At 39.0% G+C, this 144,179-nt stretch overlaps 2 protein-coding genes across 3 annotated transcripts; one reads left to right on the top strand and one right to left on the bottom strand.

The window, feature by feature from the left end:
• Positions 1-949: 949 nt before the first annotated feature.
• Positions 950-26,999, bottom strand: AZI2 (5-azacytidine induced 2). Of its 2 annotated transcripts, XM_087712892.1 has the most exons (9): positions 26,940-26,973; positions 26,710-26,786; positions 21,083-21,312; positions 20,711-20,836; positions 19,466-19,565; positions 15,614-15,753; positions 13,170-13,228; positions 4,149-4,270; positions 950-3,079 (listed from the first exon to the last, which is right to left on the bottom strand). In XM_087712892.1, the coding sequence occupies exons 1-9, from the start codon at positions 26,960-26,962 to the stop codon at positions 2,718-2,720; spliced, it is 1,239 nt and encodes a 412-aa protein (XP_087569018.1). In that variant the 5' UTR covers positions 26,963-26,973; the 3' UTR covers positions 950-2,717. The 2 variants fall into 2 exon arrangements, with proteins under 2 accessions (XP_087569018.1, XP_013912236.2); XM_014056761.2 differs by lacking the exon at positions 26,710-26,786 and having other exon boundaries at positions 26,940-26,999.
• A 2,764-nt stretch (positions 27,000-29,763) lies between these two features.
• ZCWPW2 (zinc finger CW-type and PWWP domain containing 2) lies at positions 29,764-63,546 on the top strand. Its single transcript, XM_014056767.2, has 8 exons — positions 29,764-30,090; positions 31,050-31,209; positions 42,474-42,588; positions 43,154-43,212; positions 44,807-44,862; positions 49,270-49,337; positions 61,053-61,174; positions 63,130-63,546. The coding sequence occupies exons 1-8, from the start codon at positions 29,804-29,806 to the stop codon at positions 63,304-63,306; spliced, it is 1,044 nt and encodes a 347-aa protein (XP_013912242.2). The 5' UTR covers positions 29,764-29,803; the 3' UTR covers positions 63,307-63,546.
• Positions 63,547-144,179: the final 80,633 nt, after the last annotated feature.

Here is a 144,179-nt window from a genome sequence, read left to right on the forward strand (position 1 = left end):
ACTGTTTTAGATTATATCATATGGTATTCTAAGTAGATTTTTAATTGAAGATCTAAGAGAACTGTATTCTTGTTATTTCCTACTACAATTTTTAAAATAAATGTTCTGCGATTTGGGTTGTAGCATTTAGCATAGTGTAACCTAACTTCGTAGCTCTGGATTAAAAAATAACGGAACAGCTGATCTTTAATTCTAGTTATTACTAATGACAGACACTAGAAACTCTCATTCCAAGAGTTGGCAGCTCAAAATAATTTTTCAAATGATGCTATCTGCATGAAACTTGAAAGAAAATGTATTCTCTTTACATCAGCACCAGTAAAATGATAGATTTAAGAAGCAAACTATGATTAAATTTACCTTGTAAGCACTTCAAATTTATAATGTCATGAATGCTTCATGATACAAACCCCTCCTGACCAGTTTTTAACAATAGTAGTGAGAATCAAAAGGCCATTCTCAGATCAAAAAATTGTTTATTCTCTATAAATTAGCCATCTAGGAATACAATTTTTTAAGAAAACCACATTAATATAGATTTTCAAGGGTTCTGTATCAGAGTTTTAAGAGATTAAAATGTCGCTTCAGTATCTCAGAGCAACTGGTAAAACACAACAGGCATAATTAGAAATGGATCACCCAATCTTTTATACTTAGTACTGTTGTTTAATTTGCTTTTTCCCCCACTTTCTTTTCTAATGTATTCTACTTTGATCTATTTGAAAATATAAATTTTAAATAAGATTATATTATTTTAGATATATAAATGAAACAGTCAAATGTTAGGGTCAACTTAAAGCCTTTCTACCCCAAGAATGTCTTGATTTGGAACGGGAAGAGAATGCTACATTACTAAATTGAAAGAAGTTTACACATTCCTAATTATAACAATGAAACCTACTCCAGATTTTATTTTCCACTCAGATACAAAATTGGGTTAGAATCAGAATTTACTCAAATTTAGGATTTTAATTAGCATAGATGAATATACAGTTCAGAGCATTCAAAATAAAAAAGGTTTCAATTGCATAAAATTGTTTCAAACAAAAGTAAGTTTTTTAAAAACATGGCTGGATCCTCAATACATCATTAAAAACATGAAGCAGCTTGGCATGTTAAATAATGGTAACTTATTCAAGAATCTGTAATCCAAAAAAGCAGTCCTGAGAAACATTAGAGCTATGCAGTCACAGAAATGGCTACTTCTAGTTCTTTTTATTACACAGGTAGTTGATTCTATCAGTTGAAATCAGTGGCTTAGATTTATTATATGCATATTGGAGTTTGTTCTATTACTCTACAGGAGGATTGTACTCCCTTGAGTCAGCTATGTTCATTGGTCAGAATAAATTCTTGCATCTGACACTATTTCCATTAATCACAGACAAGGTAGGATATGTGAACAAGACAATATTTTAAAAAAATCTGAGGAACATCATGTGTGCCATTCATTAACACAGGAAAAAATCTCCACACTTTCACCTTGCTCCGCAGATTATATTCTCTTTAGTAATAAAAGGAAGAAAGCACCAGTACTGAATTATACAAAATGCAATGCACAGGAAGAAGGGGAAATAACATTGTTATGGTTGTGCTGCTCATCTACACAACCACATGGAAAATTTTTATATTTCAGAAAAATACAATTATTTCTTCCACTATAGATTTTACTTTTCTCTATTCATGTTTCAAGTACACATTCAGAAACAAATGGAAAATGGCAAGATACATGAATTGTACATGAGGGAATGACCAGATGAGATTTGGGCACTGAAGTAAACAAAACTTGCAGCTGGTCCATCATTATATTGTCAGGTCCTTCTGACCTTTCCCCTCACTCTTTCTGCATCTCAAATCCAGGTACATAAAACTGCTGTTAGAAATCTATCCATTTATATGCTGGTAAAATCATCACTACTGATTTGAGGGTATAATAGATCAACCAAAATTTACTGCTAATAAAATGAGACAGAAAAGACATAAAATTATCTCGATGCTATTAAAACAATCAGGTTACCCATATATTTTGGATCAAATGCATCTTCTTTAGTATAGAATATATCAGAAATGTGGAATCACAGAAAGATTAAATTATTTGGAATGTTACAGTTCTTCCTAGCTGTATTAAGGAGCCTGGATATTTCACTTCAAAACTATTATAGCATTTTGGACAGGAAATCCCCCCAAAAGGAAGCAATAAATACATGATGCTATTATTTGTGAAGTGATATTTTACTGCAGCATTTAGAAACTTTTCCATTTTACCCTATTTCAATTTTTTTTACCATGAGGTACTGAGGATAAATTGATAAATTGAATGATCTCATTTTCAGCATATTATCCATTAATAAAAAGCCAGAGATTGCTTCAGAATTTAATATATTAATTACCTGACCTTAAATCAAAACTTATCCAAAAACTAAGTCCTTTTCATAGCTTCATGTTTGAATGTACATATTATTCATAACACATGTTGCTTTTGTTTTATTCCTCCACAATTTAATATTTTAGAAATCTGTCAATGGGTAATCAGAAAATTGAGGATATAACAAATCATTCACCGTATTTGTACTCACTGTTTTTCAAGTTTAGATAACAGGGAAAATCTCATCCAACTCATCCAAGTTCATTATACTCCACCCCATTATTTATTTTCTACTAACAAGTACAAGTACAAGACCTTGTTCAGGATTAGTTTCAAGTTCCTCCTACTGTTCTTAGCTCTTATGCAAGCAATTTTGGTTATACTGATCCAAGTTGTTTCCTGGAAAGTTTAAGTGAGTCACTCTGTTTTTCATTTCCCAAAATACTGTTTCACTAGGTTTTGGAGGGCTTGGAAATACCCAAGAATTATCTTCTAGAGAATTTTTTCCATAGGAGTTATGTTCCAGAAATGGAGACTCACATGAAGAGCTAAATTTCTCATTAGTACACGGTGAGGATGATGCAAGATTACCAAAAACATCATCACTTGTTTGAAGTAATCTATTTTTGCATATTGCTCCTGAAGCACCTAAGTGGAGGTTGGTAGCATCCCTTTCAAGATCTTCAATACACTGAACAGAGGTATAGGATGGCACTGTGGAAAGAACCAAGTATGTTTAATTTGGGGGCTAATGTGAATCATTCACACTTAATACAATTCAGATGCTATTAACAATACCTACCAGATATCTCTTTAATTACAGATTTATCTCCTAATGATATATTATTGTAAGAAGCTTGTTCTTTTTTTGATCAGCTCTCATATTTATTTCTATACAACCCGTACCTTATGGATTAATCCAGCATGGCTGGCTTTTTAAACTTTTAACACACCAGAGGAGTAACAAGAGCTAACTCTTTCCCACACCTAACTTTTAACTCTTAGCCCTATGCTTCCTTAAAACAAGTAGCCTCGGGAAAATCTCTCAACAAAGTATATGAATCTCTCAACAACACAGACTGATTTTGGCCCTGTACATTTCATTAAATTCATTTTAAAGTGCAACTTTCATCTTCATCTTATGACATAATCATGGGCCAATTAAACATACATATTTAATTTGGCTTCTATTCACATAAAAACAGTTAACAATTTGTATTCAAGTGCCTTTCAATGTTGGAAGAAAGACTGCAATTTAAGAATTGTGAGGTTGCAAAAAATTTCCTGAGCAGTCAATTTTCCATTTAAAAATAAGCTTGGAATCTAATTATCAAAAGTACTTTCTCTGTAGAAATACTGCATATAAAATGAATCTTAAGATTAACAAATTACTCTAGTAAAAAGGTAATAAATCATAATTTTTGTTTTTATAATCTTAAAAAGTTAATTGTGTAAAAGTACATTTGAAAACTGAAGAGTTATCTGTTGTTTTTAAAAATATAAAATAGTTCCAATAAAAGGTCAAATACACCTAACACCTCATTCTTGTACAAATCGCATCTGATTGAGGGGGGAAAGTGACAAGAGATACAGCATAAAAAGGAAAACCGCATCAGCAACACCTTTTATGTGTGGTTGACCAGTTAAAGAAAAAAGTAGATTGGAATTACAATAAAAATGAGTCTATCAGTCTAAATTGATATAACTGAGTTAAGATGTAGTAACAACCTGAATTTCAAAATGATGTATAGTTCTATGCCCTTTCAAACAAACCTGTACTTGCCTTTCTTAGTTGTAGATGGAATAAGTTTCAGCTTCTTCAGCATCTCAACTTGCACTTCAGTCACCAGATGCAAATTAGACATCTCCCTCTTCAGTTCTCTGTATACCTGCTGAATGCGTTCACTAAAACACATTTTAAAAGTTTAAGCAGATAAGAAACTTCAAAAGATAATGATTCAAGAACAAGAGGAAGGATGCAATACCTCGATATAAAAGACTAAGATCTAACTCCTTAATTTATACAAAATATACTTTGAATTAATTGGTTTAACAAAATATTGCTGTATGGCAACAGATGAAGAGAAAGTGCATGTAATTCTTATGTTTATAAATATTTTTTCAGTGACTGTTCAATATTTCAACAGTGCTGAACAAATGGTACTTAAGACTTGCTGAACAAATGGTATTTAAGATTTTTTTCTCAAAGTTCCAGTCACTGCAACATGGTCACATGATTCTGATCCAGATATCCAGCACACAATTACAACACTCTAGCAAGCCATGGTCACAAAATCCAATCACCGTTGCAAAATAAGGTCAATGGGAAGCTAGCAGGAAGTCAAAAATCACATAAGGTCCTCACTTAACAACAGCAATCAGGCCTACCAGAATTACTGGTGAAAAAGTAAGATTCTACATTTAGGCAAGAAAAACAAAATGCATAGGTACAGTATATGTGGTACCTTGCTCAATAATAGTAACTGTGAGAGGGATCTTGGAGTCCTAGTGGACAATCATTTAAATATGAGCCAGCAATGTGTAGCAGCTGCCAAAAAAGGCAACACAGTTCTAGGCTGCATAAACACATAGAATCAAGATCACGTGAAGTGTTAATACCATTTATAATGCCTTGGTAAGGCCATACTTTGAATACTGCATTCAGTTTTGGTCACCACAATGTAGAAAAGATGTGGAGACTCTAGAAAGAGTGCAGAGAAGATCAATAAAGATTATTAGGGGACTGGAAGCTAAAACATGAAGAACGGTTGCAGGAATTGGGTTTGTCAAGTTTAATGAAAAGAAGGACTAGGGGAGACATGATAGCAGTGTTCCAATATCTCAGGGATGCCAAAAGAAGAGGGAGTCAAGCTATTCTGCAAAGTACTTGAGAGCAGGACGAGAAGCAATGGGTAGAAACTAATCAAGGAGAGAAGCAACTTAGAACTAAGGAGAAATTTCCTGACAGAACAATTAATCAGTGGGAACAATTTGCCTCCAGAAGTTGTAAATCCTCCAACACTGGAAGTTTTAAAGAAGATATTGGATAACCATTTGTCAGAAATGGTATAGGGTTTCCTGCCTAAGCAGGAGGTTGAACTAGAAGACCTCCAAGATCCCTTCCAACCCTATTTATTCTATTCTAAATCTAAAGCAATGGCAACTTGATTCCAATTGCCATTGCAAGCTAAAGACTATCTGTATTAATAATGGCTCCCTACTAATGCTTCTCCACATCTTTTTAATGTATTTTAATTAATTCTGTATTTAGCATTGATGGCCTTCGCTTAACAATCTCATTTTAAGATACATGCGCACACTTATTTGCTCACCCTGAATAAATGGATTCATTTAGCAATCCTTAGTTCTAAAATTATAGAGAAAAAATACCCTCCCCCTACCACTGATCTCTGATATACTGAGAAGTACCCATAAAACATAGGAACTTTTCCTCTTTTTTTTTTTTTTTGACTGAGTCAGACCTGATTTCAGGTGACTGAATAAACAAGTCTTTGCAGTTTTCTAGGCACCATTTATATAAGTGGTTTGCCACTGCATTGTTCCAAGGGCTGAGGAGAATGACTGGTCCCAAGTCACCCACTTGACCTCCAAACATAAACATAAGTTCTAATACATTTCTATGTTTCTAGTCCAATACCTAACCTCTAGACAAAAAATATACAAGCATATTTCTAATGAACTCTTATGCCAACTAAGGATGCTTAAAATATTTTTTAGTCTTTCCCTAATACCTGCGGCTAAGTCAAAATTGACTAGCTTTAGGTATCACACAGTCCTTCCTCAAAATTGTGACCTAATTTGTGTGGGATAGCTAATAAAAGACTTAAAAAATGTGGATAGCTTAAAAAAGTATTGCAGTTTATAGCAATGGTTATGGGGAGAAACAGACTAACAGAAATTTTATATTGCAGTATGGAAGGATGATTCAGTTACCATAAATGCCAATTTCTTGCTATGCAGCCACACATGCTTAACTTTTATGTTCCTAGCCATAAGGAAGTAACACCAGTATCTTCATAAAGATGAATTAAAAAAAACATTAGAGGGCTCCCATTCCAAGCTAACTGAATCTCTGAACTCAAAGAATAATTTATCTTAAAGCATGTGGATACACCTGAAAATGTCCTAGTGTTACAAAATATTGAGTGGAAAAAAATATGTTTACTTCACCTTTACTATTTTTATAAATAATTTAGGGTGGTGCACATACTCCTTCCTCTCATTTTCTACAATGACAGCCCTATGAATTAGTTGATCTTAGAGAAAGTAACTGACCAAAAGTTACCCAACAAGCTTTCATGCCTAAAATGAGACAAGAACTCAGTCTTCTTGTTTCTAGCCTGTTGCTTTAACCACTAGATATATAGCTTATCCAGAAATTAAGGAATACTAATTCTCATATTTCTGTTCATATCTGCCTACCACACATGCAGAGTATCTGCATCTCGGAAAACATCTGGTCAACTCATCACTGCGAATTACTTTTGGCAAACATACTCCTATTCTGTTGATGTGAAAGAGCAAGTATTGTATACTTTCATTTACAACAATTTTCCTACTAGAGTATCATTTAATGCACTGAACTGCTAGCTTTTATAACTTTAATTAAAGCAATAGGCTTTTTTTTTTTTTTGGTCAAAAGCTATAGACAGACTTTTAAGAGCAGAGTTTGGGCAATGTAACAAAATACCTGCCATTGCAGTCATAAAACAGCTAATTATCAAAAGGTAAACCTAACATCTGTATGAAAGGTAAAAAACTTTATTGTTTATAGCAATACCTCTTATTATAACAAAAACAATGCCACATACTTTATTAATCACATCAAAATTAGTTATTTTGAACCAACACAATGTGATGTGATGTTCATCCATCATGTTCGAAGAGAACCTTGACATCTAACAGGTTGTGGGCTGTTTATGATCTGTCCGCAGGTGGCTGGTAAGGCCTATACGGGCACGAAATGTTCTGCCATATGTCGGACAGATATGTGGGCACCATTGTTGCAGCATTTGCAGAGTGCAAAGTGCTTTGCAGAGTGCTTGCTTGTCTTGTGCTATGGTTGTTCTTATGTCCTCAGATATCTGGCAGCCTTGGTGGATCAGTATGCACCATGTCAATTGATCTTGTGGCAGGGTTTTCCAGGAGGTGATGTTGATATCCAGGGACTTGAAGGAGGCTTTCAACATGTCTTTTTATTGCTTCCTTTGTCCCCTGTGTGATCACTTTCCTTGAGGCAGCTGACCATAGAGGAGTTGTTTAGGGATGTGATGATCTGGCATCTTTGCAACATGGCCTAGCGTGTCTGGTCTTTCATCAGCAGGGTGTGAACTGATTGCAGTCCTGCTCTGGAGAGGATTTCTGTGTCTGGTACTTTGTCCTGCCACCAGATTCTCAGTATTCTACAGAGGCAGGTCATGTGGAAGTGGTTCAATTGCCTAGTGTGCCTAGTGTATACAGTCCAAGTCTCACTGGGATAAATCAGGGTAGTTAACACTACTGCTCCATAGACTTTGAGCTTTACAGCAAGGCACAACTTGCCATGGTGGAAGTTGACCTCAATGTTAATTGTCACTGCACGGGAGAGAGTGCTGCCAAGATATGTGAATTGGTCAACTGCTTGAAGCTTTTGTCCCTTGGTGGGCTCTTGCTGTTGGGCTTTTGGAGCTGGTTGATGCAACATTTAAGTCTTCTTTATATTGATGAGGAAGCCGAAATTGTTACATGCCAGTACAAATTTGTCCACGCTGGCTTGCATTTCCTACTCTGATCCAGCATTTAGGGCACAGGCGTCAGCAAAGAGATGGTCATGTAGCACCTTTATCCTTTATCTTGGTGACAGCTGGAGCCTTCGCAGGTTGAAGTTTCCCATAGGTCCTGTATCTCAGGCTAACTCCCAAAGAACTGCTCTGGAAGGCATCTTACAGCATGGCTGAAAACATGCTGAACAAGGTTGGTGCCAACACACACCCTTGCTTGACACCGTTTTTTTACAGAAAAGGCCTCTGAAGCTTCTCCATCGTCCAGAACACAAGCTGTCATACATCAGGAACTGACATACTACCAGGGCACCCAAACTTCAACTTGATATACCACAGATCTTTGTGACTGACAATGTCAAAAGCCTCAATGAGATCCACAATGGTGGTATACAAATCATGATTCTGCTCTTGACACTTCTCTTGGAGCTGTCAGACTGTGAATATCGTGTCCACAGTGCCATGTTCTTTGCAGAAACTGCACTGTTGTCTCAAGTAATAAACCCTGTTCCAGATGGTCAGTCAGGTGGTCAGCAACACTTGTGCAAGGATCTTGCCTGAGATGGAAAGCAGTGATATTCCTCTACGATTATCGCAGACTTGACAATTCCTTTTCCTCTTGTAGAGGATGGACACATCTTTCTGTTCCTGAGAAATGGATCCTTGATTGATTCCAGAAAGACTGGAACAGCTGAGTGAGTTTGTCAACAAGCACTGGACTGCATCCTTATAGACCTCCATTGGGATTGCATCAGATCTTGGGTCCTTCTCACTGAACAGCTGGTTGATGGCCTGTAGGATTTCAGTCTTTGGTGGTGGGGTTTCCAGGCTGTGGTTGATATCCACCTGTGTATTCTGTCTATTGTGTCATTGTTGATGGAAGATGGGTGGTTCAATATGGATTGGAAGTGCTCAGTCCATCGCTGTAGAATGAGTCCCTTCTCAGTAACGAGTTGCACAACCTGAATTCAGTAGGGGGGGAGCTCCCTGAGGCCATACAAGGATTTGATGGCTTCGTAGAACTATTTAGCATCATTTCTGTCAGCAAGCTTCTGAATTTCATCTGCTTGGGTACTCAACCAGGAGTCCTGCATCTTTGCTCTGTACAGTCCTGCAAGTGTTGTTGCAGGCATTTTCTTAGCTGTTGATTACGGGTCATTCTGATAAACATGGTGAAGGCTGTGCTTTTCAGCAAGCAGGGCCTTGATCTCTTCATCGTTTTCATCAAACCAGTCCTGCGGTTTCTTGTGTGAGGGTCCAAGAACATTTAGTGCAGAAGAGTGCACAATATCATGAAAGCATCCCCAGTTCTCAGCATTTCCCTATAATTGCAGCTCTGAGAGTTGGTTGTCAAGATCTGCTAGTGAAGCTGTTGTGTTGGGGTTCCTCAATTTACTGACGTTGATCCGTTTTATCACAGCTTTGTTTCCCTGCGGAGGTCTCTTTGGCTTGATGTGAAAGCTTAATTTGGAGATGATGAGTCTATGGTCAGTCCAACAATCAGAGCTCAGCATGGCCTTGGTGACCCTTACATCTTGTCTGTCTTTTCTCCACACAAGATAATCAATAAGATGCCAATGCTTGAAGCGGGGGTGCATCCAGGATGCTTTTTGTGAGTGGGCAGGAGAAAGATGGTATTGGTGATAATCAGATCATGAGCTGCACATGTATTCAGTAGTAATAGGCCATTGCTGTTACATTTGCCAATTCCATTTTTTCCAATGACACCATCCCAGGCAGAGTAATCGGATCCTACTCTCGCATGGAAATCGCCAAGTAGAGTCAGCCTGTTGGTGTACTTCACGGATGAAATTAGGGCATCGAGATTTTCATAAAACTTATTCTTTACTTCATCCGGATTTGTCACTGTGGGTGCATAGGCACTGATGTAACTTGTTTTCCTCTTGGTAGTGGGAGATGCAGTGTCATGAGATGGTCATTTATGCCTTGGGTAGATTGACAAGTTTGCAGACAAGGTGATTCTTAACTGCAAAGCCAACTTCAGATTCATGGCGTTCGTTGTTGCTGCGTCCACACCAGAAGAATGTATAACCACATCCTTTTTCTGTATGCTAACCTTTGTTGGCTAGACGAGTCACTCAGGTAGACAAAGCTATTGCTTTGGTCAGCAAGAAGATGACCATTAGACCTGAGTTACCTGTGTGCAAGTCTGCGGCTACAACTACTAGTATATCCACAATTGCTGCTTTATCGCTTGCTCACGGAAATTGGGGAATGTCAAGACTTGCATGTGAATTGGATTCAAGTGAGGGAGAGGTGTGCATAGTCAGCCTCACTCTCTCTTCCCAGATTCCATGTTGCTCCAATATACACATCTCCACAAACACGTAAAAATTGTTAAGACTAAACATTCACATTTGATCACATACTTTCCTATCAGTGAGAAGTGACAAAGATTTTACAAGAATATTAGTTTAATAGCAACATCCACATTAAATCAAAGGGTACTTGTTGAAACAAACATATCAAACAAGTTCTTTTAGTTGTGAAAAAAGCTGTAGACTTGTTTTCACAGGTGATATGAATTACAGCTGGTTTTACAATGCAAAATCTGTACATCCTTGTTTGCATAAAAAATTAATACAGGAAAGAGGTTTTAAAAATAAAACTCTAATGATGATGGATTGATAGCACTACATACCAAATACCTTTTTGGTGGGGGGAGGAAAAAAGCAAAACATTGGCCAACTAATTAAATAGCCAAGATTAAGGGACAAATTAAGTGAAATAGCAATAGAATGGAAACCAAATATACTTTTACACATCCGTGTAATTTTTCTTTGACGCAAGGCCAAAATATAATAACTTCTTGTAATCAAGTCCTATTACTCCATCAAGTGGAAAACAAGAAAAATGCACTTGTGAGAAATGAAAATATTAATTCAAGTGTTACATTTTTGATGTCTTTTTTAGATCTCTAGCATTTTCTTAACTCCTATATAAACAATGTTTTGAAGAAAGGACTTGTAACTGAATTCCATCTCTATTTGGTCTCAACATGCAGCGTTGTGGACTTAACTACCCCCATAATCTTCCTTATTTAGAAAAATACACTAGCATTAGATAGGTTTACTTTACTTTGTCATCATGCCAATTTCTGTTGTGGATTCACGACAATCTTGCAATACACAAGCAGCTGCTAATGCCAAGAAGTAAGTATTGTCAAGAAGCATTTTCCTACAGTATTTTAGTAATTTTAATGGGTTTGCTTTTAATATTTTTATTACTAAATTTGTATGCTGACCAATTCCCTGATTTTGGGCAGCTCACAGTAAAAGTATTTTTAAAAAATATACCATCAGAAATAAAAAAATAAGGAATAAATTTTTTCCAGGTCCCATTCTAATTTCCACATTAAAATCTTATGTAGGTAGCTTAGTCATTCAGCAGAGAAAATATCTATAAGAGCAACTGTTCATATTTTTCATATGGAGTAGCATCTTAAGTAGGATTCTGTCAGGTCAGAAAAAGAAAAGGAAAGAACAATCCTGTCACTCTATCAAGAAGTTAGATTCTTCAGATCAGCCTTTCCCCAAAAGCCATTCATCAGACAATAGGAGAATTTGTCTCCAGCTAACATGATTATCAGTGTCAACAGCAAACTCTTATATAAAAGTGACGTGATGAATAGTGATGTATCATACAAATACATAAGTTGTGACATTTGCATGATGACACTGCTTCACAATGCATCGTTTGCCATGTTTCTAACAGGTCTGCAACAACCACCTGAAGTAATGTTAAGAAGATGGCATAATTCTAGCTATAATAACATCTATTTAAAGTTGACTGTTATTTGTTTAAGTGATGTATGTCTCAGCTGTAATGCCAAAAGTAGTATTGATTTCTTTTTACTCACCTGGGAACCACTTTCTAACTAAAACATAAATTATAAGCATTTTAAATACTGTAAATATATTATTTCAATATGTCTCAATTACTATTTGCTATCTGTATTATGAGCTAATTTTTATGGGATTTTCTAAAAGCTGGCTCTTATCTTTATTGCAAGTAAATCACAGGGAAAGATAAAAACATAAAAATCTTAATGGGCCTCAATCTATTAGCACTTATATGAAGAAGATAAGATAGTTGATAACAACTTTCCAAAATATACTTTTCTTCAGCTTAAAATTCCATATTTTTATCCTATGATACACCTACTTACATACCCATATTCCTTATCTATTCAAAAATACTTCTTCTTCAGTTTTTCATTTACAGGAATAAACGCACTGTGTTAGATGCAAGTTTTGTCATATTTAGAAATAACAACTAAAATCAAGAAGTGTCACAATCAAATTCTATAGGTAAATCTACCTCAATCTATTCCAATATCCAAAATAGCACCTGTGGCACCAGTGAATAAAGAGCCAAGTAAGCCTAACAGTTAAGACATTAGAAATTATTTTACTTTGCTAGCAAGACATTTTGCACATTATTTCTCAAGCTGTTTACATGGGGCATTGGACTGCAATTATCAAAATTCCCAACCACCATAGCCAACCACCATAGCTAATATGTGCCCAACATATTAGAAAGCAAAGGCTGGGAAAAGCTAATTTTAAAAATAGAGTAAAACATACCTTCAGAAGAAAGATCTGTCCTATCCCTCATAATAATTTAACAAAATGTCTGAGAGAAGAAAAGTTACTTATTATAAGATCATTAATAATCTTATTTGGCCTATTTGAATAGGTGGATGATGATAGGACAACATTTAAAGTTTCTTTGACCCATACAGAAATCAAAATCAACACTTGAAAACCAATACATGATTGAGTATCAGAGTAAAGTACAGTATCTTATATAGCCTGCTCTGCATTTTTGACCAATTATCAATTATGTATGTTTGGCAAAGACAGCCATGTGCTAAGTAAAGTAAATGTGAGATGCATTAATTGAGTGACATAATTCTTATCCAAAACAATTACTTTTCTTTGACTTCAATAAGCTACCCAAAAGGACTTAGCTGAAATGCATTAAAAATAAATAAAGCATACCTATGGATATTTTGCTGTTGGATAAGCTCTCCATTTATTAAACTTTCTTGGGATTCAACCTGAAAGGAAGTCAAAACAAAGAGATCCTATTGGCTTTTTACAGATGTGCCTCACTTGTACAAAGAAAAAATAAACCTGTTCAAGACATACCAAAAACGCTTAGCATTAATAATTTTGTTTGATTTTTTAAAAAAATTGCAGTTGCATTTAACTTCCCTTTCTGAATCCCATAAAAGTGTATTATAAATAGCATGAACAAATGTAAATGCAGTAGAATTTTTTAAAAAGAGTAAGTGTGTGAACCTCTCCCACATAATTGGAGCAGACTTCTGGGTTCTGGATATTCTGAATGACTATGAATTGGGATTTAATTTATTAATTTATCATATTTGATTCTTCCATTTGATATATTAAGCTCACAGTGCCAAATTCATTATATATTACATATTGTAGAAGAATCCAATGACTAAGAAAGATACATATATTGTTTGGATATGGAAGCAAGAACAGGAAACCACAATTAAAATTGCATTGTTATACACAGTAATTTGAAAGTAACCTCTAGAAACAAACATTTGAACATTGTGCGCTCAAGTGCACTCTGAATATTTTACATGTTAGACAGAAAAATACTTAATATGTTTTAAATAATTATTTTTACTGGAATACTGGTAAATATTTTGAGAAATGACAACTGAATAATGTTTTCTCATCCTATGTAAATATTAATGAATTATCTGAAAGTATACAATTTTAAATATGCTTTTGTATTTCAGATCTATGCAAGGATATTTTCCTGACCATATTATTCAGTATGCATTTTTATAAAATAGTTCTTCCTGCAAAAACAATATTTTAAGAAATATTTCCATTCCATTTTTTTTAATCTTATTGCACAATATTTGCACAATATCTCTAATTCGAATTTAAATGTTTCCAAGTACAGCTCCCTAAGACCATTTTCTTTTGGTCATGTTAAAACATGCCAGTTTAGAGTGGTTGATATACAATGGCTGAATTCACATTTCATGTGAGCTTAGGATTTTTTAACAATACATTCTTGAACAAATTTTGAAGTTCATACTGCTAAGTCACATTGGATAGGATCACACATTATGTTAAGAAAAAAAACAACCACCCCTAAATCACAAAACAATTTATTAAAATTTCATTTCTAATCTTTCCAATAATTGGAATCCTCTGGCTTACTTAAATCAATTTTAAAACAATATATGTTGAACCTTGGCTTTAAGTATCAAAGTATTTAGAAAAATTACTACTATCATATTTTTCAGAGTATAAGACACACCGGAGTATAAGACGCACCAAGTTTTGAACAGGCAAATTTTTTAAAAAAGTTTTTGCACTCTGCAAACCTCCCAAAACGGCCCATTTTTTGTGAAAACAGCCTCTCCCAAAGGAATGAATAAACTTTAGGGGGCTTCCAGAGTGCTCCTGTGGAGTGGAAGGGTAAAATTGAGCAAAAAATGGCCCATTTTTCACTCATTTCTGCCCTCCCCAGCCCCCAGGAGCTCTCTGAAAGCCTTCTACAGGCTCTGTATGGCCATTTTGGTGAAAGGGGCAGGGTTTCGGGAGGCAAAACATGTTATATTCAGTGTATAAGATGCACCCAGATTTTCAGCTTCTTTTTTGAGGGGGAAAAGGTGCGTCTTATACTTTGAAAAATACTGTAATTTGCTCCTTCCATTAGCAACTTAAATAAATATTGTACAAGATTGCTTAAGATACAGGTTAAGATTTAAATGTTAGTTTGATATAATCAATGTGATTCTATGTATGTCATGCTACAGTTCTTAAGTCATACATAATTTTAGAGCTAAGAGTTTATTGAAAAGGATGAACATGGCAAATATATAAAAACTCCACATTAAAAACAAAACTTAGATTACTATCTTCTGAGAAATAATTGAAATAAAGTTTGAAATGAACAATTCTACTGTAATCAATAGATTCAAAAATAAGCATCATTAATTACATAGTTCAGCAAATTTTAGACAGCAGATTGGAAAATACAAGAGAATTATCAAGCTACAATTATTAGGCTACTTTTGGCATTTTGCTTTTATCACCATCTAGTGGAGTTCTCAAAATATACAGTCTAAATTCACCAGATAAGGGTAAACTAAGGTACATTTTTAAACCTACCAAAATAACAGTAATTGTAATCATCTTATTAGGACTAAAATGAACTAAAGGTATAGAGACACAAAGCCTGTTTTTGAGACTATTTAGAAATGATACCAAAAGTCACTAAACTTTTGAAAACAAAAAATTAGAAGTCTCGATAAACATTCATATAGTTTACCAAAACATGTTGATTCCATTAAAATAGGAGGGAGAAATTGTACATATCAACATTTAATTTTACCCCTTTATGTACCCTTCTTATGGCAGAAATCATAATGTAGAAATACTTTCCTTACAGATTTTTGCAATTCCTTCCTAAGATGGTTGCATTCTTCCCTCAGTTTCTCCAAATCCACTTCCAAATTGTGCATCTTCAGCTCACTGTTCAGTTTGTCTATTTCCCAGTTAGATGGGTTAGAATTGAAACTCTTCATCACTGAAAGGAAACAAGACCTTTATTTTCTCAGAATAGTCAAATTAGATAATGAAAATGGAGCTAAATTCATTTCTCATATATCTTTCTGTGAATATGGTGATAAATATGAATCCATTCTTACTTTTTTTTACCAATCATCAAGTGAGTATGTTAATAAATCATAAGCTAAGGAAGAGTTCACATAGAAATGTACTGTAATTCTTTAATATCTAATGTTCTCTAATATTAATCTATAAAGACACAAAATCTTCAATACATTACCAGTTTTTTAAAAAATTAAAAAGACTGAATATATTACTTTATAACAAAATGCATACATTTTACAATATAAAAATCATTAATCTTCAATAACAATTTCAATCAGTGAATTTTTAATTGGGACCAACATAGCAAATCTGTAGAATTATCCAAGGCAACAGTCATCCAATATTAATGAAAGGGTTTCAATTGTTCAAGCTTGAGACTAACATACCAATTGGATAATCATGATAATTTATTTAATTTATTTTTACAGACTGTTCTAATAAGCTAACCGATTCTGTGTGGCATACAACACCCCAATATATAATTCGGATTAAACCAGTGAATCAAAGCAATATATTGTAATAGCATAAAACTGAAATAGAAAATCAGTTCATATTTCGCAGTAATACAAGTAATTCCTGGGTTACAAGTATTTCCTTAGCTTGAAATTATGTGATAAGCGCCCCTAGCATTTACGAACAAGCCCCAAAATATTGCAGCACCATGGCAGTTATTCACTATTACGAATGACCATAGAGGCTCTGCAACATTAGCTCCAACTATTTCCCCATCCTCCAGCTGGGTCTTCACAGTCACTTTCACTGTGGATACTCATTTATTTTGTGAAGATCTCCTCTCTGTTGAGGTTTCTTTGCCTGCTTCATTTCTTCAGACTTTCGGTGCATTCGCCGAGAACAGATGTAACATGAGATCATGTGAGATCAGTAGCACAAGATTTCATGCTACTGATCTTGTGTGAGTTCATACTTTAGGCCTCTATTCTCTGCAAATTGAGGCCTGTGTGTTTGCAAATGAATAGAAGGTTTTGGTCCTTCAGGCCTTCCTTCCATTTGTTGTTTCCTTGCTAAAGCCTTCAGGGAGTTTGTGTTCCTATAGGCTTTGGCAGCCCTTTGCAAAAAGCCTTTGTTGGCATCAGTGGAGCTTGGGACAGGCGGACACCTCCCTCTGAAGTTCTGTTCCTCCCAGCAAAGTTCTGTTCCTCCTTTTTAAAAAGGATTGCCAAAGCCCACAGGGACGCAATCCTCAAGTCCTTTGATTTGATAAGAAAGGAGGCCTGGAGGTGCATGCACGGTCTTCTGGGCTTCCTTTTGACAGAGATCCACTTGACAAGACCTCTGGCAATGAAAAAGGAGACCCGCAGCCCGTGCATGACCTTCCACCTCCTTTCTTACCAGAGATCCACTTGACGAGACTTCCAGCAATGAAAGAGGATGCCCGTGCATGGCCTGCCAGACTTCTTTTCTCACTGGAGATTTGTTTGATGAGGTTTCTGATGAGGCCCAGAGACCCGCAAATGGCCTTCCGGGCATCCTTTCTCACCGGAGATCCACTTAATGAGGCCTCCAGTGATGATAAAGTGGACCTGGAAGGCTTCGTGCAGGTCTCTGGTTCTCCTTTTTCGTCACCAGAGGCCTCATCAAGTCCTTTGCTGATGAGAAAGGAAGAAGCAGGCAAAGAAACAGGTTGGAGAGGAGACTCATCTTCATAACGTAAGTCACCTGAATTGCGGGGGGAGAGGTTTGAAGCAATTGTGAGGACCCCAGGGAAGGGAGAATGAAGAATCTGAGGATCAGAGGAGGCCTTGGATAGTCTTAAGAAGCAGGTGGCCTGTTCCATCACTAGGTCCCCTCCATGGCCTTTCCCACACCAAGATACCTCATCTGGACTTAAAGAGCCACATATTCGATTATCAAATGGGTGAGTGAAATACAGCTGGGAGAAAACACTCCTAAAGATACCAGGCGATGACCAAGTTCCCCAGGCATTCGACAACTTAACTTACTCAGCCAGGAGCCGAAAGATAAAGTTGAGTATTATTTGCATTCTTGTGCATGCTTATTATTATACTTGCTTATTATTATATAAGCAGTAAAGATTTTTCAGCTAAATCTTTAAAAAATATGGTTTCTTGAAAGGAGAGTTACCCCATCTTAAGACAAATATATAATTACTACTGAAAAGGTTTTTTCTTCACAAATCTTTCATCAGATTTGTTTCTAGGGCAGTGTTTCAATTTATAGTTTCTTTTAAAACTTCACTGGCTCTGTTCTAATCTATAAAACAAAGCATGATTTCCAGAACTGTTAATGGTTTGGGGTAATACTACTCTTCAGTACAGGATCTCTAGATTGGGTACTGGAGACATTGTGCTTATGTAATTAAATAATTTTGACAGCCAAATTCAGAAAAGCTGCTGGGTAAACATTGACTTCGTTGCCTGAAATCACTTTAATTTGCCCTCTTCTGAGTTTCAGATGTCAATATGATATTTCTGAATGAAGCTATCAAAATTCTGGGGTGAAGCATCATAAAGTAGAGAAGTGCAAAATGTTTCAATTGGCTCTGTCTACCACAAGACTGGAATAGAATGTATTGAGCTGAAATATTTCAGAGTTTTATCAGATATATATGGGTATCACCTAATTGTATAGTTTCATGATACATGTAAAGCTATGGTAGCATTAAGTGATGCAGGGATGCAATAATGAATTTTTGTGGTCAATAAATAGAATCTCAATCTCCCCCCCACACACACAAAAAATGCTAGGGTGATAAATGGTTCTCTTGACCAAATTAACAGTCATTTTGTACTTGAGTAGACTGTATTCCACACAAACCTCAATAAGAAGTTTGCAATATTAGGATATCCAAACCAAAGCTGTTATTTAAAAAATTAAGCTATCTCTGAAGCACGGATTGGTGCACTAGCCTCAATCCATCTAATGAGAAAGAAGTGGGGTTTAGTGAGCCACATTGAAATCATTACTGAATTACATTGCTCCTAATTTTGAATCTGCCTTTAAAGATGGTTCAGCAACTGCAATTAGATCAAAATACAATCACAAATTGCAGAACTGGGACATTTCATGATTTAACATATTGCTTCTATGTTACCAACTTAACCCAGTTTATTCCAGGCTCAACTAAGTCCTTGTTTTGATGACTAAAACACAGTGGTTTAGAGATGTAGTATCTAAAGTTTCCTTATCTTTACATAGGTACAATAAGAATGAGCCCAATTCTTTACTTATAGATGGGCCTACTTAGAATTGGCTTAGAATTCTCTCTCCAGTGAGAGAAGCCTATACCAGCTTGGCTGTTGCTCTTGTACCAACTTAAGACATGTTTCTAAATTTTTATGACAAAAGAAATGTTTTGCACTAAATTCTCACATTATGAAATTGCTCTAAGATGCATACATTGTTATCATTATTTGTTGAATTTATATCCTGTTACAGTCACCCGGTGAGCTTCCATTGTTGACATATGAAGTTGGGTCTCCCAGTCTTAATCAATACTTTCCAATACTTTAATCACTACTGAACATTATATCACACCAGTAATAACCATTTCTCAGTTACATAAAAATTAACTTTAAAAAAGGATTGCAGGTCATAGCACTTGGCATATATGGATACTGTTATACACTCAGATAGACAAAGTGCACCTTGTTGAGTTTCCACTTCTGTTCTTAGCTGTAAAAGTTCTACTTCTTTAGACTGCAACTGCTCATTCAAGATTTTCACATATTCCATGTTCTCTTTCATCTAATTTGAAAAATATATAAATTATCAGGGCTTTATTATTATTCCAGTTGAAGTCTCAGTCTAAAGATCAGTTGGTTCTTCATAAAGATCTGGCCAAATTACTATACTATTGTTACTGTTTCAAAAGCACTATCAGTTGAAAAAGAAAATAGCACATGATTACCCTTCATGCATCCTGAAATTTTTTTGCTTTTAGGGGGAAGAAAAATGTTGTTAATTACTAATAATCAATTAATTAAATAATACATCACATTGAACTCAGCTAGCTGGCATGCTTTCCAAATTGATCATCAGCTTTTCATTCAATCTATTTTTCATCAAGTTTTTGCACTCCACTTAATTTTTAAAAAGATATAAACGATAGTCCTTGACTTACCACAATTGAGCCCAAAATTTATATTACTAAATGAGACATTTTAAGTGAGTTTTGCCCCATTTTATGATCTTTCTTGCTATAGTTGTTAAGTGAATCACTGCAGTTGTTAGGTTAGTAACATGGTTGTTAAATGAATCTGGCTTCCCCATTGACTTTGCTTGTCAGAAAGTTGCAAAAGATGATCACATAACCACAGGACACAGCAAAGTCATAGATATGAGCCAGATAACAAGCCTAAATCTAAATCTGTCTAAATTTTGATCAAGTGACCATGAAGATGCTGCAATGGTAATAAGTAACTTCAAATGGTAACTTCAAATGGTCATTAATCGAGTTGTTGTAAATCAAGGACTACCTGTAGTCATTTGTACTGAATCACTGGCGCTTAGACAACCTATGTTTTAATATGAACATTACTTTCATTCATTCAAACAGCAAATTCATACATTTAATATCAGAACAATTAGGAGAAAATGGGGTTACTGTAAAAAAGAGAAAATATCAATGAAGATGGATGCAGAAATTCAGTATTTAGGAATGATTTAAGCCACATGTAAGTATTCCTTAATCGAGTTGTTTTGATGTTTAAAAAAGGATACACACTCATTTTAAATCCATACATACAAATGAATATGAAGTTAATGCTTATCTTTTGCTAGATAATATTCAATGTCTTCACTGATCCAAACTTAATTTGTTACACAATATTTTTCTACATGAGATTTAATGCAACATTCTTGTTTTCTTTTATGCTACTCCAAAAGCATACCGTTTTATCCAGTTGACTTTTCAGATTATCTCGTTCAATACAAGATTCCCGATATGCTTGATAAGCTTTGTTAACTTGCTCACGACCCACAGAACTTGTTGCTTCTTCCAAATGAGATTCAAGAAGCTAAAAGATTACAACAAGATGTGACTTAACCATTATTCAAATACTTTCAATTAAGTGTTTAAGGTTAAACCAAGTAAATTTTCTTAGTCCCAGCCAAAAGTATCAGGTAGTGACTTCCAAGTAGTGAATGTATCTGTTTCACATGTGCTTAACAACTTTACACATTACTTAAGATAAAATCTAGTTTCTAAAAATCATACTTAATAATAATATTGAACGATATAACCTTGAAAGAAAAATACTTGCCTTTTCTTCTAACAATCTTACTCTTTTCTTTAAGAAGGAATTTTCTCTTTCTGTCTCTTTCAAACGCTTTTTAATATCTTCATAAGCAGTGACAAGGGCAAAATGTGAAGCAACTGATTCTTCTCCTGAAAACACTGGAGTAGGAAATTGTCCATCTTGTCTGTGATGAGTGTCTGCTTTTTCATGGTTCAGGATATCAATGTCATCCTCAGCTAGTTCTTCCATGATAGCTAAATAAAAATAATAACAATATTGTTAAGCATTCACTAAGTATATACATACATACATACATACATACATACATACATACATACATACATACATACATACATAATATATACATACATACATGGCATTTGTTGGAGTTTTGCAATTCTGACAAAATATTGGGCTACATCCAATACTATTTGAATTATCTTCCATAGAACAACAGGATTGCCTCTTAATCTTCTACTCTTCCTGCTACTCACCCTTCTACCATCTGCTTTGGCACGCCTTCCAACATTCCGGAGAAGAATTGGAAAGGGCTGGAGTGCATACATAGGAACAGATTTATCTGTTCTTTGCTTCCATGCCATTCTTCTAAAGCAGTGGTCCCCAACCCCCGGTCCGCGGACCGGTGCCGGGCCGTGGAGTACCTGGCACCGGGCCGTGCAGCGACCGGGGGCCATGATCGCTGCAGCGGCCGGGGGCCATGATCGCTGCAGCGGCCGGGGGCCATGATTGCTGCAGCGCAAAGGCTCCTGGGCCGTGCGCAAAAGCTCCTGGGCCGTGCGCAAAGGCTCCAGGGAAGTTTAATCAAAACAATCTGATATATAAACAATCAATGTGTCGTCGCGAACAACGCCCCCCACCCCTGCGCGCGCTCAGCGGGCCACGGTAAAATTATCAAAGGCTGACTGGTCCGCGGCGATAAAAAGGTTGGGGACCACTGTTCTAAAGTGTAGATGTAATGGAACCTGAGCAACTTTCCCAAAAACTCCTTTTCCTAAAATTTCTACTTAAAGATGGCTATTTTGAAAAGGAAGAGCACAATTTGGATTTATGGAATGTTAATGTACTGTTGAAGTTTTATTTATCATCTCATTTTCACATTTCAGTATATTTTCACTACGTATCATATTGAAAAATGACACTGAAGGAAAAACAATGTGATAATGCCCTTCAAAGAAGATTTTTTTTTAAAAAATCAATATATTTCTATTAGCCAGTTTTCAGAAAATGTAAGAGACTGCCCACCTTAAAGATAAAGTATTTGGAAGAAAATCTAGATTTCATTCAAATGTAACAGCAATATAAAATATAATTGAAATGTTAAAAAAAATAATTAAACCCTCAAAATTTAAAAATTTAAAAGTATATAACCAGAATATGTGGAAGTAAAATATATATTCAACAAAAACATCCACTTAAAAACTAATCCCACTAAAAAGTATTGTTACAAAAGTATTGAAAAAGAGCTATTTCAGTTTGGTTTAGCAATATTGGATAATGGCATTTCATCCAAAGGCTTTAAGCAGAGACTTACAAAAGTTGCTGACACTTTCCCCTTTGAGTAAGTTACATTAATTTCCATTTAGCATCAATTCTTGTCTTAAATTTTAGATATATTGTTAGCTTTCAGAGAAGAAATACCCATAAAATGGCATTAAGAGTTATTAACCTAATCTTATGAAGCTTCTCCTCTGGTAACATCATATTGCTAACTAGGGCATACAAAACCTTTGCCAGACCCTTGAATACAGCTCATCTGTCTGGAATCAGCACTGTATATTGGACATTAATACAATTGAGCGATTCCAGGAGTATTTCACCAGAAGAATACTACATTCCTCTGCTTGCAACAGAATACCCTATATTACCAGACTTGAAATTTTGGGCTTAGACAACCTAGAACAGTGATGGCGAACCTATGGCACGCATGCCACAGATGGAATGTGAAGCCATTTGTCAAGACATGCGAGTCGTTGCCCTGTCAACGCCAGTGCACATGCATGCACTGGCCAGCTGAAGTCAGGCCTTCTTTTGAGGCAATTTTCCACCCTCCGGAAGCTTCCCTGAAGCCTCTGCAGGGCGAAAAACACCCCTACGAGCAAACCAGAAGTCCGTTTCTGAACTTTCGGTTTGCCCGTAGGGCTGGTTTTTCACCCTCCGGAGGCTTCAGGGAAACTCCTGTAGCCTGGGGGGGGGGGGGGGGGCATGGAGGCTGTTTTTGCACTCTCCAGGCTCCTAGAAAGCCTCTGAATCCTGGGGAGGGCAATAAGAGTGCCAAAAGCAGGGGGAGCGCTGGTCGCATGCATGTGCACAGAGGGGGGAAGCATGCACATGTATGGCACACCTGAGCACAACCCCCTTGCACTCCCCCCACTTTTGGCATGTGAGCCAAAAAAAGTTCACTATCACTGACCCTAAAACTATGCTGCCTATGCTTGGACTTAAGTGCAGTACACAAAATTATCCGCTACAACATCTTACGGTTCAGCGACTACTTCAACTTCAACCGCAATAATACAAGAGCACACAACAGATACAAACACAATGTCAACTGCTCCAAACTTGATTGCAAAAAATATGACTTCAGTAACAGAGTTATCATGTCTGGAATGCACTACCTGACACTGTGGTTTCTTCCCCAAACCCCGAAAACTTTAATTTTAGACTGTTTACTGTTGACCTCACCCCATTCCTAAGAGGTCTTTAAGGGGTGTGCATAAGCGCACCATCGTGCCTACAGTCCCTGTCCTACTGTCCCCACTTATTCATATCCATTTCATTGACATTCATGTTTATTCTTATACCTATTATCTTGTAAACAATTGACAAATAAAATAAATAAAATGATCCCTTTGACTTGGCTTGAAAAATGGCCCAAAAAGTCATCTATGTTAAAATTTAATAATCCTTTCTCAACAGAAGGGGAAGGACAAGACACCACCCACCACCAGGCCTCAATACAGTCCTTTCAGCCGTTCCAGGAAGGTTCCACACTCATTTGCACTCTGATTCAGGTGACCCTGAGAATATAGATTAACTTCCCCCCAAGTGACCTCAATGATTCTCAGATAGCGAACACTAACAGCCAGATGATTGCAAAGAATACAAAATGTTCTATTCATTCAGCATTCAGTCAGAACTGAAGAAGCTTCTTGGATGAGAAGCCTTTTGAAAAGCACCAATGGGACAACCATGACCCAGATAATTGTGAATCTCCATAGACATATATATGACTCTTTTCTCCAGAAGAGGTGAGTTGAGAGAGGGAGCAAAATTGGCATGGTTTCAGTAAGCCCTTACACATCTATGGTGGACTTAAACTTGGGTCTCTTCTATTTACGATAATATCTTGATTACTATGTCATTCTGGCTGTTTTGGTGATGACCATGTTAATTATATATTGCCTTCAGAAGAATATCTAAATTATTGTCACCAAGAAAGTGGAGGTTTATTGGTTTTGTACTGGGCCTTTTGTTTTTGTAAGCCACCCAGGATCACTACGTGTTGTGTAGCCACATACATTTTCTTAATACTTCTTTCATGAATACGCAATCAATGCAATAGCTGGTGAAGACTGACTTTTTGAAGAGAATTTATAAAAAGGAACATTATAGGTACCTAAAAGTGATCCTTTCATACAAAAGAATCAACTCAAAGAGTTGGGTTTGAAAATACATTTTTAGGAAGAGGATTCTATATAATGAGACATTTAAACTTGTATTGTAACAGGTCAAGTACTAAGCAGGTAGGTTGGAGAAGAACAGATATCTTCAAAATTTTACAGAAAGATGTAAATTTATTACAACAGAATTTATCTTTATGTAGTATCAGAGAGTAAACCAAATCTTGAATATGTTCATCTAATTCTGACTGTTTGACCTAACTTTCAAATAAGCTTTTCCGTGTCTCAAGTCTCAGATTTTTTTCAATAAATATAATGCATTAATTATTTTTAAAGTTATTCTTCTCATTATTTAATGAGAAGGTGCTGTCATTTTGGTTCTAATTCTGTTGTTAGAAACTAAAGGAGGAGATATAGATAAGCATGGAATATATAAACTAAAAAAGCATCCCAGTAATTCCTAAGGCTTCTTATGTAACAGTGAAACTTAAAAGAACCAAAGTTAGATTTAAAATATTAAAAAATAATAGGAATGAGGAGTCAATTAAATTCTTTTAAGTCATTAAACAAACAAATCTCAAAATAACACATATGTTGAAGCATTTAGATAACAGTACTTTAAAAAAGGTAGAAATTCCTTAAAATTAAGCTTTGGGTATTCATACATCTCTAGCTTTCAATTCCACTCTTGGTTACCATATATTCCCACTTATTGTAACTTCCTTCATACCAAAAGTAAAAAGGCAGAAAGCCTTTGCCCATTCCTTTGTCAAATACAAGTCATTTTTACCACAACTGGACCTGGCAGCTCAGTCATTAGGCGAAGCAATCACTAAGTAAAATCACAACTGTGTTTAAAATCTTGCTTTGGCTTACCTTTGCTTTAGAGATTTACAAATATCATAAATGTGAAGATTGATTGCATCACCACTGTAACTGCAAAGAGTCACTAAATGAGACCATCACTAAATGAGGTATAGCTATATTCCAAACTGAGTGCTTATCCCAACCTACAATTTATTCTGCAAAGCTTAACTGTGCCTATTCACAAAAAGCACTGACATTTTCTTGCATCTTTTATTTGAAATGTACATTGCTATTGGCCATGTTGAGGTAACTGAACAAAAGGACATGTTATCTGGTCTGATTATCCCTGATAACTTCCATAAATGGATAGCATACTTCCCTTTCTGAAATGCTGTCAGATATTTTTCATTCTATTTCTCCTTATTCTTTCATTAACAATCAAATTAAAATAACAAAGATTCAGTTCTAAGTACATGCAAGGACAAGGACATGTCAAAACTTAAAGTTCTAGACATTCACAGAGATGTTTCAAGGAAGTTTATTTATAAATCACATTTATAGATTGCTCAACTTATAACAATTCTAGGCAGCTATAAATGTGATTTATAAACAAAAAAATAGAGAATCTGAATTCTCATAAATAAAAGGAAAAGGAATACATGCTTGGCCTTTAGTATTTTGTGTATCAGACTAACAGTCCACCTAAAAGAAATTCTCTCATTTCTGGAAAAAAACAATTAGCAATAGTTAAGCAATTATTTTCAACATAAAGGAAAATTGCAATCTTGTGCATGCATAAACGGCAGCACAACTTGTTAAAATAAAAGACTCAGTTCCTGTAATATATTTTATTCGATAAAACCCAGCACAGGAATTTGCACAAAATGCCAAGGTTGGTTATGTTGACCTTGCTGTATGTTATTCACATGTAGATCTCATGGTCAGTTTGTGGTTCAATAAATTCTACAAAACCAATCAATGGGTTAATTCAATAACGAGTGCTGGAAACTCAGTGGCTAAGTGAACAAAACACTGGCCAGTGCTGAGCTAACCCATCCCAAATTGGGGCCACTATTTTGCTTGGGAGAAATAGGCCAAGCGACCATGGCCTTTTTCTTGGAAACTTGATTGACGCCCCTAGATTGACGGGCCAGGGAAGAGAGGCCAACAGGAGGGAAGACGCTGTGGAATGCAAAGAGTTACCTGCAGCCAGCAAGCTCGCGGCAGAAGTGGGCGGGGCCCTTTCGTCTCCGTACGCACCAGTTAACAGGACAGGGTCGCTGCGGGAGGAAGAGAGGGCAAGAAAGGGAGGCCACTTTAGCTTAGACTCCTCATCTTCTCCCCGCAGCCCAGAAGCAGATGTAACTTCAACCAAAGTTCTCCGCTGCTGCACGATGCCTTTCTGTTTCCTCCCTTCACTCCCTCAGACTCACCAGGAATCTCTGACTTCCATCATCTCACATGACAGTAACGTGTACAGGCAATAACCTCCCACTTCAGTGGGGGAAATGGGTATCAGTAGCGAGGCATGCCGGGATTCGTAGTCTCCTCACTAATTTTGCGACACCGTAGAACCGAAACCCGCCCCGGCAATTCTCTTCTGGGGCAGTTCTGTTCCCGGCATGCAGTAGGGGGGAAGGGGGGAGAAAACAAGGAGAGAAGGGAAATGTAGTCCGTCGTTGCCGGCGGTTTTGTCGGAATGCTACGGAACTACTTCGCGTGGTGAGGTATGGTCTTTATTTCCCCTCAGAGGAGAAAAGGCTGCTGGCAATCTATTTCGTTTTCTCGCTGCGAAATAGCAGCCTTCTATTTGTTCATATCATATGCATGAATTGTACAGAAATTTAATAACAGCGTTGTCAGTGCATTGAACAAAAGAGAATGAAACCAATCAGATAAAGCAACAGCTTACTGCACACGTGAAGAAGTCCCTCAACAACTACATCTACAATAATTGATCAAAAAACAAAAATTAACCTAAAAAGAGGAAAAACAATAAATAATTCTGAGGCAATATTATTACTAAAAATTGTATATTTTGCATCTGTTTTTAAGGCTGATGACATTTGGAAGCTTGAAAGATTGCAATTGCCCATCTATTCTTCGCCTATATAAATCATTGGCTTAAAATTGGTCATCAGTACAACTTTTAGATTAAAGTGTTGTATATGGTTGGAATTAAAATGTTACAAAGATAGCTTTTACATGTTTGGGAAATCATTTCACAATTCAAGCAATATCAAACACTTTCCAATTGAGAAAGAAGTGGGAAAAGAGTTTTTGTTGAAGATGTTAAATTATAGAAAACTACATATGGACAAACATCAATTTATTTAATATAATCTGTAGGCTTCATTTTAGAATTAAATCTTTCCAGATAAGTTTAAAATATATAAAACAATATGCATCAACATTACATGTGAACATATATGTCAGAATAATATAGTGTAATGTATATGACATTCTGAGATATATAATTCATTCTGAGATATATAAGATATGTATATGTCACATAATACACATACCTACATGCATTCATACATGTATTCATAAATACATGTTATGATTTCATCACTGAACTTTCAGAAGCTGATATTAATTGCAGGAAGTAATCTAAGGTCAAAATAAATAAAGATGAATTTTGTACAAAAATATAGTCACATTCCAATGAACCAAAATATTTTAAAGCAAAAAATTATTTTTTGCCAAAATGTAAAGGTAGAAAACAATACTATTCATAGGATATCAAACTAAAATGTATGGATATTATTCATCTTTAATTCCTGGTTTGTCCAATCACGCATGGCCAATAAAGAATTAGTCTATTCTATTCCATTCCATGCTTGATTTGTATAAGGACGAACAGACATTTGTCATAGATGCCATGTGATTTATTTGCATTGCATTTAAAGTAATGTAGAAAATCTAGTACCACTGTAAAATCATGTGCAATAAAATTTAGTAAAAAAGCAGTGAGCTGCGGTAAAAAGATGGTGCAACTAACAGGTTAGGGAAGAAACAGTAGGAAGCAGGTATCATTAGTAAGTTGTATCTTTAGCCTGAAGCTGGTAACCTGAGATTGCTCTACAGGAGATATCTGAATCATTCCTGAATTGAATGAAGCCACCTTAGCTATAGAGTCAATGTGTCTTTTTCTTATTAGAAAGAACTATTGCCTAAAACTTTCTTCCTGGGCTCAGAGTATCAGTCACCCTAGCAAGGAAAATAATGGCTTCATTTTTGACAGCTCCTTCTAAGAAACACAGTCAAGACAGTAGGCATCAGAGCAACATTATTCTGTAAATTTCTACTTTTTCTGTACAGAAGGCTAGTCTATTAAATTCCAATATTCTTAGTTTTCAAATTCTCTTTTTATTTTGTTCCCTTGTGTGAGGATTTTTCTCATTATAGAAGTTGAAATAGCTCAGGATAGCGTTGGAAGAAAAACCAAGTCCAATTCCAAGCTGAGAGAAAGACACTGAAATAAAGTAGAGGCAGGCTGCAGGAAAGAAGGTCTCTGTTTATTTGATAGCCAGAAATTTCAATGACAGCAGCATGTTTCTAGGGTAGCTGACAAAATGGGGTTCAGAGTAGGTGGGCTTTTATGCATGCTTTGAGGCTTTGTGATTGAGATGGCTGTTCCTGTGCAAGAATATGCCATTTAATATTTTAATGGCTGTTGCCAGATTCCTATGGAATCACAGCTGGCTCTATAGGCAAAAGGGGAAAAGCAAATCCTAGGTGTTTTGTTTGAGCTAATCTTGTCAGATTTGGCTCCTTTCCTATTGTGTTGCTTATTTGGAGTTTCTAGTTTCCCTTTGCTTATGAATAGAGTGGCCCAGTCTTTCTGAATGGATACAAAATCTCCATTCCTAAAGATTCGCCTCTTCATGCTTAATGATTGCCACAGGAAAGGTGTTAAAAATGGTAACTTATCTAATTCCTGCAATAATTTACAATCATAATCCACATAATTGTGGATTGTAAATTATAGTTGAGAACTACCTGTACATGAGAACTGTCTGTATTGCTTATACTAAGTTATAATTGAGAGCTACCTGTACATGTTTTCATAAATTAAGTATAATTTTTACCCATATAGCCACTGTATTTTTCTCAAGCTGTAAAAGTTAACTATACTTATTTTTGAGAGTAGCTAGTGTTTTATTATTATTAACAGAGTTTTTACAGAAATACAATTTTCATGAAAATTTGATTTATGTTTAATATAGTTTTTTGTTTTTATGTTTCAGAGGGAACAAATATTCTACAAACTAGAAGAGTAAAGAACTGTTATATGGATTCTGTAAAAGAAAATAATTTTTACATAGGTAAAGTGTGGATACAATGTGAGAACAGGAGCTGTTTAAAATGGAGACTGTTACTGCAAAATGATGTAGGAAATATTGATTCTAATGCACCATGGTACTGCTATATGAATATTGATCCACAGTTTAATAAATGTTCTGTTGCTGAAGAATATTTTCCCAAGGAGTCTCAATTTCAAAAACATGGATTAAAATTTATTTATTCAAAGTTTCAATTAGGAAGCTTGGTTCTGGCAAAAATGAAAACATGGCCAAGGTAAGGTTTTAATAAGTTAAGCATTAATTACAGATAATTTTAAAAAAAATGTTGTGATAAAGATTACAAATGTTCTTAAACCTTAGGGAACATAATGATTTTCTATTTAGCTTCCATTACAGTTCTCCAATAATTTGTAATATAAACCGTGGTGGCACAGTGATTAGAATGCAGTATTGCAAACTAATTCACTGCTCACTGTCAGGAGTTCAGTTCTGACCAGCTCAAGATTGACTCAGCCTTCCATCCTTCTGAAGTTGGTAAAATGAAGACCTATATTGTTGGGGCCAATATTCTGACTCTTTAAACTGCTTGGAGAGGGCTATAAAGTACTATGAAGTGGTATATAAGTCTAGGTGGTATTGATATTACTATAAACCAAAATATGTCAGAACAATATATTTATGAAAAAGAATTGTGGTTAGTAAAAGAAAATATTTTTGATAAACATAAATATTGCCTCTACATTTGTTGAAAAAACATGGGAAATATAGGAAATATAGTTATATCATTTTGGGATTTCTGACAAAAGGTCAAATTAACAGCAGTCTTAATATGCAAATTCATAGGGTGAATGCAATTCAGAGAGTCCATCACAGAAGTCAGTGCAAGCCCATGAAAGTGGAGCACAAGATAGTGGGTCTGTGTATCCTCTGAATCCACTAATTAGAGTTCCCAGTTGGTTTCAGTAGGAAAGTGTATGTTAGAAACAGTAACCACTTTATATTCTGAAAAACTACTCATCTTCCATTCTTAGCAAGGTTTTATAAGCACAGGATGGTCTCTTTCATTTCCTATTACCTTCTGTCTGCTTTTTCTCTCTTACTTACAATTGCTATAATGGTTACTCAATAAGTATCTTGTTGATATGTCTCCAAACATGTTACTTCCTCAATATAGCATAGAGCCATATGTTTTATTTTTCTCTGGACTTATTTTTGAAAATATTTTATTTTAAGATGGCCTGCCATTCTTTCTCCTGATCCAATTGATGGACAGTATGTGAAATATGATTTTAATGGAGATGTTGAAAGTCATCATGTGGAGTTTCTGGGGAATCCCCATTCCAGGAGTTGGGCTGCCATAAAATACATTGATCCTTATCCTAGTTCATTTAAGGTAGGATTTAAAAAAAACCTCTAGTTAAATCATTAAATTGTTTAAATTCATAGGCTGCCTCTTATCTTTTTGCTTAAAAAGCCACACTATTGATGTACTAACAAGCTATGAATTATCAGTTTGGTTTGTGTGTCTGTCATTTACTAAAAACTGATAATAAATTAATGTTAGTGGTTTGGGTCCCAAGGAATCTTGACTCACCATTCAATAAATTCTTCATGTGCTAGATAAATAATTCTTAGGATAATCCAGAGCAGATTAGAGTCATACATGAAAGAGTTGTGCTATATATTTAGGGTGGTTTTAGAAAAGGCGAAAATAGCATTATTGCTGTTGCATACTGCATAATTAAGAAATGATACTAAAAAGAGGTCAATATGTCCTTCATTGATTAAAGAAAGGCCTTCAATTATACTGTCAAGTAGTGTGATATGCTTATGAAAAATAGGAAACTCAAAACAACTCATTGTATTCATGAAAAATCTGTACATAGGATAGAAAATCACAAGTTGGAAGGAACATGATGAAATAGGTTGGCTCAAAGTTGCGAAAAGAATCAGACAAGATTATATACTCTCCCCTTATTCAATTTATATGCTTAATATATACTGAAGCTCCATTGGAAGTTATGGCAAAGGGAATTGTTAGGCCCAAGAACCAAAAGGACATATAGAATTACAGTACTTCTGAAAAGTTTCTTTTACTGTTCTCAATCTGTAGACAGAATTTTTGCCAAAGTAAAGCAACTATTTGCACCACCATACTGTAGGTATAATCTGAGAACTGCTACAGAGGATCCTTCTTAACTCCCAACCAAACTATTTAAACTTTGCTCCCCTTTTGCCCTCTGGATTTTATTCCCTTCTTCCTGGAATGAGAGGAATCACCAAAGGAATGATGTTAACTTCCTCCAAAGCCAAATCACTCTGCCATTGCCCCAGGACAAAACCAGATTTAGTGAGTGATTTCCATTGTAAGTTGGACCATTAATAAATTAGATCAGATCCACAATTGTCATGGTGGCCATGAATTTCAAGCAACCTCTGAATCCAGGTCCAATGAAACCAGGTTTAAGTGTCTCAGCAACATAAGTCTGGGGAACTCCATCAACAAATGTTATTTATTTTATCTACCACATTTTTAAGCAGCCCATATCCCTCACAGAGGTGATGGTTTTCAATTGTCACATTGGCCACAGATTCAAGGTACTCTGGCAGGAATGGCTTTATGCTAAAGAAAGGAAGGTAAACAAACAAACAGTAGACTATGGCCTATGACCAATCTCACAAAGGGAATTTCACATCTAGTTATAAATTACAGTATGTCTGGCACAATGTCCCTAAAGACCACCAGAGAGTCATTGTAATTGTATGTAGAAATTACAAGGGAGACAGGTGGAAGAGCCATAGACTAAACAACAGTCAGACAAGCAGCAATGAGAATGTGGGATAAAAATATCAGAGAAAAGATCGTCTCCCTAGTTTCTTGGACTATAAGGGTGAAGAAGAGAGATGTATTTTTCAGACTTGGATGATACTGTTAATGTCGCCTTACAATAAAGTTAGAGCAAGTTCTTCTGGGTGTGCTTGTTTTCTGAACCTTCCACAGTTGAAATTCATGGATAACAAGTCATATCCCTATTTTTGCTCTAAAGTCATGACTGGTACTACACCCATAAAGTGGTGCATTTCAGAGATGGGGACACCCTCCATTCTGCCCCTAACCAGCTTTTGATAATGGAAAAGAAGTACACCTTCTCTTCCAAAATTAAATCATATTTGATATGGAAAAAAATATAAATTAAAGCAAAAATAAAATAAATAAATATTTGAATAAAAATGTTAATCTAGTAATATTTGACTAGATCAACCACAACTTTCTTTGGAGATTGTTCCTTAAATAAATGTAATGTCAAAGTCAATATGGTTCTGAAAAGTAATTTTTTTGGAATTTAAACCTTGATAATCCTAAATTAATTTATATAGATATTTGCACGACTTCTGAGAACATTTTGATTGTAGCTTCCATCCAATGCCTTTTGAGAAAGCAGAGTAGTGTTATGAAGTTAGTTGCATACTAATGTTTAGCAGTTGAACTATGATGTTCTTTCACCTTTTTAATATTCAACATTCAGAAGCAGTTTTTAAAGAGTGAATGTCAAGTTCTATAACCTTTTCTATGTTATCAAAATTGTGTATTAGTTTTGGTGGCATAGAAAAGCTGCTCAAATCTTTAATGCTTTTTCCCTTTAGTTCAATAAAGGTTTTTCCTTTTATTGGATTATCTTTTCTGTAGCTAAATCTCCTGTCAATCACTTAGTAATTTGAGAAGTGCCCTTAAATCTCATCTTATTTCTGCCATGTCTGCCTATCAATAAATGGTTTTTTATCCTCTCTGATCTTTTGAACAATGTCATCTTTTATTCTTTCTTTCCTTCTCTTCTTAGCCTCATTTTCTTGTTATGCAACATTGCAAGACTACTACTTCCTTCTTTTATCAAATTCAGGGCCAATCGTTATAAGCTTTAGAATTGATTTCTCAGCCACTTTCCATTTTATTAATGGAAATACAGAAAAATATTGAAATTGATTTACAAAATATATTTGTATTTATTGTTGTTTCTTCCATATACTAGAATCTTTTCAATTTTCAGAATGTATGGGAAAAAATTGTTTAGCTTCAACTGTACCAGCTTAATTGAACTCTACTGGCTAATAGTCATGAATATAATAAATATATGACATTTTCAGGAGAACATTTAAAATAGAAATAGCCAACTTCTAGAACTTCAGGTTCAGCTACAGTTGAAAAAGTTCTTCCTATCTTAGGGGCAGAAAAGTTGGCTTTGTTCTAATACTACAATGTGTACAGAATTTGGCTGAACATTGAATTTTATTTCAACATTGAAGACAACACAGTATCTCCCATATATAAGGATACTGGAGTAGCTTGAACGCCACAGAAAATGCTGGACACTTCTGGGATGCAGCATCTCTCAGTATTAAAAAAAACAACACCCTATTTGATGTGGGCTGTTTAACTGTTGCAGTGGTGGGATTCAGCCAGTTTGCACCTATTCAGGAGAACCTGTTAACTTTCTAAGCAGTTTGGAGAATAGGTTGTTGGAAGAAATCTCCTTTTGGTTTTTTCCACTTTTACAGGGCTAATCCTGTAAGGCAGGCAGGAAGGAAACATTCTGTTGTTGTTTCTAGCCTAATCTTTATTGCCCTGCTTACAGAAACTGCCTCTCTGGTTAACCCTTATTACATTGTAACAGCTAAAGCAAAACACCCATCGACGTGAGTGACTTTGAGTTGGCTACACCCACATGGTCACATGACCACTGAGCCACGCCTACCCAGCTGGTCATTAGGGCAGAGAACCGGTTGTTAAATTATTTGAATCCCACTACTGAACTGTTGATATGTGCCTTTCCTTCTCTGTATCTCTTTCTGTTCATATATTAATTTAGATCAAGTAAGCTGGCTGAACTGTATCAAAGTTGGAATGGGGAGACAGGGGAAAATAAATGAAAAACCTTGTTTTTTCATCATCAGGAAATGAGCTAGAATAAAATATTTTAAAATGTTACTTTTTTGCTGTTTTGTTTATTCATATATTTGCCAGGAAATTACCGTATTTTTGGAGTATAAGATGCACTTTTTTCCCTCAGAAAAGAGGCTGAAAATCTGGGTGCGTCTTATACACTGAATACAGCATTTTTTTGCCTCCTGAAACCCGATCCCTTCACCAAATAGCCGTGCATAGCTTGTAGGAGGCTTTCAGAGAGCTCCTGGGGGCTGGGGAGGGCAGAAATGAGCAAAAAATGGGCCGTTTTTTGCTCAATTTTGCCCCCCCCATCCCCCTGGAGCACTCTATAAGCTTCCTAGTGTCCTTTTTTTGATAAAAACAGGCCAATTTTTGCGAAAAACAGGGCCGTTTTTGCGAAAAACAGGCCATTTTTTTTGCCCCCACCCCCCACTCCAGGAACATTCTACAAGCCTCCTAAGGGCTATTCATGCCCCCCCTTTTTTTAAGGAAAAAAACAGGCCCGTTTTTGCAAAAAAACAGCCCATTTTTGGGAGGTTGGCAGAATGTAAAAAAAATTTAAAAAAAATTTCCTCTTCAAAACCTTGGTGCGTCTTATACTCCGGTGCATCTTGTATTCTGAAAAATATGGTAATACTCCCCATCTTAGGCAGAGAATGAACTGATATTCAAATTGCCAGGCTGCTTTGTTCGTTTGTTTTTTGTTGTTTTGTTTTATTTTTGCTGCTTCTTTCTCTTTTATTTTAGAGACATGAACTGTCTTGCAATGACAATTATCTAACCACAGAAGCAACAGATGCATGCTGATCACAATGAAATGTGATTATCTTGTATATTCTTCTTTACATTTTACCTACTCTGCCATTGCTCCCAATCTCTTGTCTGAGGTTTCTGTTTATTTCTGATGCTCTTTTTAAACTCACATATTCAGTGAAACATTAACAAATATAATTTTAGCATTTCATAATATTGCTTGCTTTATAAAATATTTGCTTAAAGGGAAACCTTTAGACCTGGCCATTTAAAACCTCACATTAAGTATATGCTCTGCAAGTTAAAGTCATATACTGTAGCTAGTAAGCTGTTATTCCCAATCTTGTGTGTCTAAACGTCCATTATAGGGTATAGAATGGAATCTCCTGTATCTGACCCTTGTGTAAAACTCGCATAAATATCTCCCTAAGATATTTTAGCAGTTGTAACTTTAAAACTTGTAACTTTAAATAGCTGTCTATTTTAAAAGTATACTTGTATTTGTTCAGCCATTTCAAGTTACCAACCTTACTAAGGATAGCTATATCATTTTGCACTTCTATATCTTTAATTCTTTGGGCCGCTCTTTTTTTAGCTTGTTTCCCTGTTACACAAGAGACAGGAGGGTCACAGCCACTTACAAAATGTATCAGTTTAGTGATCCAAGAGATTTGTGATTGTGATTTTATCTGCTCTATAAGCATAACTTGGGAGTCTATCAGTTTCCATTTTGTTAATTTTGTGCCAGTAGTTATATGCTCTAATTTTGGATAGCACATGAATTGCATAAATCCCAATTCAGCTCTGCAGCAGGTGTCCTTAGGTCTACATCCCAAATACATCTCAAGTGCTGGGACTGTGTTTGTTCTAATGCTGTGGTCGAATATAGATCCCAAACTTCTGTTCCATACAAAAGCATATGGGTAATCTTAGCTTTATATACTTTAATTAATGGGGCTAAGGACCAATATGTAGTACAGAAAAACAAAAGAATAGAAAAATTGACTTCCCCTTTCATCACAATAAGTATACAATTCTATGCATTTTATTTTTTCTTAAACTACAACAAATTATCTCTTCTCGTCATATCTCATTACTTACCTATAATCAAGTCCTTAAAGTCTGATCAGCAAATGTCCATTGAAGGTTACCAGAGATAACAATGAATCTATTTTAACCTTGATCAAATAAACCAATCTTACACTTCTTCCATTTATTTTTAACAACCTTAATCTATAATTCCTTCAAATAACCCTAGAACTTTATTTCTTTTCATTTTCTCCTGTCACAAAATTCTTTAAATTCAATGTGTCCTTTTTAAATTTAATATAGAAAAGTTATTCATCTTTTGTTTGTTATTTCTTTTAATAGTTAACACATCAGCCATTTAATAGTTAAGACATTTATAATCAATGTAACAGCTTTTTCCCTATCATTTTTATAGCTTGTCATTTTTAAACCCACTTTTAGGTCAGTCTCAGTCTTGTCTGATGAAACTTGTTTCTCTTCCATAATATTTTCAGAAGACACTATTTATAATAGAAGACACTCTTAAAATTAACTTAAAATTAAAATCCAAGAACCTGACTCCATTTGAAGCCCTCAAAATTGCAAAACAAAGGCTTACAGCACTGGCTACCAGGTTAAGGAGAAACACTAGAGAATAACAGAATAGCAGAATTGGAAGGGCCTTGGAGTCCAATCCCCTGCCCAAGCAGGAGACCCTGCACCGTTGGATGCTTACAAATATCCTTTAATATATCTGATTTTCTAATACTGAAATTGACTACAAGTTCTCCAGGCAGTTGCTTTTCATCAGGAGACTGCAAGACAGAAGTCTCTGATTGGTCTGGGAGATGAAGAAATGCCATTTTCACTCAAATATTTTCAGCACCTTTATGGGCACAGGATTCACGTATTTCCATTTATAATCAGTTTTGGAAATTGCCTATTAACTCTTTTTCAGGTACTAGGAACCTTTGGATTGGGTTCCACCACAAAAGCGCGTAGGACAAAATCGCGCTCGACAAAAGCGCGCTGTGACGTCATCACAGCGCGACGAAAAAGATCGAAAAATGTAAAAATAAAGCGAAAACCTTACCCTAAGCCCCCCAAACCTAACCCTAAACCTAACCCTAAACCTAACTCTTAACCTAACCCTAAACCTAACCCTAAACCTAACCGTTAAAGTAACGAAAAACCTAACGCTAACCCTTATCCTAACGCTAACGCTCTAAAACTAACCCTAACCCTTACCCTAACCCTAACCCTAACCCTTACCTTTATGTGAATCGGCTTGCTTTAATTTAATTTTTATTAATTTTTATTTGAATTTTTCGATCTTTTTCGTCGCGCTGTGATGACGTCAAAGGCGCGATTTTGTCGATCGCGATTTTGCCGTCCGCGCTTTTGACGGGTCACGTTGGATTGTCTAATTAAAAACATTGGGTGATTTTTCTTCAATTTTAGTAAAAGAAATTTTAAATAAATTTTATATATACACTGTTGTAGCAGCTAAATAGCATAGTGGTTAGAAAACTGTCTTTGATGGGGAAGACTGGGGTTCAAATCCTAGCTGATACCTACATTATCAATATATCCACTCTGAAGAATGACATTAGTGGTTAAGATTAAGGCAATTCAAACAGAAGTGAGTGAAGTGAAAGCTTGGCTACCGAAAAAATCCAAGAACCTGACTCCATTTGAAGCTCTCAAAATTGCAAAACAAAGGCACTGGCTACCAGGTTAAGGAGAAACACTAGAGAATAACAGAATAGCAGAATTAGAAGGGCCTTGGAGTCCAATCCCCTGCCCAAGCAGGAGACCCTGCACCGTTCCAGATAAGTGGCTCTCCAGTCTATTCTTAAAAGCCTCCAGTGATGGAGCACCCACAACTTCTGAAGACAAGCCGTTCCACTAGTTAATTGATTTCACTGTTAGGAAATTTCTCCTTAGTTCTAGTTGCTTTTCTTCTGGATTAGTTTCCACCCATTGTTTAGAGATGCAGAAACCAATAAGATGAATGCCCTGTTTTCCAAAGAACTATCCAAGGTATACTCCCAACTTTAGTGCAGAACAGTAGAGTCAGAAACTGAACAGTACTGGAAGAACAGCAGAAACTGAAATAATACTTGAAGAACATATGGGAGAAAGAGAAAACACATAACACCAGTGCAAACTGGCTGCAGGACCTGATAGCAGACCACAGTAATCTGCCAGAGCAGGAACCAATTACCATCACAATGGTAAAAATCTGCAGCAGATCAAGAACACGAAGAGCTAATTTTTTTTTTTAAGGAAACATGTATATGGCTCATGAGGTATCTCAAATTTTTAAATAGATGGGATATAAATTGCAATTAATTAAACATTCCTATTGAAGGACCAAAAAATTAAATTGGACTAAAAAACAAGTAACTGCAGATTTATGCATGTTCAAAGATATTAATTAATTAATATTGGTGAATATGTGGATGACAAATATTTATAGAATTGACCCGAATAGTGATTTATCCATTGTAGTGATGCATCGTTAATTTAAATTCAAAATAGTACCAAGAAAAACACCTATGTAAATAGCCAAGAAATTATGCAACATGCGGTAGAATGCAATTCATGTTTAATTTAACTGAAATTTAACAGATATTTATGGAAAGTGCCATTTTATTGTATGAAAATTTTAATGGAACAAAATATTTTTCAGCAGCTTTATATTTCTACTCTTAATATATTTTAACTAAATAACATATTTTATTATGTTCCAGTCATATTATTTTAGGATAACAAAAAAGGGTCCTTGGTTATATCTGAGCTTGGTTGTTTTCTTGCAAATGTTTTATTACCCAAACTAGTATAACATCATCAGAATAATAATGTTCCACCACAAGGTGGCAGACTTTGATTAATAAATTGAATTTCTGTTACCTAGGTTCCATATTTTTTTCTTCTTTATTAGAAACTTATTGTATGCTAGTATTATATTGAAAATGATTTGATGTCTGCAAAAATTGTATCATAATTTTAAAGTGTGCATTATTTACAGAGTTATTGTGAAGTTATTCAAGCACTAATGTGTCCTCAATGGCTCTATCTATGTAATGTTCACTAGAGCTTTCTTTCAAAAGCAAGTCCCCCCCCCCTCCTCGCTAGATCAAGATACTCAAGCCAGCTGCTATTTAGCATATTTCACAAAAATCAATATGATTTTTTACAAAATCACTAGAAATAAGAAATAATTGTTTTTATTTTGGCCAGTACATCTTGCAATGATTGAAACTGGCAGTTGCCTTATTTTGTTAGCATAGCACTAACCAACATTGATATGTTTTAAGAGAATTGTTATTTATTCATTACTTAATAATTGGATAATATAAATGATATTTTCCTTGATAATCGGGTATTATTTTCCTGAAAAAACTGTATTAAAGTTATTTATTTCATAGGAAACCCTAGGCTAGCACTTTTTAAAATATCAGTAACATATGAAATGCTGATAATTGAGAAGTCTGAAAAATATTGATCTGTGCTTTTATTACTTACAGTAGATAACATACTACATTAGGTATAATTATAAAAGAAGCAGGCATTATATAAAGTCACGGAACTTGGAGTTTCTGTGCAAGACTTTTTAAAAACTTATTCACAGAAGTGATGCTGCAGCACACACTAATAATAAATATAAAATCTCACAACTCATCCTAATTATCAAAACTTTGTACAGCACACCTGGCTATAGTTAGATGACTCATAGTCTATTGTATTAACCCAATCTTTTTCATTTGTGTGACACAGTGAATCATATATTATTAGATAAATGCATATAACACACAGGTTTATAGTTCAATATGTTATTTTCCTAAAGCTGTGGATGGAGAAAAATATTGCCAACTTAAAAGAGATTTAAGATTAAACATTATTTTAAAACAAGAAGCTGGACAGTATGTCAGGTACCAGAATAGCAAGGCAGGTGTTGTAATAAGGAGAAAAGTATACAATACAACTCTTACAAAGTAAAGACATTTAAATAAATGCATCTTTGTATAATCTTAACTTGCTTTATTAGATAACTTTAATGTAACAAAATCTAAAAGATTTCTAAGTTTCTTCATTGAGCAAGTTAGATATTGTCAGATATTGTTGAAGAACAAAGAAAGTCCGCTAACATAATACTTCATTTGTAAGGATTCAGAATGTAAATGTGTTTTTATTGGTCATATTTATTTTAAAAATCAAATGAATTAAAGTTAATATGTTTGTTTTCAAATTATTCATACAACAATGCAAAATTATGTAAATAGAAGCAAGAGTAGAAATCTAACAAAACATTCCAATTTATTGTAATTTCACTTGATATTTTTTAGTTGAGAGGTTATAAACGTGATTTTTTCCCCCCTGTTTTTGTTGCTTTACCTTTTGTTTGATTCATTACATAGCAAATATATCAGCTAGTTTCCCCTATTTAAAAAAATACCTGGAATATTAAGGAGTTTATGAATTAAAGGAATGCTAATATTTAATTTTGCTGAAGATTTCACTGAGAGGAATAAATATGAGACAAAATAACAGCATTCACCTGACTATGGCTTGAATGTCAGAAAAATAAAATAAATTGTACTAGAAATATTTGATATCACAAAGTAAATATTAAACTTGTTTAAATCATATGTACTTTGGCTCAGATAACCAATAACTGGATGGGTAGTAATTAAAAAATGTGAGTATATAATTAGCTCAAAACTGGAACAATTGTCAAAACATATACAATAGCTAAAGTTACCTTCTGTTTTCTGTATTTCCCAGATTAAATATTAAAAAGTGTGGATTCTATTTTTTTCCATACAGACTGATATGGCCCCATATCTTTCCACAGGGGAAATATCTAACTGAAACTCGTATACTGTAGTCCAGAGTCTGTTGATAACATGATGGTAAAAATAGAAGTATTAATAACTTCTAACCCATTATAATTTTTGATTTCTGCATAAGTAGTAGCTCAGTACTGGATTCAGCTGTTAATGCCTAGCAACAAACTAAAGACATTTCTGCTCTGTAATGCTCTGAGCTTAAATAGCTTTGTAGTCTAGGTTGTGAACCTGAACACTTACAAACAGTAAATGTTTATTTCAGATATACTACATGTTGCAGTACATCTTTTGATGTGTAAGTACTGCACTGCATTGTAAAATGTTTCACACAAGCTCTGACCATTCAAGAAATATTATGATATAGTACACTGTACAGAGATTCTATTTCCTTATATTGAATTTTTCATCATTTCCCATATGTCATCGGAAGCTGAACCCTTTCTCATTAGGCATTCTTTTTTCACAGTTTTCACTTCAGAAAATGTATTTGTAACTCATTCAAAACAAATCAATGTTTATCAAGCTGACCAGAGATAATACAAAATTAAAAATAGACATATTAGTGGATTACTTCCTATATCTCTATAAAAACTTTATTGCTATAAATTTCTGTAGATATATTTTATAGTGAATTGTTTGTAGCTGACCTAAGAATCTACTGTGTAAATATGTTAACCTTATTAACCATAAGATCCAGTTGTAAAGAGAGTTACTATCTACAAGAAATGCTGTAAGTTTTATGTTTGAGCCAAAAAAAGCAAATATCCTTTCCTTTGTTTTAAAAAGAAAAAGGGCTTTTCTTTAATAGCACCTCAAATTTGTTACACAAGCTCATGTTCTCTGTCTCTGACTCTTTCTTTACTCCCCACCCACAGTTTCCCAAATTAAAATAATGCCTTTTTCTAAAATTAAAATAATTTGAAGTTTAACTTAAATTGCATGTTCATTGTTTCTGTAGTTGTTTATATGTGTAACTAACACATGTATTGCAAAAAATTATTTTTTTGCATTTTATGCTGAGAAATTTAGAAAAATAATGATGTACATAATATAAATTACTAATATAGCTGGATATATATTTATATTTATATTTCTTAGACAGAGGTATGTAAGAAGAGAAAAACCTGGTATGAAAGTGCATTTGAAGAGGCAAACAAATTACTTGCATGTACTACTCAGCAAAGGCTTGACATATGCTACCTATCAAAAAAAGGTACAATTATCTGGCCTTTTATTTGTTATACACAAACATTCGAATTTTTATTTGTGCAAATATTTTCCTAGGAATTGTGGCATAAATTAATGATAGTATCTTTACAAAATACTAATACTGCTAGATACCAATGATTTCTCCATCAAATCAATAGAAGTTTCATAAATAAAAGAATAAATAAATACTCAGCTCAGAATAATCCGTGTTATTCACTTAAGTACATTGTACATGATGGATGTAACTTTTAATGAAATACAAGTTCCTACAACTATATCTCTGTAATGATCAATATACTCTATAAAATATCTTTGGGTACTTACCACAGACATCAGGATCTATTTATCATGTAAGATTAATAAAGTTCTGAATTGGACCATGTTCCTCCAGCAAACATGGTATCACAGCCCACTATGTGATAGTTGAGTAGTTTCATTGTAGATTCCTATTTCCATAATACTTTTATTATAACATAAGAATTTAGCACAGATCAAAAACAATCATATAAAATCTTTTGTAAGTCATTATGATTCAAATGTTTCTTAATTATCCTTATAATGGTTTTTAGATACATTAAATGACAAAGAAGCCAAAAGAAAAACTGATAAAATAGAATGTAGGAAAATGGTAAGATTTAAATATAAATTCTTACAATTTTAACTGAATACGGACTTGCTTTGCAATATTTGTTTTAGCTGTTCTTTCTAAATGGCAGTATTATTATATCAATTTGTATTGATAAGAAATGTGTGTGTTTGATTAATTTAATAACTTACTAATTTTATAAGCATTTTATGTTAGAATGAAAATGGATATAATTAATTCATTTTATTCTATGCTTCATAATAGTTTAATGAAACCTGTTTGATTTTAGATGAGGAAAGTGAATAAATACCTGAAGAAAAATACTATATTTAGTATAGTAACTATAACTGGTATGGCATAGCCTTTGAACATCATTTCCACTATTTTTTCTGTGATATAGATTAGACGCCAGAAGCTTCAGGCTCATTTAATCTCCTATATAAATAGCCAAGAGAGTTTCAAAAACTTTTATTGCATAGTTTATCATCTGATTATTCTTGTGACAAACTGATTTTTAATTAATTTAACATAAGCTAATTCAGTTATAAATTATCGTATTTTTTGGTGTATAAGACACACAGGAAGGTTTTGAAGAGGAAATTTTTTTAAAAAAAAAGTTTTTGCACCCTGCAAACCTCCCCAAAACGGCCCATTTTTTGTGAAAATAGGCCCGGTTTTTACCCCCAAAAAGGCATGAATAGCCTTTAGGGAGCTTGCAGAGTGCTGGGGGGGAGGGGGAATGAGCAAATAAATGTGTGCATTTTTTTGTAAAAAAAGGGGGGGGCATGGATAGTTTTTAGGAAACTTAGAGTGTTCCTGGGGGTTGGGGGATTAAATTGAGCAAAAAATGGGATGTTTTTTGCTCATTTCTGCCCTCCCTAGTCCCGAGAAGCTCTCTAAAAGCTTCCTAGAGGCTCTGCAGGGTCATTTAGGTGAAGGAGGCTGGGTTTCTGCAGGCAAAAAATGCTATATTCAGTGTATAAGACGCACCCAGATTTTCAGCCTCTTTTTTGAGAGGAAAAAGGTGCGTCTTATATTCCAAAAAATACGGTAATCATATGTCAACTATAATTAACCAAAGTTGTAGTTTGGATATACAAGAAATTGTGATTATCTAACCATGAGAAAAGAAAAAAATTCTTCCAACACCAGTGATGGGTTCCTACAGGTTCAGGCGAAATGGTAATGGTTTGGCGGCCTAGATCCCTGGAATCAGCAGCGACCCAGGTCTACCACGCCCCTGAATTGGATCTCCACCATCTTGTTTTTTGGTTCTGCGCATGCACACAACAATTTTAATTGTACCGCACATGCCCATGCAGTGTGCATCAGGCGTACACACACACATGTGGTGCGCACACGTGGTGCACACACATGAGCAAACCAGCAGTAGTGCCTGCCAGAACCCACCCCTGTCCAACATCCTATTTTATAATACATGTAAAAGAAAAATACAAGGCTGAAATATATAATTTAATAAAATGAATGAACTTACCCATCAAATCTGATTTACAAATGATCAAAAATAACATCATTGGTGGAACAGCTGTTGAAATTAAAAAGGTAAACTATATACTTCTGAAACTGTTGACTGCCATTAAATATACTGTGTATTCAAAAATTATCTATTTTTCAGATTAAAAGTTATACAAAAAAATGTGGGAAGAAAATTAGCTGCAGAAATGGAAGAAAGTAAGTTTCTTTGGTTATACTCTATTGGTCTTAAAATATTGTGATTTTCACTAGACAAGGAAAGATACAAAAATATGGATAGTGAATTCATATATCTTGATTTTTCCAAGATATAAGAACTATATCTTTTATTTATTTAAATATATTTAGCCTGCCCTGTGATTAAAATGTTTAGTGTGATATGCAACATATTACAATGAAGTGATTAAATAAATAAATCAACACTATATTTCAGTATCAGCAAATCAAATCAGCCATCAAAAACTGTTAAAATTCATAGGAATCCACTATTTTAGTATGGCATCTAATATACATTAAATTCATATCCAATAGCTAAAAATCCCTATCTCTAGGTTTCACTCACTTTATTTCAAAAGCACACTAAACATGATAGAATGTTTACATCCAGCATAGTATATCATACTGTTCCATCTTGTATCATGTTCCATTCTTCAAAAGGATTTTACAGGATGCCAGGAATCTATCTTCAAATCTTAGTTCTATAACTTCCAAAAAGTTCTTTGGCTTAGTATATTGCTGGGCAATGAATGTCCCTGCTGTTCATGCCATGTGAATGTATTAATGAACCACTTCCTGGTTGACCAGACTGAAGAATTGCTATACAGAAGAAAATAATACAGGGATGTTAGCATAATTCAGTGGTGGATTTCAAAAAAAATTTAGAAGCTATTCTGTAGGTGTGACCTGTTTTGTGGGAGTGGCTCGGTGATCATGTGACTGGGTGGGCATGGCCAAATGTGAAGCTCACTTAACAACGCTCTTGCTTAGCAACCAAAATTTTGGGGTCAATTGTGGTCGTAAGTTCTCTTTCTTTTTCTTTCTTTCTTCCTTTCTTTCTCTTTCTCTCTCTTTCTCTTTCTGTCTCTCTGTGTCTGTCTGTCTCTCTCTTTCTCTCTTTCTCTGTGTGTGTCTCTTTGTCTCTCTCTCCCTCCCTCCCTCTCTGTCTCTCTCTGTCATTCTCTCTGTGTCTGTCTGTCTCTCTCTCTCTCTCTCTCTCTGTGTCTCTTTGTCTCTCTCTCTCTCCTCCCTCCCCCATCTCTGTCACTCTGTGTGTATGTGTGTGTGTCACTCATTCTCTCTGTGTGTCTCTCTCTGTGTGTGTGTCTCTCTCTCCCTCTCTCTCTCTCTCTGTCTCTCTATCTCCCCCCTCTCTTCGTCTCTCTCTGTCATCTGTGTGTGTGTGTGTCTGTCTGTCTGTCTCTCACTCACTCACTTAACCACTCACTCTGTGTGTCTCTCTCTCTGTGTGTCTCTTTCTGTTTGTCTGTCTCTCCCACTCTTCCTCCCTCCCTCCCCCTCTCTGTATCTCTCTCTGTCTCTCTCTGTGTGTCTGTCCGTGTCTCTCTGATTCTCATTCTCTCTCTCTCTCTCTCTCTCTCTCTCTCTCTCTCTCTCTCTCTCTCTCTCCCTCCCTCCCTCCCTCCCTCCCTCTGCCTCTCTCTGCCTCTCTCTGCCTCTCTCTGCCTCTCTCTGCTTGTCTGTCTCTCTCACTCACACACACACAGAGACACACGCATACTGTGGTCACCTTGTTGAGTGTTGCAATCATATTTGAAACACTCAACAACTGGCCTTCATTTATGTTTTATTGCAGCATTCTGCAGTCATAGGACAAAAATATATGGTTAAAAGTACCTGGCAGTGGCATTTTTCCCCGGGGGGCTCCACAGAACATCCCAAGACGGATGCCACCACATCTGCCCTCTTCAGGGACAGGGTCTTTTCAGATGGACGAAGCCCCGCTGGTCCCCTCACATTCCTCATCTTCCAGCCGTGGCCCCATGCTGTGGAAAACACAGGCAAGCACACACCCTGCACAATTACAGCCTGGAGCAGGACCAAAGCCCCTCTCCCAACTGGCCCTTCCTCCCTCTGAGGGCTTCGGAGGGAAGATTCTGCAGGAGCCCTGATGAGTGAGAACAAGTTCCCACCATTACAAAGTCTCCAAGGCTGTAATTGTACGGTATGTGCACGCACACCTACGTTTTCCACGGTGTGGAGCCGCGGTGTGGCTCTCCGCGGCCAGCGATGACTCCAGAGCCCATCTGGGAAGATGAGGAATGCAAGGGGGACCCCACCCCCGTGGATGGGCTCCGGAATCATTGCCAACCACGTAGAGCCATGCCACAGATCCTGTTCCTTCTTCAGCTGCTGCACAAGCCCACGTGGCATACGCCTCTTCTCTCTGACAGCCGCCTTGTTTCCAATGGAGGGGGTGGGGAATGGACACTTTGCATGGATTTCCCACCCCCTATTGGTAATGAGGTGGCTGTTGGCGGAGCAAGCCTGGTGCAGACAGGCGGGGTATGTGAGCAGCAACTAGGCGGGCGGGGGAGTGTGCAAGGGAGCACGCCATGGGAGGGAACATTCCAGTATGTGGCCTCCAGAAGAACGGGTGCCAGAAGACACGCTAAATTTGACGAACGGGTACACGCATACCGGTGCATTACCCTGAAGCCCACCCCTGTCATAATTGATACCACAGTCTTGTCCTTGCAGCTGAACAACCAACTAGTTTTAATGGAAAGGTACACTATATTAACACTTAATGAGACTAGTGCAACTGTCCCTAACCTTTGACACTTGGCAGCCTAGCTGTGGGGGAGTGGGGAACTGGGCCACGCAAGGAGCAGGATGGCATATACGCACAGCTTGACTTGTACAAGTGACAGGCCAGTGGGCTGGTACGCACATGCATACGGCTTGACTTGTGCAAGTTGAGCTGCATGTATTTGTGCATGTGTGTGCACGCTGGATCGCCATGTGCAAGTCGAGCTGCAAGCTTGGATGGCCCAGTTCTGAATAGGACATGGTCTGTAGCGGTTTGCAACCAGGGGTTGTGGACCCCTGAACTAATGCATTCCGGCTTGGAAAAAGGCAGCGGAAGCTTGGGAAGGCTCTGTACAAGGCCTGCATTGGAAAAAGTAATGCCATTGAAAATTCTTAGCAGAATAATTTTGCATGGTAAAGCTTAAAGCCCATGCCCAATTGCTAATAAGAAAGAAGTGAGGGATGAAGTACACTTCTTCATTACTTCTTCCCTTTTCTGAGTTCTTTCTTACTATAATTAGTTTAAAGGAAACAGTCCATCAAAACTCTAATTGTGATAAAGCTTATTTTGGGGGTGTTTTAGTTGGAAAGGCTTCTAGTGCCCTTCTCTCATTTTATTCTTGGCATGATTTCACATATTAGGAAATATTAATTTTCAAGCCTTCTACGGAAGAAAAAAAATGTTAAGTTTGATTCCTACTCCATAGTTACCACTCTTGTATACTGTAGGATTGTGCTCTAAATTAGTAATAGATTTCAGAGGATCTATTATGTATGCAACTAAATCAGAATTCCTCACATTATGCTAATCAACTTAAAAGTTTTATTAACAATTTCAGAAATATTTGAGTGCAGGGCAGAACATAAATTTTCTAATAAATAAATAATGTACCTTCCAATGCAATCTGTATCCCCCCCCCCTAAAAAAATGATGAACTATGTTTTAAGGCTTAAAAGGAAATATTTTAATTGAAAGAAATCTTTAACTTAAACCTAAAGAAACCTATATCTAAAATATGCATAATCTGAGTTCAATTCATATATTCATAGTGGTTTACCTTTTAAAGTTATATAAAATACATACTTTTCAAGCTGACTTTCAAGCGTTCATTTTGCTACTTTAAGTTATTTTAAACATTTTATGTACAATGTAGACTCTTCAGCATGATTGACAGACTGGCAACTACATTTCAGGATTTATAGAAAATGTCAGTGACAGAAATCTACTGTATTTTTCAGACTATAAGATGTACTCTACCCCTCAAAAAAATGGATGGAAATGTCTGTGGGTCCTATAGAGTGAATATTGCTGAAGCCCTGCCCACCAAACCTCTTTCTCCTAGCAATCAGTTGCTCATGCTAAATCAGACTGTGCTGAAGCTGACCAGGCTGTGATGTTTGCTGCAAGGAGGCAAATTGCTGGGAGGCAAAGGCAGATTTTTTTTCTTGTTTTCCTCCCCAAAAGCTAGGTACATTTTATAATCCGGGGCATTTTATAGTCTGAAAAATGGTAATTCAATCTAAATAAGCAATATAATTTATAATATGTATAATGCATATTTATAATGCAGACACCCTTTTAAAGTGTGCTTAAAAGAACTAATATGAGTTTTAATAAAATTGTACTGTTCATAAATAGTTATCAATATTTTTATTAGATGAAACATTAATAGAAATAGGTAGCAATCCAAATTCATTCTTAGATTATAATTTACTGTTTTCAGTAGGTCCCAATTTAATTAAGTCTGGATTTTAACTATTTATGTTGTCGGGTTATTTCTACCTATTCTTGATTGTTGATTCAAAACAAATACTAACAACTTTCTCAATTTTCAGGCAAAGAATGTTAACATATCCTTGCAAAATAGCAAGATCAGAAGATATCCTATCAAAAAAAAACCTAGGTTGGTGTTCATATATACAAGTACAGAACTACTATGTACTTTTATGGTATAGAAAGCAGAGCTTGATTTTGTTAAAAAAGGTATTATGTTTATTATGTTTCTCAGGCTATTCTGAAAAAAATCAGATACTGTAAGTATAAAATGTCTGCATAGCTTACCAAGATTCTAAAATATCTGAATATTGAGCTTTAACCTGAAACATTACCTGCATGTAAACACCACAGAATCTGGTTATATTTTCTTGTGAATAGAATGTGTATCATATTGTGCTACAGAATATTACTGTAAAATAAATGTGATTCTAGGAAATATTGTAGGCTCTAAAGCAGAATTTCTTTAAAGTGCTAAATAGCCAGCTGGAGAATTTTGTCACGGGAGTTTCTCTATCTTAAAGTTGCCATTTTGAACTTGTATCAAATATTCCTTAAAAATCAATGTTTTAACGTAACTTATAGAAAACATTAATAATTATATAACAAAAGATCCATGAAATCTAATTATTTTAAATTGGATGTGTCAAATATATTATTTGAACATTGTTACAAGCTATTTTATTATAAAAATTCAACTGGTCTCATTCGATTTCATGGATATTTTGTTATTTAATTAATATACTTTCACATCCAAGGATCATATGTGAAAGTATATTTTCTGGAAATTCCTCTGATTTAGCATCTTTTATCTATTCCTACTTTCAATGTTAAGATAATTGTTTTTTAGGGTCCCATTGTCCCATAAATTAATTGAGGTTAGTTTGTAGGAGTTATGAACTATGAAAGTTCCCAGGTGACATGATCTTTATTTTGAAAATGAAAAAGGCACACCAGTACTAAATCAGATTAGATCAGATCGATCAATCAATCAATCTTTGTTAAGTAAATCTGGCTTTTCCATTTACTTTACTTGTCAGAAAGTTACAAATGGTAATGACATGATCCTATGAATTTTTATTACATGATTATAGAGATGTTGTAGAGTAACAATTGTAAGTAGAAAGCTGTAAATATGATAAACTGGTAGATTTCCCCAACCTATTGCGTATAACAAAAAAAATCTAATCACAAAATTTAATTATTGTTAAGTATTTCAGAGCGAAGTAATGTGTCACATAGATAATTAAAATATCAAGGGTGTTTTATAGAATGGTCAAAGCACATGCATTTATTTGGGCTAAAGAGTTTAGAAAGATTTAGTTTAAAACTTAGGAAGCATTTTTTTAAATTTTATGAAATTCTAACATTTTACTGTATATAAAATTATTGTGTATTTTTCTGACACATCTGTTACATCTGCATGCAAGTACCATTGCATGTAATTTGCAATTGGTGGAAAAAAAATATTGACTTGCAAGGTAGTATTTAGATTAGAGATCCTAACATGAATAGATGTGTGAACATATTTGATGTAAAACAGGCCTCTGGTTTCATTTCCTTATTATATGTGAATATAATGAATGAACACTTCATGAAAATCAAAGCAGAGGTTTAATTATAAATAAAAGCTAGAAAAAATATGTCATAATATAAAGTGGCAACATTTAGTTTAAATATGAGTGTGTATGGAAATAGGCATTCAGATGCTAATAATATGGCATGAATGGTGATAACTAATGAAGAGCCATTTCCTAATTTTAGGAAAAATGTATAACATTCCCTATGAATGCAAGATTTGGCAAAAAGTTATTCTGTAATGTGATATGAACTGATGCATAAGAGAATAAATAAATAAATAAATAAATAAATAAATAAATAAATAAATACATACATACATACATACATACATACATACATACATACATACATACATACATACATACATACATACATTCAGTCTTCAAAAGACCCATAATAAATAAAACTCATGATCGTCTCATCACTATCTGCTTACAAAAAGATTGTTTGGAATACCTAGTATAAAACATAAATCTATTTCTGTACAAGCATGCAAATGAATTAATATGAATTCAGTAATAACTTAATTACCAAAGTGAAGGAAAGTGTTTTGAGACACTCTCTCTTTGCTAATGATTATTCCCTGAATGCTGGTTCAGATTCATAAGTACGAGTCAGTATGAACAAATTCTTCTTGTGACAACTTTGAATCCACCATCAGTCTTCAAAAGATCGAAGTCATGCATTAGCCTCTCCTCATGCAACATGTGATTGCATGTGTGTGATTGGACACACAAGGAACACACATTCCTTGTGTGTCCAATCACACTTGGCCAATAAAGAATTCTATTCTATTCTATATAGATAGTCCTTGTCTTACAACCATTCTTTAAATGATTGTTCAAGTTACCATGGCACTGAAAAAGAAATTTATGACCATATTTCATATTTACAACTGTTGCAGCGTTGATCAATTTTTTTTAAAAAAAAAATTCAAATACAGTTGCTTTCTAAACATATATAAAATTAATAATGCAACAACAAGCAATGAAAAGGTTGTTTATAGCACATATTCAGATTAGAGCAGGAAAAATTCAAATTACTCCCTGGAAGAAAAATAAATAAAAGTATAGTGAATGAAGTTGCTATTCTGATTTCTATGTTTAAATATTGTCATTTAAATGCACAAGCATAAAACATATATGTAAACCAGTAGAAAGACAATGAGAATAATATTGGAAAAGTAAAGACTGGGCTAGTCACAATGTCTTGTCCAAGAAAATTTATCAGATCACTAAAATTTATTATATTATTATGAATACACTCTGATGCTAAGGAGTTAGATGTTCAACTCCCCCTCCTAACTTGAAAATAACTCTGTTCCAACTGCCACTTGGATGTGGGTGTGGCCAGCATGTGACTCATAGGAGATACGACAGGACAGGTTTCTGTGGGGCAAGGCTGAGAGAGAGAAGTGGATAGGATAGGGGAAGATTCTGTGCAGCTGAGAAAGAGAAGGAATAGGATAGGGGAGGATTCTGTGGGACAAGCCTGAAGGAGAGAAGGGGAGAGGAGAGGCCGATCATAACTACTCATTAATTTTCAAGCTGTAAGTATCGATTTATCAAGCCTGATCACATAGTTTTGTAGTGGAGCTCGGGTATTCAGTTACTCCTAAATACATTTAAAATCAGTGAAAAAAAGCAGTGGCATGTTATATATTCTTTCTTTATGAGTTCTGCTGGCTCACTGAATGGTAACCTTTCTCTTCTTCAGGAATCTTCATCTCTTCCCATTTTAAGTCAGTTCCAGGGAATTGAAAGTAACTATGTTCCAAAATAAGCTATTTCAAACTGCAACACCATGAACAGATATGTGTCCATTTACTGCTTATTATAGACAAATTATTCTTCCTTAATAACTATGGGTCTCTAAAAATAGATATTTAAAAAATTGCTGAAAATATGTTATTGACAGAATATAGAATAACAGAATTGGAAGGGATGTTGGAAGTCTTCTTGTCCAATCCCCAGCCTAGGCAGGAAATCCTACACCAGTTCAGTCAAATGATTATCCAACATCTACATAAAAACTTCCAGTGTTGGAGCATTCACAACTTCTGGATGCAAGTTGTTCCACTGATTAATTGTTCTAACTATGAGGAAATTTCTCCTCAGTTCTAAGTTGCTTCTCTCCTTGATTAGTTTCCACCCATTGCTTCTTGTTCTACCTTCAGGTGCTTTGGAGAATAGTTAGACTTCCTCTTCTTTGTGGCAACCCCTGAGATATTGGAACACTGTTATTATGTCTCCCCTAGTCCTCCTTTTTACTAAATTAGACATACTCAGTTTCTGCAACCGTTCTTCATATGTTTTAGTCTCCAGTCCTGTAATCATCTTTGTTGCTCTTCTCTGTACTCTTTCTAGAGTTTCCACATATTTTACATAGTGGCAATCAAAACTGAATGCAGTATTCCAAATGTGGCCTTATCAAGAAATTGTAATGTGATATTAATACTGAATGTGATCTTGAGTCTATCCCTCTATTTATGCAGTCTAGAACTGTGTTGGCTTTTTTGGCAGCTGCTGCACACTGCTGGCTCATATTTAAATGGTTGTCCACTAGGATTCCAAGATCCCTCTCACAGTTACTACTATTGAGTAAGCATTTTGTTTTTCTTACCTAAATGTAGAACCTTACTTTTTTCATCAATTTCATTTTGTTAGATAGCGCCCAATGTTCACAGTTGTCAAGATCCTTCTGGAGTGTTGGCTATTCCTGCCAGCTTGGTGTCATTTGCAAATTTGATGAGTTCCCCATTTATCTCCTTGTCCAAATCATTGATGAAGATATTGAAGAATACTGGGCCTAAAATAGAGCCTTGGGTGCTCAAGTAGTACTATAGATGCAGTTCCATTGAGTACATGTTGAGTGCAGTTGAGAGCCAATTATGAATCCATCTGGTGGTGATGCTGCCTAACCCATATTTTTCTACTTTATCTAATAGTAGGTTATGGTCTACTTTAACAAATGCCTTACTGAAGTTCAAGTAAATTATATCGACAGCATTCCTCTGGTCCACTAATTTTATTACTTTGTCAAAGAATGCAATAAGATTAGTCTGGCATGATCTATTTTTGACAAATTATTTTCTTTGCTTCTAGGTGTTCACTAATTCATTGCTTGATTATCTTTTCCAGGATCTTCCCTGGTATTGAGGTCAAGTTGATAGGCCTGTAGTATCCTGGATCTGTTTTTCCCCCCTTTTTTGAAGATGGGAACTACATCCGCTCTTTTCCAGTCCTCTGGCAGTTCCCTGGTGCTCCAGGATCTTTGAAAGATATAGTTCAGTGGTTCTGAGATCTCATCTGCCAGTTTCTTCAGAGCCTTGAAGTTAGATCGGGTAATGGATAGGCACACAAAGGCTACAGTAACAACAGCTCTTTATTGCAAGTAAGGCAAACATCTGGCTGAGGAAGGGTCGAACAGCAGCCCCTTTTAAAGGGGTATGTCAGACCCTTTGACCAATGGGATTAAACCTCTGTTCCCGCCGGAACAGAGGATTTTGATGGAAACCACTGTCGGGGCGGGGGATATCTAACACCCCTTCCCTCTAGGATAGAACAATCCAACTGGTTACATAGTCACGCAGGTAGGCGGGCTTTTGTATAGCTCTGCCTGACCTGCGCAGTTCAGTAGGAGTGGTTTCCTTGGACAAGTCAGACAGACCTGTTTGCCCCACAACTCTGCCTGGTGGAAGCTCCTGGAACTTTTCACAGGCCGTGGCTGGAGCTTCTGGAGTTAACTCGCTTGGAGCTCGCTGCGGGCCTGCATCAAAATCAGATAAGTCTTCCGATACTCTCGGGCTTGAGTTGGTCATGGAAGGACTACTATTTTGTTCTGTTTCGGTAGGGCTTTGGCTAACTCGTGTAGGAGTTACCACTGGTTGTTTAAGAGTGGAGTTGGAAATGCGGCTACGGAGTTGGTCAATATGCCTTCTCCAATTTCTACCGTCCTTGAGCTCTACCAGATAGGATCAAGGGCCGGTGATACCTATTACTGTGGCAGGAATCCACAGAGTTCCCCGGCATAATTGTGGGTGTATACCAAATCTCCTATGATAAAAGATTGAATCTTGCTTGTGGAGTCTGTGGGTGATGAGACAGAATAATTGGGGTGTAACCGGTGTAAGTGTGACTTTAAACAGTGCCCCATGAGAAGCTCGGAGGGGCTTCTCCCTGTGGTAGCACTGGGTGTGATGTGCTGGATCAGTAAGTAGTGATCAATCTGTGTTTACCAACCACCTGGGCCCATTCTAGTGAGGCCTCTTTTGCAGATGTCACCATTCTCTTCACCTGACCATTGGAGGCCGGATGGAATGGCGCGACCAGGGCATGCCTGATTCCCTGAGATGCTAGGAAAGTCTTGAAAGGCATGGCCGTAAATTGGGGGCCATTGTCAGAGACCAAGACATCGGGCAGGCCGTGCCTGGAGAAGCGTCTCCGTAGCATTTTGATGACTGCTTCTGGCGTAGTGGAGGTCATCAGGACTACTTCTAACCATTTTGAGTACGAGTCTACAACTAGGAAGAATGTTTGAGCCTGTACTGGGCCAGCAAAGTCAATGTGCACCCTGGACCATGATGCTTGTGGCTGCTCCCACTCCTTAGCAGGTGCTAATGGGGGAGACGGTCTGGATTCCTGGCACAGTGTGCAGGTAGCCACCCATTCTTCAATCTCCCTGTCCATGTTAGGCCACCATACGTAACTCCTAGCCAGAGACTTCATCCTGACGATTCCAGGATGGCATACATATAAAGCTTCTAATACTGAAATGCAAGTTTGGTGGGAATAATTACCCAGTCCCCTCACAATAAACACCCGTTAACAGCACATTTGGCAAAATACATTTTGAAATCAGCCCCAACAGGCCCCTTGGGCCACCCCCTCCACACCCAGTTCAAAATTTGCTTTATTGTGGGGTCCTTTGCAGAGTGACGTGCAATGTCGCTGGATGAAATGTGTCCGGTATCCAGGCAATCAATGAGAAGGACCGGCATCTCAGGGGTGGGGTCAGCAAGAACTTTGGGCAATGGGCAGCAGCTCAAGATATTCGTGTGCCCTAAACTGGAGCCAGGTCGGTGAATGAGACAGTAGGAATAAGCAGCCAGGAAAATAGTCCACCTGGTCATGCGGGGGGATAATGATACTAGAGTGGGGCAATCCCCGGCCAGTAAACCCAACAGTGGCTTGTGGTCCGTAACCAGTTCGAAGACCCGACCGTAAAGGTATTCATGGAACCTCTTTACTCCAGCCACTGCAGCCAAAGCCTCGCGGTCCAATTGGCTGTAGTTCTGCTCCGCGGTGGACAAGGTCCTGGCGTAAAATGAATAGGGGCTTGGTTTCCATTAGGCATGTGGTGACTAAGGACAAAGCCGACACTAAAAGGAGAAGCGTAGGGTTTGGCTGTATTGAACTAGGAAGGAATCCATTTATAGGAGTCGTTTTACTGCGGCAAACGCGGCAGTCTCGGCTTTGCCCAAGACCACTTCGCGTTCTTGGCCAGGAGGCGATGTAATGGTTCAGCAATGGTGGCTTTCTGTTTGAGAAACACACTGTAGAAATTAAGGAGCCCGAGGAACGCCTGCAGTTTGGTCTGATTGCGAGGTATGGGGGCGTCCTGAATAGCTTAAATTTTTTGTGAGGTTGGGTGAATTCCAGACCCATCGATCAGGTACCCTAGGAATTCAACCTTTGGTACATTAATCTGGCATTTTTCTTTTTTGAGACAGAGACCCTTGTCTCTAATTCTGGCCAAAACTGTTCATACGCTTTTTAAAAGTTGTGCCTCATTTGCAGCCAATACCAAGATGTCATCGAAATAGGGGACGACTCCTGGAATCCCCCACAAAAGCCGTTCCATGACGCTTTGGAACAGTCCCGGGGCGATACTAACTCCAAATTGAAGGCGGTGGCATTTGAATGCACCCCTGTGTGTCACAATGGTTTGGGTCTCCATGGTAGCGCCATCTATTGGCAATTGTTGGTATGCCTGTGCCATATCCAATTTTGCAAAAACTTTCCCTGGGCCAAGCAAATGTAGTAGGTGCTGTATAATGAGTACAGGGTAGGCGCTTTGTTGTAACGCCTTATTAATTGTGCACTTATAGTCCGCGCAGATGCAGACACACCTGTCAGATTTGACAGGTGACACAATAGGAGTCTCCCAGCGTGCATGATTGATTGGCTCTAGGATGCCCTGGCTCACGAGCTTGTCAATTTCTTTGTCAATTTTAGGATGGAGAGCAAAAGGTACTCTCCTGGGTTTTAGCCTAACTGGGGCTATATTGGGGTCCAAGCTAAAAGAGATTAGAGTTCCCTTGTACTTACCAAGACCGATGCCAAAAACATCCTCGAACTCCTTAAAGATGGCTTCAGCGCCAACTCCTTCACTGAGTTGATTCCAGTCACTTCCATACTCAAGGCTTGGAACCAATCAAGCCCAAGGAGGCTCTGTAGGCTGCTACTGACCACCGTCACGGGGAGGTTTTTGCAGAAATGTTTATAGTTCACCCGGAAGGTGCCTTGGCCCACGATGGGGACCTGGTTCCCCTGGTAATCGCACAGGCGGATGTCAGGGTTTCGGAGGTGCTGCTTCTGTAGTTTTGGAATTGCTTGCTTGAGGGCTGACCATGGCATTATGGTCAGTGATGACCCAGTGTTGATCTCTATCTCACATGGAGAGTCCTCAATGTTGACAGAGACCTTCAGCTTTTTGGATCATCTAGAGCAGACTTGTCTTATTGATGTATGATAAGCGACTCTATTGTCAGCTTCTGACTGCCGTGGGTACCTCTGCCAGGTGCCTGGTTTTTGCCTCTGTTGACGGCTTTGTTATTTTTGGGCTGCCTGGTGGTGGTAGGGAAATCACTGCAGCACACCTGGATGATGTGCCCCTTCCGCTTGCAACGCTGGCAAGTTGCTTCGTGGAATCGGCAGTACAGTTGGGCATGGTCTCCTCCACAGCTGGTCAGGGAAGAAATTGCAAATTGAATTTTCGCGCCGGCTTGGTACTGCTATTGCACATGTAGTAGCTGTCATCCTCCTCGCTTTCTGAGCCCTTGGGCTCAACAGTCTCACGATGTACACGGGTACTTTTCCATGCATCTTGAGGTATGCTTTGGCGCTGTAGAGTCTCCATTGATTTGCCGGCTGATTCAGACACCCTGGCCTCGTCCAATGCGAATAATCTCCTCTGTAGGGTAATGTCTCGCACGCCGCAAATTATGCGGTCCAGAATCAGTTCATCAAGGTCACGGAACTCGCAGTACACTGCGGCTTTCCGGAGCGCCGCCACATACTCATTGATTGATTCGCCCTCCATCTGGTTTCGGATGTTAGATTCATGCCAGCGAACGTGCTTGGACAGCTTGGGCGCATAGTGCATCTTCAGGGTCTGTTGTAGTGCAGACCAAGACACTGCTTGGAGCGGTGTCGGTTCCAAGAGGTTTTTCGCCGTTTCGAACACTTCCTGGCCACAGTTACTGAGGAACATGTTCTTCTTATGGCCTTCGGGAATGCTCGTGAGGTTGTTTCCCTCAAGGAAGCAATCAAATCGTAGCATGTACGATTCCCAGTGCTTGGTGACCGGATCATATGGAGTTGGTGGTGCGTGCATAGCCATCCTAATTCAATTTTGCCGCTCAGTGATGGCTTGCTCGATGCCGCACAGGCACTCCGGGCTTGATGTACTTGCAGAATGTCTTTTGCTCTTTTTGTTCGCCTAGTTGCCTTCCAATCCCACCTTCGTCGCCAGTGTTAGATCGGTTAATGGATAGGCACACAAAAGCTACAGTAACAACAGCTCTTTATTGCAAGTAAGGCAAACATCCGGCTAAGGAAGGGTCAAACAGCAGCCCCTTTTAAAGAGGTCTGTCAGACCCTTTGACCAATGGGATTAAACCTCTGTTCCCACTGGAACAGAGGACTTTGGTGAAAACCACTGTCGTTGGGGGGGGGGGGGGATATCTAACACTTGGAGTATAATCCACCCAGTCCTGGTTATTTGAACTTGTCTAGGGTAGACAGATGCTTACCTACCATTTTCTTCCCTATTTTAACTTGTGTTCCTAATCTGTTTTTTTGTGGTGCTGTTTTTAATAGGTTGGATTGTTTTTTCCCTTTGTGTAAAGACAAATGCAAAAAATGAGTTAAATGGTTATGCTTTCTCCCTGTTGCTTGTCACCTTCTTGCCACTTTCTCCCAGCAATGGACCAATTGTTTCCTTGATGTTTTTCTTGTTTTTGGCATGGTGGAAGAAGCTTTTTTTTTGTTATTTTTTATTTTTGTCACAAGCTTTTCTTCATTGTGAGCCTTAGCTTTCCTCATTTCATCTTTACAGGCTCGGGCTGTTTGCCGATATTCTGCCTTAGTTATGTGCCCCTCTTTCCACTTTTTATACTTATCCTTTTTGTCTTTCAATTTATCAGAGAGTTATTTATGCAGCCATGCTGGTTTCTTTTGAGACTTGTTATTTTTCTTCTTCATTTGTATTGTGCTAGACTGGGCTTTTATAATCTCTCTTTTCAAAATTTGACAAGCTTCTTGAATTGTTTTCCCCTTGAGGATTCTCATCCATGGAATCCTTCTCAAGCTCTCTCTAAGTTTATTGAAATTAGCATTCTTAAAGTCCAAGACTCTAGTTTGACTTTGTTCTATTACTTGTGCTTGAATAATGTTGAATACAAATATTGCATGATCACTTGTCCCCAAGATTCCTGTGGCTTCAACACCTTCTATCATTTCCTCACTGTTAGGTCCAATATGGCCGATCCCCTACCTTTTGGGAAACAAAGTTGTCTGCTAGGTTTGTTAGGAACCTGTTGGATCTTCCACTTGGTGCAGAGTTTGTTTCCCAGTTGATGTCAGAGTAGTTAAAATCCCCATTACTATTGTGGTGTGCTTCCTACATACCTTAGATAGCTGACTAGCAAAAAGTTCATCTACTTCCTCTGCTTGGTTGGGTGACCTGTAGTATAGACCAATGGCAATGTCGTTTCTCCCCCCCCCCCCTTTAATATTGTCCCAAATGCATTCAAGATAGTTCTCATCATTGTTGTGCTCTATTTCTGTAGAGATGTAGTTATTTCTTGTATTTATTAGTTTTGTATGCCGCCCACTCTCGGAAGACTCCGGGCGGATATATAGTGCAACTCCACCTCCTCTTTTATTTGATCTATTTCTTTTAAATAATTTAAATCCTTCTAGCTGTATGTTCCAATTGTGGGTTTCATCCCACCAAGTTTCTGTAATGGCAACAATATCATATCTGCCCTCATTTACTTGGATTTCTAATTCATCCTGTTTATTCCTCATACTCTGTGCATTGGTGTATAGACATTTGAGTCCATTTTGATTGACCCTGTGTTTACTGTCTGCATAACCTGCATTATGCCTGACTGCCCGTATTTTCTGGCCACTTGTAAGATTTGTGCACATGGTATGGCACTCACTATTAAATGCTTGGTATATGCTTGGTATTGCCTGACAGCAGGACTTAAATCTTACCCGCAGAAACATCTGTGTTATATGCACTGATAACCCTATGAATTTTAGATTGCTGGGGACAGAAATGTTCTGTATCAATTCCCGCTTATTCAGTTTAAATGTTTATCCAGAAAATCTGTGTATAATAGCGTCAACTTCACAGTCCTTACTTGCATTCTTGACTATCTTAAGAATACGCCTCTTGTCTCTACTGGTAGTAGCATCTAGCAGACACCTGACCTCTTTCAAAACCTTCATATCCTTTCCTAAATCTACATCCCTTACAATTGAATCACCAATCAGAAAGTGGCTTCTCTTTTTGGATACCTTGCTCTTCTTGTGTGACTGATGTGCAATATCTGATTCACACTTTCCATTTCAGACCACAATCCTCTGCTTATTTGCATAATCTGCATTATCACAATTACCTTGACCTGTCACTTTAGTGTCCCTATTAAGGTCAACAAAGGGACTATATCTGTTATGCTGGAACACAGCAAAAGCTTTGTGTACGTTTCCACTCAATTAAACTTGGAAACTATCCTGTAATAATTTTTAGAAATTCATTTGAAATTACACATTATTATTATCAGTAGAATAATTTTTAAAATTCATTTTATTTAATTTATTAGTAAGTTAACATATGAAACATAAACAATTGTAATGATTGCTATTTCCAGTTAATGCCTGTTAATGTAGTTGAATTAAATTAAGCAATCAATAGAATTGTGCTAATATAATTGTATATTTTAATTGTAAATATTGTTGCATGTTTTTAGTTGTAAGAGAGACAAAAATTATACTGAAAGATTTGGACCAAATTCTCAATCAAGTATTAGTCACCTCCAAACCTTTGTTAGAATCATCTGGGAATGGAGAGGCCAATAATGAAAGAAAAGAGGTATGAATTATTAACTTGAAATCCAGAAACTGCTATTAATGGAAGGGAGAATAAAGTGCAATGCATGCTTATCTAAGGGTAAGTCTCATTAAAATCAATGGGACATAGTTTGAATAAGCACATATGAGACTAGGCTGATTTTCAAATGCATTAGTAAAAATGTTCACTTCAAATATGAAAAGAAAGAATTTCACTGTTAATTTGAGAAATAAAGATATATATCTTTTAAATAAATATATTTTAGTGAATAAATAAAATAGTTATCAGTAGGATACCAGTATACTGACAAGTGAGCATCTTTTTTATTTTGGTCATGTCAAAAAACAACTGTCATTTTAATAATATTCTTCCACACTTTATATGTTTTTAAATGGCAGGAGAAATATGTGACAGTGCAAAAATTTATTTATAAAGAAAGAGAGTGTTATATGAATATATATACTTTTATATTTACTTCTGGACATTTGCCACATACATTAAAAACAATTCCATATAAATTTATTTGTGCTTTATTGAAACAACTTTATATTAATACACATATTGACTATTTCCAGGATTATGTAGAGACCAAAAAGTATGATCATATTCTAAACTGTATATTTTTTAAAAATATATATTATTATTTTTAAAATTGTTTGCTGTTAGTAATGTAGAAATCCTACAGCATGTCAGATATATTTACACATTATATATTAATTACATCTGTTATACAATTTTCTAACAAATTCTAGTTGAATCACAATTCACGAAACTGTGTCTATAACAGACCAAATGACTATCAACAGAAACAATTCAAAAATTAATTATGCACTTCATTAATAAACTTGACAATCTATCCAGTACATTAAAACTGATGGATTTTAGATTAGTCCTATTTCTTTAACTTGAATATCTTAATAGATCTGGATCCAGCCCAGAATTTGAAAGATCATATTTCCATTAAGAAATAGTTAAATTATTCAGTAAATGAGAATTGTACTATGGTTTTTTATTCATTTTTATATTTATAGTCTCACAGTATAATTGTTTTTAAATAATGCTTTGTTAATGAGATTTAGCTAGATTAAATCTTGTTTTCAGATTGCAATATAGTGAATCATGAAATGTGTTTAGCAAAAATAAAACTAACCCAGGGGTGGGATTCTACGGTTTGGACCGGTTCGGGTAATCCGGTAGCTCCGAAGATCAACTCAATCAGTTTGCTCCCACTAGCAAGTGGGCCTGCCTGCCCCTGCACTTTATCTTCTCAGCTGAGTTGCGCAGCAAAGTGAATTGCCACTCTACAGCTGTTTTCCGTACCAAGCAGTGATCTGGTAGGTAAGTCTTCTCTAAACTGCACACACACATGCAGCACATGAAACGCGTGCTCAGCAAACTGGTTGTTAAACCGGTAGGATCCCACCACTAGATAAACAACTTTATAAGTTAGCAGGAAATGTGAACCTAATCATTAGCTATACAAATAAAATGAACCATCTCTTGTTGAATCAAGTGCACCGAGTTGCATCTTTCCTACTTTTTATTAAATTTTATTATAAAGTAAAAATATAAAAGAAACAAAAGTTATGAAAATAAGAAAAAAGAGAAAAGTACCAAAAGACAAGAAAAAATTAATGATTTCTGATTGTCCTATAAAAACAATATATCAACCTGTTGCTTTACATTTCACACATTAAATGATTTCTATAATTACAAAACCACTCTAATAATCAAAACCTAAAGTAAAAGTTTCATTTTCTGTCAGTTTGTAGAAAATAATCCAGAAGCAGTTTCCAATTAGAAACAAAACTAGGTAAATTCTTTAATTGAAACTATCTATGCTAACTCCATTACCTTTACCATAATTCTTTCATTGTGGGAATTACTGTGTCTTTTCATTTTCATGAAAACAGTTGCAAAATTACATAATTTAGTCACAATATGAATTAAGTATTTTTTTTCTTTTTTGGCTCTAGGTACTTAACTGCTGTTTAGAAGCTAACGAAGAAAAAAGACCAATGGAAATCAGCACTGAAGAAGGCTGTATTATAATTGATGGGAAAGCTTTTGTGGCTGGAGAATACATAGAGAGCATAACAGAACAGTTTAAAGAAATAGATTCTTTAATGGCTGACTTCCAAAGCAACTTATAGCACCAATAAGAGAGAATCTGCTATACTGTTTCTAGCTTTAGAAAACATCCTTTTTCACATATAGTGGGAAAATCTTAAAAACAGCTCAACAATATAGATTACATGGAGTTAGATTTACTTTAACAAGAGGTTATATTTGTTGCTAAAATTGATAGCCCATGTCCATATTACTGTATAAATATATATGATAAGTGAAAGTTAATAGCAATGTTGTGTACTTTTAGATATTGTTTTCTGTAAAAAAAATCAGATTGAAAATAAAGATTAATCATACTTCAGTCGAGAGTGTTTCTAAGATCACTTTGAATTTCTGAAGCTCTCCAACAAATCAGTTTAAGTATAATTTTTCAGGAAGTCATTATGGAAATTCAATACAGTGAGAATTGTAATTGGAAGTCTCAATTTTAAATAATTATATTAATTTCTTTGTTATGATTCATTGATGAACCACACCATAGATCCATAAATATAATTCTAACTGGGCTGTTTTCAATAAAGCTGTCAATTGCTTTAAACTATATTTATTCCTATCTAGAACAGGAACTAGTTTCTCATATAGCAATGGAGAACAGAAAATGGATACCCTGGTGTGATTTCCTAATAGCTATGAAATTGGTCTCATATGCCTCCCACATACTACTAACTTGAAAGTTGTGTACTTAGAAAGATTATTAAAAAGCAGGCCTCTATATAATTTAACTTTATCACAACCTTTTTGTTCTAATAATTAGGATTACAGTTTGACACTTCATTTAAGCAATATAGAAAAGTTACCATTCTTGTCTCATTCAATTTCATTTTTAACATAAATGTAAGGCATAGAATAAGAAATACGCTTTTGGACATTTATTTTAACTATACCACATGTATAAGGTGACCAGATGTCCCGCTTTTGGTGGGACAGTCACGATTTTGCACAATTTGTCCCGCATCCCACGGCATTCTTAAAAAGTCCCAATTTTTTTTTAATTTTTATCTTTACCAATGTAAAGAGACTGCAAGACCGTGGCAGATACGGGCCGCCAGTAGGACTTACTGATTTTCTAGGATACATACAAGTTGCCCACTACGTCCTCCATATTCGGGGAGAGACACTCGCTCCCGCACAGCACGATCACGCCGCAGGTTTTCAAAGCCACACTCTTGATTGGCTCACAAACGGCTGGACGGTATTTTGTCCCTTCTGTCTCCCCGTTGCTCAGAAAAGCAACTTCGGGAAGGTCCTTTGCTAGCAGGCAGGTTCTAGGACGCCTGCCGCTACCAAAGGACCTTCCCCGAGTTGCTTTTCTGAGCAACAGGGAGACAGAAGGGACAAAGTACTGTCCGTTTTCCCCATGCCACGAGGACAGCAGGAAGACTAGGACAGGGATCTCCTCTCGGATCCAGCCTGGGAGAGAAGCAGCAGAGAAAGGTAAACCAGCATTTTATATTTTATTTGCTTTATTTGCTTTCGGCCCGAGCGGGGCGGGGAAGACACCTTGCCAGAGGCTGCTGGAAAACTCTTTCCGAAGAGAGGATTTGGGAACTGGACAGGCGAGATTGGAGCAGGCAGGCGGGGAGCACACTTGCTCCCCTTTCCCATGGCCCGCCTTTCTCCACAGAGCCTGTGGATGCGGCTGCTGGCTGTGCAGGTGGCCTGGAGGGAAGCTCCATACCTCCTGGCGTGGACCTGGCATTGGAGATCCGCGTTTTCAAAGAGTAGCATTATTTCACTCCTCTCCCGTATATAGTGGGGGAGCTATGAGAAGTGGGTGGTGGCCACTTGGGGAATATTTGTGTCCCCAGGAGATCTGCTCTTCCCCTTACCTCTGAAGGGGAGGCCAGGCATGGGAGAGAGTGCTAATGATAATGACCAATTCCCTCCTGTTTCTGCGGGTTTGGGGAGGGAGAGAAGGTAATTGCAGAGCCTGGACTGAAGTTAGGAGGCTGACTCACTACAATAAGCGGTGACCATTATTTGGAGGAAGAAAAATCATAGCCATGCGACGGAGATTTGCTCTTTCAGAACCTGCATCATCTTTTTTTTCCCCAAATTTTTTAAAAAAGCCTTTTAAACATTCTTATTCCTAAAGGCAAAAAAACCCCATGAGGCTTGCTGGAGAACGGAGCAGAGGTTTAGGTTTAGTTTTTTTTTTTTAGGTTTATTAGCATTTATAGGCCGCCCTTTTCCCTGAGGGGACTCAGGGCGGCTCACACAAAACCAGGAAGGGGGGAATGCAACATTAAGATAACAACATATAATAAAATAATAAACAACATACATTCATCATTCGGGCGGGGTAACGATCCTTATCCCCAGGCCTTACAGGCGAGCCAGTTCTTCAAGGCTATGCGGAAGGCTTGGACGGTGGAGAGGGTACGAATCTCCACGGGGAGCTCGTTCCAAAGGGTCGGGGCTACTGCTGAGAAGGCCCTCCTCCTTGTAGTTGCCAGCCGACACTGGCTGGCCGATGGAATGCGGAGGAGGCCTAGTCTATGGGATCTTATAGGTCGCAGGGAGGTAATTGGCAGAAGGCGGTCTCTCAAGTATCCAGATCCACTGCCATGTAGGGCCTTATGGGTGATTAATAGCACCTTGAAGCGCATCCGGAGATCGACAGGTAGCCAGCGCAGCTCGCGGAGGATAGGTGTTATGCGGGTGAATCGAGGTGCACCCGCAATCACTCGCGCGGCTGCGTTCTGCACTAGCTGAAGTCGCCGGATGCTCCTCAAGGGCAGCCCCATGTAGAGCACATTGCAGTATTCCAGCCTAGAGGTCACAAGGGCCCGAGTGACTGTTGTGAGAGCCTCCCGATTCAGGTAGGGTCGCAACTGGCGCACCAGGCGTACCTGGGTGACGTGCGAGGGGGAGGCGGGGTGCCGTGGTGGGGGGAGATGTTGCTGAAATAATTTGATCTGTCAGGAACTCGGAGGTCGGAGGTGGGGGGAGGTCAGTGGGAAGCCTTTGCTGGCCCGACGCCAGACATAGCTCTGAAGTTGCTTTCCTTTCTATTGAAGCAGCAGATGTTTCCCTTGCTTAACATCTTGGCGTTTTTCGCATCGGGGCGGGCTGCAAGAAGAAGTGAGTGAAGACCTTTTCCGGATTGCTGGTGGTGGAGGTGCGGGCCCATTGCCCCTACTCAGCAAAGCAAGTCTGGGGAAGTCCTTTGCGCTGGCTAGAAAAGGTCTTCACTCACTCCCTCTTGCAGCACGCCCCAATGTGAAAAACGCCGAGATCGGTGTATTTGTGGCTGCTGCTGCTACAACGTCCAGAGAGGCTCCGCTGGTCTGGAACCCATCTGCGGGGGGAGGGATCCCCCTCGTGTTACTCGTCTTCCTGGATGGGCTGGTAAGGGGATAGAAAAGGTTTTCTCCAGTCCCAGGTTTCAGCTTCTTGGCTTCAGTATCTCTTTCCAGCTTCTTTTGTTGAGCCTGTAATTAAGGTTCTTTTTTATGTCTTAGGAAAGATCACCTGGTTAAAAAGAAGGAAGAGGCTCCGCTGGTCCGGAGCCCATCTGCAGGTTGGGAGGGAGGGAGAGACAGACAGAAAGACAGACAGACAGAGACACAGACACAGACACACACACACACACACACACACACAAACAGAGTGCGTGATTAAGTGAGTGAGTGAGAGACAGACAGACAGACCGACAGACACCCACATATACACACAGTGACAGAGAGAGAGGAAGGGAGGGGAGAGAGAACGAGGGAGGGAGAGCTTTCAATATGTAGGGATGTAACCTGGCTGTTTTTGCCTGCTCTCAAAAAGATGAGCAGGTTGAACCTGGCTAATAATTGGAGGGGAACCCACCTGGGAATCTCAGTACTATATATTTAATAGGAAAATATTAAAAATTGTCCAAAAGCAACAATGACAATTTCCATACTACTGCTAAGAAAATTACGACACATCAATAAAATTATAGGAGCTGAGTTTAACTCAAGATAAACTTTTCTAAAGGTAGACAGTTATATAACAATTCCACAATTCTGAAAGAACAAGCTTGTTCTATATGAAATTTAATGCTACAGCAGAATGAAGTAACACTGAAGATAAGTGCAGGTAGTCCTCAATGCACGACCACAATTGAACCCAAAATTTATGTTGTTAAGTGAGAAATTTATTGAGTTTTGCCCCATTTTACAATTTTTCTTGCCACATTTGTTAAGTGAATCATTGCAGTTAAATTAGTAACATGGTTGTTGAGTGAATCTGCTTTCCCCATTTTTTGCTTGTCAGAGGGCTGCGAAAGGGAATCACATGACTCCGGAAAACTGGAACTGTCATAAATCTGTGTCAGTTGCCAAGCATCCGAATGTAAATCTCATGACCATGGGGATGCTGCAATGGTCATAAGTGTGAAAAACAGTAGACGTTCTTTTCTGTGCCGTTGTAACTTTGAACTGTCACTAAATGAACTGTTGTATATTGAGGACTGCCTATATTACATTTAATTTTTTAAAAATAGCCAATAATTTATATCCTTGAATAAGACTGCGTTTAATTCATATAATTATATTTTATGACTATTTACATAGAGATAAATCTTACTAATTATTATGCTTATAAACCAAGGCAGAGGAACTTGTACAATACTCCCTTTCACAGCAACATTCCCTTGGAAGTAGATTAACTTGAGACCTAATGACTGGGTAAAGGCATCTGGAGTGAGTTGGTAGTTAAATGACTACATTTTATTTCTTCATAGCTTCACTATCATGGCAAACAGGTCTATTGGTAAACTGTAAACATTTTGCTAATTGGTGCCATTTTTAAGAAAATATACACAGGATTGAAGTACTAGAGAAAATTTTTATTAGAACTCCAATAAGAACAATAATACTGCATTATGGTGGGGTGTTGTTTTTTTTTTGGATTATTTAAAGTGACAAGTAATGTGAAATTAATCTCATCAGACAATACATATTTAATTCCCATGGTATGGCAAACATTAATACTAGATTTACAAGATTTACAAGATTTACTTGTATCTCATTAGAATATAAAATACATATTTTGGTGGAGGGACTTGTGACTCAGCAGAAGTTTTCTGTGAGTTGAGTCAGGATGCAGGAATAACAATGCAGCTGGGGCTCGTTAGTGTTGTCTGTGAACAAGCGAAGAAGGGGGTTCAGAACAGATTGACTTCTGCCAAACAAGCCTCCATTTGATTAATCATGGAGCAATTAATTGCTGAAAATAGGCAAATGGCTCAACAGATAGCAGTATTGGTGGACCAAATTGCACAGCTGCAGAGAGCTGCAAAAAACCCCCAGCCAAGGAGGAAATGCCCAGTAGCCATGCCAGATAAATATAATGGGAGTCAGGCCATGTTTGCCGCGTTTCTGGGACAATGCCTGCTGTTCCTGAGTTTGAGAGCAGAGGACTTTCCCACTGACCGGACGAAGATGGGATTTATTATCAGTTTGCTCTCAGGCACAGCTGCCCGTTGGGCTACCCCCTTGTTAACTCAGCCGAGCCCTTTGTTGGATGACTTCCAGGGTTTTTGTCAGTACTTTAAACGGATGTTTGAAGATCCTATCAAGGGGGAAACATCAGCTAGAAGTCTGAAGTCACTGCAGCAGGGGAGTGGTTCATTGCAGGACTATGTTAGTGAAGTCAGGCTGCATAGCCAGGATTCCACGTGGAATGAACCAGCTCTAATGGACACGTTCCAGGATGGATTGTCTGAGGCCTTGCAGGATGAACTGGCAAGGGTGGACAGGCCACTGACGTTCGACGCGTTGGTCCACTTGTGCCTCTGGATAGACGCCCAGCTGCAGAGGCGAAGGCCTCGCCGTGCATTCCAGGAGACCACCAGCATGCCGGTTCAGCAAGAGACTGCAGTGGACTGGAGGAGCCCATGGAGTTGGGTGCTGTCAGACCTCGAGTGACTTGTACAGAGATGGACAGACGACATGCTGAGGGATTGTGCTTCTACTGTGGGGATCTTGGACACCTGGCAGGGAGTTGCCCCAAGAAGAACAGAAGGGTTGCGTGGACTGCAGCCGTCCCTCAGCAATGCACTATCATGTCGGACAACCTGCACATTTGTGTGGCCATGATACCCCGTTTGCACAAGGTAGCGTGCATTCGGGGTGTGTGGAATCCCAGGGTGGATGTCCTGCCTAGTAAAACGGAGAACTCTGACCCTGCGAACTCGCTTCCACCTTGGACTGTTCTACCCGTTGCATCCTGCGCTGGCGTTTGTCATTCCGTGAGCGTACAGTCTCTGATACGGGATGCGCAGCGGGGTGACAACTGGGTGGAGCGACGAAAGATGGAAGTAGGGCCGGCTTCCCCATGGACTTTGGAAGGGGATCTTTTGAAGTATTGGGGCTGGCTCTATGTTTCCGCATGGCACATCCGTACACGGGTGCTCTCGCAGGTTCATGGCGCATCTGCATCGAGACATTGGGGGTTTTTCTGGACGTTGCGCCTGGCCTCCCGTCAATTTTGGTGGCCCCATCTGAGAAATGACGTGTGGAGGTGCATGGAATCATGTGCCCAGTGCCAATGGGCCAGGTCTGCAAGGAAGGCTTCGCCAAGATTCCAGCCTTTGTCAACCCCGGTCCCCGCAGCACTGGACTTTGTTTCTAGGTTCCCGGCAGGGTATCAGTGTCTTGGATTGTGTTCCGTGGAGGCTGTCACCAACCCTTCTGGGCCGCACCCCGATCATCGGAACCGGGGGAAGGGCCCTGCAGGAGGGGAGTGTGTGGTGACTCGGCAGGAGTCGGTGGAGCTGCCGCCAGACTCCGATGGTGAGGGGTCATATGAATTGGCCTTGGAGGAGGTGGAGGACCCTGGACAGGGTGTTAGGGCTTGGCCGGAGCTATTAGAGCCGCCGCCAGACTCCGACAGTACGGGGGCTGGTGGGTTGGCCTTGGAGAAGGTGGAGGACCCTGGACAGGGTGGTAGGGCTCGGCCGGAGCTATTAGAGCTGCTGCCAGGCTCCGACAGTATGCGGGCTGGTGGGTTGGCCTTGGAGAGGGCGGAGGACCCTGGACTGGGTATCGAAGCCGTGAAGGGCGGGAGGAGACGTGGTGGCCACCAGATACCTGGGGAGCATTGGAGCAAGGGGAAGGTTCCTGCAGGTATTTGGGAATCACGAAAGAGGCACCACAGGAAATGAGTGCGGTGCATATTATGGACAACCCATTCCGACTGCATCCAGACCGTCAGACCCGGGGAAAGGGCCCTGCGGTGTGGGATAGTGTTGTGACTCAGCAGAAGTTTGCTGTGAGTTGAGTCGGGATGCAGGAATAACAATGCAGCTGGGGCTCGTTAGTGTCGTCTGTGAACGAGCGAAGAAGGGGGGTCAGAACAGACTTGTATAGAAATTTTAAATATTTACACATGAAAGACACAAGACTATTTTGAAGTATTTAAAAGCAAGTCATCCTCCAAAATTAATGACATAGCCCTCCTAACAGGACTCTTTTAAAAAACAAATATATAAGTATTATTGTTGTACACAGAAAAATGTACAAAATGTTTGAAAATCATAAAATGACATCATAAAGCAGTTTGTCATTGTCAGTAAGAATACTTTGTCACTGTGCACACAACTATACTGCTGATATTGAAGAATACTGTGTCTCACATATTCCTGTGAAATACCAAGATTGGCAGCATCTCCCTTTGAGTGATTTAATTGCCCTGAATCAATTCATCAGCTTGATGATGTTATTGCAACATTCACTTCATTTTTGATCATGCAAATCAGCTCTTTCTGGTTCACCATATTTATACTTTTGGCCCAGCAATAATTATATTACAGCAACATAATCATCACCATAAAGAAGCTGCTTTCAGCAGTGAATTTCAGTTGAAGCGACTTCAGCACTCAAAAATTCAGTTGTGGCACGTTGCTTAAAGCATGCTTGAGAACCTGTCACAGCCTTCCATTTCACAAACAATAGCAACCCAATGTTTTTTCAAAACTATTTCTCAACAATCAAAACAAAACAAAGTTTCAGCATTTCTAACATGTCAGTACTACCTTTTATGGCAATTGACAACCTCGGAGCCATTATTTTTCACTCAATCCTTACACTATGTAAGTGGATATCAAATAAATACAACAGGCAAGAGGGTGGGAAAAGTGATAATTCTGAGGGAAAAAATGCCTGGGTCAACATTAATTTGAGAAGCAGCTATGATCCTGCCATGAGATGCTAGTACAGCATTTCTTTGGTGTTTTACACAATCCATGTTCAGCTGACACATGTATTACATTTGTCTTTTTTGCCCACTTTGAGCCATCCACGAACACACTGGTAAACTCCACACAACACTGATCCAAGATTGCATAGTGTGAGAACAGAGTGCACTGCTATTTATACAAAGCAGGTGCACTGCTTTAGTACACATATAACACCCATATGGGTGTTTATATGCCTACAAGCAGTGTTTAATACAGCATCACTCTATTTCAAGTGTTTGAAAAGCATTTTTTTAAATTTTCAGCCCCACTCCAAGAATCTTCCCACCTCACATCCCAAGCTGCTGTTCAGTTATATATAGAATTGTCAGTCACATCCTTCCGTTTGAAAGAGACATCTTCATCCTCCTCAGACAGCACCTCTACGCTAAAGTGACCAGACGTCCTGCTTTTGGAGGGACAGTCCCGATTTTGAACAATTTGTCCCACGTCCCGCAGCATTTTTAAAAAGTCCCGTTTTTTTAAAAAAAATTAATCAACACCCCCCCCCCCCCGGTCAATGGTATCCCTCTTTACCAATGTTAAAATCTGGTCACCTTACACGTGTGAATATTATTTAGTTCAAACCATGTAATCCAGAGGTAGCATTCAGTGGGTTCTGACCAGTTCTGGAGAACTGGTAGCAGAAATTTTGAATAGTTTGGAGACCCTCCTCAAGAAGCACCAAAGCACAACAAAGGTGTGTGCAAGGCAGGTGGCTGTTCGCTTAAGGAGGGCCTTCCTGTGTGTGTGCACCCTCCCAGTCCCTCCACAGCAGGCCAGCGGGTCACAAGAGGAGAAAGAGGAGGAGGGTCTCTGGAGTCAGTGAAGTGGCCCTGTACCTGCCTTCATGCCACATTTGCATGTAGGGCAGCCTTTGCCTCCTGCCGCTTCAGACTGGAGCTTGCGCCCTCTGCGCTTGGCCAAAAAGTTGCATGGGTGGGGTGGGGGAAACACAGCAAGGTGATGGCCAGGCCCTTAGTGTAGGAGTGAAGTGGCTCTGTACCTGCTTTCGCACCTATTTGCGTGTAAGGCAGCCTTCACTTCCTGCTGCTTCTGGCTGGAGCTTGAGCCCTCTGTGGGAAGCCACAAAACCTGGGTAGGTGTAGCTGGGGGTGTCATGTGACTAGATGTGAGTGAGTGAAATTGAGTTGGCCATGCCCACCCAGGTTTTGTGGCTCCCAGTGTTTTGTTTTCTGTGGGAAACTGGCCCAAGTGGCTCTTTGAGTGTTTAAGATTGCAGACCCTTGGTTTAGCCCTATAATTTTTCCCTTTTAAGGGGATTGTTTGAGAAGTGATAGGGCATCACTGTATTTTGAATCCTGTGAGGAATAGCTATTAGAATTGAATCAGACATAAGAGAAAAGTGCTTGTTAATATAAGACTAACCCATTTTCTTCAGCTATTTTTTTTATCACAGACATTATTTCTCAACATATTGATCACAGTTTAAGGATGCATTGCTGAATTTGCTTACTTACATCAGAGGTGGGCTGCTCCCGGTTCTGCTCAGCTCGGGCAAACTGGTAGTGGCAGTGGTGGGAGGTTCTGCATACCTGCCTGGTTATTTCTGCGCATGCGCAGAAGCATTGTGCACACGAGCATGAGCGAACTGGTAGCACCAAGATTTGCAACCCACCTCTGACCTACATGCAATGTATATTACATGTACATTGATAAAAACAAACCCATAATAATAATAATATTCTTAACATTTACCTATTGCAACTTAGAATTTTCTCTGAGGTGCCTTTCCAAGATATTTTTTTTAATTATTTTTTATTCTCTTACATACCATGTTAACTATACATTCACATAATTGTTATTCTTCTTTACATTTGTCATTCTTATACATTTGTTATTTCATTTAATAGGTTATAATATACAGTTTGGATTGCTTTATATAACATCACTTCTCTACTTTCTTCCTTCCTCTCCTTCTCCTTCCTTCTTCCCCTACCTCTCCCTTACTCCTACTCTTTCTCTCCCTTCCACTCTCCTCTCTTTACCTCTTTCTTCCTTCCCCCTCTTCCTCTCATTCTCTCCTCCTCTCTCCCTTACTTTTTCTGTTGCTATAGATATCTCTTTCAAATCTGTTTATGTTTTCTTGGGATGGTATTTCCGCAAACCCAAATATAATTTAGTATCATTTCTTATTCCCTTATCTTTGCTAAACTATCCTATGTTTTCCCCCCTTTATATCTCTCTCTTGTATATATTTGTATATTTAATATTTTCTTCTCTCTTTTCCCCTTCTTCCCCTGCCCCCTTTTTCATTTAATAGTGCATCATCTGGGTTCTGTATCTTCTCCTTACTTTCTTTTCTAGCTTCCTTTCTCTAGCCAATCATAAAATCTTCCCCATGTGTTGAAGTACACTGATTCCTCTTTATTTTCAGTGTCAACCTATTTATCTCTGCACAATTTAGTATCATTTTTATTATCACTTCATCTGTTGGTAACTTATTTAATTTCCAATTTGAGGCAAATACAATTCTCGCTGCTGTAGTTACATGTATAATCAAATAAGTATCCTCTTTCTTAAGTTTCTCTAGGATAATACCGAGTAAAAATGTCTCTGGTATAAATTCTATTTCTTCTTGTAACATTTTATCTAGCCATACTCTTATTTTAGTCCAATATTTCTTTGCTTCTGCACATGTCCACCATATATGATAATAAGAACCTGTTGTTTGTTGACATTTCCAACATTTTGCTGACTTGTCTTTAAACATCTTTGCTAATCTTTCTGATGACATATGCCATCTATAAAACATTTTGTATAAATTTTCTTTGTAAGCTGTTGACATGGTTTATTTATAGTTCCTTTCCTATAGTTGTTGCCACTTTTCTAGCTCAATCGTGTAGCCAAAGTTCTTTGCCCAAATTAACATTGTATCTTTAACTACTACTTCTTCTAACCTAGTTTTTAATAGATGGCTACATACTTTCTTGATTATTCTTTCTTCCGTTCCCATAAGTATCTTGTCCAACTCTGAACTTCCCAAGTTAAAACTGTACTCCCTTTTATCTTTTTCATATCTTTCCAAGATATTTTGACAGTGATGAAGGCAACAATGATCTCTTGATATCAGGGTTCTGATATCTACCTCAAAATCTTTCCTTTCCTAATAGGAATTTTTTTCATGCACTGTAAAGAAAATCTTCAGAAATAAAGGATCTGTATTCATGCTTAAGAACTTTTATGGCATCCCTATGATCCCCCCCCCCCCATCTATTAGAATATGCCTTACCTGAAAAATGAAAGGATCTTCCAACTTGATTTTATAAAAAATATAAGATTTTTTTATTTTTAAGCACAATTTGACCTGGTCATGTCAGAAATCAATAAAGTGCAGAACAGTAAGAAGTTACCATTAATGCCCAATACCTTGCTTTAAGAGTACAACACATTGTACCAATAATCTAGCTAATGCTGGAGACTGCAGTTAACTCCAAAGGCCATTTCTTGTGGGGGGGTTCTTTCCTCTGTCTTAGAATTTCTTTTACTTTAAGTGAAGTAATCAAGGCTCCAGATCTAGATAATAAAACAATGCTTCCATTATTTTATTAATTTTCACACTTTTTTCTATTGTAAGTATATTTCCAATATGTGAGCTATACTACTGCTATAATGTTTCTAAGTCTGTACAATATGTGCTAAGTATGTACAATATTATAATATATTTGTAAGAGTTATATTATTTGTATGACACAGATAGATTTAAAAAGCATACATTGTATATATAAGATTTGGAAAGATTAAAAGCTGTCGGGTCCAACAATCTATTCCATTGAGCACTAACTAACAACAAAATCCCAATCTGACTATCCACCATGGAAGCTTTGATATACCCGAACCTATTGGACATAAACAAGATAATAAGATATAAAGACATATTAGACAACCAAGAAAGACTAAAAACAAGGTAAGAATTGAACAACAAGGTAATAGATATAGGCTGGTGGCCCTACTTAAAAATACAGGCAAGGTATAAAAAAGACAGGGAAAGGGATGGATTTTATAAGGAGCCGCAAGAGCTGGATAATATTCTACAGGGAACCGAAGAAAAATTGATTTAAAAAATATATCATTATCTATTAAAATTTAAAATGGAAGAAGAAACCGTGAAAGAAATGATAATAACATGGGCAATAAATTTTGGGTATAGCATAGAATTGGAAAAATGGGAATAAATTTGGGAAATAAATTGCAAACTAACGATGGCAACGCCATATAGAGAGAAGATGTTCTACAGATGGCACCTTCCACCAGCAAGAATTGAGAAAATGTTCCCGGAGTACTCACCTATCTGTTGGAATTGCAACCAACAACATGGAACATACTACCATATGTGGTGGATGTTCACATCTACAAAAAAAAATGAAAAAAAAAAGATTGGCTAGAGGAGACTACTACATACCAAACTGCACTAAAACCTGAATTATTTTTCTTATGAATTATAAAAGGAAATTATCAAAAAAATATTAGATATTTAATTCTGCACATAATTACTGCAGCAAGAATTACATTCACACAAAATTGTAAAAATAATTATAAACCAGCAGAAGAAAATGTACCATATTTTTCAGAGTATAAAACGCACCGGAGTATAAGACCACCAAGCTTTTGAAGAGGTAAAAAGTTTTTGCCCTCCCCAGCTCCCAGGAGCACTTTGGAATGAGGCAGTTGCCAACCTCCAGGAATACGGCGCTCCTGTATTTCGAAGTTCCCTTTTCATCCCGCGCTTCTTCCATTAGCCAAAATCCCAATGATGCCAATATTTTTTTCCGAAGAGAAAGTGGAGATCAAGGGTCCTGAGAAAAGTCTTCGTGCAGAGATTGGTTCTCTTCCCTTGCTCCCCCTCCCCCCCCAGTCTCTCCAGATCTGGTATGCAGTGCTTCTTGTTACTGATGCTATTGCGCCCAGCTACCGTATCTCTTTGCTGTATGACAGATCGTTTGTGTGTGTGTATGTGTGTGTGTGTGTGTGTGTTGGATCTGTCATGCAGCAAAGAGATACAGTAGCTGGGCGCAATAGCAATAAGCAGATCCAGGGAAATGGGGGGTTGGTTGTGGGGGAAGGGAAGAGGAACAATCTCTCTATGAAGGCTTTTATCAGAACGCTAGATTGGGAAGTTAAAAACTTGTAATGGAATATAATCAAACTTGATTCAAAGGCTTTGGCGCGATCTGTGCCACCTGGAACTGCCCGGTAAAGAGGGCACTGCAGAGATATTGGTACCTCCATTTTGGGTGGCAACTCAGCGATCTCAGGAACTTTGAATCAAGCTTGATTGTACCCCATTCCAGGTTTTTAATTTCCCACTCTAGTGTTCTGATAAAAGTCTTCCTAGAGAGATTGTTTCTCTTCCCTTTCCTTCCCCCCCCGCCTCCCCCCAATCTCTCCGGACCAAAGAATCAAGCTTAATTGTACCCCATTTCAGGTTTTTAACTTCTCAACGTTCTGAGAAATCTACCATCTCTGAAGCACCTTTCATTTGCAAGAAAAGGAGGAGGGTGGCTTAAAGCAGCGCCTCCTTAAACCAAAGCCTTTGAGTAGCTGGGAAAGAAAGGCGTGCTTTTCGGGCGGCAGTTTTCTGCAGGTTCCAAGTTCGGCTTTCTTTCCCAGTTACTCAAAGTCTTTGGTATACTCTGCCCTTGCCCTCCTCCTGCAACTGAAAGGTGCCTCAGAGATTCGGCGGGCAACTCTGGGGAGACAATGGCCACAATGACTTCATTCCCCAGCAATGTGAGGAGCCGCTGCCACCCACCGTCTGAGCCCTCCCCGGAGCCGAGCTAAGCAGGAGCCCCGAAAGTGAAACATCTCTCCTTTTCAGCCAGCACAATCTCTGCAGTACCCGCTTCACCTGCCCCTTTTCCAGATGACCCAGGCGACTACATTCAGCGTATAAGATGCACCCAGATTTTCACCCTTTTTTGGAGTAAAAAGGTGCGTCTTATACTCTGAAAAATATGGTAATAAAAAATATTGGAATGTGCAGAGATGGATAAGCTCACCAAAGAACTAAAGGAGAAAGAAGAACTTGAATATTACTCCGTATGAGATTTATTATATAATTGGCTAGATGAAGGGGGGGGGGCAAAAAAGAAAGGAAGAAAGATTAACAAATCAATAGACAACTACAAAACCAGAAAATGATTAAAAGGAATATGAGATAGATTGTAGCAAATAAATATTAAACAAAATGACTTAAATGTAATATTGTTATATACAGAATATATAGAATATTATATATAGAATGAAAACATGTATGAAATAATATAAATGCACAAATATATAAAGTTATAGTTATAAAAGATTTATTTGTATAGATAAAAGAATCACAGATATGTAAAAAATGTAAAGTGTTGCAAAGATGTGAAGTTTGTACAAACAAAAAAAAGAGTATGTCAACTAATGAATTTAAACTAATTCACAAAGATCTCACCATGAAGCATAATAGAATAGTGTGGGAACTAATGATTTCCCAGACATTATTAAATAAAAATGCTCAGCATTTCATTATTGGCCTGTATGAAGCTGTTGGAAACAGTGTTTCAAAAATGTCATAGGTTCCTCACTATTGTGATGGAACCAATAAGTGAGTCCCGATCCTGAAATGTTTTCTATATCCCATTCTTTTTGTGGGTTCAGCTGTCTTGTCTATTGATTAGTGGCTCTTCCTCCTGTCCTTCAAGGTAATTCCCACATACTATTACTGATATCAGTGACAGTCTCCTATTCTTTGTTGTAGCTGCACATTGTCTATTCCTAAAGTGTCTGTAATTTGACATCATGACTGGAAATTGGCAAAATATATTTATTTAAAAGGGAAAATTTGTTTAACTCCCAAATACTTTATTTTACCATGGAATAATGCCTTTACATTTGCTTATGGGAATAGAGGAAATTTGTCCCCCCCCATTTAAACTTTATATATAGGGTGGCTTATATTCAGGACCATGTCTCTTTTAGCGCGCCTGACTAAACCGCGGTGACTAAAGCGCGGTGACAAAACCGTGCGACGAATGAGCGACGAATTAGCCCTAAAGCGCGCCGACAAAAGCGCGCCGACAGAAGCGCGCTGTAACGTAACCCTAAACCTAACCCTAAACCTAACCCTAAACCTAACCCTAAACCTAACCCTAAACCTAACCCTAAACCTAACCCTAAACCTAACCCTAAACCTAACCCTAAACCTAACCCTAAACCTAACCCTAAACCTAACCCTAAACCTAACCCTAAACCTAACCCTAAACCTTACCTTAAATTAAATCGCGCTTCTGTCGGCGCGCTGTTGTAGGCGCGCTGTTGTCGGTGCGCTTTTGATATGGTGGTTTTAGCGCCGCGTGTTGTCGGCGCACTTATGACGTTCACGCTTTTGTCGGGTCATGGAGAAAGAGAGCCCAGTATGTACAGCGTAAGACAGAGGTGTGGAAAAGAGAGAGTCAGAAATATACAATTTGCTTGCCATTCAAACTATCTATATCACAGCAGGTGACAACACCTAGCTGATGTTTTTCACTGATCTTGGAAGAGCTAGGCAGGATCAGACCAGGAAAGTAATATTTCTAAAGGAAGGAATGGCAAAGTATTTCCATATTATTGCTAAGAAAATGATATGGAATGAGCTACATACTCATCAGGCATTGAACCCCTCTCAAGAGAAACTTGGTCCTTTATTATTTCTGTGACATTGTAATATGTGCCCACTTGGAGGAAAAAAAAGATACCTGTGATAAACTACTTAGTAAGAGAACTTACCTAATGAAAAAACCCACTGTTCAATATAGCTTGTTCCTAAATATACATTATTATTTGCAATTTTAAATAATATGTGAACAGATATTTTCATTCTGATTGAAAACAGCATCTGCTTGTCATTTATGAGACATGCTGCAAAGCAATGCTATAATGCTTGGGGAAAATACATTACTATTTCATCAAATTCGCATATAAACAACCCAGAGTCACTACATTAGTCAGATGGGTGACATAATAAAAATAATAAATAAATATAAATACTGTTGGTAGTTTCTGTTTGGTATATATTTTCTCTCTGATCGAGTATATTGTTCATTATTCTTATCATCTCTCTTTGTAAAATGTTTGCATACAATGACACCATAATTGCTGATTATTAACATTTCATTTACAACTAGATAACTTTGTGACCTATTGGGACATCTTTTCAGCATAAGGTGGTGCAGTCTGATATGACTACAACAAACATAAAATTTTAGGCTTACTATATATTTTTACCGCAATGCTGGAATCTGGCTACTCTGTTTAAGCGAGGTTTATTGATCTGGGTCTGCTGGACCTCTGGACCTGGGCTGGGTGTCATCAGAATGGCGCCCCAAGGAAGGGCGGTGAGTTGTTATAGCTATGCTTGCCGGGACTGGGCAGCTGGCCTTTGCTGCTGCCACAGTCCTCCTAGGGCCCCCCTCCTTCTCTTTCTATCTACTATCTGCCATCTGCTGCTCCCTCAAGAGGACCATTTTCGACAGCGCCTTTGCTGGGTCGGCTGGGTCGGCGACAAGAGGTGGGGGGATGAGGCTGCGAACTTGTCATCTGCTTCAACTGGCGCCTACCCCCCCCTACAACCACTCCAGCCATCTCAGACTCTGGGCCTTGGCCCCCTACTTTTGCATGTCTGGATCTACAAGAGGGAGAGGGACTGTGAAACTCTCCCTCCATTTCATCATCATTGGCTCCGACCACCATTTTTGCATGAATCCACTTGAGTGGATTTTTTTTTAAGATTTGCGCAATTCTTTTGTGTATGGGGTGTGTATGGTGTGATTGATGAATGAACCACCTAATTTTAATTACCTTTATTATTATACTATTGTATTTTTATATGTTTTTAATGGACTATAGTGGGGTATGTATGAGAGAGTGCATCTGAGAGGACAGAGGGCACGGCCTAGTGCCTCCCCCACTGAGTGCATAAGCAGAAGTGGTAGGGGGGCCCAGGCCTACCCCTCATCCTAGAATGAGTGCGGCCTGCCGGGAAGAGCGTGGGCCATGGGAGGGGGGGTCTATGGGAATGGGGGCAGGCCAGAGCATCCCGGTCATGATGGGGAGGGGCAGGTACGATGGGAGCTATTGGGCTAGCCATTACCGGGGAAGGAGGGCTCGCTACGTCACAGCGATCCCTCATTCCGGCCCTGTAAGCTCAACTCAAGGACCAGGTGGCAAGAGAAGCCAGGGCCCTGGTCTCAGGTTGCTGCTGCTAAATGCCAGGTCTGTGATCGATAAAGCTCCCCTCATCCTGGACTTAATGCTTGACAAGGGGGCAGACCTGGCATGTATTACTGAGACCTGGTTGGGCTCAATGTTCCCTCTAATTTTTTTTCAGTGTGAGCGGAAAAGTATAATGTTTGAGCAGCACATTTTCATACCTGAGCACCTGGATTTTTTTCATAGATGTCACCCAAGACAACGAAATTAGTGTTATTTGAAACTCAATTCTACCATGTAAATATCCATTAAGTAAAGAAATCTCCCTATACAGGTAGTCCTCAATCTACGACCATAATTGAGCCCAAAGTTTCTATTGCTAAATGAGACATTTGTTAAGTGAGTTTTGCCCCATTTTACAACCTTTCTTGCTACAGTTAAGTGAATCACTGCGGTTAAATCAGTAACCTGGTTGTTAAGTCAGTCTGACTTTCCTACTGACTTTCCTTGGCAGATGGTTGCAAAAGGTGACCCTAGGACACTGCAACCGTCATAAATATGAGGCAGTTGCCAAAGATCCAAATGTTGATCCTATGACCATGGGGATGCTGCAATGATCATGTGTGAAGAACAGCTGTAATTCACTTTTTTCAGTGCTGATGTAGCTTTAGTCATTAAGTGAACTGTTGTAAGTTACTTTCCCCCTTACTATCCAATAGTCTGCAGTGATTTAGCAAGTTATGAATAAATTACCAACTGATGTAGATTAGCAATTGGAGCACTTAAAGAAGCAAACAAAGAGGGGAGAGGAAGGAAGGGAGGAAGGAAAGAAGGGAGAGGGAGAGAGAAACAGAGACAGAGGGAGAGACAAAAAAGGAAAGAGGAGAAAGAGAAAAAGAAAGGGGAGAGGAGGGTGGGAGGATAAGAAAAAGAGGCAGAAAAAAGAAAGAGAGAGAAAGAGGAAAGGAAGAAAGAAGGAAGGAAGGAAGGAAGGAAAGAAAAAAGGAAGAAAAAAGGAAGAAAGAAAAGAGGAGAGTAGAGAAGGAATAGAGGCCAAAAAAGCAAACAAGGAAAAGTAGGGAAAAAACTTTCACTGGAAAACACTATTTTTCCATCCGTGCAAAACTTTCCTAAACAAGGTTAATTTTCTGGATTTTGACTTTCCGGTCCAGGTGGACCAAGAAGCCTTTATTTTCTTTTTCTAAAATCAAATAAAATCTGCAGAGCACCAGCATGCCATATGAAAAAGAATTTGTATTTGCAAGTAGGTTAATCACCAATCCATGACAAATAAGCTGAAATGCAATATTTAAAACATTCTTACTAAACAGCAGTCTGCCTTCGCTGGATGGCTTGGATCTCTCGCTGACTCTCCATGAAAGCACCGAGATAGAAACAGCCCTCCTGTGCGACACTGACAGTAGGGAGATGGGGGAGGGGTGCCTCGCCCTCTCCTGGGGATCCCTGTCTGGGGAAGAACCCCCCTCCTCCGGCCTCGGGAGTCGGGACCGTCGGTTTCTCCGACGGGTCTCCCCCCCTCCTCTGCCCCCGACCGACTTCCTTTTCTGGGCTTTTTGCAAATGAGCCGGACGCAGCCGAATCTCTCTCTGTGTGTATGTGTGTGTGTGTGAGCGCGGGTTGCCCAATCCAGTTCCTCCCTCCGTAGTTTTGAACCTGGGAGGAACTGGTTTGGGCAACCCGAGAGCTCCGCCTGATGCCCGAAGGGCTTTGCACGAAGAAACGCGGCTTGAGGCGCAAGGACGGTCCTGGCTGTGGGGCGCAGGCCCCTAAAATCCTCTCTTTGGTTCCCTCCTCCTCCCCCTCCTTCCACAGCCTGCGTGACGCCCTAGGCTGAGAGCTGCTGCTGCTGCACAGCTGAGGGAGGGAGAGCGTAAGCAGAGGCGGGGCGCCAAGCTTTGGTTAAGGCAGGCAAGGGAAACCGCGAGCCGAAAGGAAGTCTTGCTGGGAAGACGCGGCAGCAGGGCTTTAAAGGGCTCCCCCCTCCCCAGCCAGCCAGCCCACCCAGCCCATTCTTCCCCCGCCACAACTGTATCCAACAGGCCAAGTTGCTGGGAGGAGAAAGTTTGGGCTGCAGGACATGAGATTCCTCTGGGGAGGTCCTTTGCGGGAGGCCAGTTCTAGCCGCCTGCAAAGGACTTCCCCACGTTTGCTTTGGTAGAAATCTCTGCGCGGCAGTTAGAAACTTCTGCGCGGGGATTTCTTTCCATGTGCGCGGCCGCGCATGCGCGCACCTTAGAGGGAACAGTGGTTGGGCTATGAGGGAGGAGTCCCCCTCTCAGAAATGTGCCCGGAAGGGTTTCAGGTGCTCCACCAACCACGACACCAGTAAAGGGGTGGGGGAGTGGCAGTTATTATCCTAGGATCATTAGCTCCTCGCAGGAGCCCTGCTCCGGAGATTGTGGGGTGTGAGTCCCTTCTTTTGAAGTTGGACCTAGGGGTTCAAGTGGGCTTGTTTCTGATGTACCTACTTTCTAGCTGCGTCACAACAACCCTGCCTGCGCTCCTGGAGTCAGTAGCCGGGTTGGCAGTTGAGTTCCCCAGACTGTTAGTGCTGGGGGACTTCAACCTGCCGTCCCTAGGTGAACACTCTGATGGGCCCCAGGAGTTCATGGCTTCCATGACAGCCATGGACTTGACCCAGGTAATTCAAGGTCCGACTCATAGAGCGGGACACACACTCGACCTAGTGTTTCTCTCGGGGCAGTGGAGACGTGATCTTGAGTTAAGGGGAGCAGACATCTCGCCCTTGTCATGATCAGATCACTTCCTGTTGAGGCTTGATTTTCGGAAGCTACTCCCCCACCGCAGGGAGGTGGAACCAATTAAATGGTTCCACCCCAGGTACCTGATGGACCCGTTGGGATTTCAGAAGGAACTTGGGGAGATACCTGACTCTCTCGCCCACAATCCGACAGAGTCTTTGGTCGCCGCCTGGAATACTACCCCCAGAGATCTGGACCCTACCCACTCTCATGGCCTTTCGTAAAGCCATCAAATCCTGGCTTTTCCAGCAGGCCTGGGGCTGTTGACCTCTTGATTGAGGTCCAGCCTCACTTAGACTGGGTGTATGTTGTGTTGTTTCTTAATCTTGTTGTCTTATTGTTTTAAACCCTTTTCTATATTTCTCATTTCTGTAAGCCGCCCGGAGTCCTCCGGGATTGGGCGGCCTATAAATTCAATAAATGAAATGAAATGAAATGAAATATTGATCATCTAAGAAGCGTATACAGTACAGTATATCACACATAGAAAAATAATTGTGTGGCAAATTAACTTCAATAATAAGTCAATATCTGTTTACTCAAAAAGATAATCAGAATGATCATAGACAGGCAAAAAAATAGTGAGAGCATGAGCAACATCCAACTTCTTACCAACTTCTCCATTGATTTTGCTTGTGGGAAATTGACAGGGAGCATCAATTAAGTGATTGAAGGGAAACTGATAACAGCCACATCTTTGTGAATAAAACTGGAGTGAAATTTTAATTGCACAGGAATAATTTATACATTCCTTAAATTAGCAGAGTTTATCCTATTCATTCTTTATTCCTTGGAATATCATTCAAAGTCATATGTGATTTTCAGCCTCGAAAAGTTATATATGCCAAGTTAAAATTAGAGCCAGTTTAATTTACTGGTTAAGGCACCAGTCTAGAAAGCAGGAAATTGTGAGTTCTAGTTGTGCCTTGGCCATTAAAACCAGCTGGATGACTTTGGGCCAGTTACTCTTTCTCAGTTGGTCATCTCACAGGGTTGTTGTTCAACCCTGTAAGATGAAAATGGGGGGAGGAAAGTGTGTTGGATATGTTTGCCATCTTGAGTTATTTGTAAAAATAATAAAGGTGAGATACAACTAGATAGACAGACAAATGACACACTGAAAAATAATATTGCCATGCATATTGATGTGAACATTTGGCCTAAGGATGCTGAGTGTTGCGTTGGGGATACACATGTATATTGATATTGTTTATTTCATTCTTTGCAGTGAATCTCTGTGGATAACCATAATGCCCTGCCTCTCCTTACCCCTGCCCCACTTGGATTTTCCTGACTTCCTCTTGTAGTTGCTGCCAGATATATTTTTTTAAAGCTCCTATTTCTACAAAAATGTGTGATCGTGATCTTTCCTTTCACAGTGAGGAAGCTACCACTGGGCTCCTCTAAAGTCCCTTAGGCCAAACAAGATGGACAGTAGTAGATGGATAGGCTTTACAAGTGTAAATGAAGGCCAGCAACTGATCTGCTTTTTAAAAAGAAACACTTTTCACTTTCAATAGAAGTTACAGCAACACAAGCTTTTTTTTCTTCAAGAACTTAATTTTTCTGAGACAATGGAGCACAGGGGCAATTGCATGTTTTACTGTTCATATGTCACCAGCATTTGCTTCAGGTAGGCATCTTTTTCTCCCTTGCCTGCCACCTTCTTCCATATTTCCCTTTCTTTTCTTGGGCTCAAAACAAAGTGGTGCCATTCAGTCAGGAAAAGTCCAAGCCTCCCACACCAAGGGTTTGTCTGTAGATCAAACACAATTAGAGATATTGGCATCTTTTACATAAGAAGGGGGCTTTGTTCTGGCTTTTCTACTGAGAGAACTACGGTATAGAATTATTTGGACCTCAAGTAGATAGGATCTGTTTAGGAAATTGGCAGTAAGTCAGGAAGGGTCAGGCAAGTGGGGAAAGAGTAAAGAACATATATATTAAAGCATCAATGAAAGCACTTGGAGATGGAGAGCCACATGAGGTACTGGAACTGCAGGATATCCTTCTTTTATTTAGAGACAGATGAATTAGCAGCTACTACTTTTTAATTTGTTGTCAGCACTGCATTAGGGAACACCCATGAAGAACCATTCACTGGAAATATTGTAGTGCTCTTACAGTTTGCACGCTAGCTCAACTGTCTCTCTAATGCAATTATGGCTTTGACCTATTGTACTAAAGTGTGGCTATATAAAAGCATAACATAATAGAAGTATTTTAGCTCATAGCTATTAAACATTTAGTGGAGGTTTTGCAAACATGTTGTTTCAAACTGATATCAAAATCTAGACATGAAAGATAAGCATGAATACTGTTAACATCAAAAGGAATGTTTATTTCTTGTGAGAATTTTGTAGACAGGTGATTGTGGTGTCTCTTGCAGAATTACCATATTTTTCAGAGTATACCATACTCTGAAATATAAGGTGCACATTAGTTTTCAGGGAGAAAAATAGGAAAAAAAATCTGCCTTTGCCTGCCAGCATCCATTGGTATTCATCTGGCTAGCGTCCTTGCAACAAACAGCAAACAGCCTGGTCAGTTTCAGCACGTTATCGCAGCCTGATTCAGCATGAGCAGCTGATTCTCCATGAGCAACTGATTGGCAGTTCGATCATCTTCCTGGAATACCAACAATAAACTGTTTCAGGCTGTGGGGATCACCACAGCATATCATCACTGATTGCCGCCTCCATGTGGTGTATTTTTGGCCTCCATGCATCACATTTTTGGCCTTTCCATGCCCTGTTTTCAGCCTATGCATATCATGTTTTCGGCCCATTCCAGGTGGTGGGGATCGCTGCCACCACCAATCCCCGCTGCCTGGAACCGGCTGAAAATACAACATGCAGAGGCCAAAAATGGGGCGTGTAGAGGCCAAAAACACGACACACAGAAGCAGCAATCAGCAGCATGTTTGGGTAGCAATGATGGCAATGGGAGGCAGCAATCCCCACAGCCTGGAACAGCTGATAGATGGTATTCCAGGAGGCCAATCCAACCGCTAATCAGCTACTTGTGCTAAATAAGGCTGTGCTGAAGCTGACCACAGTGTTTGCTGTTTGCTGCACGGAGACAAATTGCTGGGTAACAGAGGCTGAAGGGTAGGAGCTGGTGAGTGGGTGCGGCTTCGGCAACATTCACTGTATAAGATGCACACACATTTCCACCCACTTTTGGGAGGGGAAAATGTGTCTTATACACCTAAAAGTATGGTATGGTGTCCTGCAGCTTTTTCTTGCCAGGTTGACATTTTGAAACTGTAGATGACTATATACCTCAAAGACAAATCTCAAAAGGCCTCTATACCTAAGATTTTGAACATGATGATAACTGTAGACTGCCAGATATTTGTGTTCTTGTGCAAAGTCCCTTAGAGAAGCAGAAATCAATGTATGTGGGAACTTCCAAAGTATATCACTGTCATCTGCTTTAAAATAGATAGTACAGAGGGAATTATCAATTACATCGTGTGCACAAGAAAGCAGTCCTGTTCACAATGCTATTCCAGAATTTGACAGACATGATGTTGATTTAGGCCCCAAGGAGTTTGACTCTGTAAGAAAGAGACATTGATTTATATTGTTTGAAAGGTGGTAAAAGGTCAAAATAGGCTTCTAGATTCTTTGACACAATATAAAAGCTGAAACTAATTTCTTGGATAATAGTGGATTCTCTTTTAGATCATAAATTCTTGTGCTTAGCTTTAAACTTGAGCATAGCTTCTAAGAAAATGTTTCTCCTAAATACAGAATATAGCTTTTTTCTGTGATAGCTTTGCTGTTTGGAAAGGATGAAAGTTGTACAACAATAAATTGCGAAAGTACCAGTTTGGTAAAGACTGAGAAAGAACATATTGTTTTTGTTGTATCAGTTGCTTGTGAAAATCATTTGTGTGCTTTACCAGCCCCTTGGAGAGGTGGGGGGGATGGGCACTATATTTTAGAATAATTGTGCAATATATTACTATAGATTCCTCAGATATTAAATATCATTGGGGTTATATTAGATTTACATATTACATATTATGTTTCTCTATTATCTCCCTTTTGAATAAATATGGAAAATATGTATCACTTTTTCAGGATTGCCTGTATGTATTTCTGAGCCTGTAGATTTCTGAAAAACTAATAGTGCTTTAGAATAGTTCAAATTTAAATTTGAAACTTGTTCACTTTAGAGGACTACTGCATTAATATTAGTGTGTATTAAATTTGTCAACTATTAATGATATTGGATAATCTTGCTAGAATCATTCACAGCTTTTTCACCTTGCTCAAGGTGAAAAGATTTTGGTCTTATAAATATGTGGGCATTTTATGGCCTGCAGGCCACATCCAGCTGTTTTGACTATCCTCATCCAACTTGTGGTAGAGGGAGTTGGTGGTAAAATTCAGCAGCAGGGAATGGTGGCAGGGACAGTGAGTGGCCCTCCACAACAGTCCCAGATCCTTATGTGGTCCGTTGGAAAATTAATTGCCCATCTCTAATCTTGTAGGATCTCTGTGTTTTTTACTATGATTATATGGAGGGAATTATTGCCTCAAAGACCAGTCACTGAAGAGTCAGGAGCTACACTGTTGTCCTCAAATACCATGGAAGATGACCCTTATCAGGGTTTTTATTATATGAAGTTTCCTATCTCCAAGGTCAGATGTGTTTTAATTTAAGATGGTAAGAGATTTTGATCTGATTTTTATATATTTAACAAGGCATCAATTCCTTATCATTTTCCCATTAAGCTCATTTTCCCCATTAAATCCCACTATGTAAAGATTTCTCCTGTCCTGTCATATCTTTTTTATTAATTAATTATATAAAATACAAAAAATACAAAAAACAAATGGTAGGAAAAATAGGCAGGAAGGGGAAGAGTGCAGAAAAGAAGGGAAAAAGAAAGAAAAGGTGGCTGTGTAGTAAAATAAGATAGTAACATGCAACCTCAGCTTTTAGCTTTTACACAGTAGGATAAACCAGCCATTTCTATATCAATAAATCTATCTAATTGGTAAAACTCAAAATCAAAGCACAAAATCCCACCTCAAGCACAATCATGTCCAACTCTAGGGGGCATCTCTGTTTCTTATCTGAGAGAACCAGCGTAGTCCGAAGACACTTCCATGGTTATGTGGATGGCATGATTATATGCTAAGAGATAAGGAATGCTGTTATCTTCCGACCAAAGTGGTACTTATTTATCTACTTGCATTTCCATGCTTTCAAACTGTTGTCTATTTATTAAAAATGGACAGTGACTCTAGGGATAAAAGTGCAATACCAATCAGTAATGCATAAAAGACATAACTTTTAATAAGCTTTAAAATGTTATTAATTTCACAATATGTCACCCACCAAACATTTCAATTTAGGTATATGATGAAAGAACTAGCAGGTTAGGTATATGATGAGAGAATTAGCAGGTAATTGAGCAAACAAACTAAATTGGATAAAATAGCTACTTAACTGTAGATGTCAGTTTATATGGATGCTAAAATAAGCTTCCTAGACCTATCAATAAGTTCTGATTATAAACCTAAAGTGGAGATTTAGGAAAATTCATTGTTGATTCAAGGAACAATAACAATGTCAAAAATGACAACTAAATACAGATGAAAAAATTATAATGATGTACATATTGAATGTTTACTCATTTGTGGATGACTGAATATTCATTTGAAACAAAATGATACAAGAGCTAGCCACTATCAGTTAACTTTATTAGATCTTCAAGCACAAAACTGTAGCAAGGGGTCTTTGGTGCTCTGAGCTTGTTTTCTTGCAGGTGTTTCATTACCCAAACTAGGTAACATAATCATCATCGTTTGGGTAACGAAACGTCTGCAAGAAAATAAGCTCAGAGAACACCAAAGACTCCTCATATCAACATGAGCTACAAACATTCTCCTTTATTAGTATAAAAGTGACGCATTTGTCTGATAAATTATGGATTTTTTTCTGAACAAAAGACCATTGAGTGATATGAACATGATCATGGACTGCTATTTTCAAGCTAGAAATATTCTATCTGGATTCTGCTCTCAAGTTCATATTCTCTGTGCCTTTTTTTATTAAATGGATATTAAAATCTCAAATATAAGTATTTGCAAGTTTGAATTAAACAACTTTAAATGCAGCACTGGCTCTTTAAACAATATTATATCTAGACATTTATATTTAGATAAGATCCCATAAAGATTCTTGATTCAAAATCAACAGATAGAAGTTTGACTTTCATTCAGCAAGTAAATAGATTATTTTTATATTGTCATTATTTGCCAGGAAAATATTTTCCTCTTTGTTTAAAGGATATACAGGACATATAAAATGTATACATATACATTTTTATGAGTAAGAAAGAAAGTTCCACTTATTATAAAAGATTTGTTCACCCAGGTCATCATTTTCTACTTCAAATGATAATTTTTATAAATTATCACAATTATTATATTTCTCTTAATTCACATAACTACAGCTATCAAATCTTCATAATCTTCTGAATATTGTACATTTACCAAAATTATGAGGGAAGATACAATAGTTGAAATGTGTGTGAATATTAGTAGCTCGGATTGATAATTAGGCTGTTGGTTTGATGCAATAAGTTTGAGACAACTCAATTCCTTATATACTGTAGGTACGATCAGGCTAAATTTACTTTCTGTACATATCTAAAAGAAGTCCTAACTTCACAATGAAGAGTTGAGGCCTGCCATTTAAAGTCAGTCTCCAAGAATTTTGATTTTTCTGAGTCCTTAGGAAAAAAACCAACAACTACCGGTAATCTGAAGTTCCGAGGGGATTTGATTTCTTATTAAATGTATCGAGGGCGGTTTGTATATTTTATTTTATTTTACACCCTATGTTTCATTCTCTCGCTTTCCCTCCGATTTTACCCGCGACATGATTGTCTAGAGAGGGAGCTCCAGTCGCGCAGGGAAAGTACGGATTGAGTATGTAGGAGGCGCGTTTGATCGCTTCGTATTCTTGTCTGCAGGCTTGTAGTCGGGTCAAGAATCTGTTGCTCCGTTTGCGTTGGCTTGTAGGTCGTGTCTACATCCTTAGAAAACTCAGGAGTTGTTATGGCTTAACTTCTTCTTGGCATTCTTGGGGTGTTCGTTCCCGCAGATTGGACTCGATTTCCAGTTTATTATAGGAGACTCCGACAGTCAGGGGAGCTCCAAGTAGTGGACATTAGCATAGGAGTGGACATTAGCATAGATGGTCCCAGGTTGTCTGAGCCTAAGGCCCCTGCATATAATTATCAACCCGAGAAAGCAGGAGGAAGAACACTAAGACAAGACGCATCTCCAGCAAACCGAACGGCGCCGAAGCATTCGCACAATGTTTGGCTGCAAGAGTCTTGAGGATTGGAGGGCAGGGATAAACGCGTGAAATAGCAGCTCGTCCTGCCCTTCCCCCGTCCTCTCAGCGCCAAGAAACATGTGAACAGGTCGCGTCTTAACTCCTTTTCTTTAAGGCGCTAATTAAAACAAAGACTCATAAGAGATAGGCAAGCGCGCCGCACGAAGCCTCGTTGCTAGCTTTTGTTGGATCCCCGACGGGTTGGGAGATGGAAGAGGAAGGAGTTTCTCCCTACTCATGTGAGCCCATCCCCCAAGCGCGAGGGTTAGGAGGCTGCCAACCGCCGACGTCGCAGGATGGGCAGGCAGGGGAAAGTGCCGGCGACAGTGCCCAACTGCCAGAGAAGAAGAAAAGCGACAAGAAGAAAGACAAAAAGGTAGGTTACAAGCCCGCTTGCTCAGGCGGAAATCGTTTACGCAGAGAAAGGTGGAGCCGCTTTCAAGAAACTGGGAGGATCGGGTGGGAGGTGGGGGTAGACTGGGAAGAGAGAGAGGAGGAGGAATAATCCGGATGGGGAATGAAAGATGGAAAGGGGGTGGGGAGCTAATCTGGTGTGGTAGAAAAGTGGAAGATTCGAGCTTTCGCTGCAGAATTCATCTCGGATTCTCGATTTTGAAACATACACACACCCGACCCCGGATAATATAGCGTATGCTGCATGGAGTTGTCTTCCTCCTCCTCTTTTTTTATAGAAGCGTCCCCATCACCTTATTTCCTTTTTCTGAAATAATGAGTTCTTCTACTTAAGGAGAAGAACAATTATAAGATTGTGGAAGGATCAGCAAATTTAGAAGAGTTCTGTGTGAGAAAGAACCTTTTCCTATCTTGTGAAGCTAGACAATTTGTGTTTCATCTTTGGTTCTGAATTTAATTCTTTAATCATAATGCAATAAAATTAAAATGCAGCAAAGTGGCTGGTTCAAAAGTTTTATTTTATGCTTAACAAACTCTTCTTTGCTGTCTATGTGTAATACATATGTTTGTGTGCATGTATGTTTTTGTGTGTGGGCATGCATATATATTTGAGAAGAAGCCTAGAATTGAATTAAAATTGTTTGTACGTGTGTGTAGACAAAGGGAATGTGTAAGATATCTATTTCCTGCATACAGTATTTTTGTTGCATTTTTGCTGTGTTATTACCAATAATTGCCAGTTCTTTTTTTGTATAAAGAGCAGACCTTTACTTTTGGAGTTAGGTAGAGAAATGGGTCAACCTTGTCTTCATAGCAACTGATTTATATGAGATTTCTGCCTCCATAAATTCTTTGAAACAACTGAAGATAAAAATAATAAAATGTCACTAAAGGCAGTATTAGCAAGGTGTATTGATCAGTGTTATCTGAGGCATTCTTTCTTTATATGTAATATTTCTAAATAAATATTTTATAAACTGATGTATAGTTGGCAAAAAAGATGCTTATTTTTAACCGCTGTAAGAATGATTAAATGATTGAGTAAAACATTACATGCTGCCAAACTGAATAATATTTCAGTAAAAGCAGTTTTTCCTTGTAAATGGTAACTATTGCATCACTAGATTATCTCCTTAAAGCATGAATGATTGCATAATACCAGAATTGAATTGTTTCATTTGAGTAGTTTAAACATGATTCTATTAAGACTTGTGTAAAGAAACATTCAGACAGCACTGAAATAAACATGCACAGGTTAAAGAAAAGGTGCCCAGAATGTTGGAGTAAACTACGTCTTTATAGCTTAATGAATTTCAGGTTGCACCTAGTATTTGGCGCTCACTTTGCTGCATGTTACATTTTACAAGAATGTATAATTTCTGTAAAAAGCAGAATTATTAACATTTGTTCCTGGTTTTGGTATACAATGCTTTATTCAATAATACTTTAGGTTTATTAACCAATTTGAAATGCATTTTATTAAGTGGGTCTCCTTTTCTTGTAATAAAGAAAACAAATTGGGAATTTTATCATTAGAATAGGGAAGACTGATCATTTTTTTGTTTATTGTTTTGAATTTAACATGGCTATGTGTTCAACATATATGTATTTGCTTTAATATTGTTATGATTTCAGGTTGCTGTAGGATATGCTAATAAGATATGGCAGTTTAGGTTTACAAACCATATGATTTGAATATTAGTTAGTTAAAATGCACTATTTCTAGAATCTGCAGTTGCTGTGCCACTGACCAGTATTATAAAACCCTGTCTTCAGCAGAAATTATGATCCATATTTAATTTTAGATGCATTGTATGCTCTGTCAAATATTTTAGTAACAGTTGGAAGAAGAAAATCAAATAAAAAGTATCTGTTGGTGAAAGAAGACATTTACTTAGAAGAAGGATACTAGTGATTTATAGCTAACTGAAACAGATATAATATATAAATAAGTCTTCTGGTCTGATGGAATTTCTGTGATGTTTGTAAGCAACATTTTATAAAATAAAATTATTGTTCTTTGTAAGGTAGCTTCAAAAGTGATACCTCAGCAGCTTTCACCCAGTATCTAAACTGTCTTTGACTTCTTGGTTACCTAAGAAATTGGTTTAAGACTCTAGACAGGAGGGCAATTATTAGACAGTTCTAAGTCTAGAATGCTAATCTACAACCCTAATTCCTTCCTTATTTATTTATTAAATATATATTTAAAATATATACCTAAGTATCTGGCTTTATTAAATGTGTTGAAATGCTGAATATTTACGAAGTAGCATTTTTTTGTATGAAACTATGTAAAGTGTACTTCAGACATGGACACAATACTTCTGTGATGTAGGCCACTTAGTACACATTCCCATTTCCCTGAGTAAACTTTTAAAAATTCCATAGGATAGAGTTAAAAGTACTTACATAAAGTATTTCACAGATGGAGGAAAGAGACCGTAGTTTCCTGGATCGATTTTCTTTGCCCCTTTTTTGAATATTAAAACCACATCAGGTCTTTTCTAATCCCCTGGCAGTTCCCCTGTGCACCAGGAATGATGTCAGTAGCACATTATAAGGAATTGCTACCTATTTAGTTGAAGTTCATTACAATTGTATGCCACTTCTTTCCTTACCTGAAATATTATTCTCTGCTAAACAGCCTTTCCTCACAATGTTTAAATATGACCATTGGGCCCTGATTTCAGAATAATATCTTATTCAGCATGAAATCAATAATCTTGTACATTTGTATAAATTTTTAATTCAAATTCTGCAGTAAGAATGACTAATGGAAAACTGAAAACAATGGGAATATCAAGTCAATATATCATGATTGTGCCAGTTTAAAGTTATTAGCCAAACAAATATCCAATCCAGGGCTTTCAGAAAATAGATTTTGCATTGGATTGTACATTTCAGTACAAATTGCCTTCAGAAGTTGTGGGTGCCTCACCACTGAAGGCTTTTAAGAAGAGATTGGACAGCCGAGGTGGTGCAGTGGTTAAATGCAGTACTGCAGGCTACTTTAGGTGACTGCAGTTCTGCAGTTTGGCTGTTCAAATCTCACCGGCTCAGGGTTGACTCAGCCTTCTATCCTTCCGAGGTGGGTAAAATGAGGACCCAGATTGTTGTTGGGGGCAATATGCTGACTCTGTAAAACCACTTAGAGAGGGCTGAAAGCCCTATGAAGCGGTATATAAGTCTAACTGCTATTGCTATTGCTAAATAGTATAGGTCTCCTGCATTAGCAGGAGGTTAGACTAAATGACATCCAAAGTCCCTTCCAACTCTGTTATTGTTACAGTTCTTTAAATTGGTATATTGCAGCTGTAATCAAGTAAACATTTTAGTAATGTTTTTAGTAATGTTTTTCCTCCTGCCTGTAAGTATATATTAAGATTTCTGCATATCAGGTTCAATTCCTGGCAATAACAATCTATGTCTATGTTGTGTTCTTGGCAATTAAATGGATATGGGATTTTTTTCTTTCCAATTTAGTGTACAGTTTAGGATTTCCTGATTATCTTTTATAGTGATTAGGTCTGATTTAATTTCTTGAGATAAACCAACATTAGCTATATTATATGTGCATATATCAGTATTTAAATGTTTCACAGGAGTGAGGGATGTTGCCCATTCATGGAATACATCTGAAGGGAAGTACAGGTAGTGCTCAGTGTAAGTTCACTGTTAAAAGTGACTGTTAAAAGTTACAACAGTATTGAAAAAAGTGACTTATCACGGTTATGATTGTTGCAGCATCCCCGTGATCACATGATTTACATTTGTATGCTTGATAACTGATTCACATTTATCATGGTTGTAGTGTCCTGCAATCATGTGATCACCTTTTGCAACCTTCTGGCAAGCAAAGTCAATGGGGAAGCCAGATTAATTTAACAACCATGTTACTAATTTAACAACTGCAGTGATTTCTTAACAAATATGGCAAGAAAAGCTGTAAAATGGGACAAAACTCATTTAACAAAATTTCTCACTTAGCAACATTAATTTTGGGCTCAATTGTAGTTGTATGTGGAGGACTACCTGCATAGGTCTTCTCAGTTGTGGCTTTAGTGCTTTCAATTCGTTCGTCAGAGAAGCCAATAAACAGAGAAGCCAATAAATAAACATTGCAAATTTTGTTGTTAATCCTGCCTTTATTGTAAAAACAATTGTTTTTACAAATAACAAAGGCAATGAACATATCCAACACACCTTCCTCCTCCCATTGTGAAATAGGTTGGACTGAGAGGGAATAGTCCAAAGTTCATTCATTTATTAAATTTCATTTATTAAATTTATAGGCCGCCCAATCCCGGAGGACTCCGGGTGGCTTGCCCAGGTGGCTTTCAATGCCAAGGCAGAAAATTACTTTTCTTAAGATAAGCTTGCAGAGATTTGTAAATTATAGTATTGGTATCTTAAACTAGGCAGAGTACTAGGCAAGGTAAACTAGGTCTAACTCAATATCTTAATTTCATAACCTTGGTACAAACTAGATTTTGTCTTTTAAAAGTGGAGTTTCATATTTACTTTCCACATTTTATAACTGAGAAATAAGACTATGAGATAAAGACTGGTTTCACTAAGCTGTAATGTAATTTGAATGGTTTTCTTTTACTATGTAACAGTGTGAGTCCCAGGGTGGATTTTATTTAAATCAAGTATATTAAATCACGATTTAATATCACTAGTAAAACTTGATTTAAATCAACTCAATTTAAGTCATAATTTTTAAAGAGCAACTGTCATCTCTGTCCCTCAGTGCCTCTTCTCTGACCCACTGTTGACTCACCTACAGTCCCATTCATTTTAATGGGATGGCAGGTGATGTGGCAGTGACACAAGGTGAGGGACGTGGCAGGTGAGTAGATGCCCACTAACAGGTGCTGCCACGATGGATCTGAAATGATAGGTGCTCTTTAAATATAAGAATTCATTTTTGTTGGTAGTTAGAATCTTAAATATTATTTGCAAAAATTGAAATTTCCTATTTAGCTTGCAGAGTTGGATTCATTGAATGAGTTTACAATATTGCATATTCTGCAAATATTGCAGAATATACAGCCTCATACTTCACAACTAAGCTCCATTTTCATGTCAAATAAACTAAATTATTAATGTAACTTAAACAGAAAACTATATTTAGATAGATTTTTACTCCAAAACATTTTATTAAAATAAGTTTAATTTTTTAAAAATCATTTTTTTTATTTTTAAAAATCATTTATTTTTATCCACTTCAGTGAGCCCAGTCATTGCAGCTTATAAACCATGATTTATGATTTAGCATTATTTGGAACAGTATTTCTTGTAATTTTAATTAAATGTTTAAAGTAGTGTGTAAATCAATATCTATTGTGTCTTCTTTATCACTTTGATACTATAATAAGATACTATTTAATATTGTCTTCCTATATACTACTTGGAAAAACAACATTTATAAAATATTTGTCCAAAAATACTTAGAAGGTAATAAAAACTACAGTAAAATATTTTACTTTAAACAAGTAACCTTGGGCCAGTCACTTTTTCTCAGACTTAGGAAGGAGGAAATGGTAAACCACTTCTGAAAAATCTTGCCAAGAAAACTGCAGGGATTTGTCTAGGCTGTCTCTGAGAGTCAAACATGATTGAACAATGGGGAAAAAATTAGGGCACATAGCATACCAATTCAGCAAGTGAAAAAAGTTGTTTGAAGGCCCTTAGGGAATAGAAGCCAGGTTCTGAAGTTAAAACTGTCAGTAGAAATAGCACATTTTTGAGTGATTTATTTTCAAAATCCATTTTGTTGAAATGGGTTATTTCATGTTCCAAGCACCTCCCTTTTACATAGAAAGGGTCATATAAAATGTCAAATATATCTATGCTGATACTGTGCTGAGTTTAACACATGCTTTAAAAATTGATATGTGTAGAATCCTTTGCTCCAGTGATACGCGGGAACATATATGTCATTTAAACTGTCAAAAATCAGCATGCTTTTCTGCCATTTAATACAGAACTTTAATAAGTCACATTCTGCTAAACACAAATACATGTTATAATTTTATTTTAAAAAAATTAGGCATGTTAATCAGATATTTCTTTCACTTTTGTTTTAAGGGATATCTATTCTTAGCAGCTGTTTAGTAGTGACATCCAAATTGCAGCTTATTTCTAATAAACATAAGACTCTGGTAACTAGTTTGCCAACTTTCTAGGAAGCGTGATTAAAAACTCAAGATATAAGCCCATAATGAGATTGGATGTATGATTTAGATACTATTGTGATGAGGCTGAGTTGGAAATAGTTATGATAGTAATGCAATATTAATAAGGTTGAACATTGTTTCAGATTTGATTTGGAATAATTGTTTTGTAACATTTGGGAACAGGAATTAATTGCTTATCTGTGATTTATTAAAGCAGTTATTATTTTTTTCCCAATATTGCATGACTGTAGGACATTAGTTGAAGCAATATGATGTTAGAAATAGATGCAGTTGTTAATGAGTCACAGATCTGTAACTCATTCATATTTGCATTTTGAAACACATCTTCTGAAGTGAATCTGAAATTTGCATGGTCCTAAAGACTAAATTATACAATTATATTTTATTTTAATTGGAAAATTCAAGTCAAAAGAAAGCCATCTTCACACAGCACATAGCAGAGGTGAAATTCAATTTTTTTTTACTACCGGTTCTCTAGATGTGACTTGGTGGGCGTGGCAGGGGAAGGATACTGCAAATCTCCATTCCCACCCTACTCCAGGGGAAGGATTCTGCAAAATCTCAATTCCCACCCCACTTTGGGGCCAGTCAAATGTAGCATTTGCAGATTCTCTGAACTACTCAAAATTTCCACTACCAGTTCTCCAGAACCTGTCAGAACCTGCTGGATTTCACCCCTGGTACAAGGATGTCAGATGATACTGCAAAATCTCCATTCCCTCCCCATTCCTGGGGGAAGGATATTGCAAAATCTCAATTCCCACCCCACTCGGGGGCCAGCCAGAGGTGGTATTTGCCAGTTCTCCAAACTATTCAAAATTTCTGCTACAGGTTCTCCAGAACCTGCTGATTTTCCAGAGGAAGGGAGGGAGTGGTCATGTGTCGGTATTCTCAAAGCCTGATTGGTCCAAAGACTGAGAGCAAACTCTTAAATACTGGTGCCTTCCAATCATGGCCCAGTTTCCTCTCAGTTTTTCTTGGTCCAAGAACTGTTGAGAATATTCCTGGTAGGATTCTGTTTATTTCAATCTGATCTTTCATTTGGCTTAATTGGGCATTTTAAAAAGTTTTTTCTTAAATTCTAAATTGTGCAGCTGCGGCCCCAAGGGACAGATCTCTGCCTTGGGTGGTGGGGAGGGCCCAGTGGGGCATTTTGCCTCCCCCCGCGGGCCCGGAGCCTCAGCCCTATCCCCGGGATTGTGGGGATGCCAGCTCCAGGATTCAGCTGCGAAAGGGGCAGCTTTCCCTTAAGGGAATGGCGGTGAAAGTGGCTTTGGCGCCATGTGGAGCGCACGGGTTGCCTGCGGAGCCACTGATTGATCTGAGCGGCTGCCACTGCAACCAGTTTCTTGCTTGCTTTTGCGGGGGATGAGTGGGGGTGAGGAGAGCGTGCCTGGGTGCCGCGTGGCTCTCCCCGACATTGCTTTGAGCAGCGCCGGCTCCTGGAAGCCTGGCTGAGCTGCTTGGGTTATTTGCGACTCCTCCCCCACGCACGGAACTCCAGTAGCCATTTTGGCTGCCGCCACGTGCTCGGGGCTTTTGCTTCTCCCTATGACGAGAGTGAGGCCTGGCCAGGGGGCGTTTTGGCCTAGTTCCCCCACAGGCCACTAGGCCCTGGTCCTGGCGGGGCCTACAGAGGCCTGTGTTTCCTGCTTCCTTTGTCGGACATGTGAGTAAGCTATGGACAAGGGAGCAGAGATTACCCAGGGCCAGGTGGTGGGCCCGATCAGGGGTGGTGAAGCCCTGGAGCAGGAGGTGGGGCAAGGGATTACCCCCCCCCAGGGTCCTTGGCTACCCAGTGCCCATCTAGGTCCTCCACCAGGGAGGAGGCCAGGGGGTACAGGGTGATTGAAAAGACGTTTGCCAGGGCAGAGAGGCAGGCCAAGTCAGCCAGGCCCTCAACCCGGGACAGGTCCCGGTCTCCTCTCGGGCTTATTTCTAGCCGGTCTTCCCCTAGGGGGTTTAGCCCTTCTTCTTCCTCGATCTCACCTGACAGGCCTCATGCCTATTCCAGGAGGAGGGGATCCCCCTCTCCCTCTCCCTCAGGTGATCCTTTGTACGGTATGGCTAGGGGACCCTTCTCCTCTCACAGGTTGGCTCCCCAGGGGCCTGGTTCTGCTTATGGTGATGTGGAGGATTTGGATCACCTCCCTGAAGGCCTTAAAAGGCTTATTTCTGCAGCCATTTCATGTGGCATTGCCCAGCGAGATAAGAGTTCTTTTTCTTCCAGGCATGGGGGTCTGGGCCGGTCCCAGTATCGTGCTTCCTCTCCTTCCATGGTTAGTAAAGCTTCAGTCATGGAGGAGGAAAATCTCCAGGACATGGGTTTCTCAGAGGATGAGGATGCGGCCCCCTCAGATGAGCCTTCTTCTTCGGGCCTCTTTGTCCCAGCCATGTTCAAGATTCTCTTGGGCAAGGCAAGGAAGACCACCAAGGTGGGGACGGGGGACCCCTCGGTGCCTCCACCTAGGGATCCTGACATGGCCATATTTTCTGCCATGGCCATGAATAAGGAGGAGATTCCGGCTCCTCCCTTATTTATGGAGGTCCTGACTAACCAGTGGGCACGTCCCTCCAATTTCTCGACTCCTAGGAGTAATGACCGCCAGCACTATAATATGGAGCAGGCCTTTGCTCAGGCCATTCAATTGCCGGCCATTGACACTCTGGTGTCTGCCCTGGTCTCCTCCTCTCCGGTGGTATCGGGCGATGTGGCTGATAAATTGAAGCCGGAGGATAAGCGCGCTGAGCTTACCTTGAGAAAGAACTTTAATGCCACTGCATGGGCTATCAAGTCCGCGGCCTCGGCCTCCTATTTTAACCAGGTCATGTGGCTTAAGCAGCTCCAGGAGCGCATTCCCATCCACGAGCGGCTTCAGCAGGATCTCATCAAGATCATGGCAGCCTGCCAGTTTCCCGCTGATGCGACCCTGGACATGGTCAAGTTTGCGTCCAGTGCTTTGGCCACTTCTGTCACGTCTTGCAGGCTCCTATGGCTGCGTCACTGGCAGATGGATAACAAGGCCAAGTGGAACTTGGTGGCCGCTCTGTTCAAAGGGCCTAATCTTTTTTGGGAGGCCCTCGACCCCATTCTGGTCAAGAATAAAGACAAGAAGAAAGTTCTTCTATCTAACATGAAGAAGCCCGAGTCTAAGTCTCATCCTTATCGTAGGCAACAGTATAGGGCTTCAGATTATGACAATAACCAGCGTTTTTCTTCTTTCCAATCTGACAGGCAGTTTCACAGGTCATCCTTTCAGGACAGAAACCGCTTCCAGCACCAGCCCAGGCAGCCCTTTCATGGAGGAGGTGGCCCTACCGCAGAGGGAAGTAACTTGAACCCGAGTCGTCCCATCGGTGGCCGCCTTTCCCTCTATGCGGATCGATGGGACGAGATCACATCGGACGCTTGGGTCCGAGCCACAGTTCGTCATGGTCTCAGGTTAGAGTTTCTCTCCACCTCTCCGAATCTCTTCAGGTCGTTTCCTCCGTCCTGGAGCCTGGAGCGCCGCCTCTTGATGGATCAGGCCATCGCCCACCTTCTTGACATTCAGGCGGTGGAGGCAGTTCCTCTAGAGGAATAGGGCCTGGGCCACTACTCCAATCTGTTCGTGGTTCCGAAGAGCTCGGAGGGCTGGAGGGCAATTCTGGACCTCAAACGTCTGAACCGTTTTCTAGTGTATAGGTGATTCAAAATGTCCTCCCTCAAGTCTATCCTTCTGGGCATCCGTAGGGGGGACTTCTTGTCTTTGGTAGACCTCACAGAGGCCTATCTTCACATCCCAATTCTGGCCGGTCATCGCAGGTTCCTAAGGTTCTCTCAAGGGAACTGCTACTACCAATATATGGCTCTTCCCTTCGGGCTGGCCTCGGCTCCCAGGGCCTTCACGAAGGTTCTGGCAGCCCTGGCGGCTCATCTGCGCTCCATCCCGGTACAGCTCCAATTTATTTAGACGATGTCTTGGTTCAGGTGGGATCTCTTCCTCAGGCCATCTCGGACCTTCGGCTCACCATTCGGAGCCTTCAGAGCCTAAGTTTTTTGGTGAACTTTCCCAAGAGCCACATTTCCCCCTCCACGCGCATTCTCTACCTGGGGAGGGTCATAGACTTTGTGTCGGGGGTGGTGCGTCTGTCCCAGGAGCGTCAGAGCAGCCTGCGTCAACTGGCAGGAAGAGTTCGCGGAAGTCGGTTAGTTTCTATCTCCACTCTATCGCAGTTATTGGGCAAGATGGTCTCTTGCATTGGGATTGTCCCGTGGGCCAGACTTCAACTTTGATCTCTCCAGTGGGAGCTCATCCCCTTTCAGAGGGGGTGATTGAGCAATTCTCTTCGGATTCTCTGCCTCCCGGTGGGGTCCGGGTCTTGCTGGGATGGTGGCTTTCCCCAGCTATTCAGTGGGGCTGCTGCTTCTGGGAGCTGGACAGGGTGACTGTCACCACGGACGTGAGTCTGTTCGGGTGGAGGGCCCTAGTGGGTTCCCGGATGGCTCAGGGCAGGTGGACAGCCTCGGATCTCCGCCACAACATAAACTGGTTGGAGCTGAAGGTGGCCCGCCTGGCTCTACGACACTTTCAGGCTTTGGTGGAGGGGCGTCACATGCTCCTCCTGACAGACAATGTGGCCAGGAAGGCCCACATCAATCATCAAGGGGGGACCCACTCGGGCTCTCTGGCTAGAGGCTCTGAGGCTGGGTGCCTGGGCGGAGAGGCACCTGTTGTCCTTGGTGTCGGAACACATCTCTGCGCTCTCCAACATCCAGGTGGATTGGCTGAGTTGGGTGACTGGATAATGGCGAGTGGCAACTGCATCTGTCGTTGTTTTGGAGGATCTATCAGAGGTTCGGCACTCCTCTGGTGGATCTGTTCGCCTTGCCCGCGAACTCACAACTTCCCTGGTTTTTCACCCATTTCCAGTCCTGGTCTGCGGAGGGCATGGACGCCCTCAGGAGCAGGTGGCCCGCGGGCCTTCTGTACGCATTTCCTCCCATCCCCCTTGTTCCGAGGACCATCCGGAAGGTGGTAGCGGAGAAGTCTCTGTCATTGTGGTGGCTCCTTATTGGCCCATGAGGCCTTGGTTCGCAGACCTAGTCCAGCTGTCGGTGGCTCCTCTGTGGAGGATTCCGCGGGAGGAGGTGGTCTTGCAGCAGGGGGTCCTGCTTCACCCGGAGCCCCAGTGGCTTCATCTGACCACCTGGCTCTTTTTTTTTAATATACTATTTTCTATTTTCATAACATATAATCACATGTATACTATTACATAGCCAATACCCTATTGTATTACATAGTAATTACATCAGTTCCTCTTGCCATCAACGCCCAGAAAGATAAAAACCCATTATTAGTTCTTCTACTCTCCATACACCTCTTTCTTCTACCTCTCTCCTACCTCCTTTCTTCCTTCCAACATCCTTTCCTACTCTACTTCCTCTTCCTTTCCCCTTCTCCTCTCTCTTCATTCCACTCCTCCTTATCCTCCTCATCTTCCCCCCTTACCCTCTCTCCTATCCCTCTCTTCCTATCTTTCTTCTCTCCTTTCCCACTCTTCCTCTCATTCACTTGGTGTATTTCAGCTTCTGAGCAAACTCCATTCTATGTTGATGGTATTTACGCTTCCATACTTAACATATCTTAGTTTTAAAGAAAAAATAAGAGAAGACAGTATACATGTGCAATCATATTACATTAAAATCTAACACCCCTTGTCAAGCCTAATATCCTGGAGTTTAACTTTTGGCCTGGCTCCTCCCACTGCTTCTAAGCTGGTGACTGTAACATCTTGACCAGTAACAGGTGTTTGTTGTGATTGTTGCTTTTTTAATTGTTGGTCCATCCATCTGGTAATCACATGGGTTTGTCTTTGTTCCTTGGCTCCTTGTGCTACTGAGAGAGAAAGATGATCCATCCTTGTTGATAATTGTGTAGTTTGCTGTCTATCTTGTCCTTCTTGTTCCCTTTCTCTAGGTCCAGGTGGTGCGGGGTGTCCGGCCTTCAAAATATTATGGTAAAAATCTCGGGCCTTCCATACTGAATTAAGATGGTATTTTTGCCCCTCAAAAATGAGTGCTAGTCCAGCTAGTGCATCCCATCTGAACTGTAGCTGACGATTTTTAAGCTCTTCGACTAAAAAGGCGTATGACCACCTGGCTCTTGAATGGCGGCTACTGAGGGGGGCTAACATGTCCTCCAGGGTCATTCGTACCATCGAGGTGTCTCAGCGTCCTTCGATGACCCGCATCTACAATTCCATCTGGGCGGCCTTTGTCTGATGGTGTTCTCCTCTTGGCATTTCTCCTGACAGGGCCACTATTCCCAACGTCTTGGACTTCCTGCAGAAGGGCCTTGACGACGGGCTTTCACAGAATATGTTGTGCTGCCAGGTGGCGGCTTTGTCTTCTGTCCTGGGGGGTGTGGGATCTTCTTCCTTCTCCCATGTTCCCCTGATCAAGCATTTTCTGAAGGGTGCAGCTAATCTCAGGTCTCCCCCCATCCACAGGTTCTCCATGTGGGATCTTCCCCTGGTTTTCAGGGCTTTGAGAGGGGCCCCATTCAAACCTCTCCGGTCTGTTCATCTACGGTTCTTGTCTCTGAAAGTGGCTTTCCTAGTAGCGGTTACCTCCGCCTGATGTATTTCGGAACTGGGCACCCTGTCTTCCAGGGATGACCTTTGCCATTTTCACCAGGACAGGGTGGTGCTTCGCCTTGATCCTACCTTCATCCCAAAGGTGAACACTCCCTTTCATAGGGCTCAGGAGATCGTCCTGCCTGACTTGCCCGGGCCCGTCCAATGATAGGGAGAGGCTCTGGCATCGGTTGGACGTGCGCTGCGCTCTGCAGATCTACCTCCAGCGGACTGAGGGGTTCTGTAGGTCAGAGGACTTGTTTGTTTCATTCCAGCCGGGTACGTTAGGTTCTAGGGTGTCCTCAGCCACCATTGGGAGTTGGCTGCATCAGGCCATTGCAGAGGCCTACAGAGCAGCTGTTCGTCCAGCCCCGTCGGGCATCACAGCCCATTCTACTAGGAGTGCCGCAACCATGGCGGCATGGGCCACGAGGGCCCCATTTGAAGACATTTGTCGTCCGGCCACTTGTGCTTCTCCAACGCCTTTCATCCGACATTATCGTCTGGATGCCTTCGCTTTGGCGGACGCGTCCTTTGGTTAGAGGGTCTTGCAGAGGGTGGCAGCTGATGCTCCCATTGGGCCTTTGTGGTTTTCTTGTTCTCCCTTCCTGGGACTAGAGCTTGGGTATGTCCTACACGTGACCACTCCCTCCCTTCCGCTGAAAAAACAATGTTGGTCTTACCTGAACGTGTCTTTTTATTTTAATAAAATTTTTTATTAGTTTTATTACAAAAAAAACACAAAAAGAAAAGCATCATCTTTCATTACATCTTGTAGAAAGCGTATCCATTGGTCACAAGTACATTTCGTGCGTTCTATCCACAATCACATATATTCCATTCAGTTTAAATTGTATATGTTAAAAATGTATATATTTTACTATCACCATACCACAATTTTCATTTAGTTAAGATTTCAAAAACACAGCCACCTGCTGGCCTTTTTTCCCCCTTCCCCTGGATCCAGTCAATCTGCCATATCTTTATATCTTTATAACATATTCTAAGAAAAAGAAAAAGTCAATTAGTAGGTCATCTAACATTTCCTTTCTCTAAAATATCTTTATTATTATTATAGTTAACTAGTGGTTATTTACATTTTTCTCTCCTCTTCTCTCCATAGACGCAAAAAGCAACAATCTCTAAACAACAATCTATTAATATGTGTTAACAAAATGACCATTTAAAATCTAAGACAATCTAAAAAGAAAAAGAGAAATGTTGACATTTCTAGTTGATAATCAACAAAGTATATGTTAACCTTCCCTTTTGTTTTTATAATTAAAAGACAGAAAAGAAAAAAACAATTGTTTGTCATTTCTAATCCAAATTAAAATTTCTAGTTGATAATCTCCAAAGTATGTATTAACATTCCCTTTTATTATTGTAATTAGAAAAAGACAGAGAAAAAAAGAAAAACAATTGTTTGCTATTTACGTCACATCACCTCTTATTCTAATCCAAATTATTTATAGCTTCATAACAAGGTCTAAAACACAAATTTATAAGCTTTATCATTTCACCAAATCTCAGTTACAATTTGCGGCCTGGTTATTTATCCTAATTAAGGTTATCCCTTCATTGTTAATATCATGATATATTATATGTTAGCGAATAAAGATTCAATGATAATCTATAAGAGTCTACAAAATACTAAAATCCCTATTTATTAATCATCAAAAATTAGCTAATTTTTATCATCAATTGGCATTATTAGCCAGTGTCTTTCCAGTAGCAAAATAATCCTTTCTCTCTCACCAGCAGTTGTGTCATTTCTTTTATTAGAATCTTTTCAGAGTTTAACACTTTTCTCCGCACTCTGTAGCTTAAAGGATCTCTCATGTAGTTTCGTTGCTCTTTAATTGTTATTAACGTAGGCTTAGCTTTGGTTATCAAACTTGTTTCTGGATATATTTGTCTTCTTAATTCCATCCTTTTCACTCTTTTTTTCCCTCCTGCATCTTGAAGTTGAAAGAAAGGCTCCAAGTTGTCAAAAACACTTTTCCAGCTTCCCTTCTTTTCACTTTCACTCATATTTAGTCCATTGATGAATTCATCTGACATATTATCTTTATTTTCTATGTTTCCATTCTCTTCTTTGATCTCTGGGTCTCCAACCCCCTTCTCTTTAACTGTAGCACCTCATAAACTGTCCCATTTCTTGTCAAATCTCTTAAATCCTTCTGCAATATTTTGATATCCAGCCAGGATGTTTTGGATTATTAGATTTTCTTCCTCTGAATATTGATCCATTTTTCAAAATGCAAAGGAATATAAAGAAAAAAAATAGGAAAAGGAATCTGCCACTCTAGCCTGTCAAAATTTTAGAAAATGTGTCTGTATTTATTTTAAATCTTAAACACCAGTTCTTTCAAAGTTTTTAAAATAGGAGGGTTTTTATTCTTGCTTATCTTTTCCTTCTCTTGCCAAAATATTTACCAGAAGCACTAACAAAACAGGTTTCGTGCTTTTGAGTCTTATCAGTTTTATAAGCGAATTCCAAACCCTTCCATTGCAAGGTCAGTGAAACCAAATGAAGCAGAACAAAGGATACATTGTATCCAAAACAGAAACAAAGTTCAGACTTTGGCTTCCAGGTGGCAGATTCAATAATTGGTCAATTGTTATTTTTTTGCTTTCCCTTAAATATATTTCATGTAGTTTTAACCAATAGAAGGAAAAATTTGTTGAAGTAAGAGAAGAAGTTTAATTTAGCCAACAAAAAAAAAATAGGGTAGTAAAAAGGAAAAAAGTGGTTCCCAGTGAGGTGGGGGTTGTTGTTGTTTTGTTGTTTCAGTTCTACCGTTCACCTTCAAGGAAACTGGGCCAGGATTGGAAGGCACCAGTATTTAAGAGTTGCTCTCAGTCTTTGGACCAATCAGGCTTTGAGAATACCCACACGTCACCATTCCCTCCCTTCCTCTTAAAAGACACGTTCAGTTAAGACCAATGTTGTATTTCACCCCTGGCACATAGTGACATCAAGATAATGATGGCAATGAGCATAGATAGCTTTAAAGTGGGGAATTTATGAGGAAATGTTATCAGTGGCTATGATGCTATATATTTACCTGTAGCATTGGCACAGCACTTGATGACTTATACTAGTGTCACTGGTGTTCACCACTCTGACAATAAAATCCATGCAGGTACACATTTTGTTGATCTAGTGAAGTTTGGCACTTGCTAATTTAAGGGCTGTTTCATAGGAGTAATTCTCCATAGTGGGGGGAGTAGCATCCAGACTGGGTTGACTTCATCTGCTCATTGATTGGACAGAGTCTGACAAGACAGTTAAGCCATGCCCATGTTGCCAGGCAAACACAGCTTCTGACTCTGTCCCTCAATAAGGATGGATATGTCATCGAGTTTCTCTTGTGAAGTATTTGCTTGGAATTTAATTGTGAAGAATTGTATTGTATTCTTGGATTGTGAGTAGTTTGGATTGGGAACCAGTGCCTATTCTGCCTTAGCCCTTATTGGGTGGCAGCCAGGGTTGCTTGGCTTCTTTAAGCCACACTGTCCTGTGACAGGGCTTTTCTTGAGGCTTCATTTGATCGCTTCTCCCTTCGTTTTCACTGTTGTTGGATTAATGTAATCTCAACGGAGAAGCGTGTGGCAGGTGTAAAAAGCCCAAGCCGCGTTTTGCCTCACTATTGCTGACTTTGGCGCTCCTGTTAAAACTCCGGCTCTTGTCAGTTGGTTTTGGCGCAAAGCGCCATTTTGTACCAGTCTGAGGCTGCAACTCAAAACGGCGGCCACCACTGACAGTTCTGACGCTGAAAGGAACCAAATCTTTGCACCTGTGGCCAATAGCCCCAATGGCTCTCCAGACGCCCCCACAATGGTTTCTGACCACTTCAAGAGGGGGGGGCATAAGGCCAGCAAAAGAGACCAAGCATGTTGGTGACGTGCCTCAAGGCAAAAAATCCTCCAAGCCCATTTCAAAGTATGAGCCAAAGATGTAAGGCATTGGAGCACATTTATAAAAAGGCCAGCAGCAAAAAGGCCTCCCCTGCCTTGGCCCTTAAGAAAAGGCCTTCCTTGGCACAACTGCCTGGAAGGCTGTAGAGGAGGATCCCTCCCTCCATGTGAGAATCCCCATTGACACCTCAGGCCTCTGGGGTTCCACCCAGGGATGGCAATCCCCTCCATGTACTATTCCATCTGTTCCTCTCCAATCCACAGGGGTTTTGCCCCAGCCTATTCCTTCTACGCCTGCTGGTGTTAGTGGTAGTCAATTACCTGCAATAGGGATGCCTAATTTCCAGGATATGATGTTTAGGGCCTTCCAGCAGTGCATGGCAGCTGCTTTCCAACAGCCTCAAATTCAGCCAAAGGAAGTGCCACTATCAAGATATCCTGAGGTATTAAGTGTTCAGGAGGAGATTCCCCTAGCCTCTTCTGCTCAATCTCAGGAGGATACAGACTCATGCTCTGAGGAGGGTGAAATCAGGGGCCTTTCTGAGGATGAAGGCATGCCTCCCTCTAAGCCTTCCTTCTCTGGCCTGTTCCAACTATCTTTGTTTAAGTCCTTACTATTTAAAGCTAAGGCCTCTGCAAAGTTTGGAGACAAGACCTCAGAGCCAGTGGCGCAACCTCAAGGGTTTTGCACTTGCTAATTTAAGGGCTGTTTCATAGGAGTAATTCTCAGCTTTGAAAGTAGCTTGTTCTGCTTTTGCATTGGGAAGGTGATCTTTCCAATCTATTATCATGGAAAGACATAAGTAAATAGCTCTGGGTGTGTTTATCAGAATCGGTTGAATTTCATAAAAACATTAAAAATGCAAGGATTTATAAATTGTTTGTTTGCTTAGTTGCTTTTGACTTATGATTTGAGGCATGTTATTTTGTCATGAATGTCTTGTCACTAATTGCTTCATTAAGCATAGGCTTGTGTTATCAGTGAGAACTACCTTCTCTTCTGTTGACTTTTAGTTGATTTCTGTTTTAATTGCCTTCAGGTTTTGAAAGAATTTGACTCTTCTCCAATTTGGCTCTTCTCATGATTTTGCAAAAGGTCCAAAGTACCTAAGTTTTGGCTTCAATATTAGTGTTTTAAGATATATTTATTCATTGTTTTCATTATAGTCCTTTAGCAAGTCAGATAAGTAAAGGTGAATAAATTCTGTCAGATTCTTCACATATCCTTGCTGTCAATTAGATAAAAGATATTTCACTTACCAGTCATGGGATCTAGTTATTCATCTTCCTTCTCTCACAAGTGTTTTAGAATGCTAGGAAGCATTTTGCCTATTTTCTACTGTTGAATTTTAGAGTTTATTTATTTTTTATTTTTTATTTTTGAATAAATATAGACAAACAAGACATGCAACATAAAAACATCTTCAGTTATGTACAGTGTGTCGATTGGTTACAAGATTTTGTGCATCCTTTCCATAGTCAACATTTAAACTTTATATAAAGTCACATATTGTCAATCAAATATATTTGTATACATTATTATTATTATAGTACTTCATTTGTTTGACTATCACTATTGTTTCTTCATTTTAAGTGAGGTATTCTAAATATGGGTTCATTTATATTATAATAATTCATTATATCATCTTCAATATATCCAATAATAAAGTATTTTTATATCCTATTCTAAATCATTCTATTATTTTAGTATTGGTAACATTCTCTAATATTTTTCAATTCCATGTTGTTTGTTTTTTTATCTAACCACTGGTAAAATAAATCCCATATCCTATAAAATTGTTTATCTTCTTGGTATCTAAATTCATATGTCAACTTGTTTCAGCACATTCCATTATTTGTATCATCAATCTAATGTATATGTATACAATTATTATGATTATTAAACATTCATTGAATATAGCTATTATTACATCCTTTTTATGTGAAGCATACTAAATTTAAAGTACATTTATATTATGGCATTTCCTTACATCATCCTGAAATCATCCAATGGTATTACATCTTTATATTCTATTCTATGTAGAATTGTTTATCTTTTATAAAAAGGTTTTCCAATATCATCTCCATAGTCCTCACTTGCAGTTTATATAAAATTTTTATATTATCAATCTAATATATATAGAAATGTATTATTATCATTGTTAATCATTTATTTGACTATAACTATTATTACTTTGTCTTATAAATAACACTCAAAGTTTAACTAAATTTAACTTAATTTTATTCTGACATTTCATTTTATCCTGTATCCTTCCAGTAGTAGTGCAGTCCAATATCTCTTGCCATTTGTAGAATCTGTATTCTCCATAGTGGTGGAGGCAGCATCCAGGCTGGATTAACCTTCATCCACTCATCGCGAGGACTGAGTCTGGTAAAGTTGTTAAGTCTCGCCCCTGTTGCTAGGCAACCCAGCTTTTCGACTCAGTTCCTTGATTAGGACGGCTGCGTCATCGTCTTTATCTGGTCTTAAAATTGTTGGATTGTTATTTTAATGAGTTTGTGAGCAAGTTGTCAAGAATTGGGTGAGACAGTAACCCTGTTATCAGAAGTCCCTCGCAGGGATAGTGATTTGGGAAGGGGTCTGAGTCTCTAAGCCCTGTCAGGGCGCGTAGGCTGTCGCTAGGGCTGGAGCGACTGTAACGGCTGCAAACGGCTTCCCTCGCCTCAAAACCGATGCTGCTTGCTTTGCCCTCAGCTTCAAGTTTCTAACTGCCCTTTCATCCCATCGGAGGTGTTAATTAGTTCCTCGGCTCCCTTCTGGGAACACGCTCCGCCACTCTTGTCAGACAGTTGAGCGACGAACCGTGGCAGCTCCGTGACTATATTACAATCAAAATACACACTGCTGTGGAGCAACCCAGAGGGAGAGTTAAAGGGAAGAAAATCACAAAAATTCCAATTGGAGCGCCGCTAAAGTGATTGTGCAAACAGCGTTAATATAGATCTTATTGTTTTTAGCTCGGTTGTTTAAAAAGGGCACGAATCATCATTTTGAGAGGCTCGGTGTCAGTGGCGAGCATGGTGCCCACTCTTAATGCTGAAACTTTCACGACGGCACCTGGGGAGGCACACGTAATTCAGTCACCTGAAGGGGCCTTGGTGCCTCATTCCTCATTCCTCCCCCCAGTCCTTCACAGCTGACGGCAGGGAATCGGGCAAGGCTAGCAAGAAAACTGCGAACCGCAGTTAAAGCAAAAAAATAAAAGAGTCATCTAAGCCCAGTTCGCGCTATGAAAAGCAAAAGGACAAAGCGCTAGATTGCATTTATAAGAGAGCAGCCAGTAAAAAGGCTTCTTCCACCCAGCCATCTGATCAGACACCTCCAGCTCAAGGTCAATTATCATTGCTGCTTTCCCCAGGAGGCAGGTAGAATAGGGAGGCTCCTCTTAATTCCATCTTCCCTATTTTTTATTAAAGTTTTTTTTTATTTTTTTTTATTTTCAAAACAAACAACACATGAAATCTTACTTTTTTACATACTGTAGAAAGTGTATCAGTTGGTTGCAAAAGACTTTCGTGCATCTCTTCCACAGTCATCAAGCATAATTCATATTAACTCAAGTATTTTAACTCAGATATTTATACATGTTACCGTCATCATACCTCCATTTTCATTTGACTATAGTTGTTTAAACGTCCTTCATCATAAAATGTACCAAGATTTAATACATAACCATATACTGGCATTTCATTTACTATTTCTAAAATCCCCCAATGACACTAAATCCTTATATCCTATTCTATCCATAATATTTAATAACAAAGTTTTCTATCCTTCTTTCCAAATCATTGCTTACAATTTACATCCCATTTCCTTATATTGTACACATACATACATACATACATACACACACACACACACACACAAACACATACACGTTATTATTATCCCTCCTTTATTTGACTATATCATGCATCATATCATTTTCCCCTAGTAATCAAGACTTGTTGTTGTTATTATTATTATCCTTTATATATAATCAAAAAGGGTTTCTAATCTTCCTTTCATGGGTGCCATTCAATATTCATATCCAGTTATTATCATAACACTACACATTGTATACATTATTATCATTTTCAATTATTTATTTAACTATATCTATTATCACTAAATTTTGCTAAGTTTAGCTAGTTTTAAATTATACTCTTCCATCTATCAACCACTATCTTTCCAATAACAAAACCGTGCCATATCTTCTGCCATTTGTGGTATCAGTCCTCTAATCATCTTCTTAATCAGCTTTGTATGGACTTCTCTTAGCAACTCTTTGCTTATAAGATCTCTCATGTAATTTCGATGCCCTTCTTCTGTTTTCTTAATCTGCTTATCTTTCATTGTCGGTGGTGTTATTAAAACTATTGCTAATAAGATTTCTCTCTTTAAGTCCATAAATTCTTTTATTTTTTCCTCTTCTGTATCTTCCCATCTGGGGTAAGTTTCTCCTCCATTTAATTCCTCTTTCAGTATTCCACTCTTTCCATTTTCAGAAACAAACCAATTACCATAAGTATCAGAAATTTTAATTTCTTTATATTCATTTTCCTCTTCGATTTTTTGGATTTTAACTGCCACTTTTTCCATTTGATGAACATCTTCAACTTCTCCGTCATATTTTAATGTTAGATGCACTAAGTAATCCAACTTCTTCTCTATTCTCTCATTTGTATTTGATAATTTCTGTATTTCTGAGAATATCTTTTGTAAATTTAAAGCTTCTTTCTGAAATTGCGCCATGATTTCCAGCTGACAAACACCGCTACTCTAGCTTAGAAGATTTTAGCAGAATTAAGCATCACAATAACATTTCACCTTTCTCTGGTTAAGGATCTACTTCAAAGGAACAGTCTGTGTGTTTTTCTTCTTCTTCTTATCACTCTATACAAACAAGCTGTGAGTCCTTGAAGTGCCAAGCCAGGATAATCAGTGAAAGAAGTATTTCATTTCCAATGCACAAACATCTAGCTTCCGAGTAGCAGAGTTACAGTGTTAGAATGTTACCACTTCTTTGCTTCTTTTTGTATCTTTTTGTATTTCAAATTTTTAAAAAAGGTCCGATTCTTAAATGAGTTAGAAAAACACCCACAGTAATGAAAGAGGAAAGTTTTAGTCCATAGATTACGGAGAATAGTCAAAGAAAAAAAATAGAGGAAGGAAACTTAATCTATTCGTTTTAAAAGGCTTTCATAAATTCCATCCATAAAAATAGCATTTAAAAAGTTAGATAACCCACTGTTCAAAACCAGTCCAAATTTATTTCCGTCACTTATTTTTTTCTGTTCTCCAATTTAAATTAATTTTAAGTTTTTTTATAGGCAGTCACTTTTAAAACAGTAAAAATTCCTCACCAGCTGAAAACACTTTCTCTTTCCATATCCTTCCATTTTGGAGCCACCCTGACCTCATCAACCATTCAGCTGGATTTTTTGTCACTGGCTTGAAGAACTTCTCTTGGATCAATCAGGGACTTTGCGATGTCCCTGTGATCAGCAAGATGTATTCTTCCTGTTCACCATCCCTATGGGACGGTTTAGGTCCGTTTGGACAACCCAGGGACAAAAGTGTTGATTGCGATCTCAGAGCATTAAGATCGCACGTCGTGTCGTCGCGGCTTCAGATCCCCCCCTCCCATCTTCCCTATTGATGTCTCAAATATCTGGGGGCCTGCTTAAGAGCCTCAGCCCCCTCTACCTGTCAGGGATGACATGCTTTCTCCAGCTGTCCAGAGAATGGATACTCTCCCATCCACCTCCAGCACAGCAATTCTGGGCCAGGCACATCTTATGTATTTGCCTAACTTCCAAGATATTATTGCCAGTACCACATCACAGGGCATCACAGCAGGGTTGCAACAACGGGATGCCTTGGCACAAAGACAGGCTACTGGCCCTGTAGCAATACCACCAGCTCCTACTCCAGTGCCCCCCCTTTCTGATCAGGAGGACCAGAATGATTCCTCTGAATCAGAGGAAGGCGAGCTCAAGGAGGCGGAGCTATCCGAGGATGGGGGCAGGGAGACGGAGCAAAAAGCCTTCTCAGGCCTCTTCCCTCAGGCTCTTTTCCAATCCTTGCTATACAAAGTCAAAGTAACCTCAAAAATTGGGTCTCAGCCAGCGGCTTCCACCTTCGACTAGCAAGTGTTTGCGCTGATCCTTGTATTCTGAGCAGTCTCTCCCAGCTGAAACAGTGCCAATGCCACAGATATTTGTGGATTTAATTCAGCATCAATGGGCGGCTCCCACATCTGGGCCAAGCCCCTCCACCTCAGATAAAAAGTTTTTCAATGTTGATAATGAATTGGCGCAGTTTCTGTCTATCCCTACTATAGATGCTCCAGTAATCACTCTCTATACGCCAACCCATATGCCAGGGGCTCCAGAGGACATAGGCATCCCTATGATAGGTAATTGACTAGCACTAACCCCAGCAGACGTAGAAGGAATAAGCTGGGGCAAAATCCCCATGGATGGGAGAGGAACAGATGGAATAGTGCATGGAGGCGATTGCCATCCCTGGGTGGAACCCCAGAGGCCTGAGGTGAAAATGGGGATTCTCACATGGAGGGAGGGATCCTCCTCTACAGCCTTTCCAGGCAGTTGTGCCAAGGAAGACATTTTCTTAAGGGCCAAGGCAGGAAAGGCCTTTTTGCTGCTGGCCTTTTTATAAATGTGCTCCAATGCCTTACGTCTCTGGCTCATACTTTGAAATGGGCTTGGAGGATTTTTTGCCTTGAGGCACGTCACCAACATGCTTGGTCTTTTTGCTGGCCTTACGCACCCCCCTCTTGAAGTCACCACTGGCAAGGGGTCAGATACCGTTGTTTCAGGCATCTGGAGAGCCATTAGGGCTATTGGACACAGGTGCGAGGACTTGGTTCCTCTCAGCATTGGAACTGTCAAACGTGGCTGCCATTTTAAGTTGCACCCACAAACTGGTACAAAATGGCGCTTTGTGCCAAAACCAACTGACAGGAGCCAGAGTTTTGACAGGAGCGCAGAAATCAGCAATAGTGAGGCAAAATGCAGCTTGGGCTTTTTATAGATGCCTCACACTTCCCCGTTGAGATTAGGCAGTCCACACATTAGTCCAACAACAGTGAAAACGAAGGGAGAAGCCATCAAATGAAGCCTCAAACAAAGCCCTGTCACAGGACAGTGTGGCTTAAAGAGGCCAAGCAACCCTGGCTGCCATCCAATAAGGGCTAAGGCAGAATAGGCACTGGTTCCTAATAGACTACAAACTACTCACAATCCAAGAATACAATTCTTCACAATTAAATTCCAAGCAAATACTTCACAAGAGAAACTCGATGACACATCTGTCCTTATTGAGGGACAGAGTCAGCTGGGTTTGCCTGGCAACATGGGCATGGCTTAACTGTCTTGTCAGACTCTGTCCAATCAATGAGCGGATGAAGTCAACCCAGTCTTGATGCTACTCCCCTCACTATGGAGAATATACCCTTTTGCCTTTCAGCTCCACCCTAGGAGCCTCCAGGCAGAAAACCACAACATGAATGCAACACACACACACACACCAATTCACACTTTGCAGGAAGAAACAATACAACACTTTTGTATTTTGATGAATAGTCACATTAAAAAAATCACCACTCTTACTCATGGTTTACAGAAATAACTAGTTTTCTGGTTTTGTACAACCCCGCTAAATCTCAACCTGGGCATCTATAATTGTATTGTAGTTAAACAGAACAGAATAATAGAGACCTTGGATGTTTTCTATTCCAACCCCCGCTTAGGCAGGAAACCCTACACCACTTCAGACAAATGGTTACCTAATCTCTTCTTAAAAACTTCCAGTGCTGGAGCATTCACAACTTCTGGAGGCAACTTCTTTACCCTCAGGAGCTTTGGAGAATTGCCTGACTCCCTCTTACTTGTGGCAGCCCCTGAGATATTGGAAGACTGCTATCATGTCTCCCCTTTTTTTCATTAAACTTGACAATACCCAGTTCCTGCAACCGTTCTTCATATATTTTTAGCCTCAAGTCCCCTAATCATCTTTTTTGCTCTTCTCTGCACTCTCTCCAGAGTCTCAATATCTTTTTTACATCATGGCAATCAAAACTGGATGCAGTATTCCAGTTGGCCTTACCAAGGCATTATAAAGTGGTATTAACACTTCAGGTGATCTTGATTCTATCCCACCGTTTATGCAGCCTAGAACTGTGCTGGCTTTTTTGGCAGCTGCTGAAAATGCTGGCTCATATTTAAATGATTGTCCACTAGGACTATTGTATTGTGTGAATTCATTTTAGTTTTATTTTGAGATATTTTTATCCTGCCTTTATTTTTATTAATAACTTAAAGTGGTAAATATATTTTAACACTCTTTTTGTTCCTCCTATTTTTCCCACAACAACATCCCTGTGAGGTGAGAGGGAGAATGACTGGTTCAAAGTTACCCAACTTATTCTCCTGGTTTCTAACTGGTTACCAAACTAGCTTTCCAACTGGCTCTTTCATTAAAAAGCAGACTTTAGAGATAAGGTTAATCCTGCACACTTGTTAACTAGACTTTTTGGCAAATCATATTTTGGTGAGCCAGAAGAATCAAAGAATATTTCACATTCAAATGAATCCAAGTGTCAGAGTTTATTTATTCTATATCTGGAGAAGGTAGAAAGAGAACAACAGAGTAGAATCATGTGAATATGGGACAATTTTCCAAAATGTAAGATTTGGGAGTAAGGAAGAAAATCCCGCTCTTAGCCAACCAGTTTCTTGAGGGCAAACTATATGGTGTAGAGCTGCATGAATCATTAATCAGGTCCAATACATATGCAGTGCCAGAAAATAGAATTGACTGTTGACGGCATTTTTATATAGATCCTATTGAGAGTTATATATAGATTTTGTGTGATATACTGCAAGAGGTTTAAAGTATAGTTATTTTTATACATGACAGTTTTCTAGTGCTTCTGTAAATTTAGCTTATTGACCTTATCTTTTATATTGTGAAATAAGCAAGCACAGTTTTTTCCTTATCCCAGCTTCTTGATTTTCACTCATTTAGTCAGCAGTACATGCTTGTATATCTGGAAATAAGATTTGTTGTGGCAAATCAGACTTTTTCTGAGGATGCATATGAGAAAGGAAATTTCACTGCTCATTCCACACAAACTATTATGAATACAAAATCTAAGCTTAAACCAATGAAAGAAGTGAGACTCTAGCACAACTGATTATAATCTATATCTGATGCAATGGCTGTTAACCCAAGGATTGGGGAAAAAAATACTAACTATATTGTTGGTGTTCTTAGTGTATTATATTAGGTAGTTGTGTTTGTAAACAAGCTATGGCTGAACATGACAAATATATAGGCAAACTCCCATTGTTTCCCTTTGCTTATGATCTTCTGCTGATTTATTGTTTACTGCAGTGTCTTTTCCTTGTGAGATTTGTCTTATTCTCCTATGTCAGTGGAGACAGCAGCCAGACTGGGTTTGCTCTGTCCAGTAACCAATTGGACTGGGTCTACAATCTGTGATGTCATCATGCACTGGTGGCTCCTCCCAGTTCTAAACTCAGTGCAACCTGGACAGACGTGAGAATGACTTTTTCCCCTCAGGTTTCGGCTTCTGACACAACATCTACAGAACATACTAGTCTCTGAACCAACTGTGGAGAAAGAGGTTATCCCAACTCCAAAACTTTTCATGATCATGCTACAGCGGCAGTGGGCATCTCCAGGAGCAGCTCCTCTTCCCACCACCCTGACGGCAGGGAATCGGGCAAGGCTAGCAAGAAAACTGCGAACCGCAGTTAAAGCAAAAAAATAAAAGAGTCATCTAAGCCCAGTTCGCGCTATGAAAAGCAAAAGGACAAAGCGCTAGATTGCATTTATAAGAGAGCAGCCAGTAAAAAGGCTTCTTCCACCCAGCCATCTGATCAGACACCTCCAGCTCAAGGTCAATTATCATTGCTGCTTTCCCCAGGAGGCAGGTAGAATAGGGAGGCTCCTCTTAATTCCATCTTCCCTATTTTTTATTAAAGTTTTTTTTTATTTTTTTTTATTTTCAAAACAAACAACACATGAAATCTTACTTTTTTACATACTGTAGAAAGTGTATCAGTTGGTTGCAAAAGACTTTCGTGCATCTCTTCCACAGTCATCAAGCATAATTCATATTAACTCAAGTATTTTAACTCAGATATTTATACATGTTACCGTCATCATACCTCCATTTTCATTTGACTATAGTTGTTTAAACGTCCTTCATCATAAAATGTACCAAGATTTAATACATAACCATATACTGGCATTTCATTTACTATTTCTAAAATCCCCCAATGACACTAAATCCTTATATCCTATTCTATCCATAATATTTAATAACAAAGTTTTCTATCCTTCTTTCCAAATCATTGCTTACAATTTACATCCCATTTCCTTATATTGTACACATACATACATACATACATACACACACACACACACACACAAACACATACACGTTATTATTATCCCTCCTTTATTTGACTATATCATGCATCATATCATTTTCCCCTAGTAATCAAGACTTGTTGTTGTTATTATTATTATCCTTTATATATAATCAAAAAGGGTTTCTAATCTTCCTTTCATGGGTGCCATTCAATATTCATATCCAGTTATTATCATAACACTACACATTGTATACATTATTATCATTTTCAATTATTTATTTAACTATATCTATTATCACTAAATTTTGCTAAGTTTAGCTAGTTTTAAATTATACTCTTCCATCTATCAACCACTATCTTTCCAATAACAAAACCGTGCCATATCTTCTGCCATTTGTGGTATCAGTCCTCTAATCATCTTCTTAATCAGCTTTGTATGGACTTCTCTTAGCAACTCTTTGCTTATAAGATCTCTCATGTAATTTCGATGCCCTTCTTCTGTTTTCTTAATCTGCTTATCTTTCATTGTCGGTGGTGTTATTAAAACTATTGCTAATAAGATTTCTCTCTTTAAGTCCATAAATTCTTTTATTTTTTCCTCTTCTGTATCTTCCCATCTGGGGTAAGTTTCTCCTCCATTTAATTCCTCTTTCAGTATTCCACTCTTTCCATTTTCAGAAACAAACCAATTACCATAAGTATCAGAAATTTTAATTTCTTTATATTCATTTTCCTCTTCGATTTTTTGGATTTTAACTGCCACTTTTTCCATTTGATGAACATCTTCAACTTCTCCGTCATATTTTAATGTTAGATGCACTAAGTAATCCAACTTCTTCTCTATTCTCTCATTTGTATTTGATAATTTCTGTATTTCTGAGAATATCTTTTGTAAATTTAAAGCTTCTTTCTGAAATTGCGCCATGATTTCCAGCTGACAAACACCGCTACTCTAGCTTAGAAGATTTTAGCAGAATTAAGCATCACAATAACATTTCACCTTTCTCTGGTTAAGGATCTACTTCAAAGGAACAGTCTGTGTGTTTTTCTTCTTCTTCTTATCACTCTATACAAACAAGCTGTGAGTCCTTGAAGTGCCAAGCCAGGATAATCAGTGAAAGAAGTATTTCATTTCCAATGCACAAACATCTAGCTTCCGAGTAGCAGAGTTACAGTGTTAGAATGTTACCACTTCTTTGCTTCTTTTTGTATCTTTTTGTATTTCAAATTTTTAAAAAAGGTCCGATTCTTAAATGAGTTAGAAAAACACCCACAGTAATGAAAGAGGAAAGTTTTAGTCCATAGATTACGGAGAATAGTCAAAGAAAAAAAATAGAGGAAGGAAACTTAATCTATTCGTTTTAAAAGGCTTTCATAAATTCCATCCATAAAAATAGCATTTAAAAAGTTAGATAACCCACTGTTCAAAACCAGTCCAAATTTATTTCCGTCACTTATTTTTTTCTGTTCTCCAATTTAAATTAATTTTAAGTTTTTTTATAGGCAGTCACTTTTAAAACAGTAAAAATTCCTCACCAGCTGAAAACACTTTCTCTTTCCATATCCTTCCATTTTGGAGCCACCCTGACCTCATCAACCATTCAGCTGGATTTTTTGTCACTGGCTTGAAGAACTTCTCTTGGATCAATCAGGGACTTTGCGATGTCCCTGTGATCAGCAAGATGTATTCTTCCTGTTCACCATCCCTATGGGACGGTTTAGGTCCGTTTGGACAACCCAGGGACAAAAGTGTTGATTGCGATCTCAGAGCATTAAGATCGCACGTCGTGTCGTCGCGGCTTCAGATCCCCCCCTCCCATCTTCCCTATTGATGTCTCAAATATCTGGGGGCCTGCTTAAGAGCCTCAGCCCCCTCTACCTGTCAGGGATGACATGCTTTCTCCAGCTGTCCAGAGAATGGATACTCTCCCATCCACCTCCAGCACAGCAATTCTGGGCCAGGCACATCTTATGTATTTGCCTAACTTCCAAGATATTATTGCCAGTACCACATCACAGGGCATCACAGCAGGGTTGCAACAACGGGATGCCTTGGCACAAAGACAGGCTACTGGCCCTGTAGCAATACCACCAGCTCCTACTCCAGTGCCCCCCCTTTCTGATCAGGAGGACCAGAATGATTCCTCTGAATCAGAGGAAGGCGAGCTCAAGGAGGCGGAGCTATCCGAGGATGGGGGCAGGGAGACGGAGCAAAAAGCCTTCTCAGGCCTCTTCCCTCAGGCTCTTTTCCAATCCTTGCTATACAAAGTCAAAGTAACCTCAAAAATTGGGTCTCAGCCAGCGGCTTCCACCTTCGACTAGCAAGTGTTTGCGCTGATCCTTGTATTCTGAGCAGTCTCTCCCAGCTGAAACAGTGCCAATGCCACAGATATTTGTGGATTTAATTCAGCATCAATGGGCGGCTCCCACATCTGGGCCAAGCCCCTCCACCTCAGATAAAAAGTTTTTCAATGTTGATAATGAATTGGCGCAGTTTCTGTCTATCCCTACTATAGATGCTCCAGTAATCACTCTCTATACGCCAACCCATATGCCAGGGGCTCCAGAGGACATAGGCATCCCTATGATAGGTAATTGACTAGCACTAACCCCAGCAGACGTAGAAGGAATAAGCTGGGGCAAAATCCCCATGGATGGGAGAGGAACAGATGGAATAGTGCATGGAGGCGATTGCCATCCCTGGGTGGAACCCCAGAGGCCTGAGGTGAAAATGGGGATTCTCACATGGAGGGAGGGATCCTCCTCTACAGCCTTTCCAGGCAGTTGTGCCAAGGAAGACATTTTCTTAAGGGCCAAGGCAGGAAAGGCCTTTTTGCTGCTGGCCTTTTTATAAATGTGCTCCAATGCCTTACGTCTCTGGCTCATACTTTGAAATGGGCTTGGAGGATTTTTTGCCTTGAGGCACGTCACCAACATGCTTGGTCTTTTTGCTGGCCTTACGCACCCCCCTCTTGAAGTCACCACTGGCAAGGGGTCAGATACCGTTGTTTCAGGCATCTGGAGAGCCATTAGGGCTATTGGACACAGGTGCGAGGACTTGGTTCCTCTCAGCATTGGAACTGTCAAACGTGGCTGCCATTTTAAGTTGCACCCACAAACTGGTACAAAATGGCGCTTTGTGCCAAAACCAACTGACAGGAGCCAGAGTTTTGACAGGAGCGCAGAAATCAGCAATAGTGAGGCAAAATGCAGCTTGGGCTTTTTATAGATGCCTCACACTTCCCCGTTGAGATTAGGCAGTCCACACATTAGTCCAACAACAGTGAAAACGAAGGGAGAAGCCATCAAATGAAGCCTCAAACAAAGCCCTGTCACAGGACAGTGTGGCTTAAAGAGGCCAAGCAACCCTGGCTGCCATCCAATAAGGGCTAAGGCAGAATAGGCACTGGTTCCTAATAGACTACAAACTACTCACAATCCAAGAATACAATTCTTCACAATTAAATTCCAAGCAAATACTTCACAAGAGAAACTCGATGACACATCTGTCCTTATTGAGGGACAGAGTCAGCTGGGTTTGCCTGGCAACATGGGCATGGCTTAACTGTCTTGTCAGACTCTGTCCAATCAATGAGCGGATGAAGTCAACCCAGTCTTGATGCTACTCCCCTCACTATGGAGAATATACCCTTTTGCCTTTCAGCTCCACCCTAGGAGCCTCCAGGCAGAAAACCACAACATGAATGCAACACACACACACACACCAATTCACACTTTGCAGGAAGAAACAATACAACACTTTTGTATTTTGATGAATAGTCACATTAAAAAAATCACCACTCTTACTCATGGTTTACAGAAATAACTAGTTTTCTGGTTTTGTACAACCCCGCTAAATCTCAACCTGGGCATCTATAATTGTATTGTAGTTAAACAGAACAGAATAATAGAGACCTTGGATGTTTTCTATTCCAACCCCCGCTTAGGCAGGAAACCCTACACCACTTCAGACAAATGGTTACCTAATCTCTTCTTAAAAACTTCCAGTGCTGGAGCATTCACAACTTCTGGAGGCAACTTCTTTACCCTCAGGAGCTTTGGAGAATTGCCTGACTCCCTCTTACTTGTGGCAGCCCCTGAGATATTGGAAGACTGCTATCATGTCTCCCCTTTTTTTCATTAAACTTGACATACCCAGTTCCTGCAACCGTTCTTCATATATTTTTAGCCTCAAGTCCCCTAATCATCTTTTTTGCTCTTCTCTGCACTCTCTCCAGAGTCTCAATATCTTTTTTACATCATGGCAATCAAAACTGGATGCAGTATTCCAGTTGGCCTTACCAAGGCATTATAAAGTGGTATTAACACTTCAGGTGATCTTGATTCTATCCCACCGTTTATGCAGCCTAGAACTGTGCTGGCTTTTTTGGCAGCTGCTGAAAATGCTGGCTCATATTTAAATGATTGTCCACTAGGACTATTGTATTGTGTGAATTCATTTTAGTTTTATTTTGAGATATTTTTATCCTGCCTTTATTTTTATTAATAACTTAAAGTGGTAAATATATTTTAACACTCTTTTTGTTCCTCCTATTTTTCCCACAACAACATCCCTGTGAGGTGAGAGGGAGAATGACTGGTTCAAAGTTACCCAACTTATTCTCCTGGTTTCTAACTGGTTACCAAACTAGCTTTCCAACTGGCTCTTTCATTAAAAAGCAGACTTTAGAGATAAGGTTAATCCTGCACACTTGTTAACTAGACTTTTTGGCAAATCATATTTTGGTGAGCCAGAAGAATCAAAGAATATTTCACATTCAAATGAATCCAAGTGTCAGAGTTTATTTATTCTATATCTGGAGAAGGTAGAAAGAGAACAACAGAGTAGAATCATGTGAATATGGGACAATTTTCCAAAATGTAAGATTTGGGAGTAAGGAAGAAAATCCCGCTCTTAGCCAACCAGTTTCTTGAGGGCAAACTATATGGTGTAGAGCTGCATGAATCATTAATCAGGTCCAATACATATGCAGTGCCAGAAAATAGAATTGACTGTTGACGGCATTTTTATATAGATCCTATTGAGAGTTATATATAGATTTTGTGTGATATACTGCAAGAGGTTTAAAGTATAGTTATTTTTATACATGACAGTTTTCTAGTGCTTCTGTAAATTTAGCTTATTGACCTTATCTTTTATATTGTGAAATAAGCAAGCACAGTTTTTTCCTTATCCCAGCTTCTTGATTTTCACTCATTTAGTCAGCAGTACATGCTTGTATATCTGGAAATAAGATTTGTTGTGGCAAATCAGACTTTTTCTGAGGATGCATATGAGAAAGGAAATTTCACTGCTCATTCCACACAAACTATTATGAATACAAAATCTAAGCTTAAACCAATGAAAGAAGTGAGACTCTAGCACAACTGATTATAATCTATATCTGATGCAATGGCTGTTAACCCAAGGATTGGGGAAAAAAATACTAACTATATTGTTGGTGTTCTTAGTGTATTATATTAGGTAGTTGTGTTTGTAAACAAGCTATGGCTGAACATGACAAATATATAGGCAAACTCCCATTGTTTCCCTTTGCTTATGATCTTCTGCTGATTTATTGTTTACTGCAGTGTCTTTTCCTTGTGAGATTTGTCTTATTCTCCTATGTCAGTGGAGACAGCAGCCAGACTGGGTTTGCTCTGTCCAGTAACCAATTGGACTGGGTCTACAATCTGTGATGTCATCATGCACTGGTGGCTCCTCCCAGTTCTAAACTCAGTGCAACCTGGACAGACGTGAGAATGACTTTTTCCCCTCAGGTTTCGGCTTCTGACACAACATCTACAGAACATACTAGTCTCTGAACCAACTGTGGAGAAAGAGGTTATCCCAACTCCAAAACTTTTCATGATCATGCTACAGCGGCAGTGGGCATCTCCAGGAGCAGCTCCTCTTCCCACCACCCTGACGGCAGGGAATCGGGCAAGGCTAGCAAGAAAACTGCGAACCGCAGTTAAAGCAAAAAAATAAAAGAGTCATCTAAGCCCAGTTCGCGCTATGAAAAGCAAAAGGACAAAGCGCTAGATTGCATTTATAAGAGAGCAGCCAGTAAAAAGGCTTCTTCCACCCAGCCATCTGATCAGACACCTCCAGCTCAAGGTCAATTATCATTGCTGCTTTCCCCAGGAGGCAGGTAGAATAGGGAGGCTCCTCTTAATTCCATCTTCCCTATTTTTTATTAAAGTTTTTTTTTATTTTTTTTTATTTTCAAAACAAACAACACATGAAATCTTACTTTTTTACATACTGTAGAAAGTGTATCAGTTGGTTGCAAAAGACTTTCGTGCATCTCTTCCACAGTCATCAAGCATAATTCATATTAACTCAAGTATTTTAACTCAGATATTTATACATGTTACCGTCATCATACCTCCATTTTCATTTGACTATAGTTGTTTAAACGTCCTTCATCATAAAATGTACCAAGATTTAATACATAACCATATACTGGCATTTCATTTACTATTTCTAAAATCCCCCAATGACACTAAATCCTTATATCCTATTCTATCCATAATATTTAATAACAAAGTTTTCTATCCTTCTTTCCAAATCATTGCTTACAATTTACATCCCATTTCCTTATATTGTACACATACATACATACATACATACACACACACACACACACACAAACACATACACGTTATTATTATCCCTCCTTTATTTGACTATATCATGCATCATATCATTTTCCCCTAGTAATCAAGACTTGTTGTTGTTATTATTATTATCCTTTATATATAATCAAAAAGGGTTTCTAATCTTCCTTTCATGGGTGCCATTCAATATTCATATCCAGTTATTATCATAACACTACACATTGTATACATTATTATCATTTTCAATTATTTATTTAACTATATCTATTATCACTAAATTTTGCTAAGTTTAGCTAGTTTTAAATTATACTCTTCCATCTATCAACCACTATCTTTCCAATAACAAAACCGTGCCATATCTTCTGCCATTTGTGGTATCAGTCCTCTAATCATCTTCTTAATCAGCTTTGTATGGACTTCTCTTAGCAACTCTTTGCTTATAAGATCTCTCATGTAATTTCGATGCCCTTCTTCTGTTTTCTTAATCTGCTTATCTTTCATTGTCGGTGGTGTTATTAAAACTATTGCTAATAAGATTTCTCTCTTTAAGTCCATAAATTCTTTTATTTTTTCCTCTTCTGTATCTTCCCATCTGGGGTAAGTTTCTCCTCCATTTAATTCCTCTTTCAGTATTCCACTCTTTCCATTTTCAGAAACAAACCAATTACCATAAGTATCAGAAATTTTAATTTCTTTATATTCATTTTCCTCTTCGATTTTTTGGATTTTAACTGCCACTTTTTCCATTTGATGAACATCTTCAACTTCTCCGTCATATTTTAATGTTAGATGCACTAAGTAATCCAACTTCTTCTCTATTCTCTCATTTGTATTTGATAATTTCTGTATTTCTGAGAATATCTTTTGTAAATTTAAAGCTTCTTTCTGAAATTGCGCCATGATTTCCAGCTGACAAACACCGCTACTCTAGCTTAGAAGATTTTAGCAGAATTAAGCATCACAATAACATTTCACCTTTCTCTGGTTAAGGATCTACTTCAAAGGAACAGTCTGTGTGTTTTTCTTCTTCTTCTTATCACTCTATACAAACAAGCTGTGAGTCCTTGAAGTGCCAAGCCAGGATAATCAGTGAAAGAAGTATTTCATTTCCAATGCACAAACATCTAGCTTCCGAGTAGCAGAGTTACAGTGTTAGAATGTTACCACTTCTTTGCTTCTTTTTGTATCTTTTTGTATTTCAAATTTTTAAAAAAGGTCCGATTCTTAAATGAGTTAGAAAAACACCCACAGTAATGAAAGAGGAAAGTTTTAGTCCATAGATTACGGAGAATAGTCAAAGAAAAAAAATAGAGGAAGGAAACTTAATCTATTCGTTTTAAAAGGCTTTCATAAATTCCATCCATAAAAATAGCATTTAAAAAGTTAGATAACCCACTGTTCAAAACCAGTCCAAATTTATTTCCGTCACTTATTTTTTTCTGTTCTCCAATTTAAATTAATTTTAAGTTTTTTTATAGGCAGTCACTTTTAAAACAGTAAAAATTCCTCACCAGCTGAAAACACTTTCTCTTTCCATATCCTTCCATTTTGGAGCCACCCTGACCTCATCAACCATTCAGCTGGATTTTTTGTCACTGGCTTGAAGAACTTCTCTTGGATCAATCAGGGACTTTGCGATGTCCCTGTGATCAGCAAGATGTATTCTTCCTGTTCACCATCCCTATGGGACGGTTTAGGTCCGTTTGGACAACCCAGGGACAAAAGTGTTGATTGCGATCTCAGAGCATTAAGATCGCACGTCGTGTCGTCGCGGCTTCAGATCCCCCCCTCCCATCTTCCCTATTGATGTCTCAAATATCTGGGGGCCTGCTTAAGAGCCTCAGCCCCCTCTACCTGTCAGGGATGACATGCTTTCTCCAGCTGTCCAGAGAATGGATACTCTCCCATCCACCTCCAGCACAGCAATTCTGGGCCAGGCACATCTTATGTATTTGCCTAACTTCCAAGATATTATTGCCAGTACCACATCACAGGGCATCACAGCAGGGTTGCAACAACGGGATGCCTTGGCACAAAGACAGGCTACTGGCCCTGTAGCAATACCACCAGCTCCTACTCCAGTGCCCCCCCTTTCTGATCAGGAGGACCAGAATGATTCCTCTGAATCAGAGGAAGGCGAGCTCAAGGAGGCGGAGCTATCCGAGGATGGGGGCAGGGAGACGGAGCAAAAAGCCTTCTCAGGCCTCTTCCCTCAGGCTCTTTTCCAATCCTTGCTATACAAAGTCAAAGTAACCTCAAAAATTGGGTCTCAGCCAGCGGCTTCCACCTTCGACTAGCAAGTGTTTGCGCTGATCCTTGTATTCTGAGCAGTCTCTCCCAGCTGAAACAGTGCCAATGCCACAGATATTTGTGGATTTAATTCAGCATCAATGGGCGGCTCCCACATCTGGGCCAAGCCCCTCCACCTCAGATAAAAAGTTTTTCAATGTTGATAATGAATTGGCGCAGTTTCTGTCTATCCCTACTATAGATGCTCCAGTAATCACTCTCTATACGCCAACCCATATGCCAGGGGCTCCAGAGGACATAGGCATCCCTATGATAGGTAATTGACTAGCACTAACCCCAGCAGACGTAGAAGGAATAAGCTGGGGCAAAATCCCCATGGATGGGAGAGGAACAGATGGAATAGTGCATGGAGGCGATTGCCATCCCTGGGTGGAACCCCAGAGGCCTGAGGTGAAAATGGGGATTCTCACATGGAGGGAGGGATCCTCCTCTACAGCCTTTCCAGGCAGTTGTGCCAAGGAAGACATTTTCTTAAGGGCCAAGGCAGGAAAGGCCTTTTTGCTGCTGGCCTTTTTATAAATGTGCTCCAATGCCTTACGTCTCTGGCTCATACTTTGAAATGGGCTTGGAGGATTTTTTGCCTTGAGGCACGTCACCAACATGCTTGGTCTTTTTGCTGGCCTTACGCACCCCCCTCTTGAAGTCACCACTGGCAAGGGGTCAGATACCGTTGTTTCAGGCATCTGGAGAGCCATTAGGGCTATTGGACACAGGTGCGAGGACTTGGTTCCTCTCAGCATTGGAACTGTCAAACGTGGCTGCCATTTTAAGTTGCACCCACAAACTGGTACAAAATGGCGCTTTGTGCCAAAACCAACTGACAGGAGCCAGAGTTTTGACAGGAGCGCAGAAATCAGCAATAGTGAGGCAAAATGCAGCTTGGGCTTTTTATAGATGCCTCACACTTCCCCGTTGAGATTAGGCAGTCCACACATTAGTCCAACAACAGTGAAAACGAAGGGAGAAGCCATCAAATGAAGCCTCAAACAAAGCCCTGTCACAGGACAGTGTGGCTTAAAGAGGCCAAGCAACCCTGGCTGCCATCCAATAAGGGCTAAGGCAGAATAGGCACTGGTTCCTAATAGACTACAAACTACTCACAATCCAAGAATACAATTCTTCACAATTAAATTCCAAGCAAATACTTCACAAGAGAAACTCGATGACACATCTGTCCTTATTGAGGGACAGAGTCAGCTGGGTTTGCCTGGCAACATGGGCATGGCTTAACTGTCTTGTCAGACTCTGTCCAATCAATGAGCGGATGAAGTCAACCCAGTCTTGATGCTACTCCCCTCACTATGGAGAATATACCCTTTTGCCTTTCAGCTCCACCCTAGGAGCCTCCAGGCAGAAAACCACAACATGAATGCAACACACACACACACACCAATTCACACTTTGCAGGAAGAAACAATACAACACTTTTGTATTTTGATGAATAGTCACATTAAAAAAATCACCACTCTTACTCATGGTTTACAGAAATAACTAGTTTTCTGGTTTTGTACAACCCCGCTAAATCTCAACCTGGGCATCTATAATTGTATTGTAGTTAAACAGAACAGAATAATAGAGACCTTGGATGTTTTCTATTCCAACCCCCGCTTAGGCAGGAAACCCTACACCACTTCAGACAAATGGTTACCTAATCTCTTCTTAAAAACTTCCAGTGCTGGAGCATTCACAACTTCTGGAGGCAACTTCTTTACCCTCAGGAGCTTTGGAGAATTGCCTGACTCCCTCTTACTTGTGGCAGCCCCTGAGATATTGGAAGACTGCTATCATGTCTCCCCTTTTTTTCATTAAACTTGACATACCCAGTTCCTGCAACCGTTCTTCATATATTTTTAGCCTCAAGTCCCCTAATCATCTTTTTTGCTCTTCTCTGCACTCTCTCCAGAGTCTCAATATCTTTTTTACATCATGGCAATCAAAACTGGATGCAGTATTCCAGTTGGCCTTACCAAGGCATTATAAAGTGGTATTAACACTTCAGGTGATCTTGATTCTATCCCACCGTTTATGCAGCCTAGAACTGTGCTGGCTTTTTTGGCAGCTGCTGAAAATGCTGGCTCATATTTAAATGATTGTCCACTAGGACTATTGTATTGTGTGAATTCATTTTAGTTTTATTTTGAGATATTTTTATCCTGCCTTTATTTTTATTAATAACTTAAAGTGGTAAATATATTTTAACACTCTTTTTGTTCCTCCTATTTTTCCCACAACAACATCCCTGTGAGGTGAGAGGGAGAATGACTGGTTCAAAGTTACCCAACTTATTCTCCTGGTTTCTAACTGGTTACCAAACTAGCTTTCCAACTGGCTCTTTCATTAAAAAGCAGACTTTAGAGATAAGGTTAATCCTGCACACTTGTTAACTAGACTTTTTGGCAAATCATATTTTGGTGAGCCAGAAGAATCAAAGAATATTTCACATTCAAATGAATCCAAGTGTCAGAGTTTATTTATTCTATATCTGGAGAAGGTAGAAAGAGAACAACAGAGTAGAATCATGTGAATATGGGACAATTTTCCAAAATGTAAGATTTGGGAGTAAGGAAGAAAATCCCGCTCTTAGCCAACCAGTTTCTTGAGGGCAAACTATATGGTGTAGAGCTGCATGAATCATTAATCAGGTCCAATACATATGCAGTGCCAGAAAATAGAATTGACTGTTGACGGCATTTTTATATAGATCCTATTGAGAGTTATATATAGATTTTGTGTGATATACTGCAAGAGGTTTAAAGTATAGTTATTTTTATACATGACAGTTTTCTAGTGCTTCTGTAAATTTAGCTTATTGACCTTATCTTTTATATTGTGAAATAAGCAAGCACAGTTTTTTCCTTATCCCAGCTTCTTGATTTTCACTCATTTAGTCAGCAGTACATGCTTGTATATCTGGAAATAAGATTTGTTGTGGCAAATCAGACTTTTTCTGAGGATGCATATGAGAAAGGAAATTTCACTGCTCATTCCACACAAACTATTATGAATACAAAATCTAAGCTTAAACCAATGAAAGAAGTGAGACTCTAGCACAACTGATTATAATCTATATCTGATGCAATGGCTGTTAACCCAAGGATTGGGGAAAAAAATACTAACTATATTGTTGGTGTTCTTAGTGTATTATATTAGGTAGTTGTGTTTGTAAACAAGCTATGGCTGAACATGACAAATATATAGGCAAACTCCCATTGTTTCCCTTTGCTTATGATCTTCTGCTGATTTATTGTTTACTGCAGTGTCTTTTCCTTGTGAGATTTGTCTTATTCTCCTATGTCAGTGGAGACAGCAGCCAGACTGGGTTTGCTCTGTCCAGTAACCAATTGGACTGGGTCTACAATCTGTGATGTCATCATGCACTGGTGGCTCCTCCCAGTTCTAAACTCAGTGCAACCTGGACAGACGTGAGAATGACTTTTTCCCCTCAGGTTTCGGCTTCTGACACAACATCTACAGAACATACTAGTCTCTGAACCAACTGTGGAGAAAGAGGTTATCCCAACTCCAAAACTTTTCATGATCATGCTACAGCGGCAGTGGGCATCTCCAGGAGCAGCTCCTCTTCCCACCACCCTGACGGCAGGGAATCGGGCAAGGCTAGCAAGAAAACTGCGAACCGCAGTTAAAGCAAAAAAATAAAAGAGTCATCTAAGCCCAGTTCGCGCTATGAAAAGCAAAAGGACAAAGCGCTAGATTGCATTTATAAGAGAGCAGCCAGTAAAAAGGCTTCTTCCACCCAGCCATCTGATCAGACACCTCCAGCTCAAGGTCAATTATCATTGCTGCTTTCCCCAGGAGGCAGGTAGAATAGGGAGGCTCCTCTTAATTCCATCTTCCCTATTTTTTATTAAAGTTTTTTTTTATTTTTTTTTATTTTCAAAACAAACAACACATGAAATCTTACTTTTTTACATACTGTAGAAAGTGTATCAGTTGGTTGCAAAAGACTTTCGTGCATCTCTTCCACAGTCATCAAGCATAATTCATATTAACTCAAGTATTTTAACTCAGATATTTATACATGTTACCGTCATCATACCTCCATTTTCATTTGACTATAGTTGTTTAAACGTCCTTCATCATAAAATGTACCAAGATTTAATACATAACCATATACTGGCATTTCATTTACTATTTCTAAAATCCCCCAATGACACTAAATCCTTATATCCTATTCTATCCATAATATTTAATAACAAAGTTTTCTATCCTTCTTTCCAAATCATTGCTTACAATTTACATCCCATTTCCTTATATTGTACACATACATACATACATACATACACACACACACACACACACAAACACATACACGTTATTATTATCCCTCCTTTATTTGACTATATCATGCATCATATCATTTTCCCCTAGTAATCAAGACTTGTTGTTGTTATTATTATTATCCTTTATATATAATCAAAAAGGGTTTCTAATCTTCCTTTCATGGGTGCCATTCAATATTCATATCCAGTTATTATCATAACACTACACATTGTATACATTATTATCATTTTCAATTATTTATTTAACTATATCTATTATCACTAAATTTTGCTAAGTTTAGCTAGTTTTAAATTATACTCTTCCATCTATCAACCACTATCTTTCCAATAACAAAACCGTGCCATATCTTCTGCCATTTGTGGTATCAGTCCTCTAATCATCTTCTTAATCAGCTTTGTATGGACTTCTCTTAGCAACTCTTTGCTTATAAGATCTCTCATGTAATTTCGATGCCCTTCTTCTGTTTTCTTAATCTGCTTATCTTTCATTGTCGGTGGTGTTATTAAAACTATTGCTAATAAGATTTCTCTCTTTAAGTCCATAAATTCTTTTATTTTTTCCTCTTCTGTATCTTCCCATCTGGGGTAAGTTTCTCCTCCATTTAATTCCTCTTTCAGTATTCCACTCTTTCCATTTTCAGAAACAAACCAATTACCATAAGTATCAGAAATTTTAATTTCTTTATATTCATTTTCCTCTTCGATTTTTTGGATTTTAACTGCCACTTTTTCCATTTGATGAACATCTTCAACTTCTCCGTCATATTTTAATGTTAGATGCACTAAGTAATCCAACTTCTTCTCTATTCTCTCATTTGTATTTGATAATTTCTGTATTTCTGAGAATATCTTTTGTAAATTTAAAGCTTCTTTCTGAAATTGCGCCATGATTTCCAGCTGACAAACACCGCTACTCTAGCTTAGAAGATTTTAGCAGAATTAAGCATCACAATAACATTTCACCTTTCTCTGGTTAAGGATCTACTTCAAAGGAACAGTCTGTGTGTTTTTCTTCTTCTTCTTATCACTCTATACAAACAAGCTGTGAGTCCTTGAAGTGCCAAGCCAGGATAATCAGTGAAAGAAGTATTTCATTTCCAATGCACAAACATCTAGCTTCCGAGTAGCAGAGTTACAGTGTTAGAATGTTACCACTTCTTTGCTTCTTTTTGTATCTTTTTGTATTTCAAATTTTTAAAAAAGGTCCGATTCTTAAATGAGTTAGAAAAACACCCACAGTAATGAAAGAGGAAAGTTTTAGTCCATAGATTACGGAGAATAGTCAAAGAAAAAAAATAGAGGAAGGAAACTTAATCTATTCGTTTTAAAAGGCTTTCATAAATTCCATCCATAAAAATAGCATTTAAAAAGTTAGATAACCCACTGTTCAAAACCAGTCCAAATTTATTTCCGTCACTTATTTTTTTCTGTTCTCCAATTTAAATTAATTTTAAGTTTTTTTATAGGCAGTCACTTTTAAAACAGTAAAAATTCCTCACCAGCTGAAAACACTTTCTCTTTCCATATCCTTCCATTTTGGAGCCACCCTGACCTCATCAACCATTCAGCTGGATTTTTTGTCACTGGCTTGAAGAACTTCTCTTGGATCAATCAGGGACTTTGCGATGTCCCTGTGATCAGCAAGATGTATTCTTCCTGTTCACCATCCCTATGGGACGGTTTAGGTCCGTTTGGACAACCCAGGGACAAAAGTGTTGATTGCGATCTCAGAGCATTAAGATCGCACGTCGTGTCGTCGCGGCTTCAGATCCCCCCCTCCCATCTTCCCTATTGATGTCTCAAATATCTGGGGGCCTGCTTAAGAGCCTCAGCCCCCTCTACCTGTCAGGGATGACATGCTTTCTCCAGCTGTCCAGAGAATGGATACTCTCCCATCCACCTCCAGCACAGCAATTCTGGGCCAGGCACATCTTATGTATTTGCCTAACTTCCAAGATATTATTGCCAGTACCACATCACAGGGCATCACAGCAGGGTTGCAACAACGGGATGCCTTGGCACAAAGACAGGCTACTGGCCCTGTAGCAATACCACCAGCTCCTACTCCAGTGCCCCCCCTTTCTGATCAGGAGGACCAGAATGATTCCTCTGAATCAGAGGAAGGCGAGCTCAAGGAGGCGGAGCTATCCGAGGATGGGGGCAGGGAGACGGAGCAAAAAGCCTTCTCAGGCCTCTTCCCTCAGGCTCTTTTCCAATCCTTGCTATACAAAGTCAAAGTAACCTCAAAAATTGGGTCTCAGCCAGCGGCTTCCACCTTCGACTAGCAAGTGTTTGCGCTGATCCTTGTATTCTGAGCAGTCTCTCCCAGCTGAAACAGTGCCAATGCCACAGATATTTGTGGATTTAATTCAGCATCAATGGGCGGCTCCCACATCTGGGCCAAGCCCCTCCACCTCAGATAAAAAGTTTTTCAATGTTGATAATGAATTGGCGCAGTTTCTGTCTATCCCTACTATAGATGCTCCAGTAATCACTCTCTATACGCCAACCCATATGCCAGGGGCTCCAGAGGACATAGGCATCCCTATGATAGGTAATTGACTAGCACTAACCCCAGCAGACGTAGAAGGAATAAGCTGGGGCAAAATCCCCATGGATGGGAGAGGAACAGATGGAATAGTGCATGGAGGCGATTGCCATCCCTGGGTGGAACCCCAGAGGCCTGAGGTGAAAATGGGGATTCTCACATGGAGGGAGGGATCCTCCTCTACAGCCTTTCCAGGCAGTTGTGCCAAGGAAGACATTTTCTTAAGGGCCAAGGCAGGAAAGGCCTTTTTGCTGCTGGCCTTTTTATAAATGTGCTCCAATGCCTTACGTCTCTGGCTCATACTTTGAAATGGGCTTGGAGGATTTTTTGCCTTGAGGCACGTCACCAACATGCTTGGTCTTTTTGCTGGCCTTACGCACCCCCCTCTTGAAGTCACCACTGGCAAGGGGTCAGATACCGTTGTTTCAGGCATCTGGAGAGCCATTAGGGCTATTGGACACAGGTGCGAGGACTTGGTTCCTCTCAGCATTGGAACTGTCAAACGTGGCTGCCATTTTAAGTTGCACCCACAAACTGGTACAAAATGGCGCTTTGTGCCAAAACCAACTGACAGGAGCCAGAGTTTTGACAGGAGCGCAGAAATCAGCAATAGTGAGGCAAAATGCAGCTTGGGCTTTTTATAGATGCCTCACACTTCCCCGTTGAGATTAGGCAGTCCACACATTAGTCCAACAACAGTGAAAACGAAGGGAGAAGCCATCAAATGAAGCCTCAAACAAAGCCCTGTCACAGGACAGTGTGGCTTAAAGAGGCCAAGCAACCCTGGCTGCCATCCAATAAGGGCTAAGGCAGAATAGGCACTGGTTCCTAATAGACTACAAACTACTCACAATCCAAGAATACAATTCTTCACAATTAAATTCCAAGCAAATACTTCACAAGAGAAACTCGATGACACATCTGTCCTTATTGAGGGACAGAGTCAGCTGGGTTTGCCTGGCAACATGGGCATGGCTTAACTGTCTTGTCAGACTCTGTCCAATCAATGAGCGGATGAAGTCAACCCAGTCTTGATGCTACTCCCCTCACTATGGAGAATATACCCTTTTGCCTTTCAGCTCCACCCTAGGAGCCTCCAGGCAGAAAACCACAACATGAATGCAACACACACACACACACCAATTCACACTTTGCAGGAAGAAACAATACAACACTTTTGTATTTTGATGAATAGTCACATTAAAAAAATCACCACTCTTACTCATGGTTTACAGAAATAACTAGTTTTCTGGTTTTGTACAACCCCGCTAAATCTCAACCTGGGCATCTATAATTGTATTGTAGTTAAACAGAACAGAATAATAGAGACCTTGGATGTTTTCTATTCCAACCCCCGCTTAGGCAGGAAACCCTACACCACTTCAGACAAATGGTTACCTAATCTCTTCTTAAAAACTTCCAGTGCTGGAGCATTCACAACTTCTGGAGGCAACTTCTTTACCCTCAGGAGCTTTGGAGAATTGCCTGACTCCCTCTTACTTGTGGCAGCCCCTGAGATATTGGAAGACTGCTATCATGTCTCCCCTTTTTTTCATTAAACTTGACATACCCAGTTCCTGCAACCGTTCTTCATATATTTTTAGCCTCAAGTCCCCTAATCATCTTTTTTGCTCTTCTCTGCACTCTCTCCAGAGTCTCAATATCTTTTTTACATCATGGCAATCAAAACTGGATGCAGTATTCCAGTTGGCCTTACCAAGGCATTATAAAGTGGTATTAACACTTCAGGTGATCTTGATTCTATCCCACCGTTTATGCAGCCTAGAACTGTGCTGGCTTTTTTGGCAGCTGCTGAAAATGCTGGCTCATATTTAAATGATTGTCCACTAGGACTATTGTATTGTGTGAATTCATTTTAGTTTTATTTTGAGATATTTTTATCCTGCCTTTATTTTTATTAATAACTTAAAGTGGTAAATATATTTTAACACTCTTTTTGTTCCTCCTATTTTTCCCACAACAACATCCCTGTGAGGTGAGAGGGAGAATGACTGGTTCAAAGTTACCCAACTTATTCTCCTGGTTTCTAACTGGTTACCAAACTAGCTTTCCAACTGGCTCTTTCATTAAAAAGCAGACTTTAGAGATAAGGTTAATCCTGCACACTTGTTAACTAGACTTTTTGGCAAATCATATTTTGGTGAGCCAGAAGAATCAAAGAATATTTCACATTCAAATGAATCCAAGTGTCAGAGTTTATTTATTCTATATCTGGAGAAGGTAGAAAGAGAACAACAGAGTAGAATCATGTGAATATGGGACAATTTTCCAAAATGTAAGATTTGGGAGTAAGGAAGAAAATCCCGCTCTTAGCCAACCAGTTTCTTGAGGGCAAACTATATGGTGTAGAGCTGCATGAATCATTAATCAGGTCCAATACATATGCAGTGCCAGAAAATAGAATTGACTGTTGACGGCATTTTTATATAGATCCTATTGAGAGTTATATATAGATTTTGTGTGATATACTGCAAGAGGTTTAAAGTATAGTTATTTTTATACATGACAGTTTTCTAGTGCTTCTGTAAATTTAGCTTATTGACCTTATCTTTTATATTGTGAAATAAGCAAGCACAGTTTTTTCCTTATCCCAGCTTCTTGATTTTCACTCATTTAGTCAGCAGTACATGCTTGTATATCTGGAAATAAGATTTGTTGTGGCAAATCAGACTTTTTCTGAGGATGCATATGAGAAAGGAAATTTCACTGCTCATTCCACACAAACTATTATGAATACAAAATCTAAGCTTAAACCAATGAAAGAAGTGAGACTCTAGCACAACTGATTATAATCTATATCTGATGCAATGGCTGTTAACCCAAGGATTGGGGAAAAAAATACTAACTATATTGTTGGTGTTCTTAGTGTATTATATTAGGTAGTTGTGTTTGTAAACAAGCTATGGCTGAACATGACAAATATATAGGCAAACTCCCATTGTTTCCCTTTGCTTATGATCTTCTGCTGATTTATTGTTTACTGCAGTGTCTTTTCCTTGTGAGATTTGTCTTATTCTCCTATGTCAGTGGAGACAGCAGCCAGACTGGGTTTGCTCTGTCCAGTAACCAATTGGACTGGGTCTACAATCTGTGATGTCATCATGCACTGGTGGCTCCTCCCAGTTCTAAACTCAGTGCAACCTGGACAGACGTGAGAATGACTTTTTCCCCTCAGGTTTCGGCTTCTGACACAACATCTACAGAACATACTAGTCTCTGAACCAACTGTGGAGAAAGAGGTTATCCCAACTCCAAAACTTTTCATGATCATGCTACAGCGGCAGTGGGCATCTCCAGGAGCAGCTCCTCTTCCCACCACCTTGGACAAGTGCCTCTACAACGTTGCTTCTGATCTCTCCAAGTTCCTAGAGACACCTCCAGTTGATGCTCCTGTTGCAGCCTGGTCCTTGCCTACGGTAGTCTCTGGAGTTCCTGAAGAGGCCTTCAAACCTGAGGAGAAAAGGTCAGAACAGACACTAGTTAAGGGCTATCAGGCAGGTACCTGGGCAGTGTGGGCCTCTACTGCTACCTCCTTTTTCTCCAGGGCAGCCCTAGTGTGGATCCAGCAGCTCCAGGAAAGGATTGCTACTATGGATACCAGGTCCCATAGGGATCTGAACAAAATCAGGACTGCTATCGAATATACTGTGGATGCTTCATTGAACGTGGCCCGCTTTGAATCCAAGGCAATGGCATCATCTGTCACAGCCTGGCAGCCTCCCCATTTGCGGGTTCTCACCTTTTTGGAGCCCTTTTGGATCTGTACCTTAATCCAAGGATAAGCGTAAGGTCCTCTTCTCCATATATTAAAATTAGGACAACCGCCCTACCCCTTTCTATAGGAGGTCACCCTTTCAAGGGGCAGACGGATTCACTTTCCCCTGTCGGCAGTGACAGTCTTTGCCTCCCAGACAGGGACCCCAAAATCAGGATAGGTCCAATAGAAACGCCCAGCATTTCCCCTCCCCCCAAGAAGTCATATCGAGGGGAGGAAATTGCCACTTTCAAAGGAGAAAGTAACTATCTGGACTCTCTCCCAATCGGGGGCCGTCTAGCATTCTTCCCTCACCAGTGAGAGTAGACCATATCAGACAATTGGGTCATCAAAACTATCAAATTCGGTCTTCTTCTAGAGTTCCTCTCCACCCGTCAGGAGCACTTTGAGCAATGCCCAATCTCTCAGTTATCACACAAACAGGTTCTGATGGAACAGGCCATTCAGCATCTGCTGGATATTCAGGCCATCCAACTGGTCCCCTCGAACCAGAGGGGGCTGGGATATTACTCCCTGTTTGTGGTGTCGAAGGCTTCTGGGAGTTGGAGAGCGATCCTAGACCTAAAATCATTGAATTGCCACATTGTCTATCGGTGGTTCAAAATGCACTCACTCCACCCCATTCTGGAGGGGGGCAGGAAGGGTGATTTCCTCACCTTGATAGACCTGACTGAAACTTATCTTCACATTCCCATATTCACAGATCACCAAAGATATCTCCGGTTCTCCTATGGGGGGAGGCATTATCAATACTGAGCCCTCCCGTTCGGCCTCTCCTCTGCTCCAAGGATCTTCACGAAAGTGTTGGCTGCCTTACCAGCCAACATAAGATCACCTCCCATCAGGATTCTCTGCTACTTGGACAATACCCTTCTGTTGTCCAGATAAGCACACCAGGCAGAGAGGGACCTTGCCCAGACCATTTAAGTGCTGAGGGACCAGGGGCTCGGGGTGAATCTGAAAAAGAGTCACCTTGTCCCTGAGACACACATCCTGCACCTCGGAGCTGTCATAGTGGCAAGAAGAGTGTTTCTGTCTCCAGACCGGATTCTTGCCCTGAGAGAAATAATCAGGAGAGTACGTCACTGTCACACAGTCTCCCTCCTCCTGCTATCGCAGCTGCTAGGAAAAATGGTATCCTGTTTTGGGGATAGTTCCGTGGGTCAGGTTTCACAGCAGGCCACTGCAATGGTTCATGCTTATCCACTAGAAGACCAACTGCAACTGCTCCCCACACTAGGTCCACCTGCCCAGGGAAGTCTTACAGTCTCTAAGGTGGTGGGACTCTTCTGCCATCCTGAGGGAAATACTTTTCATGGAGCCTGTCCATCTCACATTTACAATGGACACCAGCCTGACGGAGTGGGGAGCTGACATGCAGAACTTTGTGGCACAAGGCCAGTGGTTGTTAGCAGAAAGCCAAAACAGCATAAATTGGCTCAAACTGCGGGCAGCCTGCCTCGCCTTGATACAGTTCCAGCATTCGGTACAGGGCAACCATATTCAACTCCTAACCGACAATGCCACTAGCAAGGCACACATCAACAGGCAGTGAGGAACTCGGTCCTGGCATCTGATGCAGGAAGCCAACTTGCTTTGCCACCGGGCAGAGGCCACCTAGCATCCCTCAGGGCAGAACATATCCCAGGTGTCTCCAATATCCAAGCAGACTGGCTAAGCTGAACCACAATAGACCAGGCAGAGTGGAGTGTCCATCCAGATCTCTTCCATCTACTCACACTCCGGTTCAGCCGGCCAGTTCTTGACCTCTTTGCAACATCAGATAACAATGAAGTCCCCAGGTACAATTCGAGGTTTGCAGACCCATATGCAGAAGGGGTATTCACCCTCAGATGCCAGTGGCCCAGGGGCCTCCAGTACAGTTCTCTGTATCTTGTTTGTTGTGTTACCTTGTTGTATTACCCCCCCCTCCCCTGGGTTTGTTAGCCGCCCTGAGTCCCTCCGGGAATAGGGCGGCATATAAATGCAATAAACTTTTAACCTTTAACCTTTAACATTCCCGTCTCTCCCACTCATCGAATGGGTGGTCCGCAAGATGCTGGAACAGGAAGCAGAATTCTTACTTCTGGCATTCCACTGGCCACGCTGCCCCTGGTTTTCCAAGTACTTTAGTTGGCTATTAATTCTAGTGTGTATACTACAACCCCCCCTCCTTACCTTCCCCACTCTTTTTGTCTACTACCCAGTCTTGCATTATTTCTTTACGAACTACTTTTAAATAATTTTTGAATAATTCATCCTGTTTCAGTTACTGCAGAAAACAGAGTGAAATTTTTTGTTTCATTATCTTTTAAAATACAGTTTTTAGTGCTTTAGTATGCATCATCCTGAGTTGCATATTTAATTAAAGAAATTATTAAACAACTAAAATGAATGAAATTTGGTTAATAGAGATAAGTGCCTATGTATCTTTAGCTAGCTAGCAAGCTAACTAGTTATAAACCCTTTTTCATAATACAAGAAAAAAGAATGAAAAGAAACGAGAGAAACAACTTTATTGAACAACAATACTGACTTATTTCCAGCTGTTTTCTTGTCTGCAATGCTTACTGAATGCAATTAATTTGTAAAATTGTGCTGGGAATTGTATCATTGTCTAATAATAGGCAGAAACATAGCATGATGGCATAGATATTGAACTAAGGGCAGCAACAAAAAGAGTAAAGAAAATGTGGAATTGCAGAGGCTCTAAGGCTGTTATAACATTTAATTTCATCCTAAATGGGGGGAAATGGTGTATTCAGGAAAGAAAAATTGCTTTAGAGATAATAGCAAAGCTGTGTAACACTCTTTAAAAGCAGCAGCTATGTGAACTCTTAGCTGAAAATGCCCAGCTCCCTAGGAAACTAACAAGCATGCCTCTATGAGTATCCCACATAATAGCCTAACCAATTCAGCTTACAGTTGATGTGAAATTTAGACCATTGAATCACAGGCTATGCTAAACATGATTAGGTGCTGTCACAATAAATTTATTCCTCCTATTAGAGCAGAAGCCAGGTTAAAGGGCATTTAATGCCTTTTATTTCCTCTAATTGAAAATTATATTCATTAAGTATTATTTAGGAACATTGTCTGAATTAAAGACTCTAGTTAAATAGGTGGCAGATTCTGCTATCTGATATAAGGCAACAGACATAAGCTTTATGCCATATGATTGTATCAGGAATGAAGACATTAATGAAGTTCTCTTTCACAGCTTGCAATTGTTGGGAAAAAAGGCTTTAAAAATTGGCTTTTGGCCCAATGAGAATATTTCTTTTTTTTTCTTTTTTTTTTAAATATAATTTTTATTAAACATTATTACCTTTAAAAAACAGAAAGAAAAATACAACAACATAAGAAAGACAAATCATACATAACAATATAAAGTAAATATACAGCCTTTTGTATCGGCATTCATTAGTTATACATTTTTTTAAAGCATAAAACATACAGATACAAATACCGTTTTAAACATACAACCCCCCTCCCCTCCCCCCCCGCGGTGACAGTCATTCACAGCCCAACTTTTTCTTTCCTTCCTCATTGTTAGGTCTCTAAGCCACATCTTCTCATTGCAAAGTTCAGGGATCTATTACAGTACCCATGTTAACTTTCCCCATTTTAAGTCCCTGTTGTTCTCCTTGTCGCCCACATGTACCATAGGTTCCAGCTAAGATAATGTTCCGTTTCTCCTTTGTCCCTCAGCCAACCCGTCATTCTGTCCATTTCTGCACATTCATAGATCTTTTTAATTATAGCATCTTCCGACGGTATGGTAGTGGATTTCCAAAATTGTGCATAGGTTATTCTTGCGGCCACAATTATATGTAGGCTCAAATGCCATATTGAACTGCTTATGTTTTCTGGTTTAATGCTTAGTAGAAGGTTCTCGGGTCTCCATTCCATGTTTGCCCTGGTAACCTCTTTTAACCATTTTTTAATCCTTTTCCAATATTTCGTGGTCTCAGTACAGGACCACCAAATATGGTAGAATGTGCCATCCTTTCTTCCACATTTCCAACACAATGGAGATAACCCAGGGGACATCTTGGCTAACCTCGTTGGGGGGATATTTCTTGACTCCTAACTTTCATTGTTTTATTTCAAAAGAAAGAGTATGGTACATTTTTAGCTTTTAATTCTTCTAAAAACTCAGTGTTTTAAACTTTTAGTTTAGTTACTTAGCTTTATAATGTAGTTGTACTTTTTGTTCAAATCTGCTTCAATGTTTAATAATAAAAGTCAGTATAATAAAAATAATAACAATCTGAGATGAGTCTGATTAAACAGCCCTAACCCTCCTGAGACAGCCTAGTAAGCATATCATGGATATTATGCTACCAGTAAAAAGATTGTCAGTTTTGCATTCTGGGGCAGGCAGCAGAGCTTCTAAGGTAGAAATAACAAGTGGCTTCTACAATAAGTAGTCTGGTCTTCTTAGAGTTTCACAAATCAACATCAGCAATTTAATTTGAACTTGAAAACAACTTGGATAAATGTTTTGCGATGTCTTCAAGAATGGATCATTTCAAATTGCTTGTAACAGCATCAAGTTTTCTTAAGTGAATACATTCTTCAGTATCTAAGACTGCAGTATCAGAGTTGCAAATGTAGAAATATTTTCACCTCATATCTTCTGTCTCCAGCAGATAAATTGTTAGAAAAACCTCTAGCTTTGGTGTGAACATTCCTAGTTTTGTTTTCTTATGTTTGGTTGTTGCCCTTTTTAAGGTAGCAAACATGGGATCATCCCTAATTTTATCTTCATATCAAAAAATCATTTCGGTGATGTAGGTTGAACTGAATAATAATGGCTTGACTTTGTTGGGTAGAATAAGGCTATAAAGTAGAAATATTTTATACAACAATTTTCAATTATTTATTGTTTCCGTCAGAAAGGAATCTTAGTCTACTTTCAGCAATTGAGGACTTAAAAAGTTCTAAATAAGGATTAGAATCAGAATCAGAATAGAGTTGGAAGGGACTTGGAGGACTTCTAGTCCAGCTCCCTGCTCAAGCAGGAGATCCTATACCATTTCAGACAAGTGATTTTTCCAGTCTCTTCTTAAAAACATCAAGTGCAGAGGTGGTATTCAGCAGGGTCTGACCAGTTCTGGAGAACCAGTAGCGGAAATTTTGAGTAGTTTGGAGAACAGGTAAATACCATCTCTGACTGCCCTCGCCCCCATCTATTCTCTGCCTCCCGAGTCCCAGCTGATCGGGAGGGAATGGGGATTTTGCAGTAACCTTCCCCTGGAGTGGGAAGGGAATCGAGATTTTACAATATCCTTCCTTTGCCACACCCACCAAGCCACGCTCTCAGAACTAGTAATAAAAACTAATTTAATTTTTGAATCCTACCACTGATCCAGTGACAGAGTGCCCATGATTTCTGGAGGCAATCTGTTCCATTGATTAATTGTCTTCACTGTTAAGAAGTTTCTCCTCAATTCCAGGTTGCTTTTCTCTTTAATAAGTTTCCATCCATTATTTCTTGTCTTGTCCTCTGGTGCTTTGGAAACTAAATTGACCCATCTTCTCTTTGGCAGCATCTCAAATACAGGAATTCTGCTATCATGTCCGCCCTCCCCCCAGTCTTTCTTTTCTCCTGACTGGCCAAATTCAAACCCTCCAATTAGGATTAGGAGTTGTGGAATCAAAGTTCTAAAATTTGCAAAAAGTAGGAAACATAATTTCTTCAATTAAAAATGTTTTAAAAATAATACCTGTTTCTTATTATTTTAGATTAGTTTGACTGTCTTTGCATCCATACCTGCAAGGCTCCCTGAATTCTCCCTTTTAATAAAGTCTATTTACTGATAGAAATTCATAGCATCATCCTGCCATTCTTTTGACAATATATACGTATACTGTCTGTAGTGATGTATTAGTGAAGTCTGGCAGACACTATAAATCACTGTTGTGGATAATATTCAGATTTAAAATTATGCAGTTTATTCTAAATTTGCTGGATATTTTGTAGAAATTTAGAAAATAAACTTTTGGAGAATTACACTTAAAACTCAGTGTCAGTATTTATTAAGTATTAGGACATATAGCCATATGATTCACTGTTGGAAACAAATTAACTAGCAGATGTAATCACTTTAATTAGTAGGTAGATTGATTTCAAAATATGCTTTTTTTTACTTTCCTGCCAAAATAT

The sequence above is a fragment of the Thamnophis sirtalis genome, unplaced genomic scaffold, assembly GCF_051295495.1.
Source record: "Thamnophis sirtalis isolate CommonGarterSnake01/CBP01778 unplaced genomic scaffold, rThaSir2_p1.2 scaffold_4, whole genome shotgun sequence".
In the NCBI taxonomy this organism is placed as follows: Eukaryota; Metazoa; Chordata; class Lepidosauria; order Squamata; family Natricidae; genus Thamnophis; species Thamnophis sirtalis.

What these genes read in the sequence shown, in the direction of transcription:
- AZI2 (XM_087712892.1), bottom strand. Translation starts at nt 26,962, where the DNA reads ATGATGGAAGTCAGAGATTCCTG. An exon ending in AAAGTCAACTGGATAAAACG is followed by an intron (nt 19,566 to 20,710) that starts GTATGCTTTTGG and finishes TTTTCAAATTAG; the next exon opens with ATGAAAGAGAACATGGAATA. An exon ending in AGAAGTGGAAACTCAACAAG is followed by an intron (nt 15,754 to 19,465) that starts GTGCACTTTGTC and finishes GTTTCCTTTCAG; the next exon opens with TGATGAAGAGTTTCAATTCT.
- ZCWPW2 (XM_014056767.2), top strand. Translation starts at nt 29,804, where the DNA reads ATGGATTCTGTAAAAGAAAATAATTTTTACATAGGTAAAGTGTGGATA. An exon ending in AAATAGAATGTAGGAAAATG is followed by an intron (nt 43,213 to 44,806) that starts GTAAGATTTAAA and finishes TCTATTTTTCAG; the next exon opens with ATTAAAAGTTATACAAAAAA. An exon ending in CCAATAATGAAAGAAAAGAG is followed by an intron (nt 61,175 to 63,129) that starts GTATGAATTATT and finishes TTTTGGCTCTAG; the next exon opens with GTACTTAACTGCTGTTTAGA.